Below are 144,179 nucleotides of genomic sequence, written 5' to 3'. Positions count from 1 at the left end.
ATTGACCATTGATTTTATGTTGAAAGTCTTAAAGATAAAGATTTTAATACAAGTATCACATAAACTTAACATTTTTAAAGATCCATGACAATGAGGTCAAGGTCAGATAAAAACTGTCACACAGACATGTACACCTTACAATTATTCCATACACCAAATTTAGTTGACCCATTGCTTATGGTAATTGAAAAACAGACCAAAACACAACAACTTAATGTTAACCAATGAACCATAGAAATGAGGTCAAGGTCAGATGATACTGGCTAGACAGACATGTACACCTTACAATCATTCCATATACCAATAATAATTGACCTATTGCTATTAGTATTTGAAAAACAGACCAAAACACAAAAACTTAACATTGACCAATGAACCATGAAAATGAGGTCAAGGTCAGACGACACCGGCTAGACAGACATGTACACCTTACAATCATTCCATAAACCAAATATAGTTGACCTATTGCTTATAGTACTTGAAAAACAGACCAAAACACAAGAACTTAACATTGACCAATGAACCATTAAAATGAGGTCAAGGTCAGATGACACCAGCTAGACAGACATGTACACCTTACAATCATTCCATACACCAAATATAGTTAACATATTGCTTACAGTACTTGAAAAACAGACCAAAACAAAAATATTAACAATGACCAATGAACCATGAAAATGAGGTCAAGGTCAGGTGAAACCTGCCAGTCTGACATGTACCCCTTACAATTATTCCATACACCACATATAGTTGACCTGCTGCTTGTAGTATCTGAGAAACGGACCTAATCACGTAACTTTAACCTTGATCACTAATCCATGAATTGAGGTCGAGGTCAGGTTAACCCTGTCTGACGGACATGTAGACGTTGATAGGAACCCATATACCAAATGTAGTTATCCTATATTACTCATAATAAGTGAGAAATTCACATGACAAAAAAGCTGTAATTTTTTTTCAAGCAGTCACTGAACTATAAATGAGGTCAAGGACAATGGGCATATGACAGACGGAAACTTCGTAACATAAGGTATGTGCATACAAGGTATGAAGCATCCAGGTCTTCTACCTTCTGAAATATAAAGCTTTATACAAATAGTTTACGCCGCCGCCGCCGGATAGTAATACCTAAGTCTCGCTTACTGCGACTTTGGTCGCAGGCGAGACAAAAACGACGAAAAGACAAACAACAGTACACAAAACACAACATGGAAAACTGAAGACTGAGAAAAAAGATTTGCACAAAAATCCATGGGTGATCGCAGGTGCTCCGGAAGGGTATGGGTAAACTTTTATTTACATTCGGCATAATGAAAACATTTGAACATAAGCTCGTATGAGCTTTTCACTGAATATAAAAACATTTACAACAACACTCGATACAATAAACATGAAGCATGCAAATAAATAATTATAAAACAGCACAACTCCGGCATATGAAACACTAAAAGCGCATATAATATTGAAATGTGACCGAGGGGATACGACGACACAGACAGACGGACATAACCATACTACGACACGACAATATATCCTGTGGTAAATTCCATAAACTAAATAATACGGATATCTTTTTTTAAAATATTTATTCATAAATGAACATTACTTAATTCAAACTTATTGACAAAGTTAGCCTTTGCAAAGTTTAAAATACCCGTATTTACTTGAAATACAAGTTCACCAGAATCTTTACCGATTAAGTTTAATTACCTTCGCTCCAGACAAAACAAGTAGGCGTTTAACCTCTTTAATTCTTATCCCACAACCCAAGACATAGTTACTTGTGTTGATTACACCTGACTGTTCAACTTAAACTGCATATAATAAAAGTAGCCATTTGTCAATTTAGCGCTTGCATCATTAATTTTCTATGAGTATGAGCGCAAATGCACAAACTAAGTTAAAACCAAATTTACCAGAGGTCAATATTTACACCACTAAGACCGTCTATAAAAAGATGATGAGTTATAAAAATGCAACTAAATCTGGTAAGTACTGATATAAAGTAATACTATCTATAACAAGAAATGATTTAACAGGATGCTGTTACGAAGTCTCCCAAACGAAGCTCCCATAATTCGTAATTCCCAGGGTCGCCTGACATTGGGCAAAGTCCAGTGAAAATTAGTTTGGTCCAGTAAAGTTATATGCATTAGTGATGCCTGGGGACTAACCCTGTATATCATTCAAATCATCTTGGCATGACAAACCAGAATATATATGGTTTAGGGGTGGGGATCTCGACCATTTACAAGATATTAGAACTTTTTCAAATGGCAGGGGGTCAGGATGACCCCTGGGGACTAACCCTGTATATCATTCAAACCATCTTAGCATGACAAACCAGAATATATATGGTTTAGGGGTGGGGATCTTGACCACTTACAAGATATTAGAACTTTCTTAAATGGCATAGGGTGGGGATGACCCCTGGGGACTAACCCTGTATTTCATTTGATTTGCTTTATGATGACAAACCAGAATATATATGGTTTAGGGGTGGGGATCTCGACCATTTACAAGATATTAGAACTTTCTCAAATGGCAGGGGGTCGGGATGACCCCTGGGGACTAACCCTGTATATCATTCAAATCATCTTAGCATGACAAACCAGAATATATATGGTTTAGGGGTGGGGATCTTGACCACTTACAAGATATTAGAACTTTCTTAAATGGCATAGGGTGGGGATGACCCCTGGGGACTAACCCTGTATTTCATTTGATTTGCTTTATCATGACAAACCAGAATATATATGGTTTAGGGGTGGGGATCTCAACCATTTACAAGATATTAGAACTTTCTCAAATGGCAGGGGGTCGGGATGACCCCTGGGGACTAACCCTGTACATCATTCAAATCATCTTAGCATGACGAACCAGAATATATATGGTTTAGGGGTGGGGATCTTGACCACTTACAAGATATTAGAACTTTCTTAAATGGCATGGGGTGGGGGTGACCCCTGGGGACTAACCCTGTATTTCATTTCATGTGCTTTGTCATGACAAACCAGAATATATATAGTTTAGGGGTTTGGATCTCGACCATTTACAAGATATTAGAACTTTCTCAAATGGCAGGGGGTCGGGATGACCCCTGGGGACTAACCCTGTATATCATTCAAACCATCTTAGCATGACAAACCAGAATATATATGGTTTAGGGGTGGGGATCTCGACCATTTACAAGATATTAGAACTTTCTCAAATGGCAGGGGGTCGGGATGACCCCTGGGGACTAACCCTGTATATCATTCAAACCATCTTAGCATGACAAACCAGAATATATATGGTTTAGGGGTGGGGATCTCGACCATTTACAAGATATTAGAACTTTCTCAAATGGCAGGGGGTCGGGATGACCCCTGGGGACTAACCCTGTATATCATTCAAACCATCTTAGCATGACAAACCAGAATATATATGGTTTAGGGGTGGGGATCTTGACCACTTACAAGGTATTAGAACTTTCTTAAATGGCAGGGGGTGGGGATGACCCCTGGGGACTAACCCTGTATTTCATTTAATGGGTTTTATCATTTAGAACATTTTCAATTAAAAAGATTGTGTCTATTACAAACGGTTTTCAATTGATAATCATTTGAAAATTTAAAAAAATAAAATCCCATAGGGTTCTATAGTAAAACCCTCTTTTCTTTTTGCCCCTCAAAGTACCCCTTAATAAACCCCATTGCACAAACAAAACCCTGATTGCACCACTAGACATGTTAGTCTAACATATTGTGAAACCCCAAGTTAATCTGACAAGCGGTTTTGGAGAACGGGTGCGGACAAGTTCAAATTTAAAAGCGGCGGAAGAGGAAGAGGAAGAGGAAGAGGAAGAAGAATAATAATAATAATAAGAACTGAGCAAAAACAATAAGTCTTCCCAAACTTCGTTTGGGAGACTTAATTACCGAGTCACATGAGACTCGGTCTAATTAGTCATACGGGGCACGTCACAATGGGATAAATCTGTAAAGGTATTCTCATTGGTAGCTTATACCGGAAGAGCATATGATGAAGTAAAGGCTTTCTTAGCGTCTGATTGGTTATTATTGAGCTGCATCTATTATATGTGAATTACATGCTTCTAACTTGGGACAGGCACATACAGAATGTGGCACATAAATAACCATGTGTGCGGGCGCCCAATCTGGGACTTTGGTGTTAAAGCGGAATATACATCAATAAAAGCGCTGTTCCTTTGCTTTTTTTTTTTTTTTTTTTTGCTGTGCATGAACTGACTTTGTGTCATGGATGGATACTCCTTATTCTTTCTTTTCTATTATGTAAGAACTTATTGTAAAAATCAGTTGAAAAGGGGTTGACTCATCAGATTGATACAAAGCTAAAAAAAAACTAACAAGAAGACCTATATACCGACTTTAAACCGATTTACTCTATAAACATTTTTCGCAGGAACTATGTACCCTTACAAACTAATGGAAGCTGCTCAAGTAGGATATAGGGACAAGTAGTTCCGGTATACTAAAGATTCAGTGGACTCTTAAACGTTTTTGGTTGATTTATCTCACGGGACAATTAATGAAAGATATTTATCACACTTTTTTTCTCAAACACAAACAAATAAACAGAGAGTAAATAAATGAAATGTCTTTTGAAAGATTTATTAAAAAAAAAAGTTTATCAAAATTAGAACAGGCAAAAACGCAAGTGATTTAGAAATTAAGCTCTTTCCAGGGGTAAAAATTGCCACGCACAAACAGAAAAAGTTAACTCTTTTAAAAATACCATATTGGCCTTTCCAATGTTCCATTTTTTTTTACCACAATACAATTTATATGCAGAGTAATATTTTGAATGGATGATACTACAAATAAAAAAATCAATTTTCTACATATGCTATAAAACGGCAATCTTTTTAGAAAAGCTATTACTTGTTTTTTTTTTTGTAATTACTAAAAAATAAATAATAGATCTGGAGTGTTTTTTTATTCGACTATCACAGAAACATTTATGATAACATTTTGTACCTTATCGAAATTTAAGAAGGAACAAACAACTACGGCCATAAAGGAAATAGATATTCAAATACAAACGCTTAGTACAAATAGGATCACAGAACATGCCCGTTGAAGGAAATATTTATTACAGCTAAACAAGCAAGAGATCTACCGACAAATTATATAATTAAGCGTACAATAGTGGTCCTTTTAAAGTAGCGTTTCTGTGATTTCTTGCTTTCAAATCTGTTGAAGTCATAAGATATATTAAATAGGATTCTATTCTACTACTTTCTTGTATAGGACCACCGTTCTGCAAGAATTCGACGTTTACCGAAAAGAACAGCGATTATCACTACAGACAAGTTTTCACCTCGTAGTTCCCCCTGTTTCTCAGCCTTATACAAATATTTTCTATATTTTTCTACACTTTACTAATATTGTATATTTCTCGACTTCAATAAAACAAAACATTTTTTGTTAAACTACATATTAGGAAAATATTATTTTCTCTTCCCCCTCTCCCCGTAATATCCATGCGACAATATTTGAAACAATTTTTTTTTCAGTTCCATTTTGGGACATTTTTTCCCTAGAAAAACCCAAACATAAACGAATGGTCATGCAGTTAATTGATGTAGGTTAATCCGAAAAAGCGTCGGGTTATTAACCTATATTACTCAAACGGCAGACAAACTGAGAAAAACAACCATATCTTCAAAACATTTGTTTCCGATTTATGTTTATCTACGCTGGAGTCTTCCAGAAGGGTGTGAATTTGGTGTTATGAGGTGCAGATGACAAAACAATTAAGTACCATTTTCCAGAGGGAGGAGACAAAAACAGCTCGCCTACGGTTAACAGAAGTGCATTTTTAGGCAGTTAAGCTGCCTTATGCTAGCACTCTTAGATTTGCTTTTCCCCCCGGGAATTCTGAAATAGGTGCCATTGCACTTATGTAGTAGGCTAGTAAGTTATATATAACTAATTGGACACTTTTTTCATGTTTTTAGTTCTGGAACACAAAAAATATGTCCAGACTAGTAACCTTAAATGATCGTCGAACGACCCACAATCAATGACGTTGCACATTGGAAATAGTGCTCAATGGAAAGCCTTACATTGTTTTTTATCTTCTGTGCTTTTGATAACGATGTTAAAGAACAATTGTATGAAATATTTCATCGCCGAAAATTTCTATATAATGGTCGTTTACATTTGCCAAACGACAAAATGCGCATGAATAACGTTTGGCGGTAATTTTAAACAAGTAGACGGAAAGTAGATTTCAAGGCTTTATTACAAACGGTTAGGCTGTGATACTATATTTTAATGCAACTTTGTTTACATGACTCGTACCTATTACAGTGTCGTTTAAACGTAGCAGTCATGACTATGGCAAGCCGTTCTCGTCGAAACTATGTTTAAATAGATATAAGAAGATGTGGTATGAGTGCCAATGAGACAACTCTCCATCCAATCAAAATTTATAAAAGTAAACCATTATAGGTCACAGTACGGTCTTCAACACGGAGCCTTGGCTCACACCGAACAGTAAGCTATAAAGGGCCCCACAAAATTACTAGTGTAAAACCATTCAAACGGGAAAACCAACGGTCTAATCTATATAAAAAACGAGAAACGAGAAACACTTATGAACCACATCAACAAACGACAACTACTGAACATAAGATTCCTTTTTTCGAAAAAATTACACACTGAGATTTAAAAACCTAAAATAACACACTGAGAAATCGAAATTACACGCTGAGATTTTAAAATTACACACTGAGATTAAAAAAAAATGAAAAACACACACTGAGAAATCTAAATTACACACTGAGATTTTAAAAAGACACACTGAGATAAAATAAATTGAAAAACACACACTGAGAATTGTTAATTACACACTGAGATTTCAAAAATACACATTGAGATTAATATGCAAATTACTAATGAATATTCATGAGATGAATAATTCAACAGATTAATATCTTGGTCTCTAGAACTCTTGTCATTATAATGAAATGCGGTTCCTTCAACCAACATTCATAATAAATTTCAAGACTTAACATCGTTTTTGCTAACTCATATTCATAAGTTTGTTGTCTTTATAATTCAGATTAATATTATTGCTAACGGTGTATCGGAATTGTTTGCTTAAAACTGTTTAAGCATAGGTCCTTTTTCAAAAGTCTTTCAACTGTTACCCTGATTTCGCAGGGTAATATTTTATATTTTTGTTACGTTTATATGCTATAATAGACACTTGGGTAAACATGTCATTGCATTGTTTGTCTTTTTGTAGATTGTTCCAATGTTTTCTTATAATTTAAATAAAGTTTTTCACCATTTGGTTATATCAGAGACATATAATACATGTCTCTGGTTATGTTTTGTAATGAGAGTAAGTGGGTATTTTTCTTTTTCTATTGGTATTTTACGTTGTATTTCTAATGTATTTTATAAAACATTTGGCGCCAGATTGAAGGACTAACGAGTTCTGTCCCCTAGTTGTTTTAAGCTTGTAATAGATTAAGATTACGTATGCTAATTAGATATGTGCGCATAAAAAATGCGCACAAATCTCAGTGTGTAATTTTAAATTCTCAGTGTGTAATTTCAAATTCTCAGTGTGTGTTTTTCAGTTTATTTCATCTCAGTGTGTCTTTTTGAAATCTCAGTGTGTAATTTTCAATTCTCAGTGTGTGTTTTTCATTTTTCGTAATCTCAGTGCGTCTTTATGAAATCTCAGTGTGTAATTTCTTAATCTCAGTGTGTGTTTTTAGGTATTTTAATCTCAGTGCGTAAAATTTTCGAAAAATGTTTTAAACATAGTTTTGACGAGAACGGCTTGCCATACATGACTTTCTATGGCAGTCTTTTGGCTGTCATGCATTGATCACTTTAATAACGCTTTCATTGCTTTCTATTATGCTATATAATTTTGTTTTATTACATAACTGGCCATGTCATATGAAGTTGTTATAGTTGGACGACAAACGATTTTATGGATTCTAAGCCGTCACGTGACAAAAGGTTAACCGTGTATGCATTGTTTTGTTGGGTGTTTTGTTTTTTTTTACACCGCATCGTCTTATTTCTACTAAAATATTCTACGAATTTCATACGTTATACGTTTCATTTTTGTTATTGATGAAGAAACGAATTAATTTTTTAACTTTTAAATTTTCTCACGTACAACACTCGCGTCAAACAAAAACCTCAAAAGGGCCCCTTTACTACTTTGCATATACGGAATTTTACATACGGGTCATTAAAAAATGTATTTGTAGATCGATAACAATTCTATTTTTATCATTTCTTTGTCATGCAGACAAAAGTAAGCGCCGGTAAACAACACATAAAAAAAGACCGAACGTTGTTTTTGTAGTACAGCTTGATTTTATCATTTATGTTAATAAATAGTATTTGTATATATTTGTTCATGCATTGACTTGTTGACTGACTCTGACAGAGTATACAGTATGACAATACTTTGATTTTCTATTCACTTGGGTATTTACATCCTGGGTATTCTATTTCTTTATTCTGATTGGTTACTCTGTGAACTCCTTTGATATTGAGGCACTCTTTTCAAATTCTACACAGAGATATAGAACACTGACACTTTATTGTGATTTATAGATATTTATTCTTCTTATTCTGGAAACCATTCTTTATATTCAGGTCAGTTATATTCTTTACATTAGTATTTGATGCATGTATTTCTGTATTTTTATCTTGGTATAAAAGATATGAATGTGTTATGAAAATGTGTATGAAAGTCCACTTTGATTTCCATGAGTATGAAAGAGTTCATATTTTTACTTTAAGTTGGTATTTGCAAGACAGAAAGAATATTACAGTTATTATATTATTTTTCATATTTGGCTGTTATTAGATTTCAGCATAGAATATTGTCTTGCATTGAGTTTAACTATATTATTTACTAGTTTTGACATTTAGACTTATGAAGTCATATTTCTTTATATTCAGATTCCAGTATGTGAAGTATAAGAGTATACAGTAACTTTATAGAGGAGCACTGCTCAGCCCTTGTATTATATACACGGTAAGCTGTGTTCTGTGTTTACATGTTTATTTATTTACGTGTTGTCTATTTGTCTTTATGTGTTTTAATTAATGTGTGTCTTGTCTGTGTTTGTAATGTGTTATTGTTTAGTTTACGAATATCTCCGAATAGAATAGTGTATCAGAATTGATTACTTTAGATAATGATCGTTGACACAAGGTGTTATTGATATCTGTAGAATTGCATATTGAACAGTTACCGGAAATAGACTTTGGTATAGATGCTTATGATTTGTAGTAAAACATACTTTATTGAATATGGTATATTTCGAACTGAAGTTAACTACTTGGATAATTTATATTTTATTTTATTAATATGGAGATTATAATTAGAGTTATCGTTCTTTGAACGTATGTATTGTGTCTTATTGTGTGTTTTATATGTTACAGGGTGTTTATTTGAGATTACTATAATAAACCAATAGAACCTTACTCAGATGTTATTTATGCCCAACTTGATGAGTCTACAAATGGCGCCCAACGTGGGGCATAAATAACATCTGAGTGGATAACCCATCACTGAAAACCAACACTAAAAACATATGTAAGAAATCAACAAAAACTGAAGATGAGGAAACAGAACCCGATTTGAAAGCGCTTATACAGCAGATAAACACTAGATTAGAAAAGATAGAGAAAGGTGCTCCGATATATACAGGTGCTCCGGAGAACTCTGATGCTCAAGGATTCTTAGGTGCTCAGGGATACTCCGATACTTCGGGATACACAGGTGCTTCGGGATACACAGGTGCTTCGGGATACACAGGTGCTCCGGGATTCAATAATCCATCGGGATATTCTGATGCTAGAGGTAGGCAACCGTATAGAGGAGGATATAGAGGCAATAATAGAGGATATAGAGGTTATAATAGAGGATTTCAACCAAGGTACAACAATCAGAACTTTAATCCAAATACTAATTACAACAAGGATACACCAATTATATGCAGGAGATGTAAGATGCCGAACCACATTGCAAGATTTTGCAGGGCAACACACGATAAAGATGGCAATCTGTTAAACCGGTATTAGCCTGTGATGCGAGGCCGATTACAGACTTCCACATCAAAGGCCCAACAACCGAAAAGAAAAACATAAATTTTACTTTGAAAAATATTCTACCACCTGGACTTTTAGGTACACCAACAGAATCAGAGGTAAGTATAGAAGATATCAACGTTAAGGCCCTTTTGGATACAGGATCAACCGTTTCAACTATAAGTAGATCTTTTCATCAAAATTATTTGAGCAACATAGAACTTCAATCTTTAGATACTATACTCAAAATTGAATGTGCAGGAGGAACAATGCTACCATATGATGGTTTTATTGAAGTAAACATCAGTTTAAAAGATATAGGAGGACCACATCCATGTATTTTACTTGTAATACCGGATAGTCCGTATAACAACCAGGTACCGTTATTACTAGGAACGAATGTATTAACATCAATTATGGAAAAATGTCGATACGAATATGGAGAAAGATTTTTACAAACTTCTAAATTGACAACTCCGTGGTATTCATCGTTCAGAAGTATATTACTTAGAGAAAAGGAACTTAGCCGAAACAACCATCGTTTAGCTATTGTCAAATTTGCTGGAAATACCAACATTATTATACCACCAAACAGTAATGTTACTTTACCAGGCTACATAGATAAAGAAATTCCGTACTGCAATACATCAGCTATGATACATCCAACTAAAAATTCCGTTATACCATTTGATTTAGATTTATCACCGTCACTCATTGAGTATAAATTTCATCAGAATCATGACATCTCAGTTGATATTAGCAATGTAACAACAAGAACAGTAAATATTCAACCACATGCTTTACTTTGCGAAATACAGCCTGTATCTATTGAGGACAATATTGGATCTGAAAACTTGGAATTTACTCCACCTCTTTTAGAACAAGTTAAGGTTAGCGCTGATAACTTAACAACTCAGGAACTTGAAAAAGGAAAACAGCTTATCCGTGATTACTCAGATATATTTTCGAAAGGTGACTCAGATATGGGACATACTACAATTGTACAACATAAAATAGAACTAGAGGATGATAGACCGTTTAAGCAAAAATACCGCCGAATACCGCCTTCAATGTTTGAAGAAGTCCGATCCCACTTACAGCAATTAATGCGAACAGGTATTATAAGGAAATCACATAGTCCTTTCTCATCAAATGTAGTTCTAGTAAGGAAGAAGGATAAGAGTCTAAGAATGTGTGTAGATTTTAGACAACTCAACAAGAAATCTCGTCTTGATGCATATGCTATTCCCCGTATAGAAGAAATACTCGACTGTCTTGCAGGAAACAAGTATTTTTCTACCGTCGATATGAAGTCAGGCTATCACCAAGTGGAGATATACGAACCGCATAAAGAGCGCACAGCTTTTACTGTAGGCCCTTTAGGATTTTTCGAATTTTGTAGAATGCCGTTTGGGTTATCTAACTCACCTGCAACTTATCAGCGTCTAATGCAAGATTGTTTAGGAGACTTACACTTGAAAATATGTTGCATATTTATAGATGACATCATTATATTTTCTAGGACATTTGAAGAACATATGGAGAGATTGAAACTTGTTTTTGACAGAATTAGGGATGCTTGTTTGAAAATGGCACCAGCTAAATGTACCTTCTTCAAACCAAAGGTAAAGTATGTAGGTCATATAGTCTCAGAGGAAGGAGTTGAAACTGACCCCGATAAAATAGAGAAAATTAAGAATTGGCCAACACCGAAAACTCCAGAGGAAATTAGGCAATTTATTGGTTTTGCAGGATACTACCGCAGATTTATTCGAAACTTCAGTCAAATTTCTAAACCGTTAACTGAATTAATGCCAACACCAGCTAAAAAGACCAAAAAGAAAACTCATACTCAAAAACCATGGACTTGGGGAGAAAAACAGGAAAATGCATTTGTAAAATTAAAAGAACTTCTATCAACAGCACCAATTTTAGGATATGCCGATTATACAAAACCGTTCGAATTACACACTGATGCTAGTGGATCAGGGTTAGGTGCTGTATTATATCAACATCAAGAAGGACACGACAGAGTAATAGCATATGCAAGCCGTGGACTATCGAAATCAGAAAAGAACTATCCGGCACATAAATTAGAATTCTTAGCACTCAAATGGTCAGTTTGCGACAAATTTCACAGTTATCTTTATGGACATGCATTCAAAGTATTAACCGATAATAATCCGCTCACCTATGCGTTAACAACTGCCAACTTAGATGCCACAGGACATAGGTGGTTAGCTGCTCTTTCAGTATATGACTTTGATATTACATACCGTCCTGGCAAAAACAACTCCGATGCAGATGGTTTATCAAGGATACCAACCAACAAAGAGACAAATATACCAATGGAATCTATTAAAGCTATATGTGGAATGATTTCAACACCATTAGTGGAAACTCTATCAATATCACCAGAAGTAGTTGATGAAGCAACAATAGATACTCAACATCAAGTTTACAACGACATAGATTGGGTAAGTATACAACATCAGGATAAAGAACTTCAACCATGGATTGAATGTGTAAAGATAGGAAGGAAACCGAAGAAGGGAGAAATCATACACAGTCCGTTACTTAGACAGTTTGAACATCTGAAACTGATCGACAACATCTTATACAGAGAAGTAACAGATAGGAATGGTAAGATACTAAATCAGCTTGTACTACCATCAGATTATGTTAAAACAGTATTAGAGGCTCTACATAATGAAATGGGACACCCTGGACGTGATAGAACTACATCATTATTGCGTGATAGATTTTATTGGCCAGGTATGTCGAAAGATATTGACAATTGGATTGAGAACTGCGATCGGTGTATAAAAAGGAAAAAACAACCATCAAGAGCACCACTGGTAAGTATTACAACTTCACAACCTTTGGAATTGGTATGCATAGATTTTTTAACTTTGGAACAATCAAGAGGAGGACATCAGCATATGTTAGTAGTGACAGATCATTTCACTAGGTACGCTCAAGACTATCCAACAAGGAATCAGACCGCTAAAACTACAGCAGAAGTTTTATTTCACCAGTTTATTGTCCATTACGGAATACCGAAACGCATACATTCAGATCAAGGAGCAAATTTTGAAGGGAATTTAATACAGGAACTTTGTAAACTTTTGGGAACTAAACAATCTAGAACTACACCGTATCACGCAATGGGAAATGGAATGACAGAAAGATTTAACCGTACTTTACTCTCAATGTTAGGAACTCTGGAACCGAATCAAAAACTTAATTGGAAATTACATGTAGGATCACTTGTTCATGTGTATAACTGTACAAAACACGAATCAACCAATCAATCACCATACTTTTTAATGTTTGGAAGAGAACCGCAATTACCTATAGATTTAGCTTTTGGATTAGTTACAGAAAAACAACGCAAACCGCAAACAAAATATGTTCAGGAGTTAAGAGAAAGATTAGTTAAGGCGTATAAATTAGCAGCTGCACACTCAAGGAAAGCTCAGGCGAAACAAAAGGAAGGTTATGATCTCAGAGCAAGAGGTGCAGTGATTGAAAAAGGAGATAAGGTTTAAGTTAGGAAAGTTGCATTCGACGGAAAACATAAAATTGCTGATAAGTGGGAGGATGAACCGTATATAATTTTATCGCAACCGAATTTAGAAATACCTGTTTTCAATGTTAAAAAGGAAAATGGAGAAGGAAGATTAAGAACACTCCATAGAAATCTACTTCTACCTATTGGCCATATTTCAGACAAAACCGTTAAAACTTCACCGAAACCGAAACCTAGATTAAAACCGATGAAATCACCACCGAAACCGAAATCAGTTATAGTTACAGACACTTCAGACTTAGCTAGTGAATCTTCATCAGAGGATGAATATTATTTTGTACCTGTTATGACAACAGATAGTGCTCCAACAAGTACTGAGGATACTGTTGCATTACAGGAAGTGGAAATTGAACAGGATACAACAGAATCAGTTGGGGACGCCCAATCTGATATTCAGGAAGTCAGAGATGATTCTGAATTAGGAAGCGCTTCTGGAATTGATGAATCTAGTCATGAATTATTGAACGCAGATGAAACCGTTCAATCTGATAATGATAGTAATACATTAGATGATTTGGTTCTTACTCCGATACCTCCACCTAGAAGGTCGCGTCGTGCTAGGAGAGAACCAAAGTGGCTAAGGTCTGGAGATTTTGTTGTAAAAAGTGCAGTGATTTGTGATTGGAAAGCAAAAGCAGAATTTATGGCTTTTGCAATTAAGGATGGAACTCTATCTGGATTAGAAAAGGAAGCTGGGAAAGCTTTAATAGACATTATTTTGAAATCATCTTAGAAATTCAGTGAGATTATTCCATTCAGTGATTGAGATCTGTGTTTTATCTTTTATATGTTTGATAGTTAATTTCATAAATTGTTAATAAGAAGTACTGAGAGTCAGAACTTCACATGTGTATTATATATTGTATTTTGTTAAAACTTGACTGCAATGACGGGGACGTCATTTCCCAATGCAGGGGAGTTTGTAGTACAGCTTGATTTTATCATTTATGTTAATAAATAGTATTTGTATATATTTGTTCATGCATTGACTTGTTGACTGACTCTGACAGAGTATACAGTATGACAATACTTTGATTTTCTATTCACTTGGGTATTTACATCCTGGGTATTCTATTTCTTTATTCTGATTGGTTACTCTGTGAACTCCTTTGATATTGAGGCACTCTTTTCAAATTCTACACAGAGATATAGAACACTGACACTTTATTGTGATTTATAGATATTTATTCTTCTTATTCTGGAAACCATTCTTTATATTCAGGTCAGTTATATTCTTTACATTAGTATTTGATGCATGTATTTCTGTATTTTTATCTTGGTATAAAAGATATGAATGTGTTATGAAAATGTGTATGAAAGTCCACTTTGATTTCCATGAGTATGAAAGAGTTCATATTTTTACTTTAAGTTGGTATTTGCAAGACAGAAAGAATATTACAGTTATTATATTATTTTTCATATTTGGCTGTTATTAGATTTCAGCATAGAATATTGTCTTGCATTGAGTTTAACTATATTATTTACTAGTTTTGACATTTAGACTTATGAAGTCATATTTCTTTATATTCAGATTCCAGTATGTGAAGTATAAGAGTATACAGTAACTTTATAGAGGAGCACTGCTCAGCCCTTGTATTATATACACGGTAAGCTGTGTTCTGTGTTTACATGTTTATTTATTTACGTGTTGTCTATTTGTCTTTATGTGTTTTAATTAATGTGTGTCTTGTCTGTGTTTGTAATGTGTTATTGTTTAGTTTACGAATATCTCCGAATAGAATAGTGTATCAGAATTGATTACTTTAGATAATGATCGTTGACACAAGGTGTTATTGATATCTGTAGAATTGCATATTGAACAGTTACCGGAAATAGACTTTGGTATAGATGCTTATGATTTGTAGTAAAACATACTTTATTGAATATGGTATATTTCGAACTGAAGTTAACTACTTGGATAATTTATATTTTATTTTATTAATATGGAGATTATAATTAGAGTTATCGTTCTTTGAACGTATGTATTGTGTCTTATTGTGTGTTTTATATGTTACAGGGTGTTTATTTGAGATTACTATAATAAACCAATAGAACCTTACTCAGATGTTATTTATGCCCAACTTGATGAGTCTACATTTATAATCTTTTTTGAAAGAATTAAAACAAAAGTATATGAGAAAAATATATTTTATTGAATTAAACAAGATACATATATTTCTCTGATTTAACACTATGACATCTCGATCATATTATAGCTCCCCATCCTTTTTCGGGGGTTTCCTGTTCTTCCGTTCGTGTTTGGCCCCATGATTTTAGATTTCGGATATCAGCTGCATACCGTTTTCGCGATCTAAAAATTGGCAATGTAACTAACAGAAATCCACTCGAATGGTTACTCCTCAAACTTTATGAATAGGGAAGTAAAATTTGTTTCTTCACCTTGGTCAAAGTTAAAAAAAAAGGTTATCCGTCATGATTTGGGCCAAATAGTTCCACAACTTCAGACAACAGTGTCCGTGGACCTGTTCGGTTTTTTTTCATAGAAAGGAAGAAAAAATATCAAACAACAGGGCAATACATCAATTTGGGTAGAAGAAATCAAGACTAGGTTTTCCAAACTGGCGACAACATATAGCAGCGGGCGATTTTTCTGGCTCCAACTTTTTTGGAGCCAGAGCAGCCCATGTACACGTACATAAATAAAGCTTAAAGTGTTGAAATCTTGAGTGAATATGCTTCATTATACTTTACATTTATTGCTAAAAAGTAAAATTGTGAAAAATTTGCATAATGCCATAGGTCCACAAAAAATACCAAATCATTCCTTAAATAGATATGGTAACGCATAGAGATGTATATAATAGGAAGTTAAACCATTTTTTGTTGTTATTTTATTTTACACAAGGTTCCATACCACAAAAATAAAGTTGGGATTAATTTGGCCCTAACCGTTTAGGAATTAGGGGCCAAAAACAAGCATTTTATAGAACTTTGTATAAATTGCTGATTTCTTGACCAATTTCAATGGGGTTCCTCAATATGCTGAATCTGACCGTGTTTATAGATTTTTTTTTAAATTTTGGTCCCCATTTTCAAGTTGGTCCAAATTGGGGTTCAAAATCAAACTTCGTTTGAATTCAACAAAAATTGAATTCTTGGGTTTTTTTTGATATGCTGAATCTAACTACTTTTAAATTTTCGATTTTTGGCCCCGATTTTAATTTGGTCCACATCGGGGTCCAAAAGGTCCAATTTTGAGCTGTGTTTTATTTCAACATACGTTGAATTCTAAACTAAAACTTTGTTTGATTTCAACAAAAATTAAATTCTTGGTGTACTTGGATATGTTGCATCTAACCTTGTATTTAAATTTTGGATATTGGACCATAATAGCTAGAAGTCCAATTTCAAATTTTTCAGTTCTTTGACTACATTCGTTCTGTGTCAGAAACCTATGCTGTGTCAAATATTTAATCACAATCCAAATTCAGAGCTGTACCAAGCTTGAATGTAGTGTCCAATATTACTTACCCCAACTGTTCAGGGTTCGACCTCTGCGGTCATATCAAACTGTTCACGAAGCATTTTATTATAAGCTAGGTGATAAATGACCTAACCAACTCTTGGGGTGAAACATACATAAAAAACAAAGCAACAGGCCAATTATCGGGACAAAACCAAAGACGTCTGGATAACACGTGACTGATACAAGATGGACGATTGTCGTGGGCATCAAATGTGTCTTTTAGACACAATTGCAAATTGTACTTCAAAATCATTGTTGACAAAATCCAATTTTTGTGGCATTATATCTATGCATGCAGCGGTGGCATCACCGGTGTCTAGTTTGGAATGGTTAAGTTGATTTGCAAAAAGATAAAGGTTATGTTGGGTAAATTCTAAATATACGGTTTTCCATAAAAACCATGAGTCGCTACAATATCGTCGTGTGAATCTTATAGTTTTATATGTCCACTTTTGATAAAATTAAGAAATCTATATTTTTGATATCCAAGTGCAATGGTCTTTCTTCCTATACAACTATAATAATTCAAGATTTCTACACCGTACAAGTTTTTGTCAGAACTACACTGTTCTATCTCCACATTTCCATTGGCCTATGCATCTACTTACAATGTAGTTCAGATACAAATATTTTTATCGTGTTGTATCTTCACTATTTTTCGGGTATTTTTGCTGTAAATAATTGTAATCAAAATTATCTTAGTAGTACTATGCTTAAATTGTTTGCATGATTTAAACTCAATCTATGAGCAATTCTTAGCAAATCCGGTAGTCCAGAATTGGGGATATTACACAGTTAAAAAATCCATGGTCTATCTCCTATAGAAATATAGGGAAACATTTCTAAAACAACATTGTTTGTAGTGAAATGTTCTATTTCCAGAAAAGGGGGTGCTTAATTTATTTAAGTTGCTTGTCTATTAAAAAAAACAATTGAACAAAGAGTTACTCTTCGTGTACGTAAATTCGATTCCTATATAACTTTTTATGTCTCAGTCAAATATTTAAGATATTACGTACGCTTTTAAACTTCAATTCAAAATTTTACCACTATTACTAAATGGCACATACATCATTATTGGATTCACACGGCGATAATATGTAGAACTTTCAAGGGGCACTAGTTACGAGATATATAAAAATTATAAAATACGATTTTTTTTGTTCAATCATTAATGAAAGTGAAATAGTGAAATAATATATCGCTTTTAGCAGCCAGTATGGTTCAATTTTGTCAATATAAGCTAAGAAACATTGAGGATGAATTATTCACTTGCAAGTGAATAATTCGACCTCATTGAAAACGTATTCATGTGAACTTCAATTTAACCCCTTGGCTAGTGAAGGATACCGCATGCATTGTGCGTGTTCAATTATTTAAAGGAAAAGAATGTCAACATTGAAAGTGAAACAAAGGTAAATCATTTGATTGACTGATTCGATCCACAAAAAATCATTCTTATACACTCAGGTAAAAACGATGATTAACATATATTTTTAATCTATAATATGAAATTAAACAGACCTAGAAAAATCCAAATGCACGATTCTGCTATCTATTTATATCTTTGTTTATGTTTGTTTATATCGCTTATATGGCAATCGGAGGTCTTCGGGGGTCAACTCGACAGTTAATTAGATGGCGTCTAGACTTAAATACACACGAAACGAAGCTACATATTATCGAGCCCATGTCCGGAATATTGTTTATTTTAGACTTTTTATAATTTGGATAAATGTTTTACATTGTTATAAATCAAATATGAGAATTTGAGTCAAATCGGTGAACATTAATTTGACAGCTAGTGCCCCTTTAAGTTCCCTTGAATCTTAAAACATTTCTGATTTGATTTATCGGGACTGTCAAAGATCTACCATCAAAACAACATCTGTCAAGAGAAATCAAAAGAAAAGTTTCGTGACCTTGAATTAAACAAGTACAATGTATATTAACATCATTATGGCGTGCTTGAGCTAGTTGGTTTTTTTTTTACATCTCAACCTTCCACTTTTATCATACAATAAACAGTAATAATACTTACATCAGGTGGGACAGTACAAAAACAGACGATTTTACTCGGGTGTTGACAAACGATACAGGTAGCTCATAACAGTTAAATGATGTTTTGAATAGTATTGAAATTGACACAGTCACCAGTGAAAGTGTAGACGGTCTAGTAAATGACCTAGGTCGTGTACATTTAGACACGGCTGAGACTGTATTTGGTAAATCAAAAAAGGAAATACACAACCCCGACCATGAAAACAAACCTTGGTTCAACAAAGAATGTCGAAGCAAACGAGATGCATTTCATAAAAGCAAGAATACATATAATAAAGTGAAATCAGGTGCAAACAAAACCATATTAAATCACACAGCTCGAGAATACAGAAAAATTCTACAAGTTAATTATCACAAATATAAAGACAAATGTTCAAATGAGCTGAGAACATTGTTAAAGCATGACACAAAAGGATTTTGGAAAACACTAAAAAAAATGTCTAACACTAAAAAAGGTTCTATTGATATAAATAAATTTTACGATTATTTCAAGGATTTAAATGCGAGAGAAGAAGAAGATTTACATGCACCCGATTTTGACATTAATCAGATAATTAGTAATCCCAATTATGATGAAATCTTGAATGGAAATATTACTGAATTAGAGGTCTTGGAAGCGATGAGGAATATAAAAAATAACAAGGCTCCTGGTTCTGATAAAATACTTAATGAATTTTTGAAAAAATTCACCCCGTTTTTGTATCATTGTATTGTAAATGATTTAATATTGTATTAGATACTGTAATTATTCCAGATACTTGGACAAATGGTATTATTAAACCTGTGTTCAAAAATAAAGGCAATCCTACAGACCCTGATAATTTTAGAGCTATTACACTTATCAGCTGTTTGGGAAAATTATTTACTTCTATTATAAATACTATAGACTAAATTATTTTGCGAATGAAATTTCTCTTATATCAGAAAATCAAGCTGGTTTTAGAAAAGGATATGCAACAACAGATAATATTTTTGTGTTACATGCACTTGTAGAATTATATTTTTCATTTGGAAAAAAACTTTTCTGTACATTTATTGACTTTCGAAAAGCTTTTGACACTGTTCTAAGAACTGGCTTATGGCAAAAACTACATCTTAGTGAAATAAAGGGGAAATGTTTCAAAGTTATTTTTAATATGTATCAAGGTATTAAATCTTGTGTTCAATATAATGGTGAACAATCAGAATTTTTCCCATGTCTGATTGGTGTTAGACAAGGAGAGAACTTGTCTCCCTTTTTATTTTCTTTTTTCCTGAACGATTTGGAACAATACTTTAGAAATTTAGATGGTATTCCTTTAGAACTTTTAAAGGAAAAATTTGAAAACGAACTTCATATATTTTTTGAATTGTTCGTAATACTGTATGCTGATGATACTGTCATTTTTTTCAGAAACAAAAGAAGGCTTGCAAAATTCCTTAGATATTTTCCAGTTGTACTGCGAAAATTGGAAACTGAAGGTGAATGTTAAGAAAACTAAAGTTATGGTATTTAGCAAGAGGAAAACTAAACAAGATCTGAAATTTACATTGCAGAATGATTTACTTGAAAATGTAGATACATTTTCGTATTTGGGTGTCATTTTCAAATATAATGGTACATTTTTTGACACCAAAAAGAAACTTGTAGATCAAACCCAAAAGGCACTGTTTTATATTTACAAAATTATACGAAATGAATCTTTACCCATTGAATTACAATTTAAACTTTTTGATTCTATGATAGAACCTAGCTTACTGTGTGGTTTTGAAGTTTGGGGCTTTGAAAACCTGAAAATTATCGAAAAGACTCACTTGAAATTCTGCAAAAGGGCGCTGAAAGTTAGAAACACTACGGCTTACTTTATGGTTTATGGAGAATTGGGTAGATTTCCTCAGGAGATAAAGGTGAAAGTTAGAATGATTATATATTGGTGTAAAATTGTAAATAATGAATCAAAGCTGTGTAGTTTATTGTATAGATTGATGCTTGGTTTAAAGCCTAAATCTAAATACACCTTTAAATGGGTAAATTTTATAGAAGCAATATTAAACAGTACTGGCATTGGATATATGTTTGCCAATCAAACGGGCTACTGTGATAAAATGTACTTAAAACAAATACTTTGCGATCAGTGTGTACAACAGTGGTTTAGTGATATTGAAAACTCATCACGAGGACAATTTTACTCGATATTTAAAAAAGATTTTACTTTAGAAACATACCTTCTAAAACTTCCTGAATATTGCAGGCTTTGGATCACACACTTTAGGTGTTCAAATCTGCGTCTGCCTATTGAAACAGGCAGATGGCAAAATATTCCGAGGCATCATAGAATATGTACTTTGTGTAGGAGTAATATTGGTGATGAATTTCATTTGTTATTTAAATGTACTAATCAACATATTGTTGTTTTAAGGGAAAAGTTTCTACCAAGCTACTACACAGTGAATTCTAATTATAAAAAAATGGAAGGTCTGCTTTCAATATGTAATGTACAACTGTATAAACGACTTTCTGTATTTATCAAAAACATTGCCAATATGTTCTGAAAATGTTGAAAAACATATTTGTATATTATTGTTATATCTATATGCTATATCTATATTATTGATACCACATGTTTACTCCGTCTTGTTTATGTAATGCTATTATTAATGACCTCATGTTACACATGTATCTGTGTCTGAGTGTTCAAATAAAATCTAAAATCTAAATCAATTTAATATCAATAGGTCAATCAAATATCAGTTAAGAACAATCAGCCTTTCCAGACATTTCTCCTTTTGCCGACCCCCCCCCCCCCTTTCCCTTCCAAATATGAAAACGGCAACTACACACCAAAAATAAAAACACTTTCATTCATAATATACAAATACATTGTATTTAAGGACATTTGTTTTGGTTGAAATGTATTATTTGAATTTTTTAATGTTCAACAGATACAGAATAAAATGACTATACTTTTCTAACACAATCATACAAACAAACAACCAAAAGTATTGATAAGTTAAATGACTGCTGAAAAAAACGAATTCATAGAATACCAGAAAACTCACAAGTTTTTACCGAAATAAGGAAAAGGTAAAACGCAGATGATTAAGAAATTAACCCCTTTCCAGTATTTATGCATTACCTCCAAAAAGAAAGTTAAACATCTTAAATTGTATTGACCTTTCCTGCAGAGTTTTCGACCCCAATACATTTTATATTTAAAGGACTATTCTGAAAGAATGCAACTACTAAGATAAAAACAATTTTCAATAATATCAGCTATTAGACGACAAGCTTTCTTACGTCACAATACCCAAATTGCACTGAGTATCCAAATTGCACCCATTTAGCAAATATAGCAGCAGAAGTCTTACAAGTTTTCTTAGAGACTAAACAATTTGTATTTTTATGATTTGACATTATGTACGTCTTTTAACATAGCTAAATATATTTAAATATTCACAAAACGTTCACAGTATTATATCAAAAGATGAAGTATTTACTCCAAAAAGTAAAATCTACGGAAACGTCGCCAAGCGACGTCCACAAAAAGTCAACTTTTAAAAATAAGCAATTAAAATATGTTACTGACATCCATTTCTTAAAAAATGAATAGTAATCATGGACTTTTGTCAAATTGTTTTAAATATTTGAAGAGTTATTTGGGTACTCCTCATTACACTGAGAATCGATCGTTTGGAGTTCGATTCAAACCCATTTTTCTATGATTCAATATGAATTCAAAATTAAATTGGTGGGACTATATAGTAAATAAAAATACATCTACAAAATAATAACAGAATGTAAACGTTTGTCTGGATCAAAAATACACGTAAGTGAAAAAACTGTCAAAATAGGTGCAATTTGGGTACCGTCACGCAAGGATTTGTATACTGGTGAGATCTCACTATACAAAAATTTAATCCTTGCGTCACGTTAGAAAAGCTTTTACTTGTATGTTATTAAACCTTTTACATAGGGAAATAGTATGAATAAAATGAATCGTGTATACAATGTAGAATTTTTTTTGTTTCATTGGAATGCAAGCTAGTAAAACATAAAATGCATCAAATTACTTTCAAGCAGAGCTACAGCAGTCAGAACCACTCTAAGGACTGAACAAGACTTTATAATTTGTGAAGCTGTGTTCAGTCCTAAATTATAATGCTCTTCAACTTCGTACTTTATTTGGCCTTTTTAACTTTTTTTATTCGAGCTTCACTGATGAGTTTTTTTCATGCGTCTGGCGTACAAAATTTCACTCCTGGTATCTATGACAAGTTTATTTAAGTGGTTTGGTAAACTATTCCATGTCTTCCATAGAGAAGCCGCTGTTGCAACGAAAATATTTTTAAGCATATGTGGTAGTTCGAATCTGTGGTGTTTTAGGATGTAACTGTATCTAAAAAAATATTTAGTGTGTTTCTAATATGAAGCAAATTTTGTAAGAATAAACAGCAGAAATTAAAGGTATAGAAAATTGTAAGCTTGTTAACAATAAATTTCCTTACAGAAACATCTATGATATCCTTTGTACCTTATTGAAATTTTAAAAGGAACAAACAACTACGGCCATAAAGGAAATTGATATTCAAATACAAACGATTATTACAAATAGGGTCACAGAACATGCCCGTTGATGGAAATATTTATTACAGCTAAGCAAAGTAAGAGATCTACCGACAAATTTTGTAATTAAGAGTACAATAGTGTTCCTTTTAAAGTAACGTTTCGGTGATTTCTTGCTTTTAAGTTTGTGAAATTATCAGATGTATTAAATATGATTCTTTTCTTCTACTTTCTCAAATAAGACCACCGTTCTGAAAGAGTTCGACGATTACCGAAAAGAACAGCGATTATTACATTATTACTGCAGACAAGTTCATAAAAAGGTACGCAAAGCCTCTCATTTCCCAGCCTCATACAAATATTTTCTATATTTTTCTATTGTGTAAAAAGTAAAATAACAAAATACCGAACTCCAAGGAAAATTCCAAACGAAAAGACCCTTATCAAATGGCAAAATCAAAAGCTCAATCATATCAATTTGATCAAACGAATGGAAAACAACTGTCACATTCCTGACTTGGTACAGGCATTTCCTTGTGTAGAAAATAGCGGATTTACCCTGGTTTATAGGTATAGCTAAACCTCTCACTTCTCGACTGCAAACAAAGACTATTTTTTCAATAACGTATAAGAACAAGTTTGAGCTTTCTAAAAAGCTGTGGACTGCTTCGCTCTATCCTAATTTAAGGTAATATGTGTGCATGTGGTTGTTGAATTAGTAGTCTGGAGGTGTGCCTCTCTGGATGTGTGCCTAGATTGGCAGAAGTTATAAAATACAGATAATGCATTTTTGTAACATTGTTACTATATATATATAAAAATATTAATTTTCGCGAACCATTTAGTTCACGGAAATTCTATTTTTTGCCATCAGTAAGGAGAGTTGTACAAATAATGTGAATACACAGAACCCCGATCCAATTCATCTTTTGCTAAAATTATTTATCATTTTCTGTTTTGTATCTTCTCACATCATACCATTTTTCTCTAATTTCGATTAAAATATGCCAAAACCTGCAGTAAAAATAGATGTATGCCCCAAATAAACATTCCCCGATTGGTTGAACTACTATGGCGTCGATGTAAAGCAACTCAAGCCTCGATATAAAGCAACGCAAGCCTCGATGTAAAGCACACGCTTCCGAAGAGTAAGGAGAGTTGTACAAATAATGTGAATACACAGACCCCCGATCCAATTTATCTTTTACTAAAAGTGTTCTCATTTTCTGTTTTGTATCTACCAACAACATTTCATTTTTCTATAATCCCGATTTAAACATGTCAAAACCTGCAGTAAAAATAGATGTATGCCCCAAGTAAACATTCCCCGATTGGTTGAAAAGCTGTAACCTCGATGTAAAGCAACGCAAGCACACGCAAAAATTTCCGTTGATATGTTGAACCTCGACCCCGGGCCGATTCACAAGGAGACTTTCTTGCGCTTAAATGTAATTCTAAGTGAAGTATACTGGGAAAGTAAAATTATATTTTTTTTACAGAAATATTTACACATTTTATCATTAATGTATTGTCATGCTTCTGCATATTTACGCTGAGCTTTAGTTAAATATAATTCTATACAAATTTTGTTACGTCAAGCATTAAGAGTAAGAATATTTTGTGCCAAAACTAGAAAATAACCTGTATCACCAAATAAGTTGTCAGCATCTTTCTGAAATTTTCCAATAGAAAATAGCGTTTAGTATAGAGAAATGTTGGTAAGTATTACTTATTAATGTTAAGGTTCTCCAGAGGTGGTTCTCTAGACCTTCTTTGCGGTCAATTTAATCCCATTTATCAATTATCCCCGATGACAGAATGGCAACCCAGTCGATTTGTGTCATGAGTGAAAATCTTATCTATGAGATGGAATAATTTCTTCATTAACTTTACATGCAGCATTTTTGTAGTTATTATTAAACGTGCACATACCCTTTGCATTTCTGCAAGATAAATGGGTTGTGTATGTGTAATTGATAACAATAATGGAGGAAGATAAAAGTTTGTTACGTCATCAGTGAGTGATCACGTGACATTATTATTTGTAAACAAACGGTCTCGTGTAACACATGTGGGCGGTCTCACTAATTAGCGACAAGAAGAATTTTAGCGACAAGAAGCGACAAGAAGCGTCAAGAAGCGACAAGAAGAATAAATTTAGCGACAAGAAAACTATTTAGCGACAAGAAAACTTAATAAAAATATTATTAAAATAAATATATTAAAAAATAGCATTGACATTTTTATTTAAATATACGGAAAGTAAAGTGATTTTCATTTTTTTTTTAAATATATTGATAGATATTGATAAATATAGAAATTTCCCTGTCATAGTATGATATTAATTTTTACATGTTCTTGTGTTTTAGAACAATAATATATTTATTTTATAAATTTTTTAACACTCTCTTTGTCTAAAATATAATAAACTGACTGCATGCATAATGCATATTATACGTGAATCAGTATCCAGAAAAGATAATGTTACTAAAACGTGAATATTTTATTTGGGTATTGAACGATATGTACATTGTATGATGTTTATGCATAGTTTAAAGTTGATTCAAGATTAAAGGTAATTAAAGACAATGTTGTGTGTTCAACAGTTGCTCACTATTTACAATTATTGTATCATTCTGGCGCGTGTAGTTGTATAGTCTGACGCGTGTATAAAGTTATAGGTGTTAATTGAATGTTATTGTAGCAATACAATAAGGGACACACGTCCTTTACTTCAACCATGATTCTAATTTGTTCATCCTTAAGCGTCATTATGCTTCTATGAAAAGAAGTAATTCTTACAAGAAAATAATCAGCTGGTTCGAAAAAAATGCCTGGCCATTCTCTTGAAACCATGAAGAAAGCAATAGCAGAATACATAGGTACCTATTCTATTAAACAAACAAAATATTGCTGATAATATATGCAAGCTGTCATCAATATTAATTCTTTGAAAGAAATTGTTCAGATCACAAGCTAACCTCAAAATGTTATCTTGACTCATTAATTTCCTCATCTATCAATATAATAAAAAAAAAATGAAAATCTCTTTATTGCTGTCAATGCATATTTTTTTTAATATATTTATTCTAATAATATTTTTTTAAAGTTTTCTTGTCGCTAAATAGTCTTCTTGTCGCTTCTTGTCGCTAAATTTATTCTTCTTGTCGCTAATTAGTGAGACCCCGTGTGGGAATTATCCATACAAGGTGCAATCAATCTTATATTTCACTTTTTGATGATATTTCTGTGTCTGTTAGTAGGTGTTGCAGATCAGAAGTCATAGTTTCATTGTACCAACGATACTAATGTTGCTGTTTAGTAGTTAGTTGTGAATTTTTTTTATAGAATTAGAAGGTAAGTTAACTAATTCTGTGAAAAATGACAACTCTACCTGTTTTTTTTCCTCAATTTTTGAAACACAACCGTTGTATTAAAGCCAGTATTGGTATCGACAACGTATTCATACAGATACAGAACACGCTTAATATTAAAGAGCATTTGCTTCCCTTGAACACTCCCCCTTCACCCCCTCCCCCCTTTCCCCAAAACTCATAGTACGAGATAACTCGGACGTCCAAAGGCTCTTTTGCGATTCCGATATTTTAACTTTTGTTTCAAATGGATGTCAAGTTAGCAGAGACTACACGGCCTTGTGACTGAAGTATGCTAATTTCTGCATTTAACGTTTAGTAGCGAACCACGATAACAATCAGAACACACTCGGCCATTCAGCTTATTTGCATCGTAAATGAACGAGGCGTTAGATTATGTATTCATATTGACCCAGGGTCATATGCATAAATCAGCTCCCATAATGCATTGTAAATTACTTTTTCTCGTTGGTCACAGGACAATCTTTCAAAGTGAAAGTTAAAATGCAAGAATCGATGGGTCACTGTGAAAACTGTCCAAATATGATAAAATAAAGGATGGCAGGTAGATGAAACTTGCATAAATGAAGAGATAAATGAAAAATGAACAAATTGAGGCCCGATTTACATGGATCCAGTCAGCTCCGGAAGCAATGTATCAGCACATCCATTTTGGACGGCAAATATCCACTTTTTGATATGGGAGCTACCATTTGAATTAAGGGGGGGGGGGGGGGGGGGGGCTGGGCTAGGATGAAATTTGAAAAAAAGGCAGGACAAGAGTTTGAGTAAAAAAAAAGGGCAGGATGAGACACTTTGCCAAATAAAAAGTCAGGATGACAATTTATGTAAAAACAAGTCGTAAAAATCTAATGAAAGCTCCCTTATAGTGTTTCCTTTGTAGGGTTTTGGCGTGGTATGGCACTGTTCATGAGACATATTATGGTATACCTTTGTCCGTCTGTCTGCCCTGATCTGTCTGTTGCCAGCATGTTGTTCACTAACTCAGTAATGCTTTCACCAATTTGCATGAAACTGGTGAATTGATGATATCTATTGACGTGAGCTCCCTTTAGATTCTTAGGAATTTTATATTTTACATTTTCTAGTCGTGGGGTTTTATTCATTAAAAAAGAGGGGTTTCATGTTTTCGGCCATTTACTCTAAAAATGCTTTGTTCACTAACTCAGCAACGCTTTCACCAATTTGCATGAAACTGGTGAATTGATTATTTTTTAAATTTTAGGTTTTTTCCGTTTCAGAGTTGTGGGATTTTATTCATTAAAAAGGGGGAATTTCCCAGTTGCATGAAACTGGTGAATTGATTATATCTATTGATGTGAGCTCCCTTTAGATTTTTAGGAATTTTAGACTTTACATTATTGAGTTATGGGGTTCTATTCATCAAAAAAGGGGGATTTCCATGTTTTCTGACATGAACTCGTAAATGCTTTAAGCAGTTGTCATTTGTCATGAAACTTTGGTTAATTGTTTATATCTATTGATGCAAGCTCTGTTTCAATTTTATTAATTTAAGGTTTTAGGTTTCAGAGTTATGGGATTTTATTCATAAAAAAGGGGGGATTTCCCAGTTTGCAGATAATAATTCAAAAATGCTTTGAACAGTATTAAACTTTATTGACTGTTTTATATCTATTGAAATAACCTCCCTTTATTTTTATGCCCCCGTCGTAGTGGAGGGGGCATTAAGTTTAACCCTTGTCCGTACGTTCTAAAAATAGAGCGTTACATCAAATAGTTGATCTGGGTCCCAGTTGAAATTGTCTTTTGCTCAAAAAGGTAAATGTGCTGATGTAAATAGATTACGGTCTTCTCTGTGTTTATCAACTTAGTGTAAGTGATCATAATTATTTTGGTATTGCTCGGGATTTATGATAATGAAATTAGGAATGAATTAAAACGAAAGTAAATTTCCAGTAAAAATGTTGAATAAAAGCATGTTTTCATGGAGTGTGTGTCTGAACGAGAACATCTCTATGTTCATTACTTTAGGAATATAAATTTAAAACACATATTTCACTATTCAGCCCATTAGGGGCCAGCTGAGGCCCCCTCTGAGTGCAGGATTTTCTCGCTGCATGGATCCCATTGGTGGCCTTCGGCTATTATCTGCCGTCTTTGGTGGGGTTGTTGTCACTTTGTCATATTCCCCATTTCCATTCTAAATTTTATTATTTCAGCTTCTTGTTGATAGCTGAGGGATAGTTATGATAACTAGACCCAGCTAGTGTTATCAGGAAGCGTTCCTCGGACGCACAGGTTCATGCAGAGCTCATCCAGACAGAAAACCATGCATTAAGGGTGACTATACGCACCTTAACGAGAATATTGTTAGTATGACAAACACAGGTTTCATCTTCATATGACTAATCTACGGTGCAACAATAAAATTAGTTTGTAACAGTGAAACGCCAAAAATCAAATATATAGTTGAATAGCATTGGAAACCAAAAGTTACAATAAGGGACAACCAATGACCAGATACTTTTATGTAAATACAATTAAACAAAAACATTCATGTATCAAGTGTAGTACAACATTGTCATTTATTTATCTGATGTTGCAGGATCATTTAAATTGAATGTGATCGCAGTCATTAAACCACCCCTGGCCGGTCATATCATTAACATGGTCATTCCAGTCAAGTTTTAAGGTGTATCTTAATTATATATATATATAATATAATCGAACTATTTTTTTTGGCGTTTGAACAGTTGATAGGACTGGGAAAACTGTCTTGCAGGATCCAATGTTCACAATTACTACATAAAAATCTAAAAATTTAGCCACACCTACCCCAAATAAACCGACGGGTGATCGAATGTGCTCTAGAAAGGTAATTAGTTACTGCATGCCCCACTAGTGACACCAGTTTACATAAATTTGAGAGAAAATACAAAACTGGCTGAACAGTTAAAACAAACCAGACTAAGGTTAAACGAACAATTGCTCATCAAGGTATAAACCAAATAAAACAGCCATCACATAAATAATGAAAGAAACATATTTAAATCATGAAAGAACATCTCGGTTTGGTATAACTGAGGGACCTTATGGGGGAGTCTCATCACGATTCACGAGTTGATTTTTTTGTCAATCACGATTCACAGAAAATAAATTTCCATGATCACGGATCACGAAAATATAAAAAAAAAAAAAAATCTGTAGAAAAACAGATCACGATAGCGAAAATGCGCCGATCACGAAGAATGAAAATAACCCATCAGGCCCCTCATAACTTCATTATAACATGCATAAATTCAATATTTTGATGAAAACCCCCAATACATTAAAGAGCTTGGTGGTGAAAAACCCAATTGGATATTTGCTTGAAGGGTGAATTGGAGTTAATAATGCAATTGAAAAAAAACTATTTCACTCAATTACATTAAAAAACCCATTTGTGAATTCTTATGTGGAGCTCCGTTGTATGCTGAATCTGATTAGTTCAGTTTGTGGGGAACCAGTACTGGTAAGTCAATAATATTTGATGTGTTGTTGTACATGTATCAGAATTACAACATCTCATCCATGGGGATTAGTTGTCAACCCCCTTATCATGGTTGTCATGGTCTATTGACATTAAATCTTGGGCATGTTACAGCTTAAAATTAAAAATTCAAATCTTAGTAAATTACAATATGACCACCATCAACATCATCTTAAAAACTACATGTATATGCACATGCATATTAATATTTTGGTGTAAGAAGTTCATCCTCTCAATCTACTTTGTCATATTCCTTTCATATTCATTTAAATAAATGCCACAAGGATTATTAATATACATGTACAACAATAAGAAAACAATCGCTGCCAAAGATAATTGAAAGACGTCTAGAGGTCAATACACAATCTCAAACAATAGACAAAATAAAAAATTTAAAAGTACAGACAATTGCTGAAATGTATTATTACATGTACATGTATTTGCAAGATCTAAAATATTATATCTTTCACAACTTTTTATGCCCCCTCCCTAGGGCATTAAGTTTTACCCTTGTCCGTCTGTACGTCCGTACGTCCCAAAGTTTGTTTCCGTTCTCTAACTTTTAGTTTGCCTCAACCAAATGGAATGAAACTTATACACAATGCATATAACCACAAAATACAGATCGAGTTTGAATTTTGGTGGCGTCACTTTAACCGTTCTAGAGTTATGCCCCTTTACAATTGGACAAATTGCTAAATTTTTCGTTTCCGTTATCTAACTTTGGTTTGCTTCAACACTTTTAAGCAATGCTTTTTACCGACAAGTTAGAATTTTGGGGGCGTCACTTTAACCGTTCTAGAGTTATGCCCCTTTACAAATGGAAAAATTGCTTAATATTTCGTTTCCGTTCTCTTACTTAAGTTGCTTCAACCAAATGTTATGAGACTTATAGACAATTGTTATTACCACGCAGATCAAGTACAAATTTGGATAGCTTCACTTTTACCGTTCTTCAGTTGTGTCCCTTTATAACTTTATACATGTATGATGAGCAAGGGGGTGCATCATCTGTGTCCCATGGACACATTCCCCATTTTTTAGTACACGTAGTATTAGCTATAGGTTCAACCTAACATTTTATGAAACTTTGATTTCATTGTGGCTAGTCTGTTAGAAAAGACATCAATTAGAGAAGCCAATACTATTGGGACATTAATTTGAGAACAACAAAAAAGATGTCTATTTCAGGGATATATGATTGGTCATACATGTAATTTGAAATCTTAATTTATTACGACGTCGGATTTGTATGTCGACTTCAGGAATGGGGGTTGGTTAGAGACTGGATGTCAATCCGAGTCTTATATATGTATATATGTAACACTCAGAAACGTGTCCTTCCCCCCAAACGTGTCCGATTCCCCCAAACGTGTCTACATCGACGTCACTGAACTGCAAAACATATCTAGTTGTAAAACAGCGCCAAAGCTTGTCATTTGTATAAACGCCCAAACGTGTCCATTTAAAAAAAAACACCCAAAAGTGTCCAATCCCCCAAATGTTTCCATATTTTTTTACTGGAATTATCATTCGTGTCAATATCATAAATACGTAAAGATAATAAATCAGACACCTCGTGAAGGGAGAATGTCTCATTGTCTGCGCGTTTCTTACTGAAGTCATAAAAAATCGTTTTTACTCGCTCTTGAATTTTTTAAATTAAAATCCCAACTAATGTTTATCCCGAATAACCGTTAGAATTTAGGTTTTATTTTAAATTTCCGGTATGATAAAAGAACATTACCGCATATTCAGCTATAAAAGGCCCCGAAATGACAAATGTATTTTATTGCTAACATGATATCTTTCAAATAATGCATTAAATATTTGGCACTGGACGTTATGTCTCTTGTTCGTGTGTCTTTAATGATGTTCGAAACCTAAAATTTATTGAAAAACCTGATTCCCAGTTTATGATTTTAAGAGCTTTTAAAATATCAGAACTGTTGAAAGAAAGGAAGTCAATTCTGCTGAAAAAAAGTGCAATATTTGGAGTAATATAAAATGCATCAACGGAGTTTACTAGTACAAAATAATTTACATATTAAACGATTTATTCAACAGTACAAGAATTATATGTATGTTCGCTCTAAATGAGCATAAAATACTTGCAACTGGACAATAATCAATTTCAGTCAAAAGTCAATTCATATGTTACAGATTGAATTTGCAATATTTTTTTTATGCTAATCATTAACAACTGGCATTGAACAAACTAATGCTACTAAATGCTCTCTTCATCAACTTTGTCCCCCATCATAGAATTGCCGTAAACGTTATTGATTTGGGACATGCATGTATTAGCGGTAAAAGACGTAAGACGTTCTGGCGTGTAAAAATGGACACGTTTTGGCGAATAACAATTATCGGACACGTTTGGGGGTTATGAAATCGGACACGTTTGGGGAATATTGAATATTACGGACACGTTTGGGGAGAATAGACACGTTTGGGGGAATCGGACACGTTTGGGGGGAAGGACACGTTTGGGAGTGTTACATATATATTGATTCAGTTATGATGGTAAATAGACGCTGATAGATAAGTCTGATAACATTTTATAATTGTAATGTTTGTTCACCTAGATGGAAGTATGTTCTTATTTCAAAAAGAGGGCACTCAGCAAATATTATTAATTAGTGCATGAACTACTTGCTAGAAACAATGTTTTTACCACAACTTTGTGTGTTTTAACTGGGATACATATCAAACATATAATATAAAAAAATACATGTCTTTTCAGGACTTCTGATCCATGTTTGGCATGTTTGTTAGGTCATAGAGGTGGTTATGAAGGTTGGATGTTCATGACAGTCCTTTATTACAAAGTATATCACTGGATTGAGCTTTTTGTCCAAGTGTATTATTAAAGTGCTTTGCTTTGAGCTCAGTTCATTGTTATGCAAATGCATTCTTTGTGAAATAAAGATTTGACAGACAACTCGCATCTGCACATGATCTGCTGCAAGGTAAGATGATTAAAACTGTCAGAACAAGGAGTTGTACCATCCATTCAATGTAAGTATTTAAAGGGAGATAAAAGCATTTTATTTCAATACTCTTGAACCAAACTTTTTTTGTCCAGAAGCCAAATAAAAAATGCACAAATTTACCAAACAATGCTACTCGTGCTACTAACAATATGAGCTAGGTGGTTTTGTGGTTTTGTAACACTTTTTAAACATCTATCAGTCTTCACAATGAACTGCTAAATCTGCAGGCCCGGAGCTCAATTTTTGAAAATTTTTAGTTAGATTCTGTTGGCTTGTAGATATGATTTTTACAGGCCCAAGAGCAATTTTACAAGCCTGGGCTGCCTGGGCTGCCACTCAGCGTGAAGACTGAATTCTATGCTGCCTGCTGGTGAGTCATGAGTGTAAATGATCATTCACTTAGGGATCTACCATTTGATTTTTATGGGGGGGGGGGGGGGGGGGTGGCTAGGATGAAAAATTTTGTCCTGCATTTTTATTTTTCACTCTATTCGGTCCTAAACTATTAGTTTATCCTGACTTTTTTATGCCCCGCCGTAGTTTTACCCTTGTCCGTCTGTATGTATGTACTTCTCAAAGTTGGTTTCCATTCTCTAACTTTAGTTTGCCTCAACCAAATGTTATGAAACTTATACACAATGCTTATTACCACTAAATACAGATCAAGTTTGAATTTTGGTGGCGTCACTTTTACCGTTCTAGAGTTATGCCCCTTTACAATCGTTTCCGTTCTCTAACTTAAGTTTGCCTCAACCAAATGTTGTGAAACTTATACACAATGCTTATTACCACAATATACAGATCAAGTTTGAATTTTGGTGTGGTCACTTTTTACTGTTCTAGAGTTATGCCCTTTACAAATTTTTTTTTCTAAATATCAAATAATTTTCAAAATTGGAGTTATCTTCCTTTGTACATGATTATAGTTGAATCAACTACAATCAATGCTTTATACAGTGCAATGTTTAATTTTGACTTCCACTGATAAATTAAAGCAATTTTACCCTTCATTCCTAAAAATATTTCAAAGTCTTCTTTGAAAATTGGAGTTATCTTTCTTTGTGCATAATGGCAGTTGAATCAACTACAACCAATGCTTTATACAATGCAATATTCAATTTTACTTCCTACTGAAGCAATCTTTACCATTCAGTGCTTATAAGCTGTTTGATTACCACTCTAGGGTATGCCCCTTTACAAATAAAAAAACTGCTGAATTTTTCGTTTCCATTCTCTAACTTTAGTTTGCCTCAACCAAATGTTATGAAACTTATACACAATGCTTATTACTACATAATACAGATTAAGTATGAAATTTGGTGGTGACATTTTTACCATTCTTGAGTTATGTCCCTTTATAAACATATAAGTTGCTGAATTTTTTGTTTCCGTTCTCTAACTTTAGTTTGTCTCAACCAAATGTTAGAAAACTTGTACACAACCGTTCTAGAATTGTGCGTATTTACAAATAGAAAAAATTGCTGAATTTTTAGTTTCTGTTCTCTACTTAAGTTAGCCTGAACGAAGTGTTATGAGACTTACACACAATGCTTATTAGCACAAAACTCAGATCAAGTTCAAATTTGGGTAGCATCACTTTTACCGTTCTTCAGTTATGTCCCTTTATAACTATATGAAATGCAAGCGCGGGGATCATCTGTGTCCACATTTATTTCCATAAATTGTCATTCTGCCTTTTTATTTACTGAAAACTCCTGTCCTGTCTTTTTTTGCAAATTTCATCCTAGCTCCCCCCCAAAAAAATATCAAATGGTAGCTCCCTTATACATATATACAGGTAATCAGTTTTAGTAAGTATAAATTAATTTTGTGAATCCTATTGTCTGTCAATCCTGTTCATATCTAAAAGAATTTAAATCAGTTTGTAGGAGTTATGAGCATCTGTATTGGAATCTGCCGGATCTGCTATATTATCGTTACTTAAAACCATAATATATCTTCATAGAAACAATTTCCACATTTAAACAAAATCTTTTACTAATGATACTGGAAAGATCCTGAACAAATTTTCAGTTTTATGTGGACAAACCCAAGTTAGAAATGACCACCTCAAAGGAACATAAATAAAACCATACAATTATTACATGCATGAAGTTTCTCGGTCATCATCTTGCATACTAAAATCACATCATGCAGAAATGCACCTAATGTGGTCCTCTTATTTTCAGTTTTTGCTGCTATCCAAAATCAAATTTTGGAACTTATTATATCGGAATCATTTGGCAATCCTTCCAATCTTCCACTTCTTTATGTAAATCTCTCCAGCGTTGGAGCACACTCAACTAGCTGTGTTCCCTTATTGGATCATTTTTAAAAATGTTAATGTATTCATATGCATATAGAAGTTATTTCAAAGTTAAAATGTTGAAAGGAAATCCTCCAATGAAACGTTGCACATGCACAATTTTTTTTTACAGGAATGATAATAATATATACACGAAGCACTCATAGTACGTTGGCCAGTATGTAGATTTGATATTAAATGTCTAGCTAAATAAAATCTATGAAAGGTCGGCACTGATTTAAAGTAGTGTCTCCTCCATGACAGTTGAACATTAAAACTCAATATTAAATAAGACACTGCTATTTTCAGTGTTTGGTACAGGTTGGCTGTCACTCACAACAGTTCAACATAGAACCCTATGGGGAAAAACCAGAGAACTCTTTTTTGTCAGAAAACACTGTCAAACATCCAAACATACTATCCACACTGATCTGTGTCCACACTTGTATATATAGCAACATTGTTTAGCAAAACAAATCGTGCATATATTGCAGATTAAAGGGGCACTAGCTGTCAAATTCATGTTCACCGATTTGACTCAAATTCTCATATTTGTTATATAACAATGTAAAACATTTATCCAAATTATAAAAAATCTTAAATAAACAGTTTACAGGGCATAGGGTCGATAATATGTAGCTTCTTTTGTGTGAATTTTAGTCTAGACGCCATCTAATTAACTGTCGATGCCCATATAAGGGATATAAACATAAATAAAGATATAAATAGATAGCGCAACTCGTGCAATTGGATTCTTCTAGGTCTATTTAATTTCATTTATAGATTAAAAATATATGTTAATCATCATTTTTACCTGTATAAGAATGATTTTTTTTTGAGGATCGAATCAGTCAATTAAATGAATTACCTTTGTTTACTTTCAATGTTGACATTCTTGTCCTTTAAATAATCAAACATGCACACGATTCATGCGTTATCCAACTCTATCTAAGGGGTTAAATTGAAGTTCACATGAATACGGATTCAATGAGGTCGAATTATTCACTTGGAAGTGAATAATTCATCATCAATATTTATTTGCTTATTGTGACAAAATTAGACAATACTGGCTGCTAAAAGCGAATTATTATTTCACTATTCCACTTTCATTAATGATTGAACAAAAAAAAAAATCATATTTTATAATTTTTAAAGGCAGTGCTTTAATGCCTTTCTAGTTGCCGGGTTAATCCTTCCTTCCGCGATATCCAACTTATCTACGTGGGGGGTCATTAGACTCCAAGTAGATCCGGAAATGTTGAATTCTCTCCTCTTCTTATTGCGATATAAAATGTTTTTTGTTTCATTTCATTTACATTGGGAAATAGAGAAACGATCATTGAGTTTTGTTAGTTTTAAAAACTCTTGATATATTAGTATTTTGCATTATAAGCAGTCAACCGATTGACAAACTAGAATTATTTGAATTCCGTGTGGAAAGAGCTCGGGTTGATTTCGAGTGTTATCTGCAATCTAGATGTTTATAAATCATTTCAGTCGTTGATATAATAATTAAAGGTCGACTGAACATGAATTATATTATACAATTTAAAGCGCATTTCTGTTTATGCACGTGAACCCGTCTAACGTTATTTTCGCAGTTATATAAAGTAGCAAATTATCGTTCCTGAATAGGTGGCGCCGTGGTAGCGGATCCTGTTCCTCTTCTTCCGGTTTCTGCACTGTGCAACTATTTCAGTTATATTTTTAATTAACGATGCCAACTACTTGTTGTTGTGTACCTGGATGTCATTTAAGAGGAGGACATGCATTTCCAAATGACTTAAAAAGAAGGAAAAGTTGGATCAACGCCATGACCCATACGCAGATTGGACGAGAACACGATGATATCGTGGAGTCCATCTCAATCAGCTGTTGTTTGCAAGGCACGTTTTACTGAAAAAGACTACGTGCAGGAAACTATTCATGGTAAAACTCTATTTTCTTTGTGAAATATATAGTTATATATGTAATCGCCATGCGAATAAACCAAAGTCTGTTTACAACCGCAATTATCGTTTTAGAATAAAAGGGGGTGGGTAATTCAAGACGTCATAATTTTTTGGATTACGATTCAATGTGATCTGTTTGAGATTTTTTGGTGATTGCTACAATTATAATGATTTCTTACAAGAGGTATATCATACTGAGAATTATTTTAGCAGTAATTATGCTAATGTAGTAATGACAGGAATGCATAAGCTATGCCTCATAGACTTTCTTGAAAAATATCAATGACAATGTTAACAGGAACAAAACAATGACATGCTCTCATCTATATTATAGTTATTTAGGTACAAACAATGTACATTTGTTGCATAAGTCTCTCATTGTTTGTCCTTTGGATTTACATAACATACATTGAATCAGGCAAACATAGTTTTATCCAGATTGTAATGAATAAATCTAGTTAATATTTCGCCAGGTAGTACAAAGTATACATTGCTAATGGAAGTTCATTTAATTATAAAAAAACAAATGTTTTATAACCTTTTTCAGGGCGCAAACCCACCATACAGAGACTTAAGTCTACTGCAATTCCCAGCCTATTTTCCTGGACCAAGCAAGAGACTGAATCGTCCGCAAAAAGAAAAATCAGGGCAGTTTCCTGTGAAAACAAAAGAACTAAACTTGATGAATATTGTAGTAGAAATCTAGAGGAAAGTTTTGATTGTAAAGTTGGTTTTCCTGAAGAAGTCATTCATACTGCAGAAAGGATTTATGACTATCCACCACCAACTGCCGAGCTAATGTTGAGCTTCACAGATGGAATTACGCAAACACCATCAATGCCTATGTTTTCAGCAGAGAATTTTGAAATGAAGACACGTGACACAGCCATGCATTTTTATACCGGTTTAGAGTTGTATACTAAATTTTTATTTGTTTTGACCACACTTGGTCCAGCAGCACATTGTTTGAGATACATATATTTTCAAATTGATAGGGTGTCAGTTGAAAATCAGTTTTTTTATGACTTTGATGAAATTGAGGCATCATACAACCAACTTTGAACTGTCTAGATTCTAGATTGAATCTAGTGTTAAGAATATTGTGTATACATGGATTGTTTTTATGTCTAAACAGTGGTGTGAGGCTCACACTTGGCCATCTAGTGGTTTAGTCAGGTATTTTTCACCATCCAACTTCAAATTAAAGTTTCCTACGACTTGGATTATTATTGACAGCACAGATTATCCCGTGATAAAACCTAAAGCTCCTAGAGCTCAGGCAACCTTTTCATCAAATAAAAACAGAAACACTGAAAATTCTTGAATGTTCGACACCTGGTGGTTTAGTCAACTATGTCTCTATGTCACATAGAGCGAATTATTGGACTTGGCAAAACATACAAAATTCTAATAAATCCTATGAATGGAACTGAAACAAAACTTTCATCTGAAATAACATTTAGTTGTTTTATGTTGTGTAATTTTAGAACTTGTATTGTGCCAAAGGATGCATAAATAAAAGTGACGCAATGAATTTTGTTCTGATATATATATATTTACAATTACATGCACATGTAAATTGTAATGCATATAAAAATAAGGAGATGTGGTATGATATTCAGTGAGTTTATCAAACTAAAGTGCATAAGAAATGGGTTTAAGCAGTTACAGGTGTTACTGTCACCGTACAATCTCCAACAATGAGAAAAACTCGTACCGTGTAAAAAATTTCAGAAATCTTACAACTAAGTTTTGTTGTCTCACCTTGACTTTGGTGAATTTTTTATATCTGTTGATGTAAATATAAAAAAGAAGATGTGGTATGATTGCCAATGAGAGAACTCTCCACACATGCACAAGAGACCAAATGACACAGAAATTAACAGCTATAGGTCACAGTACAGCCTTCAACAATGAGCAAAGCCCATACCGCACAGTCAGCTATAAAAGGCCCCGAAATGACAATGTAAAACAATTCAAACAAGAAAACTAACGGCCTATTTTATGTAAAAAAATGAACAAATATAACAAATATGCAACACATAAACAAACGACAACCACTGAATTACACTTTTATAGGCTGCTGACTTGGGACAGGCACATACATGTACATGTACATACAGAATGTGGCGGGCTTAAACATGTTAGCGGGATCCCAACCCTCCCCCTAACCTGGGACAGTGGTGTAACAGTACAATATAAGAAAGAACTATAAAAATCAGTTGAAAGAGGCTAAACTCATCAGATGGATAAATACAAATACAAGTGGACGTGGTCAGGTAGTTGTACATCCAAACAACAAAAAGACACTAAGTACAAATCTGAGAGTACTCGCAGTTACTGACAGCTAGTTCAAAGCCACTAACAACTGATAAAAAAATCTTGCATCTAAGACTAAATTATCAATCCGTAAGCTCCCTTTAGAATTTTATAAATTTTAGATTTTACATTTCTGAGTTATGGGGTTTTATTCATTAAAAAAGGGGGGATTTTCCAGTTTTTGGACAACAACTCAAAAATGCTTTAAGCAGTTCACATGAAACTTTGGTGAATTATTTATAGCTATTGATGTAATCTCCCTATTGATTTTCATAAATTTCAAATATGACATTGAGAAGAAATTGAACTTTATTTGTTTATAGTCTGGCAACAGATTTATTAAGTATTGCACAACAGCAAGAAATCTTTAATTGAATATAAATTCAATTCATATAACCAATTTCAAGTTCATTGACTACATTTATTCAGAAACTAGAATATGTCAAATATTTAATTACAATCCAAATTCAGACCTGTATCAAGCTTGAATATTGTGTCCATTTTTGCCCCAGCTGTTCAGGGTAGTACCTCTGCGGGTGTATCCAGCTGTGCTCAGCGAATCAGTTTATTTCTTAATTAAGAACTCCTTTTTATACGACCGCAAAAAAATTTTTGTAGTCGTATATTGGTATGACGTTGGCGTCGTCGTCGTCCGAAGACACATTAGTTTTCGCACTCTAACTTTAGTTTAAGTGAATGGATCTCTATGAAATTTTAAAATTAGGTTCAATACCACAAAGGGAAAGTGGGGATTGATTTTGGGGGTTATGGTACCATCAGTTAAGGAATTAGGGGCCAAAAATAAGCATTTTTGTAACTTCCAGACATAACTTGTGTGTAAGTGTATGGATCTCTCTGGCATTGTACCACAAGGTTCCATATCACAAAGGGAATGCTGGGATTGATTTTTGGGGGTAATTGCCTCCAAATTTTAGGAATTAGGGGCCAAAAAGGGGAAAAAAACGAGCATTTTTCTAGTTTCATGACAATAACTTGTGTGCAAGTCTATGGATCTCTCTGACATTGTATCACAAGGTTCCATATCACAAAGGGAATGCTGGGATTGAATTTGGGGGTAATTGCCTCCAAATTTTAGGAATTAGGGGCCAAAAAGGGGCAAAAAACAAGCATTTTTCTAGTTTCATGGCAATAACTTGTGTGTAAGTGTATGGATCTTTATGAAATTGTACTACAAGGTTCCATATCACAAAGGGAAAGCTGGAATTGAGTTTGGGGGTAATTGCCCAAAAAGTTTAGGAATAAGGGGCCAAAAATAAGCATTTTTCTAGTTTCCAGACAATAACTTGTGTTCAAGTGTATGGATCTCTCTGAAATTGTACTGCAAGGTACCATACCACAAAGGGAATGCTGGGATTGATTTTGGGGGTAATTGCCTCCAAATTTTAGGAATTAGGGGCCAAAAAGGGGAAAAAACAAGCATTTTTCTAGTTTCATGACAATAACTTGTGTGTAAGTCTATGGATCTCTCTGACATTGTATCACATGGTTCCATATCACAAAGGGAATGCTGTGATTGATTTTGGGGGTAATTGCCTCCAAATTTTAGGAATTAGGGGCCAAAAAGGGGCAAAAAACAAGCATTTTTCTAGTTTCTTGGCAATAACTTGTGTGTAAGTGTATGGATCTTTTTGAAATTGTACTACAAGGTTCCATATCACAAAGGGAAAGCTGGGTTTGAGTTTGGGGGTAATTGCCCTAAACGTTTAGGAATTTGGGACCAAAAAGGGGCCAAAAAACAAGCATTTTTCTAGTTTCCAGACAATAACATGTGTTCAAGTGTATGGATCTTTATGAAATTGTACTGCAAGGTACCATACCACAAAGGGAAGGCTGGGATTGAGTTTTGGGGTGATGAATCATAAGGGGGTTTAAAAAATTTGGGGGGGGATTCTTTTTCCTTTTTTTTCTTTAAAATTTTCCATTTAAAATTGGTTATTTCTGATTTATATATAAAAGCAAATAATAATGATATGGTTTGAATAGGTAAATTAAATTTTTTTAAGTATCTTAGACCACTTTCATTCTGTGTCAGAAACCTATGTTGTGTCAAATATTTAATTACAATCCAAATTCAGTGCTGAATCAAGCTTGAATGTTGTGTTCATACTTGCCCCAACTGTTCATGGTTCGACCTCTGCGGGTGTATCAAGCTGCGCCCCAGTGGAGCATTTTATTTCATTCATAAATTACTTTATGCTTGGAAATATAATTTTGCTTGGAGTTGAAAGAGTTGACATGTTGCAATGTACATTTACTCTACATAGTTCTATGGTACCAAATCAAAAGTTTATATAAAGAAAGAAGTCAAAGGTTTCCCATCATAGTTTAGTTACATACATTTTTTTTGTACCTGAGGTCGTTGAATATAGATCATTATATAAATAAGGAGATGTGTTATGATTGCCAATGAAAAAACTAAGGATTTTCTTATCCAAGGAATAGATTACCTTAGCCGTATTTGGCACAACTTTTTGGAATTTTGGGTCCTCAATGCTCTTCAACTTTGTACTTGTTTGGCTTTGTTACTATTTTGATCTGAACGTCACTGATGAGTCTTATGTAGACGAAACACACGTCTGGCGTATTAAATTATAATCCTGGTACCTTTGATAACTAATTTGACTATAAACATAGATAAAAAAGGTACAAACTGGACATAATGCACTAGTTCATAAACAAGTGAGAACAATCGCCTTCATATAGTGCTCAGAATATGACATTCATAAAACTTATTCAATATCATTAGAGAACTCTAAATCTTAAATACTGAAAGCAACCTCTGATAAGTACACTGTACTATGCAAGATAATGATATAACTGGACTTAAAATACACACAACCTGTAATTAACTGCCTTTACAGCGCTTTCGTGCTTTGATTTATATCTCGTAGCTAGTGCCCCTTTAACAAAGCAAATAAACACGTATTGATAATTGATATTTCAATATTGAATTCCAGTGTGCAATATATGCATAATAAAACGAACATGAATTAATGGCATTTAATCGGTACTGAAATACACATAGTTAATATTCCGGCATTTGATGTCTTATCCTGAGACGAGAAAAGTCTGTAATTCTTTATCTCATTTAAGCCAATAGCTAGTCAAGCGATTTGTTAAAAAAATCTAAACGTTAAGGAATGGTCATGCAGTTAATTGAAACAGGCAAATCCTTAAAGCGGCGTCGGGTCGTTAACCTAAATAAGTCAAACGGCAGAAAAACAGCCAAAAAAAACACATCTTAAAACCATTTTTTTATGATTTATGTTAATTTGCGCTGGGGTCTTCAGGGAAGGGCGTGGTTTTGGTGTTTTGATGTGGACATGATGTAGAAGTACAGATGACGAAACAAGCACCATTTCCAGAGGTAGGAGACAGAAACGGCTGGCATACAGTTATCAGAGATGCATTTTTTAGTGAGAGGTAAGGCGTCTGGACAGAAAGAATTGGGTGGGGGTATATTTTCAGTCTCACGATGAGTTTTTATAGCAAGTTTACATGTACGTAAACAGTTTAAGTGTTGATTAATTTCTATGAGTGAATAAATGGAGAGATCATGGAGATGTAAGGCATACTTAAATAACAAAGTCAATGGCCAATTATTGGCACAAAAACAAAGCCGCATAGACAACTCGTGAATGATGCAAGATGGACGATTTTTTTACTGCCTATTTGTAGTTTTAGTAAAGATTTGTTTGTCCCTTGATTTTGAAAGTTAATAAATATAGTTAGTATAGGAAATATTCCATCTATCAAATAATAATATCACATGTTCACAACAATAGTAAGATTTTATTAATAACACAATTCAGTTTCCAGGAACATATGTGTTTTAAGCCTTTAAAGTTTTTGTATTTCAGGCAAAAAAAACCCTCTGAAGTATTGCTTGCATTGCTACATTTTTAGATCTCCCAATAACCATTTAAATATGAGCTGCTTATTCATAAAGATAAAATATCTTGCAACCTGTAACAATTCTCTAAAGGTTAAAATTAAGTCATTTCCCATTTTTTTATTATTAAATAATTAAAAGTTATGCCGTGGGTGGACCAAAATGTCCGTTTTGAACTAAGAGGGTAAACGCATACAAATGTGTGAAAATTTCTAAAGCATTTTTCAACCCACAGTCTGGCGAATATGTCGGAAATGCAGTCACTAATGTGTTTTATATGAAATAAGTCCTATAAGTTACGATGCAAAAAACGGCGACCTGGATCTTGCTGTTTATTCGTCTTGTGTTACCAGCTCTTTAAATTTCAATGTTTGAATCTTCAGCACCAGTGTCAGAAACTAGACTGACATACATTTCATGTAGAATTTGTAATTTGTAGAAATGTTTTCACATAGAACTTCGGAAAATGCATGTACCACGTCAGGAATATGACAGTTGGTTTCCACTCGTTCCGTTGGTTGTTAACGTTTAATTTTGTAAGTTTTATGAATTTCCCCTTTGTGAATTTACCTTGCAGCTGGGTATTTTTGTGATACTTTATTAACAGTTCGCCGATTTAATTTAATTTACAGAAATGTTTATACATATAACACGAATTTTAATAGTATATACACTACTTCGTATTATGCAAATCCTTGCAAAGAATGTTAAAGAAATAGTGTTTTCCGTTACAGTTATAATAAACATGCTTATTGAAATAATACATTTTGCAGATTTAAATTGGTAATAAGAAAGCTTGAAATACATAATTTGGAATATGGTACACTGATATTGTAGGCGCAAAATTATAATTACACTATAAATAAATTGAATATATTTTGACATTTCATTTAAGATTTATACATCATTATCATTATTGATGTAAATAGAGAATATCATATGGCTTTTTCAATATCACATCCGTATCAACCCGAGACACCAATATAATCCCAAGAGCTCTGCTCGCCGGAGGGATTATATTGGTTGAGGGTTGATACGGTGTGTGATATTGATAAAGCCATATCATATACACTTTATTATATACATATACCTCACGTAGGTGTTTTTTTTTATGTGACATGACGTCATACTGATAAGGAGGTTTGAAATGACGTCATACAGATTATAGGTTTGACATGACGTCCTACAGATTAGGGGTTTTATCCTGCAATCAGCTAACTATTGTACAAATAACAGGTACACAAATAAATTTTTGCTTTATTTATCCTTGTACAAATAAAGTCTCCTGTTATCCCGCTTCCATGTTGAGCAAGCGGTAATATGGATATTTCTTTTTGCGTACCAGTTCATTTTGGGGTCCTCTTCGCGGTCCGCGTTTAAACTATGTCGATTTCTTTGAAAAGTTAGGGACAGTGATTTAGATTTTAACAACTAAAGTTTCAAGTGTTGGATGTAAAATTCAGGATAAAAACAATATATGTACATTGTCGGAAAATATAAAATTTATTTGTACTCGCTTCGAAACAGGAGAAAAGCTCGGCGAGCCTCGCTTTTCGTCCTGTTTCTAAAGCTCATACAAATAAATTTTATATTTTCAGACAATGTACATATATTGTATATTGATAAAGCAACAGTAAATGCAATCGATGACGTGACGTCATACAGATTAAAGGTGTGATAAAGCCTTTGTAACCGTGCTGATATCGATATCATCACGGGTGGCTGATACAGCACGCTTGCCAATGATTGTATTACACAAACAATTTGTCTGTATTTACTACTAAGTATATAATAAAGACTCATAAATATGGAACGCCATGACTGTCCTCTGATGTTGTTTGTTTAATATGTTGGGTGCTTTATGCATTATGTTCAGTAGTATTTATCTTATGTTCAGTAGTTTTCATATTATGTTCAGTAGTTTTGACATTATGTTCAGTAGTTTTTACATTATATTCAGTGCTTTGGTTATTATGTTCAGTAGTTTCATTATTATATGCAGTGGTATTTAAAATATGTTCGGTACTTCTGACGTTATATTCAGTGCATTTTTCAGTATGTTCAGTACTTTCGACATTATGTTCAGTAGATTCAATATTATTTGCAGTACATTATGTATTACCTTCAGTGGTCCCGGTTTCTTTATATTCGGTGGATTATTCATTATGTTCAGAAATAGCATCAGTATTATACTCGGTTCAATGAACTATATGTTCAGTGGTTGTATCATTATGATGATGCAGTAAAAGTCGGGAAATCAATAACGGAAATAGTCGAAAAAAAACGAACGCGGTTATTTTTGACGGACGTGTTCTTCATGGACAAATAAATTCTGCCCTTAGATACATTTGTGTAAATGTACCTTTCAACTAGCTACAACCATTTCTCAGTTGATAAGCTACAAATTGTCGCATAGACACCTATGTGACATGTCAAAAGCGTTTACGGTTTCTGGGCACCAAGTTCCAGACACCAGAGACGCGTACATTAACATAAACGCTACAATCTTAGAAAATAATTTCAACAATTAGGTCTGGTGCAGGAAACATTAGCCATACACTTTTAAAACCCTGAAGCACCTCCAGCTCTATTATCATAACACGTGGCCAAATAGCCAAACTGAATGATATTACAAAAGGCAATATCACCAGTCTATAGACTGTCACCATTCCTAAAAAAAATTGCACTTTCAAAATTACTACATGTATATATGTGCCATCGTCTAAGCAAAGTTTTATTTTTATTTGTCATCAACCGTACTAAAATATGTTAAGATTAATTTCAGTTCACAATTTGTTTTCAACTTAGCTGCCGATTTTTAGTTTGTTTGAAACGGCGGGTTTTTTTTTCGCTCAGAGGGATATGAGATAAAAATGTCTTCTATGACCGTAAACTATTAAATAATAAAACGTTTCCTTCTAGCATGTCGGTCTTTTGCAAGGAAAGGTTCCATTTTTATAAACGCACGATATAGCGGGTGATACATCAGGATTGTTTGGGGGTTGGGCTACCCTTTTGTTCTAAGATTTGGCCAAAACAATGAGCGGATAATAATAGCATGGCACACTCTTTCTTTATATAAGTTTCTTGATCGGAACCACATCCCCGTTTTTCGAAAATATTTGGATCCGCTCGGGCCTGCTTGAAATATCTGGAGACAGCTCTTCCAATTGGTACTCAACACTCCTCTTCCTACTAGTATATCCTTTCTTGGTTTGATGACTATTTATATAAATCTCGTAGGGTTTTCATTTCTAACAAAACTTCAAATGGTTAATCATACGTCTAAGAATAAAGCGGTTGTAGGGAAGTTGAATAAATCGACAGTGAACGACCGGATAAATGCATAGCTACCTATCCCATTTATACTTCCAGTGTAACCCTAAACATACATTTTTCCTTGCCTTAGGGGCCTGCTGTCTTATTAATAAAAAATCGTAATGGTAAAAATAGTCGAAAGTTATGACGTCATAAAAGATCTAAGTATTGTGACGTCGTAACTTACGACTGCTTTACACTAACGATTTTTTGTGAAAATGCGTAAATTGCGATTCCATTAGAAATGAGACCTATTCGAACTATTGTATAGTTTCTTACAATTCTCCAAGGTTGCTTTATCATTCATTTATCGAAGACCTTTTGGGTGATTTCTAAAAATTTACTATTTTGTATTTATGTTAAATGCTGGTGTATTTGACCTTGTTACGTTTTATCATATCCGTTCTTTTTCTATTATGTTTATATATTCAGCACATATGGGCCCGACACGGAGCTCGTAGAAAACACCCTAAATAAAGTACCCATATTTGTTTGAGTTAAAATAAATGTACATGTAATTTATGCTTTAAAAAGCTGTTTTAAGTGTACGCTGTCTCGGCAATGCCATGATGAAGTATGATCAAATCATTGCCATGGTGATGTATGATAAAATCATTGCCATGATGAAGTATGATCAGATCATTGCCATGATGAAGTATGATCAAATCATTGCCATGATGAAGTATGATCAAATCATTGCCATGATGAAGTATGATCAGATCATTGCCATGATGAAGTATGATCAAATCATTGCCATGATGAAGTATGATCAAATCATTGCCATGATGAAGTATGATCAGATCATTGCCATGATGAAGTATGATCAAATCATTGCCATGATGAAGTATGGTTAAACCATTGCCACGAGGAAGAATGACCAAATCATTGCCACAATGAAGCAGACCTGGGGTCAATTACATGCCAAAGTAAATAATTACAGTTCAATTACATTGTTTTTTAAATGTAATTAATTACATCACAATTACATTGATATTCAAATGTAATTAATTACATTACAATTACATTGCCAATGTAATTAATTACATTTCAATTATTTTTATCCAAAGACATATGTAAGAGCTATATCATTTAGAACAAAATCATGAAAATGACAACAGGCTAGATTAGAATGAAACTTATATGTATGTTAGTGATAAATTTGTCCTGGTAAAATATGTCCGGGCGGACACATATTACTAGTATAAAAAGTCCATGGTTACCGAATTTACTAGTATTTTTAGTCCGATGTTAGTAATTTATGTCCCCAGACTAATTTTCCTAGGAATTCAAGTCCATGTCATTAATATGACTAGGTAAAAACGTCCATGTCCTTTATTTAAAAGGTTAATTTTAATGAATTAAATCATTTACATTTAAACAATGGAAATTTAAATGTTATGTTTTAATATTGTTAAAGAGTTGTGTATTGATATTCTAATAAAATTTATGTCCCCAGACAAAGCTTGGGACAATTTTTCCTAGGAAAAAAAGTGCCAGACATATTTTACTAGCTATGGACTTATTTTCCTAGGAAAATTTGTCCTGGGACTTACATTCCTAGTAAAATCATGGCCATGGACTTGATTAACTAGGAAAAAAAGTCCGGCGGACAAATTTTACTACCGGACCAAATTTACTGTTACATATATACCGGTACGTTCACTTTTTAACAATAAAACATTTGAACAAGATTTGTTTAAAATAAAAAAGTTTTCATATTTCTAACGTTATTGTTACATTCAATCACCCTTCGACTTTCAATGCTGATTATTTGTTTGCATTTCTTTTTTTTTATAGGAAAACAATGTATAAAGATTTATATATATAAAGTGCCTAGAAAATGAACATTACGATGTTAGAGAAGATCTGATTCTTTACTTCCTCACCGAGTCGGACTGGAATTAACCTGCACTTCTCACTTCTACGAGAACACCGCCTAGCATTGCAAGAAAATTTCAAGTTTCTACTAAAAATAATAATTTATATTTTAAATGTTTTCTTATGTACCTCTTGTGAAATTTGAAGTAACCTTAAAGCTTCCATTTATTAGAGAAGAGTAATGGTAGCATTTTAAAGACTTCATGTTATTGATTTCCCGACTTTTACTACATCATCATAATGATACAACCACTGAACATATAGTTCATTGAACCGAGTATAATACTGATGCTATTACTGAACATAATGAATAATCCACCGAATATAAAGAAACCGGGACCACTGAAGGTAATACATAATGTACTGCAAATAATATTGAATCTAGAGAACATAATGTCGAAAGTACTGAACATAATGAAAAATGCACTGAGTATAACGTCAGAAGTACCGAACATAATTTAAATACCACTGCATATAATAATGAAACTACTGAACATAATAACCAAAGCACCGAATATAATGTAAAAACTACTGAACATAATATGAAAACTGCTGAACATAATATAAATACTACTGAACATAATGCATAAAGCACCAAACATATTAAACAATCAACATCAGAAGACAGTCATGGCGTTCCATACATAAATACTACAAACTTTCATTCGAATACATTAAACGGCATTTATTTTTCATTGAAAATTAACTTTGAGTATAGCTGTGCCGAAAATCCTAATTTTCTTTAAATGAACGCTGATATAAAAAAAAATGTAAACATTAACGTGTTTTAAATATTCAAGTATTATTTTAGGTGCGGTTTGTACAGTTTGTTTGTGGGTGTTTACGAAACCTTTAATAAGTGCTACTGTAAATATTATGACGCAATTTCAAACAAGCTACCGAGGTCCGAACGGTAAGCTATGAAAATGTGTAAAATTTAAAATTTCAATACTAAATGTATAAAGTGAATTTTTAAATTTAAATATTCAATTGAATTTTTAAATTTAGATACTCAATGTATATAGATTGATTTTTTTTATTCAAATACTGTATTGTTTTGCTTGATTGATTTGAAGGAAGCGAATAATTTTTGAAACTAAACGTCAACATCTACCATGAAAAGAACAAGAATAGTACGCATATTGTGCATTTTTCTTATTAGCTTGATTTTTTATTTGATTTGCAAACGAATATTCCTGAAGGTAATACGTCTACTTCATCAATTGTCAATACCATCACACATATACACACACACATGCAAAAAAAAAATGTGAAAGCGTACATCACAAAAAAATCGACGTTAAACGAAGTTAAAAAAAAAATAAAAAAAATAAAAATAGAGTAAAAAAATGTTTTGGAAAACGAATACCCTTCATCAGTACCAGTTCTGAAGAGTATTATTCATTATTCTGAACTTCACGCAAACTGAACGTCGCTTATTTACCAAGCTACAGACTTGTGCATTCGATAATCTTGACACTAATACACATACACAAGAAAGTGAGAAAGCAGAACAAACCATAAATAACAGCTTGTTAGATGCATTTTATCAACAATGTTAGGGAATTTCTGTTGAGTTCTTTGTTAAAATGAGTGTTTATTTTATATCTTTTTGTATTTACCGTATTCTTTATTTGTTAAATGGACATTTGTGTTCTCTTGGGATTCGGCCGTGGGTGAAATGTCCATTTTGGACTAAGATGGTAAATCCATACAAAACTACTATTCGAACATAAGTAATGTGTGGAAATTTCTAAAGCATTTTTAACACACAGTCTGGCGAGTGAAAAAGCCTATACGCAGTGCCTCTTAGAAAACTTAATCCAAACGACCCTCATCGAAGAACAATACGATAGACTGGCCTACGCATCACTTGGAACATGGACCTGCAAAAATCCCGCATGTAATGACAATAATAAATCCGAGCAATCAGGCGTGTTTGTGTTTATAATGTAAAAGGCGTTTAGAGGTGAATAAAACGATTGGTTTCTACAAAAGATCAGATTTTAATCGCCTCTAACCAACGTAAAACGTGGATACAATTAATGAAGACTATCAAATATCTGCTTTCAACACCAAAGTAATATATATATTTCTGTTTGGTATTAAATTAATAATTAAGATCCATTTTGTTACATCTTGTGATCCGTTTATTTGGCAATCGCCAATGGCAGTCAGCAGGGTTTAAGAACATCCGTTGTTCGACCTGCTAGTCAAATGCGTTTTGTTAAAATATACTTTTTCACTTTTTTGGTCTTTTGGAAAATGTTGTTTGTGCTGTATTTAGACCCCTCTACCAAGAAATTTGTTTTGCATGCACACGTATAAAAATTGCGGTTTTTATACGCCCGTCAAATTTTTGACGGGACGTATTATGTTATACAAATGTCCGGCGTCCGTCCGTCTGTCTGTCCGTCTGTCCGTCTGTCTGTCTGGCGTAAACATGTCGCACCGTAACTTGAGAATGACTTATCTAAATTTCATGAAACTTAACATAGTTGTTTCTTATGATGGTCAAATGATCTGTATACTTTTTGGTGAAAATAAGATTAAAACTTTTTGAGTTTCGGGACTTAGTAACTAAAACAGGTGTGTTTTTTTTCACATGTTGCGCCGTATCTCAAAAACAATTTATGATTATTGCTTAAAACTTTACACACTTCTTAGTTATATTAATCTTAGGATCTGTATACTTTTTGGTGATGATTCAAAATTTTATTTTATATATTGAGTATTTTGTTAAAAAAGGGGGAGGGGTTTTTCACATGTCTCGCCGTATCTCAAAAACAGTTTATGATTATTGCTTAAAACTTTACACACTTCTTAGTTATATTAACCTTAAGATCTGTATACTCTTTGGTGATGATTCAAAATTTTATTTTTGAGTTATTGAGTATTTTGTAAAAAAATGGGGAGGGGTTTTTCACATGTCGCGCCGTATCTCTAAAAAAATTTATGATTATTGCTTAAAATTTTACACACTTCTTAGTTATATTAATCTAAAGATCTGTATACTTTTTGGTTTTGATTCAAAATTTTATTTTTGAGATATTGATTTTTTTTGTTTTTAAAAGGGGGGTTTTCACATGTCTCGCCGTATCTCAAAAACGATTTAAGATTATTGCTTAAAATATTACACACTTCTTAGTTATATTAATCTAAAGATCTGTATACTTTTTGGTTTTGATTCAAAATTTTATTTTAGAGATATTGAGTTTTTTGTTAAAAAAAAGGGGGTTTTCGCATGTCACGCCGTATGTCAGAAACTATTTATGCTTATTGCATAAAAATTCACACACAAGACGACGGGCGTATCATGCGCTCATGGCGCAGCTGTTTATTATCCAACGCAATCATAGGTTTGAACGTTGTTTTCAATTTAGACTTGTTTATATTTTTTCGATTGGGCTTGTATTATATTTGCCTTCTGGTTTATATGATCCGTTCATCCTATTTCGACTCTTCCAAATCCAAGAGTCTATCATAAATTGAGGTAAATTATATGGCTTTCCAAATACCGTTTCGATTCCTAACATCACTGAAGAGACATTAATTGTCGAAATCCGGATATGGTGTACAAATTTTCCACCTTTTGTTTGCGGTATACCATCTTTTCCGCTAGCATCCTGTAATTATACTGAAGAGATTAGTAGATGATCATTTCTGTACATTTAAAAAAAACTTCGTGTATTGTGATAAGACGTCCTTGTTTAAATTCCTACGAGAAGGTAACACCTCCCGAAACGAAAGCTGATTTTTATCCGCTTTAGTTAGAGGAGGGGATAAGGCGTCTGTGCAATGCTAGGCGGTGTTGTCTTGGAAGTGACAAGTGAAATTACATCCCAACTCCTTTGTTCTAACAGGGGTGATCTGAGTCGGATCACAATTCCTTGACTTTTTTTTGTTCTGTAGATATATGTATTCGGAATAAAGACCAACTTTCAAAATTTATATAGAAAAAATCCACTAAATTTCCAGTCTATGCGGGGAATCGAACTCAAGACCTTAAGCATGTCAAGCCACGATTCATACCCCTGCACCAGGACAACTGGATACAAACTCACTGTTAATTTAACATATTTAAACATTGTATCCGGGTCTCATTAAGGGTATATACTATATAGTAATATATAAAGTATATTATAATTATTTTAGGGCATTCTGAACTAGATGTTATGAAGCGTAAATGTTTTTTTCATATAGTCTAGAAGAGCTGGGATGTAAAATAGTTATCCCACTCGGACTTGGTGTGTCAGTGTAAGATCACCCTCTGGCCTCCGGCCATCGGGGTTATCTTAGTACACTGACACACCGCGTCCTCATGGGATAACTATTACAGTACAGGTTCCAGCCCAGCTCGGGGAGGACGTAAAGAATCAGATCTACTCTAACATTATCAATGGGAAATCTAGTGAACAATCACTCTTCTTATAAAAGAGGGACGAAAGATACCAGAGGGACAGTCAAACTCATAGATTGAAAATAAACTGACAACGCCATGGCTAAAAATAAAAAAAACAGACAAATAATAGTACAGAAGACACAACATAGAAACTAAAGACTAAGCAACACGAACCCCACCAAAAACTGGGGGTGATCTCAGGTGCCCCGGAAGGGTAAGCAGATTCTGCTCCACATGTGGCACCCGTCGTGTTGCTTATGTTATTACAAATCCGGTAAATAGTCTAATTCGGTAGGTCACATTCGTGAAAAGGGATGGGTATTGTAGTTACGACATAAGGAACATATCCGATATCATCTGTGAAACGGTTATTCCATAACGGTCAACGAACTCGTGATGGCGTCCGTAAAATTTACGAAGGGATGATTTCAACTTCACCACTTGGAACTCTTGGTTTAATAGCTTCCTTGTGAGCAGCAATCCTCTATCAAGGAAATCATGATAGGAAATACAAGCCCGGAAATATCGTATCAATTGGGAGAAATATACTCGGTATGCAGGCGCTGCTGGAATGTTGCTACATAAAAATGGAAAGTTCACAATTGGGAAGCTGAAATCATCACTTTTGTCGTAAAGTTTTGTTTTATAATAGAGTCGAGAAAATCAATGATAAAACAATGCCGGTGACGATACTGATCAAAAGTTATTTCTAAATATCAATTTTACATTTTAAAGAAATTATTTGTTAAGATGTGTTCATTAGAAATATACATGCAAATACACGATTTTCAGTATTTATCGAGATAATTGCACAAGAAGCTTGTGAAGCTGAAATTTATACAAAATGTTAGTCTTTGCTGCATATCAATAAAAAAAATAGGAAAAAATTACGTACATACAAAATCTAAAGATCTTTCGGGTCCAATTTTCGGAGTTTTCCACAAAGTTCTTAGCATGTTACAAATTCTCAAAATATACTTATTTTTTTCACATCTGAGTTTTCGAGTACACCGGTCACATGCACATTCAATATAGAAATAATGTCTTTTCGTGAACATAACAATTTAAAAGTCTGTCTGTGCAGGTTGAAACTTAAAGATAAATATTTTTATAAAGTAGGTATCTTTTTACTTTTTGTTATACAATTTGAAGGTTCATGTGGACTCTTGGGCTAAAAAAGGCTGCGTTTTCACCTCAAAATTTACTCTTGAGCACAGACAAACCTGTCTGTTCTCAAAGTAAATTTTGAGGTGAAAACGCCGCCATTTTAGCCGAAGGGTCCACATATACCTTAAGAAAAGGTCGTCTTGATTTTTGTACATGTATTTGCGGTCTTCTCGATCTATTCACATTCAATGTTTACATCGAGATAATGTCCGTTTGAATTTGATTGGTAACTTGATTTTAAAAGTGTTAATCTTTGCTGCATAGCAATCGATTCCTTTGGATTTTTGCCCCTGCCTTCCTCTGATCTAGTTTCATAATTATACGGATAATAAGTTGGTTATTCAGTGATTTATTTGCATAGCATCATTTTAAACCAATTTTACATCAAGCTCCTTTAGCTTGCTCTGGGACTATTATACGAACGGGAGTAGAATCTCGTAGGTTTTTCCCACAGGCACTTGTTCCTGTCAATGGGGGGTTTACTATCCACACTTGTACGAAAAATTACAAGGTAGCTGACGAAAATTTGCTATGTGTTCGGTTCAACCGATATTTTCTAACAGTCCCTTGCATTTCTCACGAATAAACACACATCAGTCTGTCGGTATTTGATTTATCTTTACAATAAAACATGTTTCACGTACATTGTGAATATAGTCATCGGTTGAATATGTTTTTATCAGATGTGGGCATAGGTTGAAGACACCTTTCCGAGACATAATTTCACAGTATGACTTGTTTATTAGGTGAAAATTATTTGTTAACCAGATATATCACAACATGTTCTAATGAGTTTAAATTGACACCTTGTACACGGGGTACACGGAGTATACGGGAAGTTGAATAGTTACTACACCACAGGAGTTTAAGTAATAGTTATCCCATGAAGACGCGGTGTGTCAGTGTAAGATCACCCCGATGGCCGGAGGCCAGAGGGTGATCTTACACTGACACACCAAGTCCGAGTGGGATAACTATTTTACATCCGAGCTCCTCTAGACTATATGAAAAAAACATTTACGCTTCATAACATATAGTTCAGAATGCCATACACTAATTATATAATACTTTATATATTACTATATAGTATATATATATACCCTTTATTAGCCCCCGGATACAATGTTTAAATATGTTAAAATAATAGTGAGTTTGTAATCGTGGTGTAGGGGTATGAATCGTGGCTTCATATGCTTAAGGTCTTGAGTTCGATTCCCCGCATAGACACTGGAAATTTAATGGATTTTTTCTACATAAATTTTGAAAGTTAGTTTTTATTCCGAATAAATATTTCTAAGTTTTATTGTGTGTTCAACATTCCCGCCAAAATGTCACAGAACAAAAGAAAGCATGCAGAAGAAAGAAACTCAAGGTAGGGTAATCCGACTCAGATCACCCCTGTTAGAACAAAGGAGTTGGGATGTAAACTCTTTGAAAACAATTAAAATCCCAATGTGAAATAAGATCTAAATTATAAATATCTTGAAAAAAGCGGACGCCTAACGTTACATGTGTAACAGATTAGTGTTAACCTGTTCCCGTTTTCCCAGGTTATCTTATAAAATGACGATTATTAAAGTATATATGTTTATTACGTGCTGTTTACATGTATTTAGTTCACATTTACAGTATTAAAGTCATAAATATCAACTATCAAGAATACGATGGTCAAGTTTACGTTAGTCCTTACCTCGGTAGTAAGATATAACTATGTTTTAGATAAAAATGTAGAATATATAATAAAGTCAACTATCAACTGGCGTTCTAATCCCAAAAAGTGCACTCCCCCAAACCCTAGAGCTTACGTATTTCTATCCCCAATTGACGTCATAGGCCCGGCCGGGCTACCGGGACACCGGAAGTGGCCCGGCGGGGGAAAGAAAATGGCCGGAACTACAAGAATTATTAATAAAACGGAGATAGAATAAAAGAAAAGAAAAGTTAACCAAACCCCTGAAATGTTTAAGGACTAACAGCAAAATGACTACCGTCACACTCCCTCCCTCTTAAGACCTTATGTGCAAAAACACATTAGTCCAAAGTGGCAGGAATATAACCTAAAACATATAATTTAAAACAATTATTACATTTACACAAGTATTTAACAATATATGTATAACATTACTGGTTAAGTATGTATTGTTCAATGTCTATCTGCAATAAAGTTAAAGTTAACACAATATGCAATCAAAATTTAGCCTACCATAGAATTCAATATCTTATATAGATCAACAAGTAATAAAATATTCAATAATATCAACAAGTAATCAAATATTCAATAATAACAACAAATAGATATATTTCTATAACAATGTTCAACCTGAAATAAATTAAGTTATTTAAATAAAATTATGCAACAATAAATATAATAAATAAGTTCTCATCACAATACTAAATATCAAGTTTGTCTATTGCTTGGCAATATCTTGGAAAAGTTCATTCCTCCACTTGTTTTCAGCGATTTGTCTCCTAAGCTCTCGGTTTTCTGCCTGTAATTTTCGTCTGATTTCTCTTCCTTGCTGTCTGCTTCCCGACTCTTTGATTTCCTCTAATTTCTGTTTTGCCGACTCTCGCAACCGTCCTATCATATCCATGGAATTACATAACCACCGGAGAAGGGATTCGACTTCCGGGCAGGTCTCTGGAATCAGTGGTAATACCAATGGAGGCAGATCTGTTAACGATGTTTGGGTTTCACTGCTTGTGAACGTTGTCTTACAACCAGATTGGTTGTTTGGCTCTATTGTCTGGATTTCACTACTTGTTACGGTTGAGGTACAACCAGAGTGGTTATTTGGCTCTACCATAGCAGGATGCCCAGAATAGGCATTTTCTGTAGTTGTTTTTGGCTGGATTCTGCTTTTATACTCTTGAAAAGAAATTCTAGATGTTACTGAGAAAGGTGTACGATCAGGAATTATAGGAAGGTCTGGAAGTGGTAGTAGTGGCGATCTTCTTTGTGTTTCAGGAAATTTTGGTGGAACATTTACGGTGAAAGATGGTGTAGTGGTGAAAGATGGTGTAGTGGTGAAAGATGGTGTAGTGTTGAAAGATGGTGTACTGGTGTTACCCATAGTGGTAACAGTATTGGTCAATAAAGATGTGGTAGAGGTTGAAGTGGTTGATAGTTTGGTCCGGCCACGAAAAATGAAAAGACCAGGATCAACAAATCCTTTGTTTTCTCTGACCTCTTTCTCATAGCTTGTTAGTTGGGTTTCCAGTTTCAGTGCATTTCCGATGTCATGAATTTTTTTAAGATGTTGTTTCATATCTGCTTTTCTTCTGCATACTGCCTTACACAATTTCTCAGGGCAACTGTAATTAATAGTTAAAAACAAGTGTTTCTCATCCCAATGTCTTTGGTATTTAGCCTTTGAACCAAACCGACCGGCATTACAGCCATCAATTGGACATTGCATTGTAGTTGGTGTATAAAAGAATTCTACTCTGTTTTCTAAGTCCTCCTCATTGAAATCTCCATCGGCAAATATCTGAATCTCCATCCTGAAATTTGAACCAAAAGTTTTTAGGTGACATTGTATAAATGCATTTGTTTTTACTGATCAAATTATTCAGTCAATTGACTAGCACATCTCCCCCTTTAAAATAAAAATAAACTATAGAAATATATTATGTCAAATATTACTCTTGACAATTCTGACATGGCCCACATTGGCCAGTCATTTTAAAACAAATTGTGTTTATTTAGTATTAGTGTACACGTAACCGAAAACTAAGAGTCCATGGCTAACAAATTACCGTATAATAGAACATGCCCACCCCGACTATTCATAAGCCGTGTTACATTGGTACACATTGACCAATTCAACGTTCTCAATATCGATCCAAATTAATCAATATACCCACAGCATCCCGTTACGTACCACAGTACCGAAAGTACATAAATATCCATGGCAAAATATTGTTCATGTGCGTATACCGGGAATACTGTACATCCTTAATTAACTAATAACAAAAGAAAACATATAAAATATGTGCTAATAAATTATCCGAACACTTGCTCAGAATCACAAAAGCATGTATTCATGCGAAGTTAAGGTTATGCTCTTGTTAAATACATACCAACGAGTATATATATATATATAGTATATTTAGAGTATAAGACATGTATTATGCTGGGTATAAATATAAAAAAAAAATATATGTATAGTTTGTACTTGTACATATTTTTGATAGTATATCTTGTATTATGGTTAATTGGTACTCTAATGTGTACCACTCTGCGCAATGCAAATATGAAGTACACTACACTGTACATCATTTCAAATAAATTACTACCCCCCTTCCTTTAATAAAAAGAATTTGGCATTCTTTTGACTGTATTTTATTATTATGTATGTTATGGCGAAAACTTTATTGGAGGTTTTATCTGTCTGCCACGACTACTATACTTTGGAGCAGCTGGTTCCGTTTCAACCTTGTGAACATTTTCATCTTGTATATCAGTGATATTGTCAACCGTGTAATCAATCCAAATTGATTGATCTAATGTTTGTTCTGTTAATTGTTCTTCTTGAACTGGAGCATCAAATGTATCATCACGGGTGTAAAGTGATTTTAAATGGTCCACATGGACCACTTTAAGTTTTGAATTTTGACAATCCTCAATTTCGTAGGTTATATCAGACAATTTTCTACTAATTTTGTAAGGACCAATCCAACCAAAACCAAGTTTTTTGTTTGCTTTTGGTGGATACCATCTGAGAACTTTATTCCCAATTTCAAATTGTCTGTGTTTTAGTTTACAATCATAGTATTTTTTCTGTCTATGAAAACTTGACTGAAAATTTTCATGAACTTTATCGAAAGCTCTTTGCATGGCGTCGCGCATCCATTCAATGTATAAATTTGGACAGAAACTAAAATTTTCATCTTGGTTTGACCCGGTTAAGATATCAATTGGTAAAGATATTTCGCGTCCGAGCATTAGTAAATTTGGACTGCATTTCGTACTTTCGTGGGTACATGCTCTGTATGCTATTGTAACATAAGGGAGGTGGCTATCCCAATCATCTTTATTTTCATTAACAAACATTGATAAAATTTGTTGTAAGGTCCTATTGTAGCGCTCTACCATACCGTCTGACTGTGGGTGATAGGGAATGGTTCTAGTTTTCTCGATTTCCAAAAGATCGCACATACTTGCGAATAGTTTGGACTCGAACTCACGTCCCTGATCAGTATGTATACGGCATGGCGCCCCGAACCGAGAAATAAATTCTGTTACGAGCTTGTCGGCCACTGTCTGAGCACAGTGTTCTTTGAGAGGGTACGCCTCAGTCCACTTGGTAAAGTAATCGGAAACTACCATGATGTACTCGTTTGAATGGTCTGTAGTGGACCCATTCAGTCTATTGCGATGCATTCCATTGGTCTGTAAACATTTCTATGTTGCATGGGAGATTTGCCTAGACCAGGGCCTGGTTTTCTTTGCTGGCATAAGAGACATGTCTGACACCATCGTGTTATGTCTGTAGTCATTCCCGGCCAATAAAACCTTGCTCTGACTTTCGCTAGAGTTTTATCGCGACCAAAGTGCCCTGCCGTTCTACAGTCATGTAGAAGACGCAAAATTTCACCCCGAATTCTTTTTGGCGCAACCAGTTGCTGATACGATGTTCCATCACTATTTTCCCATCTTCTGTACAGAATGTCGTCAATTACATCGAGTAACTCCCATTGTTTTAATAAAGTACTAAGATCTTGGTCAGGTGTGCTTATATGAGGCTTTTCTTTACCATGTATTTGCCGAAGCGATAGCATCGAACTGATTGTTTTGTCTTCATGTTGATATTGTTTTAATTCGGTTGCACTCCACTGTTGCGTCCAGTTTGATTCTTGGAAGTCAACCGAAGTGCTGACATCAGAGTCATTAGATACATGTTCTGTTTGGATGGAATTATTTAGCGTGTTGTCGTGCTGAGAGATGACTGATACAGGACAGTTGCCAGCATTATTATTAGCGCTACACTGTAAACAAGTTCTCCTTTGACATCGTCGTCGTGGGCGCCGAGACAGGGCGTCAGCATTGCCATGTAATGCCCCTTTTCGGTGCTTAATGTCAAAATCGTAGGTGTCAAGGGCGGATATCCAGCGTGCCACCATTCCTTCTGGTTCTTTAAAGTTTTTCAGCCATGTAAGGGAGGAATGGTCAGTACGGATAAGAAAGTTACGTCCGTACAGGAAATGTTTGAATTGTTTTACGAATACCACGACTGCCAAAAGTTCTCGATAAGTTGTGCAATATCTCATTTGTGACCTAGACAGAGAGCGCCCGCCAGTGAAACTAGTGACTCGTCGATGCGCGGAAGTGGATAGGCGTCTTTGCGCGTAATGGCGTTCAATTTCCTGTAGTCCACACAGAAGCGCGTGGCGCCATCTTTCTTCTTCACGAGTACAATTGGTGCTGCCAAAGGAGAGTTACTGTGCTCTATTATGTCTTGCTCCAACATTTTCTCAATTTCTGTCTCTGCAATCTCCCTCATGTGTATGGGTAGTCGGCGCGGAGGAAGTTTTATCGGCTTTGCATCTCCCGTATCGATAGTGTGCTCGAAAAGATTAGTTTGTCCAAGTATCCCATCCGGTTCCATAAAAATGTCGGCATATTTTTGAATAACGGTAGTGAGTGCAGTGCGCTGGTCATGTGTTAGTTTTTTAGATGAAATGTTTACCAACGGCTGCAAATATGAAGGAAGGTCAGGACTTACTTCCGTTCGTATTGAAGAGATTCGTTTTTCAAATCCGCATTTATCTCCATAACTTGCTTTCTCTTTCTGTCCGAATTGACCAGAGAGTATCTGTTCGACAGGGTGTACCGTTGCCACCTGTATATTTTTCTTTAAGATTTTCGGATTTGGTGTCGGGTTCATTATAGAAAAGACTATGTTTGTTTTTGTTGTATCGGTTAGTGACTTTGGTATTATAACATGTTCACCACCCCGAATCTATCTAATGGCTCTAAACAGCCATCTTTAGTACTTGGAAAATGACCCCGTATTTTCCCGGTAACAAACATTTCACAGTGCGCAGGAATGTGAACAGTTTCCGCTAAGTGTACTCTTGCACATCGTATATCAAGACTACCCTCTCTAATTAGTTGAACATCAACAAGTGGAGAGCATAACCTCCCCTTCCCAGTGTCTATAACAAATGCATTTCTGGACAAAAAATCCAAGCCTAAAATGCCTGGCATACCCCCTAATTCTGACACAATCTCAGAACTTATGAAAGTTTTACCCCCCAGTGTAATTGACAGTTTAGTTTCCCCCAATACTGTCAATGGTTCCCCGTCAGCGGTTGCTAATGTTGAAGTAACTTTAATTAATATTGATTTGTTACATTTTAATTCATCATAATTCTCTTTTGAAATCAATGTCACTGCTGATCCAGTGTCAATTAACATATTAGTGTCTAAACCACCAATTTCAACATTAGCAAACCAACAGTTATTTGAAATAGCAGATAATCTTACAATTAAAGGCCCTTTTATTTGTTTTTCCATATCAATTTTAAAAGGGACTGAACTCTCGGCCTCGAGTACAGTCCGTCTTATTTTAAATCATCTGAATGAGTGTTTTGTGGTTGTCTCTGATTGTTAGCCCTTCTATTCCTATTGTAGTTATTGTTGTCCTGTCTTCTGTAAGATTCTTCTGGGCAGTATTTACTTATGTGACCTTCTTTTTGACATGTGTAACATATTGTAATTTTATTGTCTCTTGGTCTTGTGTTATTGACCTGATTGAAATCTGACTGTTGGCCTTGTGTAAAATTTGCCAGTGTTTGTTGAATAGCATTAACGGAATCAGCTAACTCCCAAACACTTGGTTCAACATGTGTATTTTTGTTTGTCTCAAATGTGTGTGTATTTTGTACTGCAAATATATTAACAGCTTCCTCCGGTTTGGGTTAGCGGTATTGTAAATTTTGTGCCTTCAAAGGCTTCAAATTCTACGGCAAGCGATATTGCCTTATCTAGAGTTGAAGGGTGTGAGAACTGTACGTGTCGCTTTAATTCCGCGTTACCTAACCCGGATACATATTGCTCAATAACCAGTGATTCACGCATGCTCATTGGGATTTGAGGATATGCATGACTGGCTAACCTCTTTAAAGAGTACCCGTACTCGGCAGCCGACTCATCTCGGCTCCTTCTGCGCGTTCTAAATTCACAACGAAAGGCTGTTTCGCGCTCAGGAGGGCAAAAACGTTGTGTTAAAGCAGATCTCAACTTGTTGTAGTCTGACAACTCACTCTTGGTCAGTTCGCTTAGAACTCGTTGAGCATTTCCGCGGAGACAAATTGAGAGTTGTGCTGCTTTTTCTTGATCAGTCCATTCATTCCACATAGCGACCTGCTCAAAATGGCAGATATAGTCGGGCCATTCAACGTTTATCCCGTTGTATGTGTCAGGGTCCTTTTCTTTTCGTTTGTATCTACTAGACCAAGAGCCAGGTAGTTTTGAAAGATTTACAGGGGACTGTTCCCTCTTGTTTAGTTGTTCCCTTAAATAAGGTGGATACTCCCTATGTTTATTAGTTTGAAATTCTGTGTCAGTTTTGCAACCTGTTTGAATAGGATTGTAATTTTTATTGTGAGTTGCTTCATTACTATATCTAGTCTGATCAAAATAACAATTATCATTTGCGTGTTGATAATTTTGTCTGGTTTGTGTTTGATCTCTATAATTCAGAGCCGTATTGCCCTGGTCCCTTGAAAATAAATGTCTATTCATATCAGGTGTTTGATAATTTATTTTTGTCATTGAGTTATAGTTGCTACTCATTTTGTTCTTATTTTGGTACGTAGTGTTTGGTTGGTATTCAGGTACCTCATATTCAGGACCATGTACATTATGTTTGGCAGTACCTTTTGCACTTGTTATTTCTTGTATGTTATTTGTGATGTTTGTGTTTCCTTTAGGGTCAAAATACCCCATTTTCTCATTACTGCTGACAGTTTTTGTTCTTAATTCTGATGAATATTCATCAGGTACTTGTACTGTGTTTTTATTGCATTGTTCATAAAACAAACGTTCTTGTGTGTTGAAAGAATTTTCTTTCATTTCATCCATATTTGGATCATTTGTATATAGTTGTCTGTTTTCACGTTCCCCAATGGATCCTCCGTAACCTGAGGATGTCACGTGATAAGGGTTAAATACTGAATGAACGACGTCATTTCCAACGTGTGGCGGACATGTTTGACGTGAAAAGTTGGCATGTTTGTCGTTGTGTACGGACACATTTGCCTGTTTAGAATACTCATCATCATAATTATGTGTATGATATGTTTGTCTCTCAATTTCACTATAGTGTGGTGTTTCTGTTTGAAAAGACGGCGTGTCAAGGAATGTTTCATGTTGACGGAATGTGGGTTCAGAATTTGTGATTTCACAACAATGGAGTGATTTTTGTGTACCGCCATTCTTATTGAGAATGCTTATCGGAGTCAATAATTTAGAGTTCTCAATATCTGAAGCTGAATTATGATATTGTTGAGCTTCGAAGTAATTTTGTGTGCAAGTATTTTCATCCGAAACGTCATTGGATTTGTGTGCTGTTTGAACAAAAATTTCATTTTCATAATTTTGGATTGGACTAACTGCTGATTCAGTTTGTCATATTGTAAATATGTTTTCGTTGCTATAGCATAGTTAATGCTTTCTGCAATAAAGTATTCATTCATTCATTCATTCATTCAACTCTTAAATTTGTATTGTATAAATAATAAGGTTTTATTAAATGGAGGGGCTAGCTTATATTTAGCATAACTTGTTTCCTCAGAAGAAAAGAATTCCTGCAACAACAAAAAAACACACACAAATTTCTGGACAGAAAGTCACAGCGCAATTTCCGCTTTCTCTAATAAAATAATAACTTTAGTGTCTGTTTTATTGTTTATTTTATCATTTTGGAAGGAATATTCTTTGCTGTACATGCAAAATCAAAGAGTAAATATTGTATCAGACAAAATAAAAGACAACTCATTCCTTGTTAAAAAAATATATAAAAAAACAGGTACCTTTGATCGGTAGATGTATAATAATTATAATGGTAATTTTCTACTAAGAAAACAATTTGTGATCAATACAAATCATATTTAATGAAATTATTTGTTTTTAAGATTCAAAGCATTTGAACTCTTTTTAGCTGAAAGTTTGTTTTTTCTTGTTTCAATATAAGAAAATAGAAACAAAAAGGAAGGAAAGTTATAATCGCAATTGCCGTTTTCGCTTTTAAAACAACTTTAGTTTCTGTACAATTGTTCTGGTCTTTTTTTCTAATACTATATGCGATAGGTCTACTATATTTGGTGTATGGAAATATTTTATGATGTACATGTCAGTCTCGCAGGTTTTATTTGACCTTGACCTCATTTTCACGGTTCATTGCTCAGTGGTAAGTTTTTGTGTTTTGTTCTGTTTTTCTTAAACTATAAGCAATAGGTCAATTATATTTGTTGTATGGAAGGATTGTAAGCTGTGCATGTCTGCCTGGCATGGTTCATCTGACCTTGACCTCATTTTCATGGTTCATTGGTCAATGTTTAGTTTTCTTGGTTTAGTCTGTTTCTTACAAACTATAAGCAATAGGTCAACTATATTTAGTGTATTGAATGATTGTAAGGTGTACATGTATTTCTCGTTTGGTTTATATGACCTTGACCTCATTTACTTGGATCAAGTTAAGTTTATGTGAAAGTTGTAGTAAAGCTTTATATTTAGGACTATCAACATAATATCAATGGTTAGTAAAGAAGGCGATACATTTCAGCGTGTGCACTCTTGTTAATTAAAGTCATCATTTTACATTTAAGAAATTGAGAAAAAAGGAAACAATTTCACTATGAAATTTATTACCGAATATAGTATCCATTGAATGAAAATCTCTCATAATTACGTCCCTTTGATTAATTAATAATGTAAATATGCTCTACCTTGGTGACACATTTATCACTATGGTTAGGTATATATAGATTGTGAGTACCTTATTTAGTAGACAGTGGGATTGTATTTCACAAACTTATGTGAAGGATTTACTATTATATACTTACCATATAAGATGGAAAGAATTTCATTCCTCCTGAAGAAACCTACCCGATAAATACCATGTCTGGAAACGTATTTACGGTGACAAATCTTCCGCCGGGAAAAAATATCACAAAGGAAGAGATAAACCGTTACATTTACAGGGGAGGTAATATTTTATCACTAAATTTCCCACTGTTGCTAGGTTGATTTTCTAGGCACTTTATATATATATATATATTATAAAAATAAACATAATTTATGCCACATTTTCATGTGCCAGTTTGAAGTGAGGAACCTCGTTAGTAGTTGTAGAGTGGGTGGCGCATATTCGCCGTGGACACATTTTCGCCGTTTTTGCTATTTTTTCTGTAAATTTCGTGTGCCTTTACCCAATACTTGCCTAAAAAGATGCTAAACGCTGTTTGTAATGTTCGAACTGTTGATATTCCTCTTTACCCCATTTCCAATGTTATTCGCACATATAAAGAAATACGCTGGTGTTTTTGAACGATTTTGGCAATTATGTAAGATTTATATGGCACGCCTGCGCAGTCATAAAGTAAATATCTGTTAGAAAAATCGTATAGGAATGATCTCTCAAGCTAATTCATGTAATTGCAAACAATTGTTTTTATAATATACAAGGATAATGAGGATGGTCATATCATACATTGCGGCGAAAATGTGTCCCCCATGGTACAAGAATAACTTGATTTCCTCTTGAGTTTGCGTTCATTTTTAAAACATTTAACCAATGTTTTGAAGAGAATTCCTTTATCAAACATTTTTTTCATATAGTAAACTTTCTGAAACCTACATAAAAAGTTTCAAATATTCGAATGTAGGTCGGATGTAGGTGGAAATGAACGAATTTTGTGGCGAATATGCGCCACCCACTCTATATCATATCTTTACGTTTATCGTCATTTGGAGAACTGGGGTTTAATGGCAGATTCTGGTTTCTGTTAAATTCATTTCCAACTATCATAAAATTGAGACGATTTAGGGCTTGTAATATTGCATACACATTTGTCTATTATTGAAGACTTTATGTTGTCCGCCAGATGTCTTTTGGCTATTTCTGTCGTTTGGTTAATTATTTCTTATTGACGCATACCCCACATCTCCTTGTATTCATATGCACCAAGACAACCATTGGCAAGAATAAGTGTTTTTAGTTCTTAACAAATCTCGTCTATAGAGCATTTTTCATTTTCACCTAGTAAAAAAATGAAACTTGAAAAATTTCCAATGTCTATAATTTTCTTTAAAAAAATATCACAAAACTTTACTTACATTGCAAAGGAAAACTAAAACAATTGGAGTTGCTACATTCAAGGATTTTGATATCTATAGTTTGTATAATTTCAGAATATTGAGTCGTGTTATAAAAATGTGCATGTATTCTCTGCAGTAGCACAAGCAAAGACAAAGTTAAGTTTTATAGAAAACATTGTTCTTAACGTTCTCGATGGCTCTAAATATTCCAGTTGTGACTGTTGCATATATGGAGACCAGGGAACACCAGTTCATCGTGTAAATGCCGTCGTGAAAGAGACATACACGCATAACAGTAAAATGGCTGACTTGATAGCAAGACAGTTTCAATGTTCTGTACAAAATATTGGTTTTAGGATGGTAAATATACAATTAGTAGGAAAAAAGGAATCGTGTAGTATTCCTTATAATCTTCATCCAGTGTTATATCCAGAGATAAAAGAAACTGGATTCGGCATATGTGCGAAAATAGCTTATAATTATCTAAATCCATTACACCTTATTGAATGGTTCGAATATCAGAAAATGATGGGTGTAGATATGGTTCTTATATCTCTACAAACCTTAAACAAAGATGCTTATAAAGTGTTGAGATATTATGAAAGAGAAGGGATTACAAAACTCATTTCTTTTCCAAATGATATGCCCGGGAAATTAGGTATGTATATGAAAAATATTTGAAATACGACCTCACTTTATTCAATTATCACTTTCAAATTAAGTCCGTGTTTCTTCAAAAAATATATAGTCACGTATATACCTGGTATTATATAATTGATGACAGATAATTCGCATGAGAAACGAAATGCACGTCTAATGAATTGCAAAGATAATCAACTGATTCGTCGTGTATACGATTTTCAGATGTATTACAATTACAAATTGTGCGTACTTTATTTCAAAATTTCCAACAAAAGAGAGGCAGAAGATACTGAAAGGATGTTCAAACTAATAAGTCGAAGAAAAATTGACAACACAATGGCAAAAAAAAAAAAGAAAAAAAAAAAAAAAAAAAGACGAAAAGACAAACAACACTCTACAAGAAACAACATAAAAAACTAAAGACCAAGCAACACTAACCCCAAGGAAGAAATGGTCAATATCGGTTAAAACCATTTGATATGTAAGGTCAGTTCACACCGCTACAAAAATTTCTAGATTAATCATATGAATATACATACTCATATATTCAGAGACAAAAGAAATGTTGCAGGGAAAATTCATTATGTATTGTTTCGGCAAAAATTGACATAAGTTGTTTTATTAATTTTGTATTTACATTGTGTCATAGATCAAATTTATTCGTTCAGTGTATGTTCACTTGTTTTTATTAATATGTCTTTTGATTGAGTTAAGCCATTTCAATTGATATTTTATAGTGTGTATTTCTATGTTGTGATGTTACACTATTGTTTCAGGTAGGGCGAAGGTTGGCGCCTATTAAACGTTTAAACCCGCTGCATTTGTTTGCACCTGTCCTAAGTCAGGAACCTGATGTTCAGTGGTTGTCGTTTGTTGATGTGGTTCATAAGTGTTTCTCGTTTCTCGTTTTTTATATAGATTAAACCGTTGGTTTTCCTGTTTGAATAGTTTTACACTAGTCATTTTGGGGCTCTTTATAGCTTGCTGTTCGGTGTGAGCCAAGGCTCCGTGTTGAAGACCGTACTTTGACCTATAATGGTTTAGTTTTAAAAATTGTGACTTTGATGGAGAGTTGTCTCATTGGCACTCATACAACATCTTCTTATATCTATATAAGTGACGTCCATAAGGGCATTGACAGTGCTGTACAATTAAAAAAAAAAAACATTCAATCCTCGCAATTTAGGGTTCACCTTCTTTAAATGGCTCTTCAACGCCAGTTTGGGGTAAGCTTTTATTGTATTTCAAGCCGGAGAACGTTCTTCAATGCTTTTGATTGCAAGAAAAGCCTTTTATTCGTGTTCCTGATCAAATCCTACACATATATATTCACTTTAGCCCCTGTCAATGTGCAGTTTCTAACCATGGTACAACCATGGTTAACCATGGTGAACCATGGTCGTATGGAGATGGTTGACCATGGTTTGACAAAATTGTTAATTGGCCGACCATGGTTAACCATGGTTTTGCTGACCATGGTTGACTCATCAATAACCATGGTTGAAACCATGGTCAACCATGGTAGGAACCATGGTCAACCATGTTTACAACCATGGTTATCGATGGGTCAACCATGGTCATCAAAAACCACGGTTGACTCATCAATAACCATGGTTGAAACCATGGTCAACCATGTTTACAACCATGGTTATCGATGGGTCAACCATGGTCATCAAAAACCATGGTTAACCATGGTCGACCATTTAACAATTTTGTCAAACCATGGTCAACCATCTCCATTAAAACATGGTTAGCCATTTAACATTTTTGTCAATCATGTTTAATCTACAATTATCTTGAAACACTAATTGTCTACTTGTTACGACGGCTTGTATACTTCTCTTCCTTTCTGTATCAGGACTACCAACAAATGCTGAATTACAGATTTGCATGAAACTCTTCAAAGATGTGTTCGTCCATAAAATTAAAAGCACTTTCCACCTGCAAGAACATAAAACTTCCCACAAAGAATCAATAGCTCCAGATATTTTATAAAACAGATTTTAAGGATCAAATTAAATTTTATTTAATCAATGTTGTTTTTATTATTATTTTGCAAATTTTCAATAAAAACAATAACATTATGAACACATTTTATTTGTCTAATAATTTTAACCCCCCCCCTTTTTTACCTTTCAAACAAAAGAAAAATGATTGATGTATTATTAATTATTTTAACATAGGAATTGAACATCCACACTTGTCATCTTGTACAATTTTATCAGTTATTCCTGGAATTCAAAACATTTCATTTATCCAGAGACATATAATACAAGAGATTCGCAACTCTAGTAGAGTCTATACAACAGCCAATGAAATGACTTGGCCACCGGAAAGCCGATTATACCGATGGATTTTTGGGTAAAATCCGCCATTGTTGTGAAAAAGGTCCTACGCCTAACGATTTTTATAATGGATAATGCCGATACTTTTCACAGCTAAAGCATGCAAGTATATTTAAAAATTACAAAAAACGAATTCTAATAATTTGTTATTGATAAAATGTGTTCTAATGATGAGATTAATCAAATACAAACAAAGTTAAAACTCGGCCCATTTTACTTCACCTCCTATTGTCGTAGAAACCATTTGATCTCCCAATTTTTTTCTTTAAACTTGGAAATATGCTGATAAATATATAATTTTATGGGGCAATAATACTCCTAAATGTTGTTTCGTGAAAATAAGACTATTTTCGTAAAATTTGATCCTAAAGTGTTTTTTTTTCAAAATTATCAACAAATGTGGCGATTTTTTCTTATTGATACCCGAAGCCAGCTGTGCTGGAACTATCATTTTATCTCGTAAAACTTGGAAATGTGCGAATAAATATTCAATTGTATGGGGCTATATTACTCTCAGATGTTATGTCGTTTAAATAAGACCAGTTTCGTAAAATTTGATCCAACAGTTATTTCTAAAAATATCAACAAAGGTGACTATTATTTTGTTATTTATACACAAAGCCAGCTATGCTAATTATTTCAATCTGTTTCGTCAAAACTAGAAATTTACAAATAAATATGTCATATTATGGGGATATATATTACTCCCAATTTCTTTTTTTTTTATTAAACTGGCTAAATATTGAAATTTTTCATGGACAAATTTCCTTAAATCAGTTCTTCATTTTTGTGCACTATGAAATTTATAGCCTGCATTTTGTTTGGCAATGTATTCATTTTTCATTCTGTTTATGGCAAAGTTGTTTATTTTCTCCTATTCTGAAGTCATTGTTTTTTTCTTCCTTTTGGGGTGGCGTGCCAAAGATGAACGAATGCAGTAAATTTACAAAAGGAGTAAAATTTTCCTAGTAAAGGAAACCTTCTGCTGGTCGTAATATTATGAATGAGCTTCATGCATCTGTTGTCGTTTCAGACTACGCTTCTCATTCAATCATGAACTTATTCATTTTTAAATTAAAATCGTATTAAGGACATTTCAATGGTGACTGCAAAAGATATATATATATATATTTAATAATAAAAAAATGTATTTACACCAAGGATTTGTATATGTATACACACTTACTTTTAAACTGCCATCTCTTTACCCCAGAATAAAAAAGACAAAAACCACTACAAATGATTTAAAGACAAAAACCACTACAAATGATTGTCTCGTGGAAAAAAGGTTATAAAAAACTTTTTAAATAGTGTCTTCCATGTTGCTTTGATGTATGACCTCGGCTCCCACTTCAATGTTGTGTTTTTTTATAGATTTTTTGTTGCTTCGAGGACACACATATTCATCTATGAATGCAGTATTGTCAATTGCTTTTGTTGGTGGGTCTCTCGCTTATGTCTTCGTCACTTTCACTATCAACAAAGAGTTCGTTATCAGTTTATTCAACTAGGAGAGTATCTAAGTAGTAACTATTAAGATTGTCATCCCACGAAATAAAATCGGAATTTTCCATATTGCGTGCACATGAATGAAGCTTTATTCAAATGAGAAATTAAATGTAATTTTCTTAAATATTAATTCTCAATACACACTTCGAACATGAAGAAATCATAAATTTACCGACAATCAATTAAAAAACAACTCAATGCAAGCCTATGAAGAAACTGTCAAACAACTCTTAGAAATCAAACATTTACCGGCAATCCCACAGAAAAAACTCAATGGAAGCCCAATTAATGATGAATATAAAAATAAATAAAATTTTAATAATTTATAAATATCAAGAATAGAAAACAAAGCTTTTCATGATTAACAATTAATTAACAAATAAATTAACTTTTTTTCCACATTAATTAATTTTACATTTTGTGAATTGTATTTTTGGAAATCGTGTGTGGACACCTGTGGTGTAACAACTTCTTGTTTACAGGATGTCAATTAAAACTCATTATTTATAACATGTTCGTGATTTACCTGGTCATCGAATAATTCAAACCTAATATACATGTCACACTGTGAAATTATGTCTCCGAGACAGGTGTATATTCAATGGAAACCTATTATGAAACTATCAAATAAAATGAACTCTGACACAATTTATCAAGTGTTAATTATTTACTATCAGTTTTTTTTTAAATACAATATCAAATTATGTCTCTTTTTCTATAATACAAATCTTAAATCAAAATTACATTAAAATAAATAATTATATATGAACTCAAATTATTTAATTAATTATGATAAATTTAACACTGAAACAGTTTATGTTATGCTTAAACATTCGTCCTTACTTCGAGTACTTTTAATACTTTTATTCATGACTTTATTACCTAAGGAGATCTCGCGAGGTTTAACTAGTGGCCGCGTGTTTTTACGGGATTTCGCCGAGTTGCGAATCTCTTGTATTATATGTCTCTGATTTATCACAGTTACTTAATGTATGCTGAAATCGAGATGCTGACTGACTAATTTAAAGACCACTTTCTGATGTGTTCTAATGAAAGCCATATCAAATAGTAACAATTTTTATATCTTATTAACAAAATATCAAACAGATTTCCTGTAAATATACTTATCTGATAACAAATCTGCTTTACGTGACAACTCTGGACATCAATCTCTTCACTTGAATTTTAAAGCGCGAAATAACATTTGCTGACGCCACGTGACTTTTGTTCCAAGTCATTTAAATGTTTTACTCTGAGTGAATCATTGTTAACGGTGGGTGATAATAATTGACATTGACATCGCATGTTTTCCGGTGAAAAAACAATAATAATCTTTATCATTAATCTGAAATGTTTTCAAGTTCTTAAAATATGCCGTATGATGATAAAGAAAGGCAAATTTATGAACTTGGAGATTGAGTCAGAAATTACGTCTTTGGAAGAAAGAAATAATAGTTTGACCGTGTACCACTGTAAACAAAACGAGAAAAGTAAGTTCCAGTTTGTAAAAGTCCCAGATTTCATCCGACTGTCGCTATCTTTCTCTGTAAGTACTGTAGCGTAACTGTTCAGGTTGAACTGCTCAGTTTAATATATGTGTTTTCAAATGTAAAGAGAATATATTTTTATTGATATAAACATGAAAGGAGAGAGCCATAACTTACATCTTGGCAGTATTCAGGCACGCTTAACCACAAGTCCTACGGCATTAGCTTGTAAAATTGATTTCTGACTTGTAAAATTCATCTACAAGCCAACAGAATCCAACTAAAATTTTTGAAAAAATTGAGTTTCTGGCTTGTGGACTCAAAAGTTAAGCGTGAAGACTGTCTTGGGAAGAAAGAATTTAAAAATCGTCATTGAATAGTGTACCACTGAGTCTGAAAAACGAAATAATTTGAATGTTTAAAGTCTCAAAGGAAGTTACAGTTTGTTATAAATTTCCATGGTTATAAACCAGATCGTTTTTTAATTCACCATGGGCATGGTTCAGGTTGGCAAGTTGACCATGGTCAGATGCAAGACCATGGTCACAAAGACAGTAAACCATGGTTGTCAAATTTACCATGGTCAACCACGGTTGATCAGAGCATGGTCAGATGTATGACCATGGTCAACCATGGTCAGAAAAGTGGAAAACCATAGTTGACCATGATTTTCACCACATCCAACCATGGTTTGACCATGGTTATCAATGGTTAGCGATGGTAACCATGGTCAACCATGGTTGCATTTTGACAGGGGTGAACACCGGACTTCCCGACCTCCTGTAATATCGACCTTAGAGTCTGGTACAGTTTTATTGCTTAACACAAAATATTTCGCCTAAGAGTATGTGTTTACATATAATGTTTTTATGTTTTTAATTTTTAGAAGTGTTATTTTTCATCTTTTTCTTGATATGTTGACTTAAGCCAGAAGCCTGTGATTTAGTGGTTGTCGTTTTTTGCGTTACATCATAATTGTTTTTCGTTTTTTTGTTTTGTACATAAATCAGGTCGTTAGATTTCTCGTTTGAATCTTTTTACATTTGTCATTTCGGGGCCTTTAATATATCATGGGTTTTGTAAAATTGAGAATGGAAATGGGGAATGTGTCAAAGAGACAACAACCCGACCATAGAGCAGACAACAGCCGAAGGCCACCAATGGGTCTTCAATGCAGCGAGAAACTCCCGCACCCGGAGGCGTCCTTCAGCTGGCCCCTAAACAAATATGTATACTAGTTCAGTGATAATGGACGTCATACTAAACTCCAAATTATACACAAGAAACTAAAATTAAAAATGATACAAGACTAACAAAGGCCATTTGTGCATTGTTTATCACGAAGACCGTACAGTGATCTATAGTTGCTAACTTCTACACTATTTGGTCTTTGGTAGGGAGTTGCCTCATTGCCAATCATATCATATCTTCTGATTTTAATATTTATAAAGAAGTTTAAAATGATCGCAACTTTTGACAATATTGCCGACAAACACTATGTTAGAGTCTTGATAGAAAATATGAATTTTGACTTGAATAACTTCTTTAAAACATATAACATGATTAATACAATTTTTTGTAATTCCAAAAAAATGGCATAACAAAAATACCGAACTCCAAAGTAAATTCATTATTAACCTGTCTTTAAGTCACTCTAGCTACAAAAAAATGAAACACAAAACTTTAAAATACAAATAAAAAACCCCAAAAAAACAACATCAACACAATTTAATTAAGCACATATTTCGTGTATTTATAAAGTTGCCATTACAGGAAACTGGGAAGTCAGATTTTATATATACTTAAAAACAACTTTTACCATCAATAAAGATTTATTTTATAAACACAATATAGTATTAACAACAGTTTATTATTATTACCACACATAAACCAATATTAATATACCACCAGATTCAACCAGACTCTAACGAACTTCTACAGACTCTGTTCAGCATGACCGCTAACACACTGGAAAGAACTACAACGACATGGTGGCGACAACATGGCGGTCGATAAACCCTTTCCGGATTTTTGTTTCTTTGTCAGATTTCCCCTGAAATCATCATAAAGGAGCAGACGGTTTCCTACAAATTTATATCTGAGAAGTATACGAGAAATCGTAAACTTGTATATCTCATTATCGAAAATAATCTCCTGGAGCTCGTCAGGTAGAACCTGTCTCTGACTCTCATAATAGTTTAACGTAGTTACACTTATTAATACAATAACAGTAATTTATACATACTGCCTTTTTATTCTTATCAAAGCAGAAAAGATTGTACAACTGATCGCGTCTTTTATGCACCAAATGATCAGTTAATCATACAAATTATCAAATTAGAACAAGTATATACTAAAAAAACCGCACCTTTTCGGTTTTGTTTGTTGTTTGTATGTATCCAGAAATTTCAAATTTTCACTCCTTGGTAGCTTTAATTTAGTCCAATTCTTTACGAAACGCTGTAAGACTCCGAATGCAATGCATGAAATGATGAAAACCGATCAGTTCGAAAGGTTTCCCATACTTTTTAAAAACAAATTTGCGCAGGTTAACAACTCGGAAACCTTTCGAACTTATCGGAATTAACAATTGTATGCAGTGGATCCGGAGCCAAGAGTGTCTATATTGTCTAGAAATTTACAATGAGGATTGTTGAGACCTCAATCATCAAAGTATGCCATCTTCTTTCTAAGTTTAGTTACCATTAGTATTTTTGTGTATTATGAAAAATATAATGGCATAAAATGCAACACTGAAAATTAAAGCAACCAGAAAAGATCTTCCTTAAACAAAACAAGATATGACACCTTGGATACACCGGATTAAGTGGTTCTTGTTCAGAAAATGGCATTCGTTTTGATGCTAATGGAAAGGAAAAGTTCGGTAATTAGTTGCATTCGATGAAGTTATAATCAAGTAAATGAAAATGGATTGTGGCGATGACAAGTTGAACATAACAGTAGTCATCTGTTACACAGATATTCCATAATGGTCAATCTAATCATCATATCATTCGTAAAACTTTCTTAGGGATGACCTCAACTTTACCAGCAAATAAATTGTGGACGCTAATTAAAACATAGTGTTAGTCGGCCATATTGTCAATAGTTGCTATCAAAGTCCGGTCATTGTAAACTTCTTTATAAGACAACACAGAAAGAAAAATCACCCCAGTTTTTGGTGGGGTTCGTTTTGCCAAGTCTTTAGTTTTCTATGCTGTTTTTTGTAGAGTGTTGTTTGTCTTTTGGTTTTTCGTTTTTTGCAATGGCATTGTCAGGTCGTTTTCGACTTATGAGTTTGAAAATTCCTTTGGTATCTTTTACCTCTCTTTTTAAGACAAAAGAAATTATTTCTTTTTTTTTTCATTGTGAACTTCCATTTCTATGTAGCAGCATTCAAGCTGGACTTTGAATATGGAGTTTATAACTCTAAATGATATAGTATTCCAGGGTTTGCATTTTCTATCATGAATTCCTTGATCGAGGGTGGCTGTTTTTTTTTAGAAAGCTACTGCATGGAAAATTTAATGACACGATGATAATTTGGTTGACCGTTATGGAATATATGTGTCGCAGATAAGCATTGATACGTTCCACAATATCTGTGTCACAGATGATCAAATAATTGTACCACCTGGCGTAGCCCAAATTCCGTCGTCGATCATCGAATTCAACCTATCACGGAATAGTTAATTGCAATTGTAAACGGATGTTTACTGATTGTGAACATGAACTACTTACCTTACTGGAGCAACTTATTTACCCTTAAACGTTGTATGTGTTATTTGTCTTTTCATCGTTTCTTCTTTTGGCCATTGGGTTGTGTGTTTTATTCGAATTATGGTTTTTTATTCCCATATTGGATCTCTTTTTAACCTCCCCAAAAAATGACAAGAACGTATAATTATCGCTTTCTTCTTCCGTTCGCCCTGCTTTCCGTGTGTCCGAAACAAATGATTTCAAGATAATTACGTAAGTATTCGTCACTTGAATGTAATGAAACCTTGCAGATGGAAGAGAGAAAGAAGTCTATTAGTTTTGGAGAAAATGGGTCAAGGTCAAATTCACTCAAAACAAAATAGAAAAAAAATATATGAAAAATGGTTTCAGGATGGTCTTTTGTATTTCTCAAGCATGATTGGAATGAAAAGTGTACAGATGGAAGCTATAAAGGCGGGGAAAGAAGTTCATTGATTTTGAGGTCAGTAAGTCAAAAGACAATGCCACTGCTACTAAAAATAGGTTCTTTTTTTGGAAAAATGGTTTCCAGACGGTAGCTTTAGTTTTCCTTTCTTGATTAGATTGAAACTTTTATAGATGGAAGATTAATAGGATAGGAGGAAAAGGCTTTTGTTTTGGGGACCAATAGGTCGAAGGTAAAGATTACTTTTACTAAAAGTAGAAAAAGATAGAAACTTGGTTTTCAGATGATAGCTTTTAACTTTCTCTTGATCGAAAAATCTTGGAATGCAATTTATGAAGATAGAATATATAGGAAAGAGGAAGACGCATATTGATTTTGGGGTCAATAGGTCATACTAGGTCAAGGTCAATGTTACACAAAAGATTAAAAAAAAGTTGGTTTCTGGATAGTATCGCACTATGAATTGTAACACATTTATACAGGTGAAAGTTAAGCAATACTAGTACCTGTTTATTTGTTCCTTAAGGCATACGCGTATTTTGAACCCTTGAAATTAAAAGGTTTTGTATCAATAAATTTGCAGTTAATGGAGCATCTGTTGGCAGTACTAGGTTTTTGACTTGTTTCTATCTAAAACTACAATTATTATTGGCATAATTCAATATGTTTCAAAAGGTCAATTAATATTTTACCACATCGGTTGTCTCATGGAAGGGTACTCGCCTCGAATGGGGGCGTTCGTGTGTTCGATATCCGATCGGTTCAAACTAAAGACTGGAGAAACATGGTTATTTTCTGCTTCTCCGCTAAGCATGCAGCAGTTAGGAGTAAGAACAAACGCTGGTCAGCTCAGAGTAAAAAAAAAGATGAACGGCTGGGATGACATGACTTCCTGTGGACTGTTATCTTGTGAAAAAAAATGTTAAGAATCCTGCTAGGAGTGTCGGTTTTGTACAATCAAAGTTTCTATTCAAATTACATTAACATGTCCTCGTCCTAATATGAATTTACCACTGGAATTTGTACACTAATTAGACCTCAAATCCATCAACTAACATATTTTAAAAGTGGCTAATAGATATAGCAAACAGCTATATTTCCTGGAAACTAAACATACTTATTGATCGATTATATTTTTTTGTGTTTTAGATAGAGGATTTACATTGCAACACTGGCATTACCATCAAAGTTCTCATGATGAACAGGTGGCAGTTTATTCGTGTAAAGAATTTTTACAGGGATTCGCTTTTGTGGCGATCATAGATTTTGACGAAATCATCGTTAACGATAAATTTTCAGAATACACAAAAATACTACTGGTAACTATACGTAAAAAGTAGATGGCATGATTTGAGGATTGGAACTGTAATCTTGAAAAAGAGAAAGATAAAGAAAACAAATAAAAAAAGAAGAAAGAAAATTAAACATCCAAATTAGCAGAAAAAGAATAGTTCAAATTTACGAATGTCAGATCTTATATTATATGCGAATATTTTGCTGTAATATAATAATGATTTTTTGGAGAGTTCAATATACACTATTTACCATCATAATGTCTGCTGTTGACGTCTCGGTAGGTTGAGTTCGAAATCTACTGGATAAATGATATACATTTGCTAGTGCAAAATGCTATTCTAACATTAAACAGCTAACACAAAGAAAAATAAATACGCAACCCATGTAAATATACACAAGTCATGTAAAACGAACCATTATTTAAAATCTTAGTCCAATATATATATATATTATCATATAGGAACTCTTTGAAAAAATCATATACATGAAAGAACTGTTAACTATAAAAGAAAAAAAAAAAAAAAAAACCAACTCACGCGAGAACTGACCAAAGTCGATATTGACCTACAATTGGCACCAGAATGCATCTTTAGAATCGATTTTGTTTATGTAGGCATACCACATAATCATTCCGGTAATAAAATCTAACTCTCAGGACGACACAACGATTTATGTAAGTCGACCACCATTGGAAGTGCTTGTATTTTATCCCTTTTATGCATAGGGATTTGTTCTTTATTAATAAACTTAGACGGCATCGCTGGTCATGTGCTAGCATGCTTACATCATGTGCAGGAGGTCATCGGTTCGATCCCAAGCCAGTACAAAATTGGTATTTGCTGCTTTCCGCTAAACCAGCAAAATTTACATGTAGTAATAAGAGCAGAGAAGGGTCAGCTCGATGTCAGAATGATGTACCGGTTAGGACGGCATGCCATCCTGCGGGCGGTTACCTTGTGAACTAGCAAATTAAAATACGACTTAACCTGTTTGTCTAGTACATATTATGGTTCATTTTCATTTCACATTAACATGTTTTCGCCCTGATGTGCATGTGATATTTGCCATTGGAACTTAAACACTCAGTATGATTAGCAGCAGCAGCAGCCCCATCAATTGACTGTAGTTTTTGTCTCGCTTCGTCTCGTCGAAGGAGCGTAGTTGAGACTAATATTTGCCCTTTTTAGCGTTAATATTTGTTATTAAATCACTGTCATAAGTTATTTGTATTCGGGATTTTTGTTTGTAACCATTTGTACATTTGATTTCCATTTATATTACTAGTATTTGGCCCTTCCCCTCAGTCATGGTCCATTGAAAGGTTTGTATAGATTTCATGCTAAAGTTGTGCCATTTAAATTCTAAAATTTGCAATATACTTAAAATTACATACAGGCGAAACATATGCATGCGTCAACATTTCATTTGTTTAATTTGTTGAAGCAACTGAACAAGGGATTTGTATAATGGTACAGTTGAAGTCATCCCTTCGAATGTTAACGAATGCTATAATGATTAGATTGACCATGATGGAATAGCTGTGTAACAAATGACCACTATTATGTTCAACTTATCGTAGACACATTTTCATTGCATTGATTATAATAGAAAATGAAAGGATATGGAGTAAATGTACATGGGACAAAATCGCACACAATACATAGAAAACATAGAAAATTATCAATGAACAGGGCTTCTATTCCTGTTCTTCATCTTGACAGTTGATGTAGGGTCTTCAACAATGAACGAATCATTCATACCCTACAACAAGGTCAAGACGGCCCCTATACCGAATACGACTTATTACCGAACTTTTACTTTTCTTTAGCAATTTAGCGGGTGCCATTGTGGAACAAGAAACGCTAAATTTCCGGTGCATCCAAGGTGTCATTTTGTTTTTGTTTTAGTATAGTTTTTGTTGCTTTTGCTTTAGGTTTCAGTGTTGCATTTTGTGCAACTATATTTTTCGATGTGTGTATTTTTTTTTATACCGGTAACCGTCTTGTCTATTCTTGTTCCTTGAAAAACGGTGAAGTTTGGGGGTTAGATAACTTACTTGACCGACAATTCATGAATTTTGGTTACATGAGAGACATTTAACCAAACAAAATAAACTTTTTCTTATCAGCTGTTATTACTCAACAGCTTAAACGACGGATGTCACTATTGTGTTGTTGTCCTGTTTTAGTAATGATTTGATGGTTTGCCGTTTAACGTTTGATATTGTCAAAACTCGAGTATCTGACGATGATAAATTTGGAAATAGTCGTGCAGTGTATCAGACTAATATCCATATCTTGTTATTGTAAGCTTTTTCATTTGCACGATGTTATGTTTAGAAATGGAACAAGGTATAAAATATTTAAGATTTTAATATACATGTATCTAAAAATGAACAATGAATTATTAAACATGTATATAAGATAACAGAACTGCCCTTTGCAACTTTATTCGGAATGAGAGTGCACAGAATATTATCGTTATTTCTGTTTCTCCTTATTACAATAACGTTGAATTATGGCAGTGATTAACATTCATGATTGTTCAAGCAGCAACTAATTTCAAACGCAACATGCAGGAGTAAGAAGAATGACAGGTTAACAAAATGGCTAAAGTGGTGTGACATGTCTTCCTTCTTACTGTTACCATAAGAACTAGAATTTCTTTTCAAATACGGATCAATGTTTTGTTTTTGGACACAGCATGCTTACGAATCCTCCTTCTCCTCAATTTATTTATCATTTCATTTGTAGTCAGAGATCTTACCGTCTTATCCGGATGCTGCTGCTTTCACACTGAATGTGTCATTCTTTATAACAGACTGGGGAGTATCAGGAGTAGAACCTTTGATAACCAGTAAATACATAAGAAGAACATATCCTCTTCCATATCGATATAAAAATATTTATTTGCCAAACAGAACAGAATCAATTGATACTCATCGAATATGGTCAAAGAGTGGATATAGAAGGTATTTCAATAACTAGAGCACGATAAAAATTGTACGTAGAGCAAACTTCTTTCTAATTTGCTCATTTAATATGTAATGTTACTATTGTTTTGCGATTGACTGGTTAAATTACTTCTTAGAGTTTAGTGTTTGTCAATTTAAAGGCTCTGTACCATTAGATTTAGATGTTTCCTTACTAATTTCGGAAAGTTTAAACTTATCTGCCATAACAGAAAACACATTATTTATAAATCCGGGTATATCTGTCTATACATTACATTGATTTAGTTCCCAATGAAATTTTATTGGAATGTTAAATGGTGCCTTTGGACTCTGCTTATCTTCCAGATGCTTCATCCGTCAATTAGCCCAGTGTTAAAATTTCCCCCAAATGTACACTTATTTTTCTCGTTTTTTTTTTTTGCAAAATGATACATCTTGAGATACCATGACTATTGTTTATCAAACATAGACCAAGGATTACAATCAAAAAGGAAAATATTGATACTCTGAACAAAAATGAAAATATTGACTCTCTGAATTAGCCTGACAAAACAATTGTACGAACTGTACAACCGTTTTAATAGACATTGAAAATGATCAACGTTGAAGTATTAAATCATAAAGGATGCTGTACACACTTGAGCCTATTTGGACCTAAACGTCCGACGATAATCAAGGAACACTTTAGGGCAAACGATACAGTTTTGATCCCACGGTGACTTTTTACGAAAATTTGCAATATGTAATAAAAAATATACCTTTATATGCTAAATTTAGAGATAAATGGTGTCGAAATTTTTTACATTTACTTAAAATTTCGGTTGCTTGAACATTTTTATCCGTTAGGCAGACAGACATACTTAACTTTTTTGTTTCAAACGATAAACACATGCGGATTTTTGTAAAACGATTTGGAATATCTTCATTACAAAAGTATGCTCTTAATTTGTGTAAAAATTCTTTGAAAATAATTTATTTTTATTGAGATTTCATGATTTTAGTTTTTTGCTGCATATTTATCTAATTTAAAAAAAAAATTCATCGGTGATTTTTTCATAAAAAATGGAACAAATAATCTTCATTCAATGTCAAGTCATTTGTCATTTTAAAAAAGAGGGGTCCATGTACTCCTTTTCAAGGTAATGATTAAAAACCCTCGAAAAATGCATCTTTTCCCGATGTGTCGCAGTTTGACGTCGCGAAAAATAACATATTACGTTACCAACGCCATTACCTCCCCTGTAACGGTATCGTATGCCCATAAATAATAATAATTTGTTGCTTCATATCATTTTAAAGCAAGGATTGCTCTGTATATTATTTATCGGCTTCATTAACTTTTACAGTTAACAAATTTTGTGTTCCAATCATGCAGTTTTACTTTATACACTTACTTCAGTATATATTTTATTTGATATAAAATTAACATTCTAAACAATAATTGCGATGTCATCTTGGAGTACATAACAGCAACATGTGATTGTGCATTTTGGAAAATCAATGTATATATTTGATTGTGTGATTATTGGGAAAAGTACATTTTCTTTTGATTCAAGAATATTATATCATTTCTGTAATTTGGTTCATAGGAACACACAAATTAATGTAAACCGGAGGAAAATTCACATTCGAACATAAAACATGTCACTATGTAATATTAGGTGGACTATTAGTAAATCAAGAAAAGCGATTCGGACGCACGAAATTGATATGTGTATTTTCATTTACTAGAAACACTTATTAAAAATGGTATTTAACATCCTAAATTTTACGGTAATATTGTACTAAAAGCGCGGAAATCACTATGTGATCCGTGTAAACTTATCGAACCTCAAACAAACTTATTAGTAAAGGTTATCTTATTAATGTTGTAATAAGATCTTTGAATATTGTTTTCATTGGCACTAACATCGACTTTGTCTTCAACAAATTAAAACATAACTAAATTTGTATTCTTTTCGAATGTTTTTTTGGGATGTATATATACATTTATATATTCTATTTAGAAATTGTTTTATCTATACATAACATCATACATATTTATTATAAGGTTAAATCCTAACTATCCTACTGCCTGTCGTTACTTTAATTTTGGTATTGCACAAGTCATGTCTTCTTTGACTGTCCATAGCGTTAAAACACTAAATCCCTGCCTGGGATGTGTTTTAATTGATTTTAGTCTCTGATGTATGATTTTTTATTATTAATTGTTTTTTGGTTTTTAAGCTTAACTAGCTTTCAGTAATGCGTGTACTCTCAAATCGTACTTTCGTGTTAATTTGACCTGTTGACACAATTTTTAATGCATTTCTGATATTCAATGTTTGCTTATTTTGTGTTATATCTCGTCTTACTATTTTTAATATGTACCACCTTTGAGTATTTAGTATGACGAAAATATTTTCACTTCTGTACTCGTACTATGAATAGCAAATATATTTTGTAAAACATGTTTCTGTACTCCTAACAACAAAATTACTATATTTAAATTTACCTGTGTACGTTATATTAATAAACGCCATTTTGTCCTAGGTTGAAGTTGTCTTTTTGACATTGAAACATCTTTTTTATTTATATTGTTTTATAGATCAAACTTATTCGTTCAGTGTATATTTACTTGTTTTTGTGTATTGTCTTTTTGATCGAGTTAAGCAATTTCAATTGATATTTAATTGTGTGTCTTTTTATGTTTTAATGTTATACCACTGTTTCAGGTTAGGGTGAAGGTTGGCGCCTGTTAAAACGTTTAAACAAGCTGCATTTTTATGCACCTGTTCTAAGTCAGGAGCCTGTTGTTCAGTGGTTGTCATTGTTGGTTTGGTTCATAAGTGTTTCTCTTTTCTCGTTTTTTATATAGATTAGGTTTTCCTGTTTGAAATGTTTTACACTAGTCTTTTTGGGCCCTTTATAGCTTGCTGTTCGGTGTGAGCCAAGGCTCCGTGTTGTAGGCCGTACTTTGACCTATAATTGTTTACTTTTTATATATTGTGTCTTGAATGGATAGTTGTCTCATTGGCACTCATACCACATCTTCTTATTTATATCTTAATATTGTGAATTATTCTTCAAATATTTTAAGTACAAATTGTGCAAGGAAACGAAGAATACTACTTGAATTTTGGAATGTTGGAACAGAGTCAACCCCAAAACAAGATCTAGGGATAAACACTATTAGATGAGATCATAATTGTATTTCCACTCCTAAATAAATATCCTATTGTTAATTATCCATTTGTAGATGGTGACGTTCCCTTGTCACCATCTTATGGTGTTTATATATCTCAACTTGTTCGATTCGCTCGTGTATGTAACAACGTATTTTATTTCAACGAAAGAAATCTCTGTATTACTGAAAAATTATTACACCAGGGTTTTCGATATCACAAGCTAGTCAAAACATTTACTAAATTTTATCATCGGTACAAGGACATCATTCGTAAATATAAATCAACATGCAGACATCTTTTACGTTCAGGTATTTCACATCCAATATTTTATGGTAATATTCTTTACAAAGCACAAAAATGTCGGCATTCACATCAAAAGCTAACCAAACCTTTAAACAGACTTATGCGGAAGGGATATAGTTACGATACTGTTGTCAGATCATTAAGGATTGCATATTTTGGTATTAATATTGATTCACCCATAGGGTCTTTGCATCGGAAATAAACACATTTATTCTAAAACCAGTTGTTGGCCAGATACGGGTTATGTTCTTCTCATATATTTTATGATGGTATGATACTAAACCCCTAACGGGAGGGATTGTACCTGATTTTCATATGATGAAGACATAATCTTTCAATCTGTTTAATTGAGGTCTAGAGCTGGCATGTCAGTAACTGCTATCAGTCCTTTGTTAATTTATGTATCATTGTCATGTTGCTTAGTTTCTTTTGTTACCTATTCTGACATCGGACTCGGACTTTTTTTAAACTGAGTTTTACTGTACGTATTGCTATGTGTTTCTTTATTCTACATTGGCTAGAGGTATAGGGGGAGGGTTGAGATCTCATGTTTAACCCCGCCGCATTTTTGCGCCTGTCCCAAGTCAGGAGCCTCTGGCCTTTGTTAGTCTTGTATGTTTTTTTAATTTTAGTTCCTTTATATGTTTTGGAGTTTAGTGTGACGTCCATTTTCACTGAACCAGTACACAATTTTATTTAGGGGCCAGCTGAGGACCACCTCCGGGTGCGGGATTTTCTCGCTGCGTTGAAGACCCATTGGTTGCCTTCGGCTGTTATCTGCTCTTTGGTTGGGTTGTTGTCTCTTTGGCATAGTCCCCATTTCCATTCTCATTTTAAATCCTTGTTTTGTTGAGTAAACAACCCCCAATTACTTACAACGAAAAATAAAAATGCTAGGCTGAAAGACAAAATTTAATTGTATGATAATTTATTTATTTGACAGAAGATTGTTGTTTAAGAAAGAATTCGGTATAGATAGAAGATGTCATTATATTCAAGAAATTCAGATGATATAGAAATTTAAATTACTGTTCATACTACAAAATCACATACTGGATTCATAAATTATGTTGGAAAAAAATTAAGGTGAAGTATTGCAGTAGTTCGAAAAAGTCAATGAAGGTGGTGTTAAAAATTCGGTGCCTGTTGATCAACGGATACACACTGCGGACGGAGGAACGACAGTAAATAATTAACGACGGACGGCTGAAAGTACAAACGGACACAGCAATTTTTTTGTAGAGATGCGCCAGTAAGCTTGATTCTAAGTAGGACCCCCCAATCAACTTAGATAAAATATGTTCCTCCAGAGGATAACGTTAGATCTAACAAATGTTTTGCTGGTCTATTAAAGTGGTACCATTTGGCTCCTTAACTGAATCTAACTTTCCTACCAAACATCCCATTTTTAAGAAAAATTGCTCTAGCTCTATTTTTAAAAACAAAACTGAATACCCGTAAATATAGTTTATTTTGATTTCTGAATTCCCTATCATAACACCAGACTAGTTACTAAGAAATTTTTTTATCAATTGCTGATATTTCATATGATTTTGAAATGGGATAGCAGGATTGAAATATTCTAGTTTTAACAAAACCAATATTGAACGTAATTTTTTGTGCTATCTGAGAAACAGATATTTCGTAACGGTCAAATAAAACACGACGTTGTCTGCTAATTTTCGAATAAATGACAATAGGTTCCTTGTCAGATACAAAATCGATCAAGGTCATCATTAAAAAAAAAGGCTGACCATGTGATGTTGCATTTGTTTTAACAAAGAAATGAAAAATTCACAAGCGAAAACATTGAATTAATTTCATTTTTCAAGTTTGGTTCTCAACTGATTCAAATTTGTAAATATATATATATAAGTCAATATATGAAGCAGACTTAACTATCTAAATGAACGGTCTCATAAAACAAACGAAATTCATGACAAGCAACAAAATATCCTTTACTTCAAATTTAATGGAATAGACGTGCCAACATAGTCATCAACCTTTGAACTTTCAGTGAGAGAACATCATCTTCATGTTTATACTGAAAAGTTGCAGATTCACATATTTTTTTTTGTCATGTCGTTAAATGAATATGTTTGGTGATGAGTTTTGTAAAATATTCACAGCATTGTGAGCAAGAAATCTGAGATTGTAAGATATTTTTGTAACATAAAATAACTATATATATTATAAATGATGCCTACAGTAATGTATAGAAGTATCATTATAAACGATTATGTTATAAATATTTGCATTAGGAGCGATTTCAAAGTTTGAACCATCATATTGTAACGTTCCAGGGTTTTAGAGTCAAGATAAAAAATCAGATGATATATTGATTTGTATTAAATGCTACTTTAGTAACACAGGCACTTGTTTCGGAATTTATTTGTATCCATATTCTTTAATATAACACATGGTACCTAACTCGTATTTTTGAGAAATGTCACTCGGTTACGAACTTCCTTTATATTTTAATTCTGGGGTTTTCAATCCAACTGAAACATAATATGTCGTAAATTTACAAAATGTGCATAACACGCCTAATTCAGTTGTCAGAATCATTCATAGCAGACCTTCCGAGTATGTGAACCGTAAATTATTTCGTCTTCTCACAGCCAAATGGCAATGTAAATTGCAGTGAATGATAAATTATAAAAAAAAGTATTCCCCCCAAACCACTCCTTCCATAAAAATACCATACGAGGCGTATCAAGAGACATCTACATGGAGAAGTGTGGAACGGAGACTACAACTAGAAAAATACACACAATGAGCTTTTACGAGTTTCAGTTCGTTATTACCGGAGCATAACAGTATTAATATTAATGTTAACGCCTTTAGGTACCAAGCAGACGGGCTTGATGTTCAAAATTTCAAGATTTTTAATTTTGATTCCTCGAAATTCCATTTACAGCATTTTGTTTTACAATGATAAAGAGTATTTCAAATCATTGTGAACATTTCCAGTTTAATTATTCAAAACATATATAGCAATTAAGGGGTTACCAGATTCGTCTGCGTAACGTTGTTTGATTGACAGATTGATATTTTAGTTTTGTATACATGATTTGTTTTATAAGTTGTTATTGGCTTTGAACTAGCTGTCAGTAATCGCGAGTACACTCAGATCTGTACTTTGTGTCTTTTCTGTTGTTGCCACGTCCGGTCAATGTTTTTTGTTAGATGTTTTTCTCTTTTGTATCGATCTGATGAGTTAAGCCCTTTTAAACTGTTTTTTTATAGTTCGTTCTTATGTTGTACTGTTAAATTTTGGATTCTGAGGGTCACCTAAAGTGAAGGTAGGGGTAGTACAGAACTTAAGTATAAGTTTAAAATCTTCGAAGTTCGGGGAATATAAATGTTGAAAATATGCCGCACAGCCTTATGTTTTGACCTTTGAATAAAATAGTAGTGCATATCAACTTTCCATTCTAGGGTATAATTTTTCACGAAACTTCATAGTAAAAGTGGCACAGTTTTAGCCGTAAAGGGAGTTCCTATGGGAAATTGCATTGTCTATATTTACAGAAATGCTATATTTGTTGAAAAAAGGGAACATGTAGAATTTCACCAAATCTGGTTTATCTCATAGATTTTAATGAAATTATAAAGTTTTATAAATATTTCATGAAGATTGAGAAAATCCTAGGCTTTAACTATGATGACTCAGCATAAATTCTCAGTTTACAATATGCATAGTTTACTTTAAGCCCTGAATGCAAAGTAAATTCATAGTATATGCACATTTGTGATTTAAATTGTTTAGAAGTGCTTATTTTTACTCTTCGCAGTCATTGAAACTCATAGATCATTGATAAATATTGTTGTTGGGGTGTTTTTGTCCTGTCGACAACACAAAAGTAAGCCGTAACACCTAAATGTGCTTTCTTGCGACCGCGGCATAAAAAATACAAGCTAGAAATACAAAAATACCTCAATAAAACTAACAATAGTGTGTTATATCCTAAATATGTACATAATATTCCATATTCACAGAAACAGCCAGCAGAATTTTTTTAGCAAATTTAGGCCCCAGTGGCAAAAAAAAAGAGAAAAATGCCTACCCCCTGGGTCATAAAACAGATAATTTAACCTGTAAATGCTATGATTTTATCATTTTAAAGGTCTTTTGTATAGAAAACAATGACTGTGCTTGGAAGTTATGCAAAAAAAAAAGATGTAAGCAGTCAGTTCTATAAATTTTTTAGTGAATTCACACATACAACTTTTGCAAATATGGCTCTGTTTAAACACTTCTAGTTCATATATTAGCTAAATTATGTTAGATATATGGTGAGAGATGATATTTTTGTGACAAGATTTCTAAAATGACTATTTGAGGCAGAAGCTGTAAACTTATATTAATAAATAGGCATACAGTAAGATGTGGAATGGAGACAGATGCAGGATTGGATACTTTATATGATCTTGAATGTTGGAATTAATAACTACTAAACTTTACATTTATAGTATTCTGAAATGCTTTCAATTTGTTATCAGAGCAGTTTCAAACAGGTTCTAGACATTACATGTCAGAAAACATGCACATAGGTTAAGCTGACAATAATTAAAGAAACAGGGGTAGGGGGTATAAAATGTACTATAAAAGAAAAGTTACAGTATATGCAGTGATTTTTTTGGGCTAACATTCTGACAAATAACTATTGTTTAGAGAAAAAGTGTTTTTCAAGATTTTTTCTATTTGAATAAATGTTAGTATAGGTTGCACTTTGTAAATACAGCTGTTTCACAAACCACGCCTCTTTCGGGGAGATATATAATATTCATAGATATTTTTTTTGTTTACGTACTGGTTCCCAGATATGATCTCTATGTTTCATCTCATAGAGACATAACTTGGGAATGTTACCAGTATATTTACACATGGTTGCAGGAAATTTTGGATTCTGAGGGTCACCTAAAGTGAAGGTAGGGGTAGTACAGAACTTAAGTATAAGTTTAAAATCTTCGAAGTTCGGGGCATATAAATGTTGAAAATATGCCGCACAGCCTTATGTTTTGACCTTTGAATAAAATAGTAGTGCATATCAACTATCCATTCTAGGATATAATTTTCACGAAACTTCATAGTAAAAGTGGCACAGTTTTAACCGTAAAGGGAGTTTCTATGGGAAATTGCATTGTCTATATTTACAGAAATGCAACCTTTATGCGCCTGTCCAAATTAATTAGCCTGCAATTCTGTGGTTGTCGTTGGTTCATGTCGGTCATATTTGTTTTTCGTAAATTGTTTTGTTATAATTTTGGCCGTTAGTTTTCTCAATTGAATTGTTTCGTATTTGTCATGTCGGGGCCTTTTATAGCCGACTATACGGTATAGGTTTTTTCTCATTGTTGAAGGCCGTACGGTTGCCTATAATTGCTTACATCCACTTCATTTGAACTTGGGTGGATAGTTGTCTCATTGGCAATCATACCACATCTTCTTATTCTTAAATTTATGAAACTAAATCATGCCATAATGATAAAAGTAAGAACTGGTTTAAATAACATATTATCCCTTTTTACATAATGTCATATTTTGTCTCAATTAATTGACAATTATTTAGTTTATATTTTTTTTTCATGCTTCAAAAAAATGTTCTTTAGTGCATTTTGGTAAAGTCTTATTCGGTTAGTTATGTTATTCCTGCAAACAAAAGTCCGACATTCCAAAAAGGAATGCTAACATCATACGCTCTTTTTCTTATTAGTTTCTAAAAATTTAGGTAAGACGCTACAAAGGCTACGAATTTAGAAAGTTTTCTTTGATTAAATTTCTATTGCATAACAACGTATTGTTTTTTTCTCGTTACAGGATCTCACTACAATCTCACAATGTTATCCTACATCACTACAGAGATTGCAATAAATTGGACATGTTTCCGGGTGACTGCATGTCATTTCCAAAATATACAGATACTAAAATGATTAAAATAATGCCAAAATTATATGACAGAGTAGTTGCTGCTAAAAAGAGATGTAAAATATAATTTTTTTTTATGCATTTCATAGGATGGAGGGTATTAAACGTTAACCTGGATTTTTTTTTGTTATGCTACAAGTAATCATCTTCATCAACACTCGTTTCCAAGGCAGAAAAAGACATGTTTTCCAGTCGATTCGGTGGTTGATATAGTCGGGGTTTGAACTTGTCATGTTTTATGGAATTCCCTTTCTGAATTTACCTTGAAATTCGGTATTTTTGTAAATACATTTTTTACATAAACGTACAATTGACGACGTATATCAATTAATTAGTACATTTTGCGAAAAATAATATACATGACATATGGCGAACGAGAAATACAATGTCAGAAATATTCTCGTGGCATCTAAGCGTATAAAATTTTGCAGAACTGATTTTTATCTTTATTCGTGTTTTTCAGTTTTTACAAACATCTATTTGATCCATAATGTTCAGTCCTAATATGGAATATATTGATCTGAAAGCGAGAACCCCGACATCGTTGAGACTGCGCACTAATGTTTTGCTAACAGTTGGAAGACTCGATATCCTTTCCACACCCACGACTCGAGACGAAGCCATAAACAAGGAAGACTTATCGGAATCTTCAGACATATCGGATGAAGACAAGTCAGATGGAGAAAGCTTTGACCCCATGAATGACGGAGAGGATCTTAAAGCTTGTCAGACATGTGGGCTGGTCTTTGTCTACCTCCGAGGCTTTAACGAACACATACAAAAAGGTGGGATCAACAAATCAATCGAACTTCCAATGTCGGGAAGGCACTCGAAAATGTCTTGAACGGCGTGTCTGTCACCGTTGTCTGTGCAGACGACTTACCAGCATACGTGATGGATAGACCCAAAACGTTTGTTGTCTATACGGACAATTGTGACAAAAATGGGAGTCATTGGGTTGCCTTTCATTTTCCGGCATCGGATACAGCCGAATTTTTAGATTCCCTGGGACAACCACCAGAGATGTATCAACGAAGTTTTAGAAACGTCTTGATTGCAAACGGACCACAATACTGTTATTCCCCTTGTCCGATACAACCCAGTGATTCGGAAACGTGTTGACTGTATTGTGCTTATTACGTAAAAAAGCGATGTCGAGGTGTTGATATGTCGGATATTATGAAGGACTTTTCGACAGATGACTTGCAGGACAACGATAGAAAAAGCATTGCTCAGTTTCAATAAAAAAAAAAAAACACGGATACATGTGTAGTGCCTCATTAAAATAAAGAAAAAGAAGACAGAAATAATAAAATGACAAAAGAAAAGTCTTAAACCGCCTACACTTAAATGTAGGAGGTCTCAAGTGTTGAATCAAATCTTACTTAAATCTGAAAGCGAGAGATAGATTTTGCAGTTCTATAGATGTAAAGATCGATATAAAATTGATATGGATGGTTTATAATAATTAACTTATGACAGTATCAGATGTTATGCATACACGTTTGATTTATTCTGTATAAGAATTTGATTGATTGATTTTGTAAGTCCATGACATATATTAGAATATGTTTTAATCCTATCAATTTATTTGAATTGATTAAACACGATTTAACTCGATAGATGGATACATTGATTGATTTTTTAAGGCCAGTGACATATATTAGAATATGTTTTAATCCTATCAATTTATTTGAATTGATTAAACACGATTTAACTCGAGAGATGGATACTTCATTTGTTTAATTTACATAATTCTATTTACATTTATAAACTCTTTATTTGGATAGATAGGCTACTATTACACACATATAGAGTAATTAGAATATTATCGTAACGTAATTGGTAGCTATTAAAAATCTCCATAGATAAAATAAGGTTATAAAAATCATACTAAATACTTTATCAAACCTGATTTTTATGTAGGATTATCACACACAGAATTTATTGTATTCAAATAAGATTGAAATAGATGATAAAATATCTACCAAAATGTAAACAATTAAATGTTAAAACACGTAAAAACAACAATTATTTAGAAATGAAATAACAAAATACACATTTTCTCTATTTAGAATTCTAAAAGTGTTGGGTTCGTGTTTCTCAATCTTAGGTTTTCTATGTAATATTTTATTATTGTTATCTGTCCTTTTTGTCCTTTTTATTTTTGGTTATGGTGTAGTCTGTATTTATTGGACCTATTATTTTCGAATGCTACCTTGGTATCTTCTTTCTCTTTATATATTTATCAATTATGGACTTTACACGAGATAAACACGTTATATAAGGACCTGTTCAGATTATATTAACCGAGGACGAAGTTATATTCATATGTAACACTCAGAAGCGTGTCCATTCCCCAAACCAGTCAGATTCCCCTAAACGTGTCCATATGACGTCACTGAACTGCTAAACACATCTACACATGTGCCAAAGGGCATCAACGCGTGTCCTTTTATGAATGCTTAATCGTGCCCATCTAATAAAAACCACCAAACGTGTCCACATGAGACCAAAACGTCTCCTTTTTATGAACGCTCAGTCGGGTCCATATTTTAAAAACACACAAACGTGTCCACCTTTATAAAATAGTAATTTGTAATCACATATGTTGATTTTAAAATACAAATTCAATCGATATTGTTACAGGAACCTTAGTTTTGTTTTTATGTTGTAAAATAAGAACCGTTACTCTATGAAAGCCCAGACACCTTTTTTTTTTAAACATATAAGGTCAACATCGCCTTTGAGACTAATATTCAAAAAGTACATTTTAACATGCAGTGGTACCCCGACCCAAACCTATTATGTACGATTGAATATTTTTCAGGTTTGATGTAGCAGGAGTGTTGGACTTTGCTTTAATTTAAAATGAGGTTCGAATCAAAAGCAAATGGGAGCAGTTTTTTAATTATAAATAGATAATGTAGTGGAAAAAAATGTAATTTATGTGCATTGAAATCCAACTAGTGCTGGCCTCTCAGTTGATTTGTTTTTTGCTTCCCGGAAAATTAAACAAAAATGGTTAGTATTTTCTATCTGGTTGAATTTTAGTATTGTTTTCATATAGAAAGTAGTTTTTGATCTATTTGCTATTCTTATTTTATGCTCTGTTTTTTTTTTAATTGATAGTGCTGTTTTTGTTGGCCGAATGTATATGTTATGCTATTTATTTTGCTCTTTGTCGACGATATGAGTCATTTTTTTTTATTAACATGATTATGCTGCATGCATTTATGAAAATTTATATAGTGCTCTTATATATATATATTTATCTTACCTCCTATACATTTTTAGGAATATGATTGGTTAAAAGCAACCACGTGGAGACCGTATATATTTCATATGGGGTTAGTAGGCGTGGTTTATTTCAATACACGATTAGAAGTGGTGTTACGTCCCTTTGTAAAAACAACACGGTGTTGATGAAAAATCTGTAAGGTTTCAACAGACGAAGAAATTGATGATGAACAATTGAAATAAATGCAGAAAACACATTAAAAGCTAACAAGTTGTTATTGTTGGCATTTGTTTGTGTATAGACCAATGGAAGTAGGGTCTTAATATTGAAGACTTGATCACTTTGATAGGCCACTATCCATATGGAATTTACTGACCCCATATATATCATATTTGGTCATTAGCACACTATGTAACTAATAATATATATATGCAGAGGTTTAATATAGCTGTAAAGATCATGTTACATTTTGATTTGCACACATGTTTCGACTCTAAATAAAATTTTCTTACTTTCTTACTTTCTTTCTTGCTTCCTTACTTATTACTTACTTTCTATGTGACATAATTTTTGACAGAAATATCTTACCTAATGACTTTTTTTGGTAATAAACCACTTGAATTGACCTTACCAACATGCACAATATTAGCTGATTAACAATTCAGATCACAGTTACTTCTGTGAAGCAAGGGTCTTGAGGTAAATTTCTGGTTATTTTAGCATTAATATGAATATGAAAGGTTTAAGTTTTTTGGCTAAGCACTTGGAAATAATACAAATGTCGTTCAGTGTTTTGGACCAAAACTCAGCTGCATACAATGCAAATATAAGAATGTGTAGATAGATGTGAAATATAATTGATACTTTTTGCTGTTGAACATAAAAAACAAACCTGCGTACATAGAGTCACTGTGTAGTTGGTGACGTCTGGGTCCGATCATAACGTATAGTGCGTGACTTCGGCGTCTACTGACTCATAAATGTATACAAAATTGGTGTCATTTGAAACAATTTGTCTACTAGCAGTAAATTGGACGCGATAGTGAATTTATGAGAGAAATGGAAAACAAAATATTTTTAAAAATCGACCGTGTCCTAGGGAGCATGAAATTCATGTAATTCAAAGACAAAAGCAAGTTTCTACATACGATACATAAAAACAAAATATTGAGAATTATGAACTTAAACAAATTGCTCATATGTTCAAATCTATTCTACTAAAATAACGAAGTCCAATTTGATAGCCGGCATGACGTAAAAACGACGAATCAAACAGTTCAACTTTATACATAACTAATATAGGACAATGGTGTTGTTTAAAAACTACACCTTTCCAGGCCATTATGTTTTTCCTCATAATTAATATTACCAATAATTCACACGTTCCGGGTCGAATCCGATACCAATAGTATATGTCACATATTGTTTCCGGTTGTAGTTCCCTGTTACATTCTGTAAATCCTTCCTCTATCAGGAGAACCTGGAATTCTTCCAGTAGTTGTTTTATATTTATACTACAGCATAGTTCACTATCTAACAAGTATGTTTTCTTCCACCTCAATAACACTTGATTTTGGTTAATTTGTTAAAAAAATAAATTTAGGTTAAAGTCAGTTTATTGTAGTAAGAAAACTAGGACGGGTTCAAACAGAAAGATTTTGAAATTAGAGAAGAGAAAACTATGCACCTTACAATCAGCATGACTTTATCAGATGACGATACGAGTACTAAAAATCTAGGCTAAAAATAAGGCATAGGTACATAGGTACTTTAATTCAGCCACAGACCCGCGATGTCGCGAGTGTGTTCTTGTATAATTAAAAAAATAGATGTTGTCCGTACTAACGAAATAAAGTCTTTCAAGAGTGCGACCCATTTCCAATAAAAGCGAAGGAAAAAATATTGAAAAATAATGTAATCACAGAAAAACACAATGTCGCGGGTGTCTTCTAGTATAATTAAAAAAAAGATGTTGTCCGTAGTAACGAAATAAAGACTTTTGTGCGACACATTTCCTATAAAAGCGATGGAAAAAATATTGAAAAATAATACAATCACAGAAAAACACTACACAATGTCGCGGATGTGTTTTACCATTAAAAAAATAGATGTTGTCCGTAGTAACGAAATAAAGACTTTTGTGCGACACATTTCCTATAAAAGCGAAGGAAAAAATATTGAAAAATAATACAATCACAGAAAAACACTACACAATGTCGCGGATGTGTTTTACCATTAAAAAAATAGATGTTGTCCGTAGTAACGAAATAAAGACTTTTGTGCGACACATTTCCTATAAAAGCGAAGGAAAAAATATTGAAAAATAATACAATCACAGAAAAACACTACACAATGTCGCGGATGTGTTTTACCATTAAAAAAATAGATGTTGTCCGTAGTAACGAAATAAAGACTTTTGTGCGACACATTTCCTATAAAAGCGAAGGAAAAAATATTGAAAAATAATACAATCACAGAAAAACACTACACAATGTCGCGGATGTGTTTTACCATTAAAAAAATAGATGTTGTCCGTAGTAACGAAATAAAGACTTTTGTGCGACACATTTCCTATAAAAGCGAAGGAAAAAATTGAAAAATATAATCACAGAAAAACACTACACATAAAGAAAATATATACGGACCCATATTAGAATAAATTTATTTCAATCATATACTCTTGCACTAAATTTTATTTTTCTATTTTACCCGAGTCTACAAAATCACTGAACTTTCCATGTGATGTATATTATTGATCAGCTTAAACTCTGTTAAAACGGATTTTTCGAACCAATCCCGTTCTAACCTGCATGATATTCTAAGATTTGCTTACAAACACCAAACGTGACTTCAGTTATTAGTGTTGGACCTTAATGCATACGTTTCATATACATGTAACATTCAAATGAAGCATGTTATGTACTAAAGATCCTTTGATGATTCTGTCATCAATTGAAATAGCTATCTTTTTTGAAAGGATCATGACGACAACGTATTAGTTTGTAATTAGTATTATAACAACTTGAACAAAATGTTCCATTCATTGATCACAAAACTTGATCATACAGCGTGGTGAGGATCTCGCGAAATGATTGAGTCTTGTCGTAATTAACAAGGTCTGTTAAAATTACTATAATTTACAATGGAAGACTATTTAAAAATTAAGGAAAGGCAATTAATTGGAACTGCTATGAGTTTTGCAACAAAGACACCGATGATTATATAAAAAGGCTTGACGTATTGATCTACAACAAATTTATTGAGTTTGGTGGATTGATATATCAACAGACAGTCGGTATTCCAATATGTTATAAGTGTGCAACCTCATGGCTGCCTTGTTTTTTGATGTCATATGAAGCAGAATATACACAGAACCTAATCGAAGACAAAAAAAAGCTTGCAAAACTCTGTTAAAAGTAAAATAACAAAAATACCGAACTCAAAGGAAAATTAAAAACGGAAAGTTCTTTATCAAATGTCAAAATCAAAAACACATCAAACGAATTGAAAACAACAGTCATATTCCTGACTTGGTACAGGCATTTCCTTATGTAGAAACCTATTGTTTCCATTTGTATTAGAACAAAACATATACCTTAAATTTAAATTGAGTTAACCAACAAGAAAGAATCAACTTTCCTAGATTGAAACACATGAAAAAAAAGTTCACAAAAAATGATAATAACACTTTATTAATTCATGCGTCCGATGCGCTTTTTTTTTTAATTTATCTACATCAGGAATGCCCAAAGTCGAATATTTGAAAGCCAAAGATGTAAGAACCGAAACATTTGAAATGCTTTATGACTAAACAGGACATTAAAAAAATAGCCAAATCCATATAAGGTCAACTTTGCCTTAGGGTGTTGTAACCTAAGTTTCCTTAATAATATATAAATTCATAAACGGACAATTCAAGAAAGGTTTGTTATAAATCATGACAGTACCAAAGTTGAGAGTCCACCGACAGCGGTATCGAATCTATGCTGTAAAAAATGAAAACAACACTTTAAAAATTTCATGCGTCTAAAGCGCTTTTCTGGATTTACCTTCATAAACATGCCTTTCAATAATAAGCATCATTGTAACTTCTTAACCCCAGCCACACTACAAAAGGGAACACATACACATACGATTTTGTACTAGTAAAACTAATGTGTTACTAAACTTGGCCAATATTAAAAAAATCTCAAAAAGGAAAAACATATCATTTCGCCACACATATTTTGAGTCAAAATGATGGGTACTGATATAAAACTTTATTCTAGGATTTCAAAAGTAGTTATATTGTATAAAATGCACATAACTTTAGTTCTTTTGTATTATAACCTTTCGCAATGATTTATTCAATTTGAAACATCAGGACTCAAGTCGCGACAAATATGTTATGGTGAAAGATTTAATTTTCCTTTTTGGCTGTTAATTGCCCAAACTGTAAATGGGAAACTTTTTGGTTTAGTTTGTACTGTTTATAAAGTAAGTCAATATTTGAGCAAACTAGAAGGATTTTCAGTGTCAATGGTGTCCATCTAAGGAAAAAAGAAGCCCAGTTGAGGCTAAATTTAAAGATTTTTTTACATGTTTGCCAGTTGATGCAGCAAATATTTGAATAGTGCTTCATTTTATAGATTCTATCTTTTTTATATTAAATATATTTAATTTTTCATTTTCTACATTTTTAAAGGCTATTTTTGGAAATCAATACTTCCAACGGGTATAATTCAGGTTTTTTTTTATAGATGAATACAGGAAACAAAGCAATTTTACAGCTGTGGGCTTTGCATATTTAATGTTGGAAGTGTCTAACATCTGTGTATTCATCATTTCTAGATAAAATAATTCATTGTATAATACACTATGAAATTTTGGACCAAAATATGGTATATCCTAAAGCACGGAATGGAGATTTGTTTGAAAAATCTTGATTTTGTGCTCATGTTGTATGAATACAAATTGAATTTTTATCTGTTTAAATGACTATTCTTTTTGAATAAGATAAAATGTGATTGGATACATTTTTTAATGTATTCATGAATAAATGCAGTGTGTATATTTGCATATAAAATTTTGAAACACATTGAAATATTTTCTTGAGAATTATTCGATAAGGCTTCCAAGTTTTCATAAATTTGAAGTAAAATGACGATGGCCATATACAATTCGTGGAATTCAATGAGCTCAATATTGTTGATATATCATAATATTTCACTATTTTTACTCAGCAAAATGTCTCTACCAAGTCAGGAATATGGCAGTTGTTTCAATGTGTTCCATTAAATGATATATCCGAGCGTTTGATTTTGTTAGGTTTATTGAATTTCCCGCTATTTTTAAGTTTACTTTGGAGTTTGATATGTTTGTTAATGCTTTTTTATGATACTATTGCCTCGTCACAATATATATGCATTAATATTTAACCGGGGATGAAGAAAGATATATTTCAAAAACCTATTGGTGCAGAAATGATAAAAACAAACTATAACATTTTTAAATTGAATAAAAGAAATGAAATGTAATCAATAAAACAAACTACATAGACTTATATGATGTTCCGTTCATTAATCATTACATGTCGCAAAATGAAATTTATTCAACAATATTTTCAAATATTTCCATGAATTCCATTGTACGAATTAAACAGGTATGTATTAAAATTTATACAACGTTTGGAAAAATAGCAGTACAATTCCATGTTATTGACAAAAAATAAATTATCTTCATGTACTGTTTATGACATTGCTGTATTAAATTTAGTATGGAGTATACACGCCGATTTATAACATAATATGTGTAGGACGGCATAATTTCATACCAAAAGGCTGATTACTTCGAGATACCCTTCAGTAACTAGTATATTGTATAATTTAACATGATTTATAACAAAACTTCCTTAAACTGACGTTTACAGATTGAGACATTACTAAGAAACTAAGGTTTCAACTCACTCAGGCAAAGATGACCTTAGATATACATGATGTATTTGGCTATTATTTCAGGTTCTTTTTGGTCATATAACTCTTCACATGTTTCAGGTCTTTTACACACTCGGCTTTCAAATATTCGCCTTTGGGTGTTCCTGATGAATGTTTAACCAGAAAAGAGCCGTGGGTGCATGCAATTTATAAAGTGTTGTTTTCATGTTTCATACTTCATTGTTAAGTTTGTCTCTGATCTTTATATTTTATTCATTTAGTATAAAGGTTTTTCTGATTTTACTTTCACCTCATGATCTTCTATGCACCTTTTGTATCTACTCTTAGTATGAATTTCATAACAGCGTGGACATAGACACATAGTAATTAAATGTTATCGTGTGTATCACTGGCTGTCGACAACAAAGACTTCACGCAATTACAGTTTGTCAGGGGCATCTCAATGGGGATATACATAATTACTATCTTTACACATGTCCATTCATAAAATAGAAGTTTTTGCATGAAAGTTTATAGGAATTTGTTTTGAATATATTTATATACTCATAACAAAAATTTCTTTTGACAGAATGAGTATATTCAGAGGTGATATCACCAAGTAATCGAGAAAAAAAAACGTAATGTTTTTACTTGCACAAACGTTCTGTGGCTCCTTAAAAAAAATAAGAAAACATTTACTCGTACGAGTTGATGTAGAGTAATCTACGATCAACTTTCATTCTAATATTATTTTTGTTGGTAATAAGAACCCCGGACCTTCATAAATAATCATTTTAGTCCTCTGGGCTGCATATTTTTTTGCATGGAACAAATTTGAATTCCCATCGAAGACTCCAACGATCAGATTTTGGTGAACATTTAAATATCTTTCTAACAAAAAATAACTCGTGAAAATATCAAGAAGCATATGAATCCGGTCATATGAGCAAAATTTACGTTGATTGGAGTCAGAGTAGCTTTTGTGGAAACATTGATATTTATTTTAGATTTTGTTATACCTGAACACGTATAACAAAAGTTAAGGGATCTATATTTTTTACTTATAGGTTAGATAATACTTGGTCATGTTTTATGAATATTTAAAGCTCGAGGCGTAGCCGAGGGTTTTATGTTCATAAAACATGACCAAGTATTGTCTGACCAATTTAGAACATATTCACACCTTCGAGTGACATAAAAAAAATTAGTCGCTCCCATTGTAATACTTTAACCTGAATATGAGCTCACTTTAAGCGTTAACATGGTAGGTAAAATGTATGTAAATCATATTAAATGGTCATTCCAACAGATGGAATGAAATAGCAATGCGATAGTTTTGTGATTCAAAAATGAAGATTTCTTCTGCTTCAGGTATAGCTTAATACTTATATATCTAAAATTCCTTCATTTTAAAAGGACATAATGTTATATAAATGAGCTTTTCTAAAATTGTATAATTTTTGAATAATGACAAAACTTCATCAATGATTTTCAAAATTACAATCGTTTCAACATCAGATGCTTATTTTTTTTTATTGATGAATGTGTTGGGTTTTTTTTATCAACAGTCATTGTTTCTTAAAAATCCATTGATTTTAATGTTTCGCATAAGAATAATATTAAATATCGTTTTACCTGCATATTTGTCCACTTTTCAATTCTTTTTGTCATTTTTATTTGGGGGGAGGGTTCAATATATGTATCATTATATAACGTATAAAATGTTTCTACTCTCCAGTTTTTATTTTTAATAACTAGACAAACAACAGCACTCATGTACTCAGGTAATTTCAATGAATTTGGTCTTACTCAACTATTTTTTTTGTTAATTGAGGACGAATATTTGAGACAATTCTGCATAAACGTTTATTTTATTCATGCTGATTTCAAAAGCCTCTTGCATAGCCACCCCCTCCTTTATTTTAACAGAACCAGGAATGGTTGCCATCTTTCAATTTAAAATTGTACTCACTTCTTTTTCGGTTTCTGTGTTTCAATATCTATCCACGAATTTAATATGCTCACAATACATATGTTTTGGAATAATAAATCATGTACACAAGACTAAACTGGTCAACTATAACACGAGATAATTTACAGGTTATTATGTCAACATAACAATGTAATATTATTATACTTCATGTCAAAATGCCAGATTTTGATTGGTTAATACGAGGGGGACAATTTACTCTATCCCATGACAAATACTCTATTACCCTTCACGGAGACGCTTGCTCAAGTGTGCGCTTTAATAAATACGGATGATTGTTATGTACAAGACGACATAGTTTATTACTTCGAATTTGAAATTTAATAGACAGTAATAACAGAACATTCATTATAATAAATTAAATAACAATTGACAATGTTTTCTCGGGGTAAAAATCTGCTCTATCACCCTCTCAGCTATGTGTTATTTAAAAAGTAAAGAAAATATTTTTTACGAAAATTTTTTATATATTTTTCTTTCGTTTTATTCATCATGTTGAAAATACTCTTAAATCATAGTTATTAGTTTTAAATATATATAGTATTTCAAAGTATTGTTGGATTTTTATATTTGTATATATTTTGTGCAATGTGTCTCATAAGCCAAATTGATATGGCTGGGTATTGATTGTTCTATGTATGTTTTAATGTTATTGTATAATATGTATGTCAATCAATATGTGACACAATAATAAAATAGATTATTTTTTTTAAATAATAACCTTTAAACTGGGTGCACTCGTTTAATTATTCTAGTATAAAAGGTATTGAGAACATATTTAATTCATGGATAGATACTGAAACACAAATTAAAAATATTAATAACAATTCTAAACTAAATCGCTGTGATCCGTCCAATCGTTTTTCAAATCAACAGAACAGCTGTATTTAACAGGTCGGACACATTTCCTTATACGGACATGTATTATTTAACATACTTATGCCCCCGTCAATGCATGTACTAGTGTTTGTTTACAAATAAAGCTTTTTTTTTGGCGATTGACCAATCCACTGAATGATTTGCAATGCATTACTTGCCTAAAACAGACACACTACTTAATTTATCACTTATTGCCAGAAAAGAATTTTTCTTACTTTTTTCTCTTGATTACTTTACTCTGAATATACTCATTCTTTCGAAAGAAACTTTTTGCTGCCAGTATATATATATAGATATATTCAAAACAAATTCCTATAAACTTTCATGCAAACAGAATTATTTTATGAATGGACATGTGTAAAATAGTAATTATATATATCCCCATTGAGAGGCCTCTGACATACTGTAATTGCGTGAAGTCTCTGTTGTCGACAGCCAGTGACCGACACGATATCATTGAAATATCAGGTGTCCATGTCCACACTGTTATGAAATTCATTCTATCAGTATTAAAAACTGGTAGTGTTTATGTACCTTTCAAAGTAAAAATGATTGTAAGTAGTTCCCTTACAAATGTAGATGGTTATAGCGTTGTTGTCATTTACATAAAACAAAAGTCATTAGAAAAGATCTTTGATAGGATTAAGATAAAACTAAGATACATTGGACGATAAAAAAAGAAATCAGATGACGGAAACTAAATGTTTGACTGCGGTATAGAAAAATGATCATCCCTCGAATTTGTCTTAAAAGGGATGTACATATACGCTGCAACGTTCAGTTGGAATGGGGATGGTTAATCCGATCATTCGTACACGGTAAATGCTCATACAGAACGCTAGCAACATTTCTATGAGGGGTCCGTAGGTGGCTTTTTTCAAGACAAAATGTTTGCCCCTATTTCATACATTCTTATTTTTCCATTTGCAGTTGAAATTTCTGGCCATTCAACCCGATGGACTTACCTATTATATTTATTTCTAAAATGTTCGGAACATTCCTTAAATATTTTGCCACTGTATGTTTATAAAGTAGGATTCATTCAATCAGATGACAGGCCTGTGCCCTTTATTCTTGCAAAGATCAAAAATCAAAAACTAATATATATCTATATCATTATATTATATGGGTTTTAGTTTGATTCTATGAAACTTTATTTTAATGAATTAAATTTATTTCATAATTATCATTCCTTTCATAGAAAAGAGCAATCAGAACCCTACAATTCCGACCAAAACATTGCAAAAAAAAAAACAAAAAAACATAAAACAAAAACGACAGGAAAATGAACAATTGGAAACACTTTACACAAAATAAAATTAGGCAATGCAGGTAAATAGAAAAGTGTTAAGTAACAAAGGAATCACCATAAAGATGCGTCAACACATAAAACAAAATTGCTGGACATAAGGAGGAGGCATACGAACGACATTGTCAACAAGACATCTCGAGGTCAAAATACATAAAAATAACTATATAATATTTCAACTTTCAAATCTCACCGAGTCTAGAACATGTGTGGATGAATTCTTAAGAATTTAGTTATAAATTGATTTACATTCAACATGTTCACGGCCGTCCGATTCACTGAGTGTCAAATAATACTTAGTAAACAATTAGGTACTAGTAACTACCATTTTGCAGCTTAAAGCCTCTTATGAACATTTGAAGGTCCCTATTATAATTGGCTTCTTAAAATACACAAAAAAGACATTAAATATGGTTACCTCTCTGCTTCTAGTAAATGTTTCACTACTAATCTCTCTGACTTTTGAAATAAAGCTTTTAAAGTTAATAGTACTAATTATTCTTTGAGTGTTAACATCTTTTTGGATGTTCAATATTAAACATTTATGTGCATTTCGGCAATATTCTAGGTTTTCCTATGGACACTATGCGCCCCTTTAATAGAAGATGAGTTCCTGAATTGTTATGAATCATAATTTATGGCCAAACTCAAGAAAGATCCGACTAAATTTTATTCAATAGGCACATACCGTTACCTTGATAAAAATGTATGGTCCTACACCCTGTTGATAGTATGCACTTATATTTTGGCATTGTATAATGTCATACTTTTTCTAAGACTGTTTATGATGTCTTTACACTAAATCCATTGGATGTGCACTGATTGATACCTTAGTCTGCAGAGCATGAGTTATTTATTATAATTAAACTCATCATAGATACAAGGATTGCAATTTTGTACGCCAGACTCGCGTTTCGTCTACAAAAGACTCATCAGTGACGCTCGAATAAAAAAAGTTAAAAAGCCCAAATAAAGTACGAAGTTGAAGAGCATTGAGAACCCAAATTTCCTAAAAGTTTTGCCAAATACAGCTAAGGTAATCTATTCCTTGTGTAGAAAATCCTTAGTATTTCGGAAATCCAAAGTTTTGTAAACAGTTTATTCATTAGTTGTTGTTGGCTTTGAAATAGCTTTCAGTAACTATGGGTACTCTTAGATCGGTACTTTATGCTTTCCGTCTCAATGTTACTTTTTTTTTCATGCTTCATGCCGATCCGATGAGTCAAGCCATATCTTACTGATTTTTACAGGTCTGTTCTTATGTTGTGCTGTTACACAGTTGTCCCAGGTTGGGGTAGGATTGTGTGCTCACTCACATGTGTAACCCCGCATCATTCTTTACCTGCTTGTCCCATGTAAGGAACCTGCAATTTAGCGATTGTCGTTTGGGTGTTTTGTCATAAAGTTGAAACTGTGTCACATTTTTGTCAAGTCGGAGTTTGGTTTATAGCTGACTATACGGTATAGATTTTGTTCATTGTTGAAGGCCATATGGTGACCTACAAATTCTCTAATCCACCTATTTTTGATTGTGTTAGATAGATGAATTCTAAAATAATATCAAATCATACATGTTTCACAAGTTGTCAAGGGAATTTCTTTTTCATGTTTTTTTTTAAAGGTAAAATGATAACATTTTTCAACTGATATAAATCAATATCCACATTTATCATTAACATTGTATATACACCATGTCTATTTTCAGCTCGCCGAGGATCTTATTTTATAAGAAAATACATTGACTAGTAATCGAAATGATGGTAAGATTGTGTAGTAGACGAGTCTATTATAGAGTTAGGAATTTCCAATTAAAACTGTAAGTTAAGCTTTATCTGCATAGTTAAATTAATATAAACTCTTTATTTATTACATTAATTGCTTTACTTGAACCCCAAAATTACAACGATGGTGTGTTTTCTGTCATGAATTTATAAAAAAATAGTAATAGTTTACTAGTATATAATAAGTGTATCGATATTGACCTTTAAATTTGAATTTGAAATACCGAAGAGGGAATAAAATATGATAACGGCATTATACTATACTAATAGAAGAGAGTGCATATAAAAAGACGACTCTTTAACAGGTTTGAAGGTAAACATAATAATACAAGACAAGGCTTTACAATGGTTGTGTTTATAATGACAACAATTCTGTTAAAGAAATATTTTTTTCAAAATGTTTGTCGTCACTTATTGCAAAACCATAATACTGTTATTATTACAATGGTAGAAAGTTATGAAACTCCAATCCTGACTGTTATGAATGTTGAACAAAAGGTTAGCTGTTGTGTTTGCAAATTGGATATTTTAGAAGTCTGACAAAATTTTATTTTATCGCTGACAGACAGGATCTAGACCTTTATAGAAATCAAAAGATGGTGTATGATTGCCAATGACAAAGGAGTAGGTTCGATAAGGCCTTAACATGGTCCCTTTTTTAGCTTAAATTTCAAATAAGGATTTATTGACCAATATCACAATGAATCATAGCTAATACAGTGACTATATAGGAAATAAGCCTTTTGTTGAAAATTTACGTACATGCGTTTTATTCATGGCGTCACAAATAGTACTCATTTTGATTTTCCACGAAAAAATCAATGAAAATGGGTAAATTTCCATTGATTATTGGACAGGAACTTGACATAGAGCGCATACGTCGACAAAAAAGATCATTTAAAATAATGTTTGTAAAGAAATTTTACATGTCTAACGTGAATATTTAATTTGTCGACGCCTGCGCTCTATGTTTCCTGGTCCTAAATTTGGTTAAATTCCGGCCGATTTTTGTCAAATTTCGCCAAAATCTCTTATCTTGACCTATTTGGGATGTAAATATCAACGCTTTAGAATAAAACTTTGAAACAAATAGTTCTATTTAACTTTCTCACATGTCTTTAAGTCAACTTAAAACATTTTTTATCTTGTAACATGGAACTTTATAATCGGGGCCATTTGGCCCTTGCCGAAAATACTCTTTTCCATCAGAGTCCAAATGACGTAGAAGTTAGCATACGTCTGTTGAGAAATATTCATGAACAAGTTTGGTATAAACCTCATTTTAATCAATGATCAATTAACAAGTGCAGTACTTGTACTCGTAGGTTTTATTATTTTCTCATTTAGGTTTTATAAATGACTGTTGAATTTATAATTTAATAATTGGTGACTATCTATGAAGGTTTCTGTAAAGTTTTAACAATTATTAACTCTGATTTATTGCAATATGCAAATCTAAATCGTGAATCAAAGTCGTGAATTGCAGTAAGGATTTCAAAGCGAAATTGGATTAAACACTCACCTATCTATAATGGAAGCTGTGCATATGCAGTCAGTTAATACAGTTAATTCCAGAGTCTCTCATCTTGCGATCTCCATATCCACGTGGTGTAGATACTAATAAATGCAGTGAATCTGGTTACATGTAGTAACTTATGTTAGTATTTTTAAAAACAGATAGATAAAGTTTATTCGCAACTCCGGATATAATCTTTCAATAATTCATTACATGTGATCAGTACATTAAATAATTAGTTTTGTTACCGATAATTTCTGACTGGTGTTTACATAGATTTTTTTTTATCGTATATAGCAAGATTAAATTTGCTAATGTTAAAGATGTTTATCATGTATAGAACATGAATAATTTTGCAGCCTTTTACTTTTATGATGTATGTATCGTAACCTTGAATGTTCTTAAAAGATATGTTTTATCGTTATCAAGGGAAAGAGAGGCGAAAGATACCAAAGGGACCTTCAAACTCATAAGCCGAAAATAAACTGACAACCACATGACAAAAAAAAGAGGACAAAAAGACAAACAACAGTATACGCAACACACCTAGAAAACAAATGAATGAGCAACAAGAACCCCAACAAAAACCGGTAAAGCAATATATCAAACAGAAATCCCGCTTTTTCATTGAAATTGTTGTAACAGTATAGGATATCAATAGTTGGCTACCTTATGTAATTAAACCGTAATGGATATGGCAAGCTGTTATTCTTTTATTTTATCAAAATGTATTGACTATTATTATTAATAAATAATTTTCATATCGTTGATAATTTCTTTGTAAATAATTTTAATTATAATAAGATAATAGTATAATCTTTGCCGTAACTGAAAAAGCAAGCTGAAATTCGATATTTTGGACCGATTTATTATTTGAAAAGTTTGATTGCCATTTCTGGTGTTTTGTATACAATTTTACGTTTATATTTCTAAAAAAATACTTTGAAACAGTATTGCAATTCATTAAACGAGCTGAAATTCAAAATTTTATTAAAACAATCTGACCTGTGTATTTGATAAATAGTAAAGTTTTCTCTGACGTAGCTCTTAATCATACGACATACTAGTACTTGGAATTTTTATTGCAAAAAACTGATTTCCCTGATCCTAATGATGTTAGTTGTAGTTTTTGTATCTATCCCTATTTTTTTTTTTATATAATTTTACTTTTATCTTTTTTAAAGAGGTATTGACATTTTATTGTTACGCATAGAGCACACTGAAATTCCTTAATTTATTGAAATTGCTGGATCTGCATAGGAAACATATAGTTGTGCTACCTATGACTTGTCTGTTGTATAAAGTTTTACCTTTGATTTTCAAAGAAATATTTTGTTTTAAACTCAAGTAACAAGGTGACAAGCTGACATTCCCGTACGTTATTTCAATTGTCTGGCCGGTAAAGGAAATCAATATCTGTGTTACCCTTGACTGATGGTTGTACATAATTTAATCTTAAAACAATTAAAAAGTTGGCAGCTCATATAGCATGCTGAAATTGCCTGATTTAAATGAAACTGATGGATTGGTACAAGGAATAGTTTACTTCTTTTGACCTGTTTGATTCATATTTTACTAGTAGTAGAAATGAATAGTTTTGGCACCTATGACATTTTTTTTGTGTTTAGTTTTACCTTTCATTTTAAAAAGAAGTATTTTAACTTTAATATAGCTGTAAATCCCTTGACATTGTTGGATAGCTTGATATCTAAGTCTGAAATGGTGTTTTGTTATAAGTTTATCTTAAATTAAAAAAAAAACACACAAAAAAAAACAAGACAACTCATCTAACTTGCTACTTAGATAACAATGTCTCCTGGGAAATGTATGTCTGGTATTGAAAATTATTGTTTTGGCTATCTTTGAATGGAGTGTAGAAAACATCATAGCCTTGAATTGTGTAAACAACAGGAAAACGTAAATCGCAAATACTTTATCAAACTGACCTCCCTTTATTTTATTGAATTGTTGGACAAGCGCAAGCAATGAATTCAATTGCTCCATAGGAAAGTTGTATTGTATAAAATCTTATCTTTTATTTTAAAAATAAATAGTTCAAATTGTACATCGACACATATACCAAGCTGAAATTTTTCTTGAAATTGAAATTCAGGAAATAAATTACCTATGTTTGGTTTGTTGTTCTTAATTCTTTCTTTTATTGTCCAAAATCCCAAGAATATTTGAAATTTTATCGCAACTCATATAGCAAACTGGAAATTACTTATCTATTTATATATAATAGATTAAGCATGACACAATTTTAACTTTTAGCAACGCGTGAACATATCCGAACGTCTACGCAAAGTGTATGCGTTTTCTAGTGAACGTGTGTTTACCATTAAATACAAAAAAATAGATAGCTTTTAGCGCGAGATTGCTTTGAGTTCATTTAGTCAGTTGTTAACAGACCTTACATGTTTTTATTTAAATTGGATTTGAAGAAAACGGTCGTGTAATTTGTAGTAAATTAAATTTTATCATTAAGCCCTCATCTTTGTAATGAACTACCTTTTTATTTTTTAATAAATACATTTGTGTTTTTAAAACAATTTGATAAAAAAATTAAAAAAAAACAACATCCGATTCTCGTGAAATTATAACTTTGATTACATAAATTCAGCTTCAATAACACTGAAATGATTTGTTTAAAAGAGAGGCGAAAGATACCAAAGGAACATTCAAACTCATAAGTCGAAAATAACAACACCATGGCTAAAAAAGAAAGACCAACAGACAAACAATAGTACACAAAACACAACATAGAAAACTAAAGACTGAGCAACACGAACCCCGCCAAAAACTGGGGGTGATCTCAGGTGCTCCGGAAGGGTAAGCAGATCCTGCTCTACATATGGCACCCGTCGTGTTGCTTTTGTTAGTACAAACCCGGTAATAAGTCTAATTCGGAAGGTCACATTCAAGGAAAGGGGGACGGGATTGTAGGTACGACATTTGGAACATATCCGCTATCATTTGTGAAACAGATATTCCATAACGGTCAACCAACTCGTGATGGCGTCCGTAAAATTTAAGAAGGGATTTCAACTTCACCACTTGGAACTCTTGGTTTAATAGCATCCTTGTCCTCTATGAAGGAAATCATGATAGGAGATACAAGCCCTGGAATGTCCTATCAACTAGGAGATATATAATCCGTATGCAGGCGCTGCTGGAATGTTGCTACATAGAAATGGAAAGTTCACAGTTGGGAAGCTTAAATCATCTCTTTTTGTCAATAATCTTTTTTATATGTTGTAAATAAGAAATAATAGTATCCTTTCCCAACAATGCTTATGAACTATTCCAACATATTTTACTTCAAAACTGTATTCAAAACAAATATTATATTTAATTGATAATGGAATCCCGGTAGCTTACATTCTAAACGGAAATTCTAACTTGGTCTTGCTTCAAGAAGAATAACAAACGATTATAACAGATCTGAAAAATTTGTAGTCAAACAATAAAATTACATTAAAATGCATGCCGTTTTTATAATTCCACTTAAAAAGTTAACTAATGTACTATCTGAAATACATGTTTACAATTTAAAATTGGTCACAAAAAAGTTCATCCAACATTTAAATGATGCAATCGAACTATATTTTAAGTATATTTTTATACTCAAAATGATGAATATATCCATTGATTGGTGTTTGCTTGCTTTCAGTGGCCAATATATCATGCAATCAGGACTAGAACAAACGAATAAATAAATACATCTAATACAGTAGATAGTTCAACCAAGATTTAGGGCGCCAAAATGGGACTGCCACTGGCAAGTTATCGTATGTTGGATAGGGGCAGACATTTTGCTATATATACATATATATATAAAATATATACAAGTCTAAATTGAAAACAACGTTCAAATCTATGATTGCGTTGGATAAAAACCGCAATTTTTATACGTGTGCATGTAAAACAAATTTCTTGGTAGAGGGGTCTAAATACAGCACAAACAACATTTTCCAAAAGACCAAACAAGTGAAAAGTATATTTTAACAAATGGTATTTGACTAACAGGTCGAACAACTGATGTTCTTAAACCCTGCTGACTGCCATTGACGATTGCCAAATAAATTCATCACGAGATGTAATATGGATCTTAATTATTAATTTAATACCAAACTGAAAACAATAAACTTGCGGAGAAAATTGTATACCGCAAACATGAGGTGCAAAAATTTGTACACCATATCCGGATTTCGACAATTAATGTCTCTTCAGTGATGTTAGGGATCGAAACGGTATTAGTTTGAAGGCCATATAATTTACCTCAATTTAGGATAGACTCTTGAATTTTAAAGAGTCGAAATAGGATGAACGGACCATATCAACCCGAAGGAATATATAATACAAGCCCAAACGAAAAAATATAAACAAGTCTAAATTGAAAACAACGTTCAAATCTATGATTGCGTTGGGTAAAAACCGCAATTTTTATACGTGTGCATGTAAAACAAATTTCTTGGTAGAGGGGTCTAAATACAGCACAAACAACATTTTCCAAAAGACCAAAAAAGTGAAAAGTATATTTTAACAAATTGCATTTGACTAACAGGTCGAACAACTGATGTTCTAAAACCCTGCTGACTGCCATTGACGATTGCCAAATAAATTGATCACGAGATATAACATGGATCTTAATTATTAATTTAATATCAAACAGAAAACAATAAACTTGCGGAGAAAATGGTATACCGCAAACATGAGGTGCAAAAACTTGTACACCATATCCGGATTTCGACAATTAATGTCTCTTCAGTGATGTTAGGGATCGAAACGGTATTTGGAAGGCCATATAATTTACCTCAATTTAGGATAGACTCTTGAATTTTAAAGAGTCGAAATAGGATGAACGGACCATATCAACCCGAAGGAATATATAATACAAGCCCAAACGAAAAAATATAAACAAGTCTAAATTGAAAACAACGTTCAAATCTATGATTGCGTTGGACAAAAACCGTTATTTTTATACGTGTGCATGTAAAACAAATTTCTTGGTAGAGGGGTCTAAATACAGCACAAACAACATTTTCCAAAAGACCAAAAAAGTGAAAAGTATATTTTAACAAATCGCATTTGACTAACAGGTCGAACAACTGATGTTCTAAAACCCTGCTGACTGCCATTGACGATTGCCAAATAAATTGATCACGAGATATAACATGGATCTTAATTATTAATTTAATATCAAACAGAAAACAATAAACTTGCGGAGAAAATGGTATACCGCAAACATGAGGTGCAAAAATGTGTACACCATATCCAGATTTCGACAATTAATGTCTCTTCAGTGATGTTAGGGATCGAAACGGTATTTGGAAAGCCATATAATTTACCTCAATTTAGGATAGACTCTTGAATTTTAAAGAGTCGAAATAGGATGAACGGACCATATCAACCCGAAGGAATATGTAATACAAGCCCAAACGAAAAAATATAAACAAGTCTAAATTGAAAACAACGTTCAAATCTATGATTGCGTTGGATAAAAACCGCAATTTTTGTACGTGTGCATGTAACACAAATTTCTTGGTAGAGGGGTCTAAATACAGCACAAACAACATTTTCCAAAAGTATAAAAAAGAGAAAAGTATATTTTAACAAATCGCATTTGACTAACAGGTCGAACAACTGATGTTCTAAAACCCTGCTGACTGCCATTGACGATTGCAAAATAAATTGATCACGAGATATAACATGGATCTTAATTATTAATTTAATATCAAACAGAAAACAATAAACTTGCGGAGAAAATGGTAAAACGCAACCATGAGGTGCAAAAATTTGTACACCATATCCAGATTTCGACAATTAATGTCTCTTCAGTGATGTTAGGGATCGAAACGGTATTTGGAAGGCCATATAATTTACCTCAATTTAGGATAGACTCTTGAATTTTAAAGAGTCGAAATAGGATGAACGGATCATATAAACCCGAAGGAAAATATAATACAAGCCCAAACGAAAAAATATAAACAAGTCTAAATTGAAAACAACGTTCAAATCTATGATTGCGTTGGATAAAAACCGCAATTTTTATATGTTTGCATGTAAAACAAATTTCTTGGTAGAGGGGTCTAAATACATCACAAACAACAATTTCCAAAAGACCAAAAAAGTGAAAAGTATATTTTAACAAATCACATTTGACTAGCAGGTCGAACAACTGATGTTCTTAAACCCTTCTGACTGCCATTGACGATTGCCAAATAAATTGATCACGAGATGTAACATGGATCTTAATTATTAATTTAATACCAAACAGAAAACAATAAACTTGCGGAGAAGATGGTATACCGCAAACATGAGGTGCAAAAATGTACACCATATCCGGATTTCGACAATTAATGTCTCTTCAGTAATGTTAAGGATTGAAACGGTATTTGGAAGGCCATATAATTTACCTCAATTTAGGATAGACTCTTGAATTTTAAAGAGTCGAAATATATATATATATATATATATATATAAGTCTGAAAATTACACCCTACAGTGTTAGAATTTTATATTATATATATATATAATAAAAATTGCGAATTTTATCCAACGCAATCATAGGTTTGAACGTTGTTTTCAATTTAGACTCGTTTATATTTTTTCGTTTGGGCTTGAATTATATTTGCCTTCGGGTTTATATGATCCGTTCATCCTATTTTGACTCTTCAAAATTCAAGAGTCTATCCTAAATTGAGGTATATTGTATGGCTTTCCAAATACCGTTTAGATTCCTAACATCACTGAAGAGACATAAATTGTCGAAATCCGGATATGGTGTACAAAAACCTTTGCACCTTTTGTTTGCGGTATGTCATCTTATCCGCAAGTTTATTGTTTTCTGTTTAGTATTACATTTATAATTAAGATCCACTTATAACATCGGTGATCCGTTTATTTGGCAATCGCCAATGGCAGTCAGCCGGGTTTAAGAACATTTGTTGTTCGACCTGTTAGTCAAATGCGTTTTGTTAAAACATACTTTTTCACTTTTTTGGTCTTTTGGAAAATGTTGTTTGTGCTGTATTCAGACCCCTCTAACAAGAAATTTGTTTTTCATGCACACGTATAAAAATTGCGATTATCCAACGCAATCATAGGTTTGAACGTTGTTTTCAATTTAGACTTGTTTATATTTTTTTCGTTTGGGCTTGAATTATATTTGCCTTCGGGTTTATATGATCCGTTCATCCTATTTTCACTCTTCAAAATTCAAGAGTCTATCCTAAATTGAGGTAAATTGTATGACTTTCCAAATACCGTTTCGATTCCTAACATCACTGAAGAGACATTAATTGTCGAAATCCGGATATGGTGTACAAAAACCTTTGCACCTTTTGTTTGCGGTATGTCATCTTATCTGCAAGTTTACTGTTTTCTGTTTAGTATTAAATTTATAATTAAGATCCACTTATAACATCGGTGATCCGTTTATTTGGCAATCGTCAATGGCAGTCAGCAGGGTTTAAGAACATTTGTTGTTCGACCTGTTAGTCAAATGCGTTTTGTTAAAATATACTTTTTCACTTTTTTGGTCTTTTGGAAAATGTTGTTTGTGCTGTATTTAGACCCCTCTAACAAGAAATTTGTTTTTCATGCACACGTATAAAAATTGCGATTTTTATCCAACGCAATCATAGGTTTGAACGTTGTTTTCAATTTAGACTTGTTTATATTTTTTCGTTTGGGCTTGAATTATATTTGCCTTCGGGTTTATATGATCCGTTCATCCTATTTTGACTCTTCAAAATTCAAGAGTCTATCCAAAATTGAGGTAAATTGTATGGCTTTCCAAATACCGTTTCGATTCCTAACATCACTGAAGAGACATTAATTGTCGAAATCCGGATATTGTGTACAAAAACCTTTGCACCTTTTGTTTGCGGTATGTCATCTTATCCGCAAGTTTATTGTTTTCTGTTTAGTATTAAATTTATAATTAAGATCCACTTATAACATCGGTGATCCGTTTATTTGGCAATCGCTAATGGCAGTCAGCAGGGTTTAAGAACATTTGTTTTTCGACCTGTTAGTCAAATGCGTTTTGTTAAAATATACTTTTTCACTTTTTTGGTCTTTTGGAAAATGTTGTTTGTGCTGTATTTAGACCCCTCTAACAAGAAATTTGTTTTTCATGCACACGTATAAAAATTGCGATTTTTATCCAACGCAATCATAGGTTTGAACCGTTGTTTTCAATTTAGACTTGTTTATATATATATAAGCAAGTCTAAAAGGGTACAACATCACCAAACAAAAATTTAAATCATGAACAATTGTTAAATATTTCGTATAACTTATATCTTTCATCGGTAAGATGTCAAATGGTTCTTATCTTGACATGTGGTAGTCACACTGTAATAGTAATGTTGATCGTTATACAAATTATCACGAATCAATACGCTGGTAAATTTTTTCAATATTGATGTTTGGGAGGAGGAATAAATTCCTTAAAACTGTAAGAGTCCTGTACTGAAGCCTGAGTTACTGGAAACAAGTGATGGCAGGGACTCATTCTTTATTTTTTTCATTTATGCCCTCTGGGGAAATTGTCCTTAACTTCCTTATCCAAAAACTTTCCCGAGCAAGTCTGTCGGCCCTTGACCAACCCTCGTTGTGGTCTATGATAGTGATGGTAAGGTTTTTGAGATCAGCTTGGGCGTGCCCAGGTGTTCTCAAATGACAACTTACGGGGAGGTCGGGCTTGCAGGTGTAGTCACTTCGATGACCATTCATGCGTTTGTTGAATGGCTGTTCTGTCTCACTGTTTTAAAAATTGTTCATGATTTAATTTTTTTTTGGTAATGTTGTACCCTTTTAGACTTGCTTATTATATAGTATATTTTGTAGTGAACTGTATCATAATTATATGATCCATCGCCCGTAAGATTTATCGTTGACTATTATTCAGACATTTTATATATATATTTGTTTTCAATTAAGACTTTTATATATATATATATATATATATATATATAAAACGTCTAGAAATAAGTCAACGATCTTTCTTACGAGGGCGCTTGATCGATACAAGTAACGATACATGTACACAATAAATAAATTATATAAACGCCTAAAAAGTGTACAAAACAACACCAATTTAAAAAAAGGAAACAATAAATGTAAGTATCTATAAATATTTCGGATAACAGATATCCTTCATCAGTATGATTATGATGTAAAATGAATCATGTCAATCTATTCTGATTTAAATATAACAATCTTGAAATTTATACAATTAAAACCGAACACAACAACGCTTGTACAATTCTAAAATTCCTAAAAAATGACGTAGGTTATATAGGTATTTACAACAGAGACTGCATAGATAAAGGGATGCGGAAACAAACGATATCTGACTTGCAAACAAATACTGAATATCCAGACTTTTAACAGTCACTCCACTGGTACGGAATACACCATATTTTGTAAGGTTAATTGCAAGACTACAAATGCTGTGTATTTTCTACAGTGTAAATGTGGTAAACAGTACGTTGGCGAGTCAGAACACCCATTTCACAAACGAATGAACGGCCATCGTAGCGACTATGAATGCAAGCCAGACCTTTCTCTCAGTCGACATTTGAGATCCCCTGGCCACACTTAGGCAGATCTCAATCGACTGACCATTACAATCATAGACCACAATACTATTTGGTCAAGGGAGGATAGACTCACTCGTTAAAGATTTTGGATAAGAAAATTAAAAACTTTGGCATCAAATGGGATCAATGAAAAAGTGTAGTTCTAATTCGCGCAGTGCTTTTCATTTGGGTTATATTACATATTACTGCGCAGTCTCTGTTGCTATTCCTTTACCTTTGTCAACTCTAAAATTCCAGAATTATACCAGTTTAAATTGCAGGGTACTATTCATTTGGGAGGTACGCAGCCACGTTCAATTACTTAACCTTTGTCAAAATTATTATTATTGTTTTTTTAAAAAAATCATCAAACTGCTATTAATTTGGGATGTTTAAATACACAGCCTCTGTTGTAATTAATTTACCGTCGTCAAATTTAAAATATTATACCAGCTCAAATCGGTCAGTGCTGTTCATTGGGAATGTATTTGAACATAGTCTTTGTTGTAATATCTTAACTGTCGTCACTTTTGACATTTTAGAAATGTACCAGTTCATATCGCACATTACTATTTTTATTAGAAGCATATCTATGCAGTCTCTGTTGTAAATACCTATATAATCTACCTCATTTTTGAAATTTTAGAATTGTACAAGCGTTGTTGTGTTCGGTTTTAATTGTATAAATTTCAAGATTGTTATGTTAAATCAAAATAGATTGACATGATTCATTTTACATCATAATCATACTAATGAAGGATATCTGTTATCCGGAATATTTATAGATACTTACATTTATTGTTTCCTTTTTTAAAAATTGGTGTTGATTTAGGCGTTTATATATATATATATATATATATATATATATATATATATACATGCATTATTCTGATAAAATAAACATGCTGATACAAGGGTATACAGAAAATTACAACAATCGAAAATGCTACAATTGTACAGTTGTGAGGTAACAATATCATGTAAACAATTACAGCAAAACATAAATTGTAGTGTAAAGATAGTGGAAAATGTAATGGTTTTTTCACTGACTGAATAATTTAAGAAATAATTCATTCTCTATTAGTTATTGTTATGAATTTACAGAGCTTCTTTAGTTCTGATATTTTTGACAAGTTCATCAGAATTTTGAATTTTAGAACATTACAGTTTATAATTGATTTCTTGTGGAATTTTTTTCTTTTCTTCTATGAAAAATTGATAAATCACGAGGCAATGAAATCCATCGCGTATGTCACTTATAACATTTTCTATTCCCTCTTGGAATGGTTGTCAACGTCCACTTTCGATATGAAGTTGATGATTTAGTCCCAAATCTACAAAATGTGAACATATCTTTATCTCAAAGTATGTTATATTATTTTTTAAGGTTAATGTTTTCTTGAAAAGAGAATAACTTAGAGCTACCATTAACATCAGCTATCCATATCAGTTGGTATTGATCGTCTATTCCTATTTTGATCTTTAATTTCAGCCACAAAATGAAATAATAAAACCTACATTCTTTTAAGATGTTTTTAACAGTAAAAAGCCAATTTGAACAAAAAACAAATTCTTGTCTAAAACATTAAAACAACACGTTATAAATGTCATGCGTCCGAAGCGCTTTTTTGGATTTACCTTCACCAGGAACGCCCAAAGACGAATTTTTAAAATTCAAGTATGTATAAGAACCCAAACAGTTGAACAGCTATATGACCAAAAAGGGCAAAAACAAAATAGTCAAAACCATCTAAGTTCAACTTTGCCTGAGAGAGTTGAAACCTTAGTTTTATAATTTCAAAATTTATAAACGGAAAATTAAAAAAAAATGTTATAAATCATGTCAGTACCGAAGCACTGACTTCTGAGCTAATCATTCCTGGGGGACTGAAAGTTCATCAGCAGAGGTATGGACCCAGTGCTGTAAAAAATGAAAACAACGCGTTATCAATTTCACGCTAGCATTAGTAAATAAACAATAAAACAAAGTTTATGGCCTTTGCCAGAAGGTAATAATTTTAGTTTTAATAAGTGTAGAGATAAGCACTCACGCAATATGAGACATTTGATTTAATGTCTCCATTCCGGCCAGGCCCCGGCTGCGTGTTTATACATACATAATTGCAAAACAGACATCCCACTTTAGAAAGAGTTTTATTGCCTGAAGGTGTGAGTAATGGGATGACCATATTTCTAAACACCAGTCAATTTTTTGTGAACTTTCGAAAAAGTGTGAATCATTGCAAAACGCACATCAAAATATAACACTATTTCTAGGTACGGTAATACAAAGTTTAAAACTGGAATCAACTAAATACTTTATCTAAATATGAAATGCATAGTTTGTTCACCTCAATATTATCAACAAAATCGCAGAATCCTTTGATAATTATTTCAATATTAAATTTGTCATGGTCAATTATTAAGTCTTTTTGACCTCTTTTAATGTGTGATTATAAGAAATAAAAAAGAATTCCAGTAAGTAAACTGAGGGGATCGCAAGAAATTCAAACAGAGCTAGATCGAATACGTCGACAGTGCCAACGTCTCTTGTAATGCATGCATCCACACAAAGTCAAAACGTCAAAATGATATCACAATAAATTATAGGAAAAGTCTGTATAAAACCTGACAAAAAAGGATGATCGACTTTATGAACCAGCGGAATCACTGGGTAACAACTGTCATATTCCTGACTTCAAAATGGTGGGTTCTTATGTCATATTATGAAAATAAAATTAACACAAGAAATGCATAACTTGAGGCATACCAAAAACGGAGGCACCAGCGACCGGTCTGTTCTGTAAGTAATAGTCAAGCAGGAGCAAATGCCACCAATGATAAAACACTTATATGCATACTTAAATGCAAATAAAATCTTATTAAGAAATATAACTAAATGATACAATTTTCCATCTCTGTAAGACCACTGAAGTAACAAACACTTTAAAAAAGGACCAACCAGCAAATTTAACATATACCGGATCTTCTAGAATAGACGATGCTGCGCAGATAAGGAAACAATTATATAAGTCTTTTAAAGTTATACGAAGATGATGTAATAAAATCGTGTCAAGACGATTTTATTACATCATCTTCGTATATTACCATCTTATTTTAGTACTGTTGTGCAAATCTTTAGACTTATATATATATATATATATATATATATATATATATAAGTACGTCTAAACAAGTGACAACTCTACGACAGATCCATCCATTGGATGACCAGTGAAGGTGATACACGGCTGAAAACACATATTATATTCATAACTACTCTAAATATCAGCACAGCAATGTTAAATCTGCAAATTTGCGGAAGTAAATTTTTTGTTCTTTCCTCGCCGGGATTCGAACTCATGCTATTGGGATATCGAGACAACACCGCCTGCACTGTGTCCAGCGCTCTAGACCACTCGGCCACCTAGACTGAACTACAAATTCAGCTTTCGGTGGCCTAGTGTTACCTTTCCTCGTCAGTAGAATCTAGAGTTGTAACACAGTACATGATATATTAGGCATGAAGATGGAATTTATTGTAGATTAGCTAAATTATCTATCGTAAAGAATCGCAAGATGCAGTCACAGAAATAATTATTTGACAAGTACGTCTAAACAAGTGACAACTCTACGACAGATCCATCTATTTGATCACCAGTGAGTGAAGGTAATACACAGCTGAAAACACATATTATATTCATAACTACTATAAATATCAGCACAACACTTTACTACTTTTTCTACTGACGAAGAAAGGTAACACTAGGCCACCGAAAGCTGAATTTTTAGTTCAATCTAGGTGGCCGAGTGGTCTAGAGCGCTGGACACAGTGCAGGCGGTGTTGTATCGATATCCCAATAGCATGAGTTCGCAGTTTTCTAAAGCATAATCTTAACTAATCAGCACAACACTGATATTTAGAGTAGTTATGAATATAATATGTGTTTTCAGCCTTGTATCACCTTCACTGGTGATCCAATGGATGGATCTGTCGTAGAGTTGTCACTTGTTTAGACGTACTTGTCAAATAATTATTGCTGTGACTGCATCTTACGATCCTTTACGATAGATAATTTAGCTAATCTGGAATCAATTCCATCTTCATGCCTAATATATCATGTACTGTGTCACAACTCTAGATTCTACTGACGGTGAAAGGTAACACTAGGCCACCGAAAGCTGAATTTTAAGTTTTGTCTAGGTGGCCGAGTGGTCTAGAGCGCTGGACACAGTGCAGGCGGTGTTGTCTCGATATCCCAATAGCATGAGTTCAAATACCGGCGAGAGAAGAACAAAAATTTGCTTCCGCAAATTTGCAGATTTAACATTGTTGTGCTGATATATATATATAGTGTTTGTGCTGTATTTAGAACCCTCTAACAAGAAATTTGTTTTGCATGCACAAGTATAAAAATTGCGGTTTTTATCCAACGCAATCATAGGTTTGAACGTTGTTTTCAATTTAGACTTGTTTATATATATATATATATATATATATATATATATATATAGAATAAAATTGAGAATGGAAATGGGGAATGTGTCAAAGAGACAACAACCCGACCACAGAACAGACAACAGCAGAAGGCCACCAACAGGTCTTCAATGCAGCGAGAAATTCCCGCACCCGGAGGCGTCCTTCAGCTGGCCCCTAAACAAATATATATACTAGTTCAGTGATAATGAACGCCATACTAAACTCCAAATTGTACACAAGAAGTCTATAAAAAGGACCAACCAGTAAATTTACTATGTTCCGATGAACAAATCCGTTTTAATCTGATGGCTTGGCTGTACGGAATACTCCGGGAACAGTGTTTAGGGTGACAACTCTTCGGAGAGAGAAATTGGTGTTTATCAGTTTTTTTGGTGTGAAGGTCGGTTGTCATGACTCCGTTCTCTAAAGTTATGGTGGTGTCGAGAAACGCAATTTTCTCATTTGAAACTTCAGATGTGAACTTTATAGATGGATGAAAGTTATTACAGAAATCGAGAAATTCTTGCAGACGTTCTGCAGTTTCGATCCATTTGATGTCGATGTCATCAATATAACGGAGCCAAGACAAGGGTTTGTATGGTACACTCGAAAGGATATGTTCTTCGAGACTCCCCATGAAAATGTTGGCAAAAGAAGGTGCCATTTTGGTTCCCATACTGGTACCGTCAATCTGCAAGTAGTGCTGGTCGTTGAATACAAAATTGTTGTTTTCGAGCACTATTCTCAGCAACTGAACCAGACAGTCTGTTGGGGGATGTTTGTCCTTATGATTGTTCCACACTTGTTCACAAGCGACTACTCCTTCATTTTTTGGAATATTGGTGTATAAAGAAGACACATCCATCGATACCAATGTTGTGTTGTTTGGTAAGGGATTTGATGAATCCATTTTCTTCAAATAATCTGTTGTATCTTGAATGTAGGATGGCATTGTTCTAACATGTGGTCTAAGATGGTAATCAACGAATTCAGATATTTTTTCTGTTGGATGGCCATTGGCAGATACTATCGGTCTTCCCGGAATCCCTTCTTTATGAAGTTTTGGGAGCAAGTAAAATCGACCGGCTGTGCAGGTTTCATCAGGGCGTAGATAGTCGTACGTGTCGTCATCTATGTGCTTTTTGCTATTCATATCTGAAAGGACCTCATTAATTTGTTTGCTAATTTCTTTTGTAGGATCACATTCTAATTGTTTGTAAAATTTAGTGTTTGAAAGCTGACGATTCCCTTCTTCAATGTAGTCGGTTTAGTACACCATATCCGGATTTTGACAATTAATGTCTCTTCAGTGATGTTAGGAATCGAAACGGTATTTAGAAGGCCATATACCTTACCTCAATTTAGGATAGACTCTTGAATTTTGAAGAGTCGAAATAGGATGAACGGATCATATAAACCCGAAGGCAAATATAATAATGTTTATTGGGAATGTATTTCCACGCAATCGTTGTTGTAACATCTTAACTGTCGTCACCTTTGAAATTTTAGAGTTGTACCAGTTCATATCGCACATTACTATTTTTATTTGAAGCATATCTTTGCAATCTCTGTTGTAAATAGCTACATAACCTACGTCATGTTTAAAAATTTCTAGAATTGACAAGCGTCTCTATGATGTTCAGTTTTGACTGTTTTATTGTATAAATTTCAAGATTGTTATAGTTTTATAATCAGACTAGATTGATATGATTCATTTTACATCGTGATCATACTGATGAAGGATATTATCTGTTATCCGAAATATTTAACATTTGTTCATTTTATTATCATTTTTTGGTGATGTTGTTCCCTTTTAGACTTGTTACATATATATAAATATATAATAAAAACTATAACACAATTTTCCATACGTTTCGGCCATTACGGCCTTCTTCATTGGAATAAATTACAACATTGAAACAACAATTACATCGCTTGGATACATTACGTTAAAATAACTACTATGACGTTCATTTGCCGCGTTTTTTTCTTTTTTTTTTATAAATATTTTCACTATCGTTCATACATTGTGTTGAGTCCATCAGGCTCTAAAGTTTTTAATTTTTTTATCCAAAAGGCTTCTTTAGTTTTTCTGTAAATTTCTGTTCCAAATACTCTTTCTATGGCGGTAACTTTTTAATTTTTCATCGAATGATTATGCTGAATGAAGTGGTTTGCTACCGGATCGTCTGTTTTGTTTGTTCGTATTTTTGAAAAGTTCAATAGCATCCGTTGATAAAGTGAATCACCCGTTTGTCCTACATATATAAGTTTTTCGCATTTTGTACAGTTAATTGCATATACTAGGCCCACGGATTACAGTTTATTTGTCCCTGAATGGTATATTCTTTCCCGGTGTTGTCACAAAATACCTTGGTTTCATTTATGTGTGAGCATAATGCACAATTTTTACCGCATGGTCTACAGCCATTAGTTTGTTTATAAAATAGTGAATTGTGCTTCTTGTGCACTAAGATGTCTTTTATGTTGTTGTCGCGTTTAAATGCTACGATAGGTGAATCGGGGAATATTTTCTTTAGCCTGTTAGATTGATGGAGAATTTTTAGATTTTTTCTGAGAATTGAATGTATATTTGGAAGCGCTTTGGAAAAAGTAATCACCAAGGGTATTCTGTCGTTTTCTTTCTTTGGTTTGTACTGTACTAGATCGTCTCGGTTTAGAATGTCGGCTTTTTTCAATTGAACTTCAGTTGACGAGTTATTGTATCCACGTTTTTTCAGGTGCGTTTTTATTTCTTCTCTTCTAATTTTGTAATTTTCTTCTGTTTAGCAAATTCTTTTGACACGAATACCGAGTCCATATGGTATAGCATTTTTTACAGAATTTGGATGGCTTAACGAAACATGTAAGTACTGGTGTTTATCTGTCGATTTTGTAAAGAGATCTGTTTTAAGTTGTCCGTTTTCTATGTTTACAAACACATCAAGAAATTCGATTTTTTCAGTTGAGTAACGCATTTCTGTTTTAATTCGCGGATGTAAATTATTGGACAATTCGTGAAATTTTTTTAATTCATCTAAACCATGTTCCCATATTCCCAAGATGTCATCAACATATCTCTAATATGAAAACGGGTGTAAATTGCTGTTTTGAAATAAATTTTCCTCACATTGTCCGAGGTAGGTGCAAGCATAATTCATGCCTAGATGGGAACCAATAGCTGTTCCTTCTGTTTGTAAAAGGTGCTTTCCGTTAAAGCTAAAATTAGTTGGGATTGATATATCAGATCGATTTTCTAATGCTTGTTTACATGCTTCTCGTGCTTCTTTTCGTGGTACACTTGGATACAATTTAGTTACATCTAAACAAAACATTATTGCGTTGTCTGGTAATGGCTGTTGGATTGCATTTAGTTTGTTTAAAAAATCTGTTGTGTCTTTAATATAGGTGGGCAATAGTAGATATTTTTTCATTATTTAATAACAACGATACTTACAAAGCAATAGATAAAGATCTCACACAGAAAATAAAGTAAAGAAACTTGTAGAAAATTTATGTAAAAGAGACATAATAGACAAAGACATGAAAAAATATCTACTATCGAAAGGAACATGTCCTGGAAAAGTACAAGCAAATCCAAAATTGCACAAAAAAAATCATCCGGTAAGAACAATTATTAATGGGCGGAACCATCCGACAGAAAAGATCGCGGAAATAGTGGAAAACGAACTTTCGGAAAATGTTCGAAACTTGCCCACCTATATTAAAGACACAACAGATTTTTTAAACAAACTAAAAGCAATCCAACAGCCATTACCAGACAACGCAATAATGTTTTTGTTTAGATGTAACTAAATTATATCCAAGTGTACCACAAAAAGAAGCACGAGAAGCATGTAAAACAGCATTAGAAAATCGATCTGATATATCAATCCCAACTGAAAATGTTCTTAAAATGATGGACTTAGTCATTGAAAATAATAATTTTAGCTTTAACGGAAAGCACTTTTTACAAACAGAAGGAACAGCTATTGATTCCCATCTAGGCATGAATTATGCTTGCACCTACCTCGGACAATGGGAGGAAAATTTATTTCAAAACAGCAATTTACACCCGTTTTAATATTGGAGATATGTTGATGACATCTTGGGAATATGGGAACATGGTTTAGATGAATTAAAAAAAATTCACGAATTGTCCAATAATTTACATCCGCGAATTAAAACAGAAATGCGTTACTCAACTGAAAAAATCGAATTTCTTGATGTGTATGTAAACATAGAAAACGGACAACTTAAAACAGATCTCTTTACAAAATCGACAGATAAACACCAGTACTTATATGTTTCGTTAAGCCATCCAAATTCTGTAAAAAATGCTATACCATATGGACTCGGTATTCGTGTCAAAAGAATTTGCTAAACAGAAGAAAATTACAAAATTAGAAGAGAAGAAATAAAAACGCACCTGAAAAAACGTGGATACAATAACTCGTCAACTGAAGTTCAATTGAAAAAAGCCGACATTCTAAACCGAGACGATCTAGTACAGTACAAACCAAAGAAAGAAAACGACAGAATACCCTTGGTGATTACTTTTTCCAAAGCGCTTCCAAATATACATTCAATTCTCAGAAAAAATCTAAAAATTCTCCATCAATCTAACAGGCTAAAGAAAATATTCCCCGATTCGCCTATCGTAGCATTTAAACGCGACAACAACATAAAAGACATCTTAGTGCACAAGAAGCACAATTTAGTATTTTATAAACAAACTAATGGCTGTAGACCATGCGGTAAAAATTGTGCATTATGCTCACACATAAATGAAACCAAGGTATTTTGTGACAACACCGGGAAAGAATTTTCCATTCAGGGACAAATAAACTGTAAAACCGTGGGCGTAGTACATGCAATTAACTGTACAAAATGCGAAAAACTTATATATGTAGGACAAACGGGTGATACACTTTATCAACGGATGCTATTGAACTTTTCAAAAATACGAACAAACAAAACAGACGATCCGGTAGCAAACCACTTCATTCAGCATAATCATTCGATGAAAAATTAAAAAGTTACCGCCATAGCAAGAGTATTTGGAACAGAAATTTACAGAAAAACTGAAGAAGCCTTTTGGATAAAAAAATAAAAACTTTAGAGCCTGATGGACTCAACACAATGTATGAACGATAGTGAAAATATTTATAAAAAAAAGAAAAAAACGCGGCAAATGAACGTCATAGTAGTTTTTATAACATAATGTATCCAAGCGATGTAATTGTTGTTTCAATGTTGTAATTTATTCCAATGAAGAAGGCCGTAATGGTCGAAACGTATGGAAAATTGTGTTATAGTTTTTATTATACAATTATTCAGAGACTTTATATATATATATATATAATTCGTCTAAATAACAGCCTAACAATGTTATATCTGTAAATTTGTGGAAGTAAGTTTATTTGTTCTTCCCTGGTCGGTATTCGAACAAAAAATTTTGCTTCCGCAAACTTACAGATCTAACATTGTTGGGCTGTTATTTAGACGAATTATGTATACAGAATGTGTTTTCAGCCTTGTATCACCATCACTGGTGATCCGATGGATAACATCTGTCGTAGAGTTGTCACTGGTTCAGACGTACTTATATATATATATATATATATAGATATAGATCATTCTGTAATTTTGGACGCAGAAAGCAGTTTCTTTACAATTTAGTAAATTTGATTTAATTTATAATCACGATATCAATTCATTATATCTTAATGTTCTTTAATTTCATTGCAGACTTCAATTCTTTATTTGTTTCATGTGTGGATTTTTCATATTACAACTGAAAGGTTTACAGTACTCGCTATATTTTGAAAAACGGAGATCATTTTGGAATAATACTGACAAAATCTTATCTGATATTCAAGAAACGGGAAGATCTAACATCATGCCATTGAACTCATTTTTACTGGATAAAGTATTTAGGAAAGATCCGATGGAAGTGTTTGAAGCATTTGAATCCATTCAATTATTGTTTGTTGTGAAATCCCACATACTTAATTTTGGTAAACGAGAAGCTATTCGTCAGACGTGGGGACATGTGAAAAACCTTCGAATAAAAACTGTCTTTGTCGTTGGTCAATCACATAATATGGACAATTTTCTCGATTGGGAATCAAAACGGTACAAGGATGTGATTCAACTAAACATAGAAGATAAATATGAAAATTTAGTTTATAAAACTGTGTATGCATTTCTTTCCTTATCGAAGCTTAATATCAGAACCGAATATGTACACTGTGTAGATGATGATCGCTTAGTAAACGCAATAAATGTGTATGATATAGCCAAACAAAACATTGCCCAATCAGATACGGTAATGTTGGGTTTTATGGTAAACTTATCCCGACCAGACAGATCTATGACTTCAAAAAATTATATTTCGTTAGAGGATTATCCTTTCCTATACTTCCCATCTTATATTATAGGAGGAACCATATTAACAAATATGAAAACGATACACATGCTTTCAATAGGAATACGACATGTACGGTTAATCCAAATAGAAGATGTTTACATTGGGATGGTGGCAACAGCTTTCCAGATAGAAATGCGCCACCATACAGGGTTTTTTCCATATAAAAAACCCATTGAAATGTTTAGCGGTATTTTATCATCCCCTGGGTATGATCTCGCATATGCATTATTAAGAGACTGGGAACTTATTCATCAATATGAAAATATCGAAGCTAGACGTTAACTCTTACAACCTTCCAATTTAACCATCCTTTTCATGTTATTAAATATCTGTGAGAAAAAAGCTATGTTCGCATTCCATTGAAAAAAAAAAGTAAAAGTAAAATCCGTCACCTTGTTGATATTTTTGCTATAGATACTCAAGATTCTATAATAATTTTCTACAATTTACAACAAAAGAAATAATTGTTTGTCTCCTATTGTTAATTGTACTTAATTCAAATGTGATGTTCTTTTGGTTACTTCTAACGGTGAGTTTTTATCGCCATTTCGTTGAGACTCTTACATTTTCATAGTTTTCAAAGACTGAATAAAAAATAATTAAATATCAATTCTATCCAATTTTCATAAACTCTGCAAAAATACTACCAGCTTAAAATACATGTACTCTGCTCTATCACCGAGGTAAACATTGTACAACATGCATTCAATTAAATGCAAAAATTCATTTTCATTATATAATTATATACATGCACAATTCCTATAGTGCTACACTAGGGTAACTAGTATAGCATTACATGCATTACACCTGGTACATATCCTTATATCACGCTGAAAAGATTGTTATAGAATAACACTGTTTGATTTAGAAAAGATGGAAGTATAATGATGATTCAAATTGACTATTGAAAGTCGAAAGTAACTTATTTTTACATGCAGTACATTTATTGCGATACTTTGCATTTTTTTTGCGGCAAAAGATAACCATGAAAATAAGTCAGTTTATTTTCTTATCAATTAAATACCCTTTAGCATTTGCAATAATTAGCAAAATGGCTGATACAGAGTTACGCTTTTCATAATTTATAGCACAACAGTGTAATAGCGTTAAACTTTCACAGGACCTTCTTTGTTCCAATCGATTTTTTGCTAATTGTATTCGTATATAAATTATAAAGAAAAATCTGTAGACTATCAAAAACAAAATCTTGATAATGTAAATACCCGCCGATGTTCACGATTTTCCCCATTTTTTGTTTTATTTACTGGTGTATATTTATTTAGCATAATTCATATGTAAAATTAAAATAAAATTTGTGTTCGCTGTTTTTTACAACTTCGCTTTTACTTTCGCGAATTACTGGTATGCTCAATCATTTTAACAAATTCAATTACTAGTAATTAATTTGAGTACTAGTAATTGATTTTCCTTTCTTGTAATTTAAAATATTTTTGAACTGTGGAGGCATTAATGCTGCTCGGGGTAGGGGGTTATGATACTGCTGGTCCAGGATTGCATATTGTATTGCTGCTGTTGCAAAATATGTCTACTCAGTCATGTTGTTGATTGCATTATTCTTTGATTTGATGTTCATTTTTGGTTTGGATCAGCATGGACCATACCCTTTTCAATAGGAAGCAGCCAAGAGCAACTCAAAAAATGATAGCAGCAGCCTGAAGCAGTTCAAGAAAAAAATATTTGGCGCATTCCTGTGCATTTCGAAAAAATAACAAAAAATGGAGCAGGTTGAAATTGGCTAGAAAACAGAAAAATTCGGATTAACGTGGATTTTACATAGACAACCCGTCAGAGATACAGTTAAAAGAAAATCAAATAATGTTTTCACAGAAAGTAGCATTTCCAATGAATGGTTATACGATACTGAACTTGAAAAATAAAAATGAAAACAAAAAAAGAATATAAGATCGACTGAGAGATTTGAACATAAAGACGTTTTTGCTTACTTAGAAAAGATGGCAAAAGAAATTGGGAATCATCATACCTTTTAACACGTATATTGTTTGGGCAGCTAAGAGCTTTGGTGATCACACCTTGGTGGAACAGCCGTAGCAGTAAAAACGAGCATCGAGCAGCAGCAGCAATATGCCATCAAAGAGGACACAGAAAAACTTCACGTTCGAGCCGTAGCAGCAGCAAAAAACCGGGGCAAAACTGCTCAAGAGAATACACCTTTTTATTACTGCAACTGATATATATATTATTAAGAACAGTAATTACAAAAATAAAAAGCCAAGATCTCACGACAAAGGAAATGATAGAATAGCAAAAACAGTCTTATCATCATCAAAACCGGGACATTGTGACCTATCGTAGAAAGATACACAAACTGGTCATACAAATTCTGAAATATCTACAATTTTTGTAATAGCATGTGAACATTTAAAATTGAGGTGAGAAAGCATTCAAATTTGGTACACATTTTGAAAGTTGAAAAGTGATCGAAAGATGAACTTTCTGCATATTTGTATCACACAAATGGTGTGCAAGTTACTTGCATATGGCAAAACATTTGTCAAAATACAAACTATCTGCACATAGTTGGCCTACGATTGGTAATTACATTGACCTATGTTTAGTGAAAAATTAGATATGGTCAAATCATCATGCAATCGAAAATCAAACCTACCATGACTTTACATATTATGAGGCCAAATGGTTATCAACGATGAATATTTATTGCAACAAAGATGAACAACAAACAAATATTACCGTGTTGGGTTTAAGTTTAATTCAAATACATGTATACGTTATTTTAATGTGATTATGCCTTACGGTTAGACTAGGAACATTAACCAATTTGCGATCGCCTTAGATGACTTATCGATCTAGTGCAATCTTTATCATTTGTGGATCAGGAACTACTGATCCTTCATAAACACTTGAGTTTATATCGGTTTTGGTGGGATTGGGATTGCACCATCCTGTTTCTGTATAGTAAATTTTGGACGTTTTTCTGTTGGCAATAGTGTTTCTGTTTTCTTTACCTTACAGTATTTGTTTCCGATTTGGTTTCTCGTTGTTTTCCTTTTTTTACGTCACATAAACTGAAGTCAGAGTTTACCTGTCTTTAGCAGATAATCTCTCAGTAGATAACAACACTGTGCAGTGAAATCTTAAAAGGAGTAAAGCCAGTAACCCCAATAAACTGTCCTGTATAGGTGTATATTTTCAACTACAATTGTTTTAGTATATTTAATTTGTATGTTTTGCTAAGTGTATTATTTTTGAAAGTATAATACACTAAATCATATATCTGCTTGATATATCATAAATATATTAGCCTGAAATAGGAAATAATTTCAATTTATTCCATTTTTCAAGAACATTGTCAGCTTTTCTACCTTATTTAATAATGTCATATGTGGAGCCACACCTTGCTCATTAAAATTCTGGTTGAAAAGTAAAGAATATGGTATATAAAAAAAATATTTCACCAAAAACATTTTTTGGCGAGGGGTGTCACTGTTTATTTGTCAGAAAACTGTCATTCCTTTTGCCAAATGATGCCAAAATCAGGTTTAACAAAATTCACCCACACGAATGACGTCACAAGTACATAACTTATGATGTAATTGGTTAAAACCTTCTTCAACTATAATATTGAGATATTTTATAAAACGTTTTCATCAAATTTTTACATAACCACAGTTAATATTTTTTCATGATATTCAGGGCCAAAATTATCAGTTAATGAATCAACGCATTTTTGAATATCATAATATACCATAATATGACTTTTTGTAAACTTCTCAATCCATATTAAGAATTCAGTTTGCTATAAAAACCCAAGGGTATGGATAAAATATTTTTAAGAATGTTAAACGAAAACATTTATCCAATCAACGTAATGGGAAAAGGTAATATGTCTGCCTACAATCTTATGTCTAAACAAGAATGTTCAGTAAACAGAAAATTGGAATCTATTTCTTTCCAATTAAACAATTATATTTTACAATAAGGTTAATCGGTGGACTGAAAATAATTTTAGCCATTGTAGATCTCATGTTTTTACTTCTATTAGCAAACTTAAATAGAAGAGCAATTCATTTGCATTACTTTTCGTTTATAGGAAACAGGTATATCATGAATATTGACATGTTGATTCGTTAATAAATAAATATAGATAATGATGTTTAGTGTGAAAAAATGTTTAAGAAGGACATTTTACTGACAAGTTCAGAAATGTCGAAATCAGTGATTGTCAGAATCTGTCTCTTGATTAAAATTGATAGATTGATTGATGGTTGCTTAATGTCCAGTGGCAAATATCTCATGCATAGTAAGGACGAGAACAAATTAACAATACATGCAATAGGTAGTCATGTAATGGAGGCCATCTGGGATAAAGGTCGGTGAAATTTTAGACTGCCACAGAAAATGAGGGTATATTGGATAGGGACAGAAACTGTGCCTTGCAACAGGCCACCTACGGACCCCTCAACGAGTTGTTACAAGTGTTCTTAATGTGCAAAGAGAGTGAGACTCTTTCTACACGAGGTATCGGATTTAACGTCCCCATTCTGACCGGACGTGGCTGCGTAGTTGTACATCCCGCACAGTCGAACGGACGCCCCACTTTGGCAAGGGTTTCACTGTCGTTAGGAATAAGACATTTCTATTCCCCAATCACCCGTGGAGGATAACAGTTGAAAATTGAGATACAAACTATTACTAACGTTGATTTCTAATCAAAATATTTTCCATTTATTATCAAAATTTATAGATAAAAAAGCTCGCTATGTAGGTTGTATTTAAGAAGGTGTGCTCGATTAAGGATTGTTCTGTGTTGTCATGTTTAACGGGAATAATTGTTTAAAATGCTATGTTATTATGCTATTATGCTATTATTCCAGGCAAAATATTTTATATATAAAGGCAACAGTAGTATACCGCTGTTCGAAATTCATAAATCGATTGAGAAAAAAACAAATCAGGGTTACAAACTAAAACTAAGGGAAACACATCAAATATAAGAGGAGAACTACGACACAACAGAAACACAACATTAAGATGTAACACACACAGAAACAAACTATAATATAACAATGGCCATTTTCCTGACTTGGTACAGGACATTTTAAGAAACAAAGGTGGGTTGAACCTGGTTTTGTGGCTAGCCAACCCTCCCGCTTTTATGGCAATGTTAAATATAACATTAAAATGACAACATTACATTATATCTCTTGAAGTACCGTAACTTATAGTATTCTATCCGTTTTATTGATAAACTTATTTAAAGAGGGTCACCGAGTTTAACTGCTGATTGTATGATTGTTGGTTGCTTAACGTCCAGTGGAAAATATATCTTGTATGTTCAGGGCGATCATAAGTCAGAAACATAGAAAAAAAATAAGATTATGAATTTCGAACCGCAATACAGTCAAAACGGCACGCTAATATTTTCCCACCTTTTCGATGTTTTTACTCCTAATGTAGTGTAGATGATCACTAATTTGCGCAATACTGAAATATAAGTATAATATTTATCATAAATATAAGGATATTGGACCATAAGTGTTCATTGCATGTGTAGTTTGATTATGCATATACAGGACGAGAAGATGAATATCAACCTGACTTTGTACTAAATCTACACGCTGATCTAAATTGTTTAACGTACTAGGTCACAAGGTACCAGTCAATAAGCTGATATGTCAACCTACATTTACACATTATTCTGAATCCGGACCGACCAATCTTTGCTCTTATTCCGATATCGCGAGATTAGCCAATAGGCAGCTAATCTTTGATTTGACAAGCCGAGGATTGAACCAAAGACCACCCGCACTCGAAACGATCACGCTACCACAAGACCACAGAGGCGGTTATGAATATTGAAGATACGCATACATGTACATGTATATTCAAATTAATTGAAAGACACTGTGTCCCCTCACAATATTGCATTTCCATTCTGATTTAACCACTAAATCCGAGTAAAACCCTGATTTGATATATAGTTTTAACTTTGGAACGGACGAACATACTGACTAGAAATTATGAACTAGACAAAGTTTGTAGTGGGACAGGTAAAAAGTCTCAACTAACCATAACTATAGCTCCAAACAGACAGACTCTTCCTAGAGCCCATGCATCTTTGAAGCGCCAACCGTTATTTTAAATGGTTGGCAGATATTATACAAATATCAATTATAAAGTCAAAGTCAAAACTGTTTTGAAGTCCAAAACTTTGGATAATCAAGTGTAAATAAATAAAAGAAGCTTTATTTAAAGCTAACATCATTAATAATAGTTATTAATAAATTACAATATATGTGAATAGAATTGAAGTGTGTGCCAAAATACCTGAATAAATAAATCTGGGTCACTGTCTAAAATCAGCTGTTTTCTATGGGCTATAATTTGAAACTGCTTATACTTTCTGAAAACGTTTGTTAGACGACGTCACTCAATACACGTTAAAATAGTACATGTGTACACTAATATGAAAGTAAACAAAGTGACGTTCTAGTTGAAAAGTATGATTTTGGATAATTCTAACATTATAAAAGGATAAATATGGATTAAATAGGATGCATTAATAACTTGTGGATAAGGTAATTATGTTGTCACTATGAAAGATTATTCCGCATAACAAGCAAGTGTGCAAAAGTGAAAATAAGTATTACCCTGTTTCGCGGAAAATATACGCCGGGAAATACGAATGAAATGAATGCTAAAAATGTTACTGTAAATGAATGTGGCACAACAATCTTTTTAACAAAAAACAAAAAAAAAACAAAAAACAAAAAAACAACAAAAAAATTAAAAAAAAGGACAACAACAAAAAAACAAGAAGTAACAAACAAAAAAGAATAACTGATTTAATAAATTGTATTCATTTATTTTTGAAGATGTATCCTAAATTCCATTTTAAATCATTCTACGGAAAAATGACAAAGAACTATCAGATAGATACATCAGTGATCTGAATATCTGCCTCTGATAAAATTATCTTGAAATAAATTATAGAACTATGCTAAAAAAGTAGTTGGATTTGTACACAGTTTACTTTCCTGTTTTAACCTTATAACTTATAAATCAGAAGTGAGAATATCATCTCGCTTTATATTTTATTATTTTCATTTTTTCAAACTTAATTTCGACTGCAGTAGTTTTAAAAATTCATCTCTTGAGAACTTAATATATGGGTCAAGTGAAATAACCAAGTAAGGATCGGTACATTTGATAACCTATAACTGGATTAATTATGTCCTTTAAAAGGTTGTTGTCAATTAAATCATCAAAAAATGTAAAGATTTAAAATAGCAGATTGGGTTAATTTTTGAATAACATCTTTTCCAACAAAAGATATGTATTCAACACGCAAAAAACTCATGCAATCTATGCTCCCTTCCGTCATGCTTCAATGCAATAAACCAAGATACGATCAGATAGGTTGGTTATGTTGAGTAATGTCATTTTATTGGAAACCTCTATTTAGGCGAAGTACACGTAATTAACTACTGAACAGAATTTGTTTTAAATTTCACATATGAATTCTGCTTGTAAAAATACACAAGAAAATAAAAAAAAAAAAAAGGCTAACCGTTATCGTTTTTGAGATACGAGATGTTGAAATTAACAACATGATATGCCCAAAGAGACATAGACTATATAGGAAAAATCATGAAATTTGGCACGAATTTTACATGAGCAACATATTCTATTTCATTAGCCCACTGGTTTTTTTCAACAATACATAATTTAAAAATGAACGACAAATCGATTGATGTAAAGAAGGTCCTTAGCAATCGTGCTGGTTTTCATGCTACATCCTGTGGAAGTTTAATCTTTTGCAAAAAAATTAACAATAACGGCGACGTTATTGATGTCTACATTGAAGTTGTCATGCACAATTTCTACGCTATACAATTTATATATGAATAACGCTTTTAATAAACTGTTGAAAAGCGTGAGTGTGTATCAGCCGTTTTGATATTTATTACTAATGATAATTTAAAAGCGTATACTTTTCAATTGATTAGAAAATAAGCTGACTAAAATTTTAATGGATAATTTTGCTGTCCAAAAAATGCAAATCAGCCTAATGAATATTCTGCAATTGATGAAAGAAAGTTACTGTCTGTCGGCTTATAATTGTCAATTTCAATCATCATTATACTTTCATCCTTACTAAATTTAACAGTTGTCCGTACCTTTTTTTGTAATGGTTGATTTGTACTGATTTTACGAATCAAATATTAAAAGTTACAGATCGAGTTTGATTTGTCCCGTTGACATAATAACGAACCTACATATTTTTATCCTCACCATTTTCGGTGTTATACATTCGAGATATTGCTCACAATCTAGTCTACCTCTAAACCCATTCTGACTGCTTCACACACAATTTTCGCTACCGCTTCGAAATTGGAATTTGTAGATAATGAATAAGAAGAAATGTTAATTATTTCTATTTTCATCCTACAGGTGTTACTGTGTAGTTTCAGTTTCAATAATGATTCTTAGTTTAGATTTTACTTTCCCAAAATATTGCGGACGGAATAGAAGACACCCGTCAATATTTTGAACTTTTGAATAAAGTTAAATGCTGAAGTTGAATGACATAGCTTTTACTTATTCTGAGATAAGTTTTAGAGTGGGGTTCGTGTTCGTGCTCAATTTTAATTGTCTATGTACTTTTTTGAGTACGGATTTTGATGGTTCTTTTTTGTCGTCCTTGTTCCTCGACCATTAAATGTTGCACTGCTGTTCGATTACTTCATATCTTCGTAATTTTGTTTAAAGAAATATATGCTAAAACTTTCAATTGCATTTATAAACGTAATACTTAGCTTTGTGTCGATATAAAAACGAACATACAAATATCCATCTCGATCAATACACACACTCACATATTATCATGTCATTCGTTCGGTACAATTTTTTGCTAACACTGTAAGTATTTAATATAAACGGGTTTTCCAAAAAATATTGCGGGGTCATTGCTGGTTGGATTTTAACAAATTTTGTACCAATAAAAGCAGAATTGTCACAAGTTTGTTTGTTTATTTGGTTATATTTTAATTTTCTGATGATATAATCATAAGTTTTATTTAGTACCCTATGTGGTGAGTCTGAAACGGTAACAGAGATTAAACTAACAATAGGATACTCAGATTTCTGATTGGAGTCTTTCTGATCACCTCTTTGAAGTTTTGAGACAGCACAGTCATACTTGTTTGGACTCATGAAAACCACATGAAGTCATTTCTCGATTGTTTGGTAATTTTTTCTTTTTTGGAGTAAGGGAGATAACTGGCGTAACTAATGACGCACGTTTTTTTTTTTATCCCGAGTTCCGCTAGAGTCGTGCAATTACTTCCCTACACATTCTCTACTAGTAAGACAAATATATTAACAAGCCTTCGATAGTTGTTTTTTACACAATCTGTAATTTTATTGTAAAAAAGAGCAAAATAGGCATTGCTGCCTTCATATGGAGTATAGCTCTCATTTGGTACGATATTTCTTAGTTTGTGTTTCTATCATGATTACCTTGGTAGAGGGTTGCTACTTACAAAAAAAACCTATTGAAATAAAGGTTTCAAATGGTAAAGTTGAAGTCATCCCTTCTAAAGCTTTACAGACGCCATTAGGAGTTGGTTGACTGTTGAGGAATATTTGTATCACAAATAAGTTCTAATGGTCATAACCATAATCCCGTCCACTTTTGCTCGATTTTAATAACATCGAATGATACTTATTACCGTATTTGAACTTACCAGCAGCAACATGATGGGTGCCATAAGTGAAGAACGATCTGCTTACCCTTCCTTCCTTCAAAGAGAGAGTTGATTTTAATTGATTGCGACATTTTGTGTGATGTGGTGAATGAAATATATTCTCGTACATATACAAAATGTCTTTGTTTTAACCAATAAAACTAGAACTTTGGAACGACTTATCTTAATTTCATTACCAAATGTAGTTTGTCTTCATTAAATCTCGCATAGCGAAAAACAAATGAAGGATTCAAAACACCCTAATTTATAAGATAATATGGTACGGTATAACATAAAAAGTAGTTTCAGAATCGTTTTTGAGAGAAAAGAAAAAAAGAATTAATGCATTGCCAATAATAGAAAACGATGAATTAGATAAACATTTCTCGTTAACTACTTAATTACTGCAGGCATGAAAAACGTTCATGCAAAATATACAAGTATATATTTTTATAACGATAAACCCTGTCGTAAATGATGATAATCTTTGCAATGCAGTCATGTCAGTATCATTAAATAAACGAAAAAAAAATACGACAGACTGTCACTATGACGTGCTGACGTAATGTCACAAAAGCATGGGTTCAAATGCCACTGAGATAAAATATAAACAATTTATGATTTTAACCCTGTATAACCGTAGTTGATCCCATTAAAAAAGCCTGTCTTAAATTGTTATCAACTAAGAGGTAAATAATGGAATGATATTAAGTTGACTGCTTTATATGCCTAATAAGCATTTTCATCCTTCAACGACAGAAAGAGTACAAATAGCAGATCTATCAGTACTGTGCTAAATTGCAGACGAAGTATATGTAATGCGTTATGTAAGTTTTTTTTATAAACCCTTGCTTTCCCGATGGGGAACGTCCGTCGTTTAGTGGTCACATATTTAGACGTATATATATGTATACAAACCTAAGGAAAAGGTTGGATCAATTGTTAACTCACAACAATGTTAATTCATCAACAGTTATTTAAATGTTTTTGTACAAAACTTTATCATTTCTTTCAATACCAGTAAAAATTGATTTCGATCATTTTTTCCGGCAAAATATTTGTTTACATGTTCAATGACTAAAAAAGAGCTTTCATATACCAAGGGGACTTTCGACCCCGACCCCCCCCCCCCCCCCCCCCCACCCCAAACAAAAACGAGGGTGTCCTCAGGTACTACGTCAGGGTTAGCAGATCCTGCTCTACATGTGGCACCCATGATGTTGCTCATGGTAAGTACAAATAGGGTGATCAGTTTCATTGGGTGGTGTCACAATCTAGGAAAAGATTAAGGTTCTTCTACATCCTAGGGTTGGCTTTCAAATATTCGGCTTATGGTGTTTTTGATGAAGGTTTTTCCAGAAACGCGCATGAAACTTACAAAGTGTTGTCTTCATTTTTTTTTTACATTTTAAATCAGATTAATGAAATAATGAATCACGTTACAATGATACCAAAGAATGTGTCAAAATCTTTAAAAGAATTTGTGATTTCAAAATTACAAAATCCGTCGGAAAGTACAATAATTAACCATGCATGTATACTTAAATTGAATTATGGACAAGGCATACTTAGTTCCAATGTATTACATTCCATAAATTTGATAACAGCGCAGTAAAAGGTATATATCTGTAGGTATGAAGTTAGTTATTCGATAGATATAAAACTTATGCATGTTCAATGTTTAAAGATACTCTATCATAAAAGAGAGGCGGATGATACCAAATGGATATATTTACTGATAAGTCGAAGACAAACTGACAACGCCATGACAAATAAAGAAAATCGACCAAAAGACAAACAACAGTCTACAAAATACAACACAGAAAACTAAAAAGTGAGCCACACAAACCCTAGCAGAAACCAGGGGGTGATCATTGAGAATCAACCTTTTTAATTTTTGACAAAATAATTAACTTTTCTACGGAAAAAATGTCATGAAACCAAAGGAAAACTAATTACGCTCTTCGGTTCTTCGCGGATATAACATTCAGCATGTTTAAAGAGTAAGCATAAACTAACCACGGCATAGATAAACAGAAAACAAATGATAAAATCTATAAAAGGTTCTACTACTTGACCAATTTGCAATGTCCATGACTTCTTTGAACAACACACCAGATCCACAAACAAGGGAGGTTGAAGTACTTCTAAATAAATGAGTTGACAATTGTTCAACTCCTGAACGTCTAAAATTCACTTAAAGCTATCTGGCTAGAGTGCTGGTTGTTACGATATCAAAAGTTCTACATGAAATAAACGAATTGTCACATTTCCAAACATTCCTTGTCCTCTTGACATATTCCTTTAAAGTTGGATGTACATAACTCTGATATATCATATTTGATAAAAATAAATGTTAAGTAATGGCACTCTTGGCCTTTAGTTCTTAAGAACTTTTTGAATAAAAAAAAATTAACATATCAATATATTTTGGTATGAATCGAATATCTAGTGCAATTTTTTGAGCTCTAGAAGCCGTTGTAAATGCCGCAAGTGCTATCGCTTTCAAAGTTAGCATCTTTAACGATAAATTTGCTCAAGGCATTAACAACCTCAAAAAGTTATGACTTCAGAAATATCCCATTTAAAGTAAATTTTTGTTTTGGAGGGTTAAAATTAAAATAACCTCTGAAAAACTGGGTAATTCACCGAAGTGAAGCCAAGATATATCAATGTTTGAACTAATAGATTGGAATGTATTAATAAGAGAATATGACAACTTTCTTTTCACTATAGTGGTTAAAATTTCTATAACGTCTACACCAGACGGTTAAACTAAACTAGTATTTTGTTCATGAATACAAACTGTCCCCTCTTCCCCAACAATACTGATACTGTTATACTGGTACGGGCCTCTATGAGGACAAGATAGTAGATATTTCGAGTCTTGATAGACCTGAATTTTCCGACAATTTCCTAATACAACACATGCGACAAGTACAAGTTTTCTTGACAGTGGATAATACTCCATTGTATCTTGGCAATCTAATAGGATTACAAATCATAGTTGAAGTCAGGTAAGAAGAACTAATTTTGAGTAGGCAAAAAGGGCGCAATCAAAATAGCTCTTTGAACTTTAATTTTATCTGTAATTTGTTTTATTTGAAACTCTCCCTGTTAAAGAAAATGGAAGAACATTGTATGGTTCAAACTTTATCCATGACAAAGTAAAGGCATCTGTACTCATTGTTTCTTGATCATAAATCCAGGATACAGCAAAAAGATCCACATTTGGAGTAAATATTTGTGAACAAAATCCTAACATAGATAGATTTACTAATTTTACATTCAAGATTACCTTGAACTGATTTAATTCCAATGTGGCATTGACTACAGTTTAAGAAGAAGGCTTTTTAAGCAAAAAAAAAACCAAAAAAAACAGAATTACAATTACTCAAAAAGATCATGTGACAGATGGATTCTTTATCTGTCTAACGAACATCAACTGTTATTTGTTCATAATAAGCACCCCATCCCCTTAAAAAGGCATCCGTTTCTATCCAGAACAGATTATTTTCAAGTTTGATAGGTCTTTAATTAAATATTCTTTAAGTTTTTGAACCAACAATTAATTTATCGTTTCCTTTTTTCAGACAGAATTAAGACTTTATAATTTTTATTTAAATCTTTTGAAACTTTTTATCTGATTCCTCTCTGACTCCTTATAATGTAGAAATGTAGATGTGCGTGCAATACAGGATTAAATACATGTACAATCGATCCAAACAGCTTTGAAAACTTCCTCAATTTTCTCATGAGTCAAGAAGACTTAACATTTGACAGTATCAATAAGTAAACAAAAGAAAACTACACGTTAAGCTGGAATTAATACAGATGTTTGATATTGACTGGAAAATCGACTTTTTATTAACATTGCCATTATTAAGACTTCTTTGGAGCAATTTTGATAATCTTGATTCATCAAAAGCGAATCATCAATATAATAGCAACATATGAAGCCAATCTGTCTAAACAGAGCATAAACATGTTTCAAAACTTTTGTTTAGACCCTTCGTGCAGAAGAAATATCAAATGGTAAAACTATAAATCAATATAAATCATCTTTCCAGTAAAAGCATAGATATTTAATTAAATTTTTGTGTATTAAAATGCTGATATAAGCATCTTTCATGTCACAGCAACAATCGTTTTTTTTCTGTACCAGGTCTAAAACATATGTTAAATATTCCTGCTTAAAATGGTGATATTCTATAAATTCCTTGACTTTTCTTCAATTGATGACTAAACGGAGACAATAAATTTCTTTCGCCACTAAAATTATTTTTGAAACACATTCGTCTCTACTTTCTTGGTTTTTTCAATTGCTCTTTTTCAAAAGTTTTTCGCTTGTTTACTTATTTACTTATTCAATTTCTTATGTACAATACGAAATAGCCTTTGGTTTTCTATATTGTACTGGCTTTTTGAAGAATTATATCCTTTATCCTTCAAGAACATGATGTATCGAGTTGTCAGATGTAAATGTTTTCCAGAAACTAGTAGTCTCAAATAGGTAGTACAAATATTCTGCTGCTTGTCGCTTCCTACAGCAAAAGGGCTAACTTCCAGACATGTTTCTCCAGTAAGACCACGAAGCATCAAGGCTATTGGGGATCTTAGTTGGATCCTCTAGTTCACTAATTCTTGGCATAACGTTGTCACCAAAGAGATTTATATTAACTGGTAAATCATGAGATCAAATTGTCTTATATCTGGGATTAAGATATCTTCTGATATAGTAGCGCCTTTTCATAGACAAATTATAGAAGGCATTGCCCATCAGGCTAATTGAGTCTGATAATTGACTCTTTGCTATTGAAGAATTCAATGGTTATCTATTAATGGCCAACTGAGATGCGAAATTAACAATAGGCACCATGCCTGCCATCATAGACTTTTGAACTTCTTGTAGTTATACCTCACTAGAACGAGCTTGCCTTTGAATGTGTTCCCAAATATTTTTATTCACCCTGGATACAACAATCAAAGTGTAATTTTCGGCTTTGAATGCCTTTTAGTATATCATTCATACAATATTTATAAGAGTTAATAGACAAGGCAGCATTGACTGCTTTGGATAGACAAGTCCCTATTTTGGACCATTTTTCTCTTTTGTTTTGAGCTGAGGAATGTTCCAGTCAGCATCTTAAAGGTTTTTCTCGAAAAACTCAACTTTGTCAATTTCACTATTAGGCTTATCAAAGGCTCGCTGACGAGCATATGCTGGGTAAGCGCCGATATTAGGTGGTATTATTAAACACAAGCTAGGGGTATAACTAGTTGATAAATAATCAATATCAAATTCATTAAAGTAATATGAGCGAATCGGATCGCTTCCGACATCTTGATCGCCCCAGGTACTTAATTCTGACATGGGTGTAGGTATTTGTACCATTTCCTATTGTTCTCAACACCCAATTGTTCCATGTACCACACATTACTTTTTGTAATGAATTACTTTAGATACTAACGGAAACGAAAGGTACAATACCCACGGAGTTCGCCGTCCAATAGCGGGAATAAAATACCGGTAACTTGTGATTGTGAACATTAGCAAACCAGTCTTTCTTGTGGCATTCCCATAGGGAATCTTAATACGCAAATAATTGCTCACCAACAACACAGTCGTCGTTATCAATGATACGACATAATTTTATGTAATCCGCATTCTGATTGAAATTTCTAAGAACCCATTTTGCATCGACGGATATATGATGTGTCAGAATATTGTCAAAAATTGCACAGGGCAACATCCTGTAATTCAGGTTTTATGCTTTCATTAGCAACCATTTTATTCGTTCATCTTTCAAAATATCTACCATAGATAAAAGAATAAGTTTGATGGCATTGTGCTCTTTCCATTTAGAACTCTGAGCAGTCTCACATTCACTAATCATACCACGACCTATATACATAGGTGTTTCTACAATACAACTATCATATCCTTTATTACTGTAAACTATAGACTTGCTCCTGATAACACGATACACATATTCGATGCAGCAATCCTTAAAGTATAAATGCTTAAATGTTTAGAAATGATATAGGCGACATTGCCAATAACATATGCAATTGATACTAGTTATCGGACTAAACAGTCAACCAATCTAGCATTAACTTTGCTGTATTTTGATATATAATCATAATAATATTCAATGTCATCAATAGTTTTTATAATCTTATGTCTAATGAATTCATTTACCTGGTATGCTTACAATACCTCGTCAAGTGTCAAATGAATAACGCAATTCCAAATTTTTCCTTAGTGG

The 144,179-nt window shown here is 33.0% G+C and overlaps 2 protein-coding genes and 3 long non-coding RNA genes across 6 annotated transcripts; all 5 read left to right on the top strand.

The window, feature by feature from the left end:
* Positions 1 to 8,473: 8,473 nt before the first annotated feature.
* LOC127727158 (uncharacterized) lies at positions 8,474 to 9,497 on the top strand. Its single transcript, XR_007993810.1, has 2 exons — positions 8,474 to 9,045; positions 9,456 to 9,497. It is a non-coding gene; the product is annotated as an uncharacterized LOC127727158 (long non-coding RNA).
* A 5,236-nt stretch (positions 9,498 to 14,733) lies between these two features.
* LOC127727142 (uncharacterized) lies at positions 14,734 to 15,754 on the top strand. Its single transcript, XR_007993794.1, has 2 exons — positions 14,734 to 15,302; positions 15,713 to 15,754. It is a non-coding gene; the product is annotated as an uncharacterized LOC127727142 (long non-coding RNA).
* A 21,605-nt stretch (positions 15,755 to 37,359) lies between these two features.
* LOC127727122 (uncharacterized) lies at positions 37,360 to 39,458 on the top strand. The gene is made up of 2 exons (XR_007993784.1): positions 37,360 to 37,901; positions 38,472 to 39,458. It is a non-coding gene; the product is annotated as an uncharacterized LOC127727122 (long non-coding RNA).
* A 10,926-nt stretch (positions 39,459 to 50,384) lies between these two features.
* On the top strand, positions 50,385 to 92,751 carry LOC127727013 (uncharacterized). Of its 2 annotated transcripts, none has more exons than XM_052234407.1 (5): positions 50,385 to 50,485; positions 67,343 to 67,907; positions 78,526 to 78,695; positions 81,426 to 81,643; positions 90,920 to 92,751. In XM_052234407.1, exons 1-5 carry the CDS (start codon positions 50,468 to 50,470, stop codon positions 91,092 to 91,094), a joined length of 1,146 nt encoding a protein of 381 aa, XP_052090367.1. In that variant the 5' UTR covers positions 50,385 to 50,467; the 3' UTR covers positions 91,095 to 92,751. The 2 variants fall into 2 exon arrangements, with proteins under 2 accessions (XP_052090367.1, XP_052090359.1); XM_052234399.1 differs by having other exon boundaries at positions 50,385 to 50,554.
* A 7,041-nt stretch (positions 92,752 to 99,792) lies between these two features.
* LOC127727056 (beta-1,3-galactosyltransferase brn-like) lies at positions 99,793 to 132,313 on the top strand. The gene is made up of 3 exons (XM_052234472.1): positions 99,793 to 99,909; positions 106,064 to 106,174; positions 127,480 to 132,313. The coding sequence occupies exons 2-3, from the start codon at positions 106,113 to 106,115 to the stop codon at positions 128,441 to 128,443; spliced, it is 1,026 nt and encodes a 341-aa protein (XP_052090432.1). The 5' UTR covers positions 99,793 to 99,909; positions 106,064 to 106,112; the 3' UTR covers positions 128,444 to 132,313.
* Positions 132,314 to 144,179: the final 11,866 nt, after the last annotated feature.

Source organism: Mytilus californianus, unplaced genomic scaffold (assembly GCF_021869535.1).
Source record: "Mytilus californianus isolate M0D057914Y unplaced genomic scaffold, xbMytCali1.0.p SCAF_1, whole genome shotgun sequence".
Taxonomy (NCBI): domain Eukaryota; kingdom Metazoa; phylum Mollusca; class Bivalvia; order Mytilida; family Mytilidae; genus Mytilus; species Mytilus californianus.
This window is presented reverse-complemented; position numbering and strand designations above follow the sequence as displayed.

Bases quoted from the DNA above. Each gene is read 5' to 3' on its own strand.
- LOC127727013 (XM_052234399.1), top strand. From the start codon at position 50,468: ATGAAAAGAACAAGAATAGTACGCATATTGTGCATTTTTCTTATTAGC. The intron at 78,696-81,425 runs GTAACTATACGT...TTTCATTTGTAG, and splicing joins AATACACAAAAATACTACTG to TCAGAGATCTTACCGTCTTA. The intron at 81,644-90,919 runs GTATTTCAATAA...TTCTCGTTACAG, and splicing joins TCAAAGAGTGGATATAGAAG to GATCTCACTACAATCTCACA.
- LOC127727056 (XM_052234472.1), top strand. From the start codon at position 106,113: ATGATGGTAAGATTGTGTAGTAGACGAGTCTATTATAGAGTTAGGAAT. The intron at 106,175-127,479 runs GTAAGTTAAGCT...ATTTCATTGCAG, and splicing joins AGGAATTTCCAATTAAAACT to ACTTCAATTCTTTATTTGTT.